At 44.2% G+C, this 144,179-nt stretch overlaps 2 protein-coding genes across 3 annotated transcripts; both read left to right on the top strand.

Annotated features, from left to right (window-relative positions):
- The first annotated feature begins 35,715 nt into the window (after positions 1-35,715).
- On the top strand, positions 35,716-48,502 carry GRXCR2 (glutaredoxin and cysteine rich domain containing 2). Of its 2 annotated transcripts, XM_066589821.1 has the most exons (3): positions 35,716-36,048; positions 42,384-42,578; positions 48,224-48,502. In XM_066589821.1, exons 1-3 carry the CDS (start codon positions 35,716-35,718, stop codon positions 48,437-48,439), a joined length of 744 nt encoding a protein of 247 aa, XP_066445918.1. In that variant the 3' UTR covers positions 48,440-48,502. The 2 variants fall into 2 exon arrangements, 1 of the variants encoding a protein (XP_066445918.1); XR_010790120.1 differs by lacking the exons at positions 35,716-36,048; positions 42,384-42,578 and adding an exon at positions 43,013-43,270 and having other exon boundaries at positions 48,224-48,331.
- Positions 48,503-50,712: 2,210 nt separating this feature from the next.
- PRELID2 (PRELI domain containing 2) lies at positions 50,713-138,192 on the top strand. The gene is made up of 6 exons (XM_066591250.1): positions 50,713-50,831; positions 75,585-75,642; positions 80,074-80,147; positions 99,574-99,734; positions 127,879-127,984; positions 133,942-138,192. Exons 1-6 carry the CDS (start codon positions 50,757-50,759, stop codon positions 133,996-133,998), a joined length of 531 nt encoding a protein of 176 aa, XP_066447347.1. The 5' UTR covers positions 50,713-50,756; the 3' UTR covers positions 133,999-138,192.
- Positions 138,193-144,179: the final 5,987 nt, after the last annotated feature.

Here is a 144,179-nt window from a genome sequence, read left to right as displayed (position 1 = left end):
TACACCCCATCCCTGCCGCTGAGGTCAAGAAATACCCCCCAAAAAGTGCCACTGAGGAGGAGGGATACCCAGTTTAATGCCCCATGTGCCCATCCCAACCAGGCCTCCGTAATTACCCCTGTCTTTGGACATACCACACAGTTTACATTACTACTTTTATCTAAAATTTAGGGAATGCCAAAAAGATGGGAAGTATTATTTTTAGGGAGTAATTTTTTTTCTGAAAAAGTGAGCAGTGAGGCCTGGAATTTATTCAGTTGTAACCTGAAATCCAACGGGTGTTCTCTTCATTATAGGCCTAGCCATGTGTCCTATAAGTAGATTGGGGCACAATGGGTATGTTTCTGAATACAGGACAAATAGTGGTATCCATTTTGGGGTGCAAGTCTTCATTCATATGTGTGCTGTACAAAAAAAACCAATTTTTAAAATGACAAAATTGCCAAAAAATTGAAAATTGTAATTTTTTCCTTCTGCTTTATTTAGATTCATTCAAAAACTGTGGGGTCAAAATATACAGTACAACCCTAGATGAATTCATTAAGGGGTCTAGTTTTTAAAATGGGGTCATTTGTGGGGGTTCTTTATCGTTTTGGACGCTCAATGGCTCTACAAGTGGGTAATGGGGCCTAAAATACCTTCAAGCAAAAGGTCTGTTCTGAAAGCCTCCGTCTGCTCCTTTCGGTTTGGGCCCCGTTGTGTATAGAAACATAATACTAGGGCCACAACAAGTATGTATCAGAGCACAGGACAAATATGAGTATCCATTTTGGGGTGCAAGTCTTCATTCATATGTGTGCTGTCCAAAAAACTCCGTTTTCAAAATGACACAATTGCCAAAAAAAATAGAAATTGTAATTTTCTACCTTCTGCTGTGCTTGGATTCATTCAAAAACTGTAGTGTCAAAATACACAGTACATCCCTAGATGAATTTGTTAAGGGGTCTAGTTTACAAAATGGGGTCATTTATGGGGGTTCTCTGTCATTTTGTCGGCTCAAGGGCTCTACAAGTGTGCTATGGGGCCTAAAACACCTTCAAGCAAAATTTCAGTTTCTGAAAGCCACCGGCTGCTCCTTTTGGTTTGGGCCCCCTTGTGTATAGAGACACAAAATTAGGGCCACAATGGATATATAGAACAAACAGCGGTGTCTGTTATGGGGTGCAAATCCTCATTTTCATGTGCACTACAGAAAAAAACTGTCTTTAAAATGACATATTTGCAATATTATTTTATTTTTTCTCCTTTAAATTGCATTAACTCCTGAAAAAATACTCCTGACACCTCTCAGTGAATATATTTAGGCCTCATTCAGACGAGTGTGTTTTTTTTGCGCAACCATTGCTCCCTTGCACTGTTTCAAAGCAGTTTCAGAACTGTTCTGAAGCCAATCAGAAGCAGCACTCAGTCATTCATTGAATTCGATGAATGGCTGAGCGCTGTGACCAATCAGAGGCGGCGCTCAGCTGTTATTCAATGGCTGAGCGCCATCTCTGATTGCTCACAGCGCTCAGCCAATAAGAGGCAGCGTTATCTGGAGGTGGGGATTTTTCAATGCCCAGCCATCAGAATACAGAAGACTGCCGGGGACGGGGAGAAAAGCTGGAGGGCTTATAGGTGAGTCAATTTTATTACATTTTTCTACAGCTAGGGATGTTTTTGGGGGTAGGGCTTATATCTCAAGCCCTCTCTCCTCTGAAAATTACTGCAGGGGTTGCCTTCATCCCATTGCTTTCAATGGGGTGGCAGCAGAGCCGGCCCCATTGAAAGCAATGGGATGGCATCACACTCCTCCGCCACAGTTGTGACAGCTGTGGCAGGGGATTCTTTCGTCCCCACTGCAGTCTCCTCAACACTGAACACTGTGACAGTGATGTCATAGTGTTTAGTGATGATGGGATTCCCCGCGGAGATTACCGGAACCCTCCGGGAGTCCCCTATCCCGGCGAGGACATTTAAAAGGTGCTTTTGGCTAGAAGCACATTTTAAATGTCTTGCTGTAAGCAGCGGTGAACCTATTGGCAGCGCAGGAGTTTCCATTAACTCCTGCTCCCATAGGAGTAAATGGAAGCTTCTGCAAAACACGCACAGACAGCGGGCACTATGTCCTATCTTTTTTAGGTGTACACTGTTTTGCGCTTCAAATTCTGCACATATGAATGCTTCTATAGGAACCCATTGGTTCTTTTAGATGCGTGCATTATGCGCTCGCAAAACACACACTTGTCTGAATGAGGCCTAAGCGGTATATTTTTTAAGATGGGTCATTTATGTGGGTATCAATCATTCTGACACCTATGAGCCTTTGCAATCTTGGCTTGGTGCAGGAAAATAAAGTTCTTGTTCACACAGATATTCTTTTGTAAAGCCTAAATAGCAACAGTGTTCTTATAGATCGTGGCTTCTTCCTTGCTATAATGCTATGTACATTATTCTTGGGTTTACAAGAAAAGTCTACAGATCTTTAGATGTTACTCCGAGGTTCTTTGTGATTTCTTGGAATATTATATGCTTTACTTTTTTGATTTCTGCTGGAGGAACTCTCTTGGGAAGAACAGTGATTTCTACACTATATGCAAACATCTTTTTACCTTTCTTCATATGAGCATTGAGTCTTTCTTTCTGATGTCCTCAAAAAGCTTCTTTATCTTCTGTACACAATTGAAGAACAGAGCCTCCAGTGCAGATCAGACACAAAGCGTCAAACAAAATAATGCATCATAATGCTCTGTTTTGTCCAGGAAAATGCCAGAGGCCATGACGAAAAACTGCGGACCCCGTTCTAGTAAGTGGAGTCTGCAGGGAGCCATTTGCTTCTGTCATAGATTTGCCTTTCCTTTTTCCTGCTCCAATGACAGAACACAAGCCGAACACGAGTGAGAACAGAGCCCTAGACTGAGCCGTGTCACATGGTCAGAAACTTTGGTGAAGAAGCCTAGACTTCGGTAATGAATATTTCGGCTTATGTTTTTTGAATAAGGCACGGCCACAGGGCTGGTACTTCTAAGGCTGGGTTCACACGGGGCGGATTTGCCGCGTTTCTGCTGCGGTTTTGAAGAACTGCTTCTGCAGCAAAACCGTTTCAAAGGCTATTTTCGTCTTGTATATTTTCTTGCATATTTTTCGGCGCGGAAAATCCACAAGCCTTTTTTCTGCAGCGCTTTTTTACTTTTGCAGTTTATTTTGGTGCAGATTTTGCTGCGTCTATAAAGATCTACGGACAAAAAAACACTGCAGAAAAGTCAAAAGAATTGACAGGCTGCATCTTGAAAAACCGCGCCGCAGCTGCATTTCTGCACTGAGGCAGTACAGAAAAAATCCGTTCTGTGAGAGCAGCTTTTTGACCAAATACATTTGCACTGCAAACGCAGCGGTTTTGCCGAAGTGCAGATATGCAACGGCAAACCGCAGCAAAACCGCAGCAAATCGGACCCATATGAACCCAGGCTAAAGGGTCACATATAGAGATGAGCGAGCGTACTCGGAAAAGCACTACTCGCTCGAGTAATTTGCTTTATCCGAGTATCGCTGTGCTCGTCCCTGAAGATTCGGGTGCCGCTGCGGCTGACAGGTGAGTCGCAGCGGGGAGCAGGGGAGAGCGGGCGGGAGAGAGGGAGAGAAAGATCTCCCCTCCGTTCCTCCCCGCTCTCCCCTGCAGCTCCCCGCTCCGTGCCGGCACCCGAATCTTCAGGGACGAGCACAGCGATACTCAGATAAAGCAAATTACTCGAGCGAGTAGTGCTTTTCCGAGTACGCTCGCTCATCTCTAGTCACATACTTTTACCAAAAACATGCCATGTTTGCATCATTTTCACTAATAAAAGAATGAATAAATACATATTATTTATTTTGTGTGTGATTTTATTTCCTTATGTTTTCTGATATAAGCGAAGTTAGACAGTTAACTTACTGCTGGTGTAAAGAGTTTACAAAGCCCCTAGCATGTGTGTACTAACAAGGACTTTCAAGTAATGTGAAATAAAGATAATTTATATAATTTATGTTCCATAATATATCACACACTGCGCTACCACATACATTTGTACCCAGAAGTACTCATCTACACGCCTACTCTCTTTAAGTACAGTAATTCAGTTATAGCTTTTATACATTTGAATAGGTCACTTTGTATTCTAATAATTCAGTAAGTGATCAGCTAGAAGAGAACATGGGACAAGAAAGCTACCATAATTAATCAATCTGCCAAGACATTAATGCAAACCTGTCATTTACGAAGAATTCTCAGAATAAGCTATCATGTTTGTAGAAGGCATCTAATAAATGGAGGAAAGGTACTTCACATCTCTACATTTTGCATACTGCATATGTGTCTTTTGTTAAACGGAGGTGCTGCCTAAGTGCCACTTAACCCCTTGAGTGGCGGGTTTCCTACCACCCTGTCGTGCCCACCAGGGCAGATTTTTTAAAATGGTCTAATCATTGAATTTCAACTAATTTTGCAGTTGCGTCTCAAGAGCCATAACTTTTTCATTTTTCCATTGACATGGCCATATAAGGGCTTGTTTTTTGCGGGACAAGTTGTGATTTTTTAAACAGGGGGGAGGAAAAAAAGAAATGGGGAAAAAAGAAAAAAAGGGGCCATGTCATTAAGGGGTTAAATAATGTATTAACTTCCTTCTCTGGGTTATTACGACGCATGGATACCACATGTGTGATTATATTTTTGATTTTTTACAAAGTAAAGGGAGACAAGTGTTTTTATTATTTTTTTCCTTTTTTTTTTTTTTTTTTTTATTTTTTTTTTCTTTTGTCCCTTTAGGGGACTTCCACAGGGACCCATCAGGACCCCTGATCACATTCCGGGGGTCCGATGGTGACAGCCCTTTACATGCTGCAGTGACAGCCCTTTACATGCTGCAGTCACATAGACTGCAGCATGTAAAGGGTTAACACAGCAGAGATCGGAGGTTATCTCTGATCTCTGCTGTAAGAGCAGGTACCTAGCTGTCCTCTGACAGCTAACAACCAGCTCTCCCTGCCACAGAGACCATCGGCTTGCTTCTGACAAGCCGATGGTCTCTATGGCAACCTGTAAACAAACCAGTGCAGGAGATTGCCGACATGTCGGCAATATCTTCTGCTGGTTTTTCAAAGCCCTTGCTTTGTTCTCTGTGGGACTGTGCAGGCAGAACACAATGTCACAGCTTGTGGCATTGTGCTCTGCAGCTCCCATAGTGATACATAGCCCGGAAATCTTCCGGGCTATGTTGCTATGAGCAGTGGAACTCCTCACGGAAAATTTCCGGGTGTGCCACTCAAGGGGTTAATTGCCGTGTTAACTGCTAGTTTGCAAACTCCATATTACATACTGTATATTTACTAAAGAAGCACTCACCTAAAACCACATTTTTCCATTCCTGCACCCTTTACCTGATTACCTGTCACATTCTGGATGTCTCCTCTGTATGATGCTTATCAGGCATCATGTTGATGTTTCTTTCAGTGTGTTCTCTGCTATCAATCCCATGTAGCATCATCACAGTATTACATGACTGTACGATCTTTATCTGCTGGGATGACAGTGTAAAAATTACTAACCTCTACATTCACCTTAATCACCTTCATCACACTGGCAGTTCTGGTGACTTATCTCTTGTGACCCTTTGAGAGAACAGAAAGACAAGTAATTCCCTGGGGATAACCATGAGATTATATCAACCAACTGAAGGAATAACTAAATAATACTACTGGCTGATTTCTATGTACTGGGAGCTAGTTACATAATGAATAAACATTTTTTTCATGGGAGTGTCTCTTTAAATAGAGAAAAGAGGATTTTACTTTAACAAGGTACAGTGAATCCCAAGGATTACTATTAGAGATGAGCGAGCGTACTCGGAAAAGCACTACTCGCTCGAGTAATTGGCTTTATCCGAGTATCGCTGTGCTCGTCCCTGAAGATTCGGGTGCCGCTGCGGCTGACAGGTGAGTCACAGCGGTGAGCAGGGGAGAGCGGGCGGGAGAGAGGGAGAGAAAGATCTCCCCTCCGTTCCTCCCCGCTCTCCCCTGCAGCTCCCCGCTCCGTGCCGGCACCCGAATCTTCAGGGACGAGCACAGCGATACTCGGATAAAGCAAATTACTCGAGCGAGTAGTGCTTTTCCGAGTACGCTCGCTCATCTCTAATTACTATCTTTGCATACACTACAGAGCTATAAATAATTCCTACTAAATGTGTTGTGAAACATAATTACTTTGATAACAAATAAAAAGGTATTAGTAACAGTTCTTAATATAGTCCCATTAAGTGACAATTATGTATCTGGGTACACAGCGTATGCAGTGTGCCGATGTGCCGGCTGCTCTGCATCCACAATCGATCAGTATGACTGCTGCTGTTCCCGTGTAGATTACATAACCCACAGCATTTATGGAAGAATTACAAACCACCATGATAAATGTGATAATTGTATGTATGAGCCCACGGATGTAATTTCACTTCACCTGAGATGAGTAAGTTATGGTGGGTAGAACGGCACAGTCATCATGATAATAAGGTATAATTAAAACGCAAATGCATTCAGCGAGAATTTAGGTTCAATTTCTTTTAAAAAGTTGAAAAAAATCAAGTAGAAGAGCGACATGTATAGAGAATATATTTTAAAGGGGTATTCCCATCCAGAGACCTTATCCGACCCCACTACTCTCACCCTGCTGGCTGCAGCATCCAGGCTCCCAGAGATGGGAAACAGCTGAGCACCTTGTGCTACATTGTTCCTGTAACTGGCAGGTTACAATGTAAACCCTATATTTTAAGATGTTCATACTATGTTTTTAACTATGTTTGAATAAAGCTAGATTGCTTTTAGACCTCCTGCACACCGGCGGATTCGCATTGTGAAATCCGGAGCGAGATTCCGCCTCCAGATTCTGCAGCAAATATAGCTCATAGCATGCAATGACAATCCGCGATTTCCTGCCCACAACCGGAAATCGTTTGCGATTTTCCTATCGCAGATGAGAGATTGCAGCATGCTGCGATTTTGTGCGGGCTACGCACGGCCGGCTTTTATTGAAGTCTATGGAAGCCGTCAGTTCCGCCGCACTTCCACAGTGAGCAGAGCACCGGTGGCTACTGTCATTCAATGGCTGAGCGCTGTCTCTGATTGGTCACAGCGAGGCACTGCTTTCTGGAGGCGGGGATTTTTCAACCCCTGGCTACCAGAATACAGATAAAGACTGACGGGGATGGGGAGAAGAGCCGGACATCTCTTTTAGGTGAGTTAATATTGTTTTTACAGCTAGGGATGATTTTTGGGGTCAGGCTTATATTTCAAGCCAACCCTCCACTCCACCCCCCGAGAATCATTGCTGCAGGGGATGCCTTCATCCCATTGCTTTCAGCAGCGCCGACCCCATTGAAAGCAATGGGATAGCATCGCAGACCTCTGCCACAGCTGTGACAGCTGTGTCAGGGAAGCATGATGTACTCCATATGTTTTCAACGGGGCCGGCACTGCCGCCTCCGTCCCCATTGAAAACAATGGCGATAGTGCAAACTTTTCTCACATGCTCGCCTACAGGACTTCACCAGAGCAGCACCCATCCTCTGGAACGCTCTACCCCAAGGCATCCGGACATTCCCGATGCACAAAATTTCAGACGTGCCTTAAAAACGCACCTCTTCAGGGAAGCATACCAAATCTCCTGACCTAGTCCACCGGCCCCTCCATATGGTACCCCACCCCGTTTGCCTTCTAATAATTGATCTGCACATGAAATTCCCTATTGCCTGTGTTCCCCATGCCTTGCTCCTCCCCCCCAACCCTTGCACCTCCTGTACCACCCCCAACCCATTTGTGTCAAACCCAATGTACCTCACATTCTAATTGTTGTATTGTTTTGCATTTATCCATGCCTGAAATCGGAATAAGTTAGCGCTATACAAATAAAGATTATTATTATTCTTAGCGCTGCGATCGCAAATGAAAATGAAACTATTGAAAATCATTGGTTTCATAATCATGCGTTTTCACTCACTCTCACATCGCAGGCAAGTCTATTGCCAGTGGGTAAGAGCCCTAAGACTATATTCACATGAGCGCAAAACTTTTGCGAGCATGAGCAATTTTTTTTCCTCTCACAATCATGTTGCGAGGTAAAAATAAAATCGCTAGTTGTCCTATTGTTTCGCGTCCCTTGTCAAGCATTGCCCAATGTTTTCAATGGGACAGTGTGATGTGCACGCGAGTGCGATGTGTTGTTTCCCATTGAAAGCAATGGGAAACACTTGCCGATCCGCCGGTGCGCGTGAAACAAGTGCTAAAGGGGGAAGTTTCACAGAAGTGATGTGAAGCATTTTTGCATGAAAAACTCCTCGCATCCGTGGGTAAAATGCATGCGGACAAGTGCGATATCAGGCCAGGTTTCTCAACCCGATATTGTGCCAACCCATGTGATTGTAGCCTTAGATTTAAAAAAAAGTCTCTCACATGCTACTTGTGTATAGTGGACCTCTTTTCCACTTGTGTAGAGCTTGTTGACCACTAGATGCCTCTACGATGCAATCAAAGAGATTTCACCCAGTCAACAGAGTTTCGGTGGGCGCGCATTATTGGAATGAGAGATGCTGGTTTATATTGATATTGATGAATTACCCACCACCTGGGCCATTCTGACCAGACTGGTAGGAGGCGTTACACCCACCTAATGTCATCTCCTTTTACAGTGGTGTTGTGAACAACAAAAATGGACTGCTACAGAGTGGAATCAGGTTGCCTTCAGCGATGAATCCAGGTTTAGTTTGGGCACAGACAATGGCCCTGTTCATGTCTAGAGACCTAGGGGTGAGCGCCTCAACTCTACCTTTGCGGTACAGCGGCACAGTACTCCCACTGCTGGTGTAATAGTCAATGGGGTCCATTTGGAGCTGCTTGGTTCCGCCATAAGATGCGCCCCTTCAGCCAGGTGATTCACCTTTCCTGCTCTCCGAACAGAGCAAGAAAATAGAATCCCTGCCGCAGATGTGAAAGCAGCCTAGTTTGACTGTATCTTAAAGAAAACTATTCTGTCATTGTTCGCTCGTTCAAAGGATTTCTCTCTCCCATAAGTGCCACTTAATTTCCATGTTGATTGCTAGTTTGTGAATTTGTATTTGTGCTCCCTGAAGAGCCAGTAGTGCTGTTTCTTTGTAGTATGCCTACAGATTCTAAAATATGTAGGATCACACAGCATATAGTAGAGACACTCAGTAAGAAGTCAAGAAAAAGCTAGTTCCCTTACATAATGCAGGGATGAACACATTCGAATATCAAAAATTCATAGATGTCAATAGAAAACAATTTCCATTTCCATGTGCATTAACTACCAGGGTTAATAGGATTTGTCCAGCTCTTAAAGGGGTTGTCCCGCGCCGAAACGGTTTTTTTTTTTTCAATAGCCCCCCCGTTCGGCGCGAGACAAACCCGATGCATGTGTTGAAAAAAAAAACCGGATAGTACTTACCCGAATCCCCGCGCTGCGGCGACTTCTTACTTACCTTGCGAAGATGGCCGCTGGGATCTTCACCCTCGGTGGACCACAGGTCTTCTGTGTGGTCCATTGCCGATTCCAGCCTCCTGATTGGCTGGAATCGGCACACGTGATGGGGCGGGGCTACGAGGAGCAGCTCTCCAGCACGAGCAGCCCCATTCAACACGGAGAAGACCGGACTGCGCAAGCGCGTCTAATCGGGCGATTAGACGCTGAAAATTAGACGGCACCATGGAGATGGGGACGCCAGCAACGGAGCAGGTAAGTGAATAACTTCTGTATGGCTCATAATTAATGCACAATGTACATTACAAAGTGCATTAATATGGCCATACAGAAGTGTATACCCCAACTTTGTTTCGCGGGACAACCCCTTTAAGTATGGATTAGCACTCTTAATTCATGGGATGGATTTTACACCAAAAATGTTTATAAAAAGTAGACATTGTATGATGGCCGTGGCAACAAGCATCTGGTGAAGCAGCGTTGTCCTACAAATCTTGGCATATCATCAGAAAACATAATAGTTCCATCATGAAATTGCATTGATATGGACAATACAGTGTTTTTAATCTTAGTTTCATTAATTAGATTTAAAGGGAACCCATCAGCACTTTTGAGCCCCATAAACTATGTTATAGGGCTCAAAGGTAAGAGAATAGGGAGTCCGGGATCTTCTTTTTATATTCACTGGGTCCTCTGTTTCACTGCTGTGCCCCTGAGAGATCAGCGCACACACACAGCGTGACTCTATTCAGAGGTCTATGGTCATGCGCCTCCCTCGTATCTATGGGAGAGCGCACATACAGCATTCTGAAAAGTCATGCTGTGTGCGTGCGCTGATTTCTCGGAGCACAGCGCTGAAACAGGAGATCCACTGAGTATACAATTCAGCTCTCCGGACCACCATTCCCTCTCTATTGATTGAGCCCATAACATAATTTAAGGGGCTCAAAGGTGCTGACAGGTTCCCTTTAAAAGGGTTTTACCACCAAATATATTTATCCTCAATCCACAGGATAGAAGACAAATGTCTGATCTCTGGGGGATCGGGGAGTGGTGGTGTACATGCTCAGCCACGGCTTCATACAGTCCCATGGGACAACATACATCAATGCACTAAGTCATTAGTTTTAGTCTTCCACCAGTCTGACTGATTGAGGGATTCTGTAAATATCTCAGTCCTCCAACAGAGCACATTGAAGAATAGATAGTAAATGGTTAAAAAAAACTACTAACAACCAATTAAAAAAATATTTGCGTAGTCACATAAAAAACGTTAAAAAAAACCCAATTATAATAGAAGCTGATTTAAATAGTGTTATTTTCGGACCATACTTTCTCTTTAAGCAAAGGAAGAGTAAAAAAAAACAGCATTGCTTCTATTTGAAAAAAACTGGATTGAATAGATAAGCTAGAGCGCTCTTAAAATGCAGAGTGATTGTCAAAGCCATACAAGGAGGCACTTGATGAAGCTTTCATACAATGCTGACTGGTATGCACCCTCTTCCTTCAAGAGGGCTCAGCCTGCTTATGTTCCTCTGCTCAAATACTTAAAAGCTATGTGTCACAGTGTGATTTTGCTGGCAGCCTGGACTTTCCGTCTCTTTTGTCATAGCCAGCCTATCACCTTTCTAGTAACAGTGGCTCTTGAAAATGGAGACGGGAAGTGTTGCAGTGTGTCATCAACTCAGGGTTTGAACCCAGGAGCTCCTGTGCTCCAGGCAGCGGCTACTCCTGTTGAGCTATCCAGCCCTCTAATAAAGCTCCACTGTTGCATCCTGCCTCTTGCTCTTGGTCCAGTACCCTGTTTTGGCTCTGCCCTGTTCCTAATTGGATGCTCTATATAAGTCTGTCCTGGTGTCCCCCTCATTGTGAGATTACTGTGCTCTAACCATGTAGTCAAGCTCCACTACCTGCCTGCTCCTTTGTACTGAAACTGATATTCCTGTGTTCCGACATCTGGCTTCCCTTGACTATGCTACCTGCCTGCACTGGTCGCAATAAGAGGCTCCAAGCCTAAACCAGACACTTCTTGTGTCGGCTGTTGGAAATACCTCAGAAGTCCTGTTGCTGCAAAACATCTTATGTCAGCTGTTGGGAATACATCAGGGTTCCCCTCTTCGCTTACCTGCTGCATCATCCCCTACAGGGCGTGTTCTCATTGGCTGCTAGGGAGGTGGTTCCCCTAATCAGCCAATTAGCAATAACATAATGCTATTTAACCCCTTCATGACGCAGCTCTTTTTTTTTCCATCATCGTTTTTACCTCCATGCCCCCCCTTAAAAAAAATCATAACTCCTTTATTTATCCATCGACGTCGCTGTATGAGGGCTTGTTTTTCGCGGGACAAGTTGTATTTTTCAATGGTGCTATTTAAAGTACCATATAATGTACTGAAAAACGTTTAAAAAATTCTACGTGGAGTAAAATGAAAAAAAAAAAACGACATTCCGGCATGTTTCAGTGCGTCTTGTTTCTACGGCGCACAAACTGCAACAAAAATGACATGATAACTTTATTCTATGGATCAGTACGATTGCTATGATACCAAACTTGTATAGTTTTTTTTTTTACTATACTACACTTTTTTATTCAAAGACATTTAACTTTTTTCAATTACTTTCTGCCGTCATCTTCTGCGCGCAATAACTTTTTTATTTTTCCGTCGACGTAGTTCAGCGATGGCTCATTTTTTGCGGGATGTCCTGTAGTTTCCTATAGTACTTATTTGGGATACATATGACTTTTTGATTGCTTTTTATTGCGTTTTTTCTGGGAGACAGGGTGACTGAAAAAGTGCATTTCTGGCGTTCTTTTTTTTTCCCGGACGACGTTCACAGTGCGAGGGTCAATAATGTACCACTTTGATAGATCGGACTTTTACGGACGCGGCGATACCAAATATGTATTTTTATTTTATTATTTAGACTTTTTAATTATAGATATGGCAAAAGGGGGGTGATTTAAACTTCTATTTTTTTTTTTACAATTAAAAAAACTTTATTGCTCTTTTTTAACTTTTCTTTTAAGTTCCCCACTACAATATGCGATACTTTGATACTGCATTCTGACAGGCAGCCTATCAAGCCACTCTACGGGGATGGCTTGATAGGCAGTCTCTCAAGGCAGCCCTGGGGCAGCCATGACACCTGCATTGTTCACCCGATCTCACCGCGGGGGGGAAGCCGTATGAGACCCCCGAACAGTGTTTGGGGGCTTTAAATGCCGCTGTCAGAATTGACAGCGGCATTTAAACGGTTAATAGCCGTGATCGGCCGATCGCGGCTATTGCCCGCAGGTGTCAGCTGTAGTAAACAGCTGACATCCGTGCATACATACCCCGATGCTCCAGGACATAATTGTATGTCCTGGAGCGGGAAGGGGTTAATCCAACCGCAACCTGTCATGGGTGCTGGCAATTCTGCCTATGGCTGCATGCATCCTCGCCTGAACTCTGATTCCTTGTCTGTTTGTCCTGAGCTCTGCCCGTCTGGATCCAGTTCTGTCTGTCATGTGTCTGCTGTATGCATGCTGTGCTTTGCTTTGTCAGTCTGTTACTTTGTTTGTTTGCTTGTCTATCCATTTATCTATGTCTGATCCACCTGTCCGTATGGTTGTCAGATGCCCAGTTCAAGTCTGTTTGTCCTACCCGTCTAACGGTAGGCAGACACCTGAGTCTCATTCTGTTGAGTTCCCCTCCATCTATTGGTAGGTGGGCCCCAGGGCCTTGTTCTGTCTGTCTTCTGTCTGCAGGTGTGTAGATGCCCGAATCACCTCTGCCCATAGGTGTGCAGACGCCCATCACATGTTCTGTTTGCTGTGGCAGTGTTCCCTATCTGATTTTTACTTGTGTCCTGTTGTCCCAATTGTCATCTAGGGATAGACTAGGTCCTGTAGGTATGAGATGTGGGGCCGTTCTTATCAGGACGATCGTCCAGTGGCCCACTAAGTGCTTGTTCAGTTAGGGAAAGAATTCCCAGTCCTGTGTCTGTTCTGTTTGTCATTGTCCTATTCAGTGCTGCCTGTGCGGCGCTCCATTGTTTTATCCTGCACAATAGGGCTGCATCAGTGAGCACAGAGCCATATGAAAACAAACAATAAAACCTGCTGATGCTAATAACGTATACATACAGGTTTTTAATAAGCTAATTTTCAATGCGCAGGAAGAAAAAGGCGAATTTTCACTAAAAAGGCTCACATATTAGTACAGTATGTACTAATCCGCACCATTGACTTGGATGCAGTTCTGATGTGGTATTTGGTACATATTTTGCTGTGAAATTTCTGCTTCAGAAATTCCACACCATTGACTTAATTCAGGGGCGTAACTAAAGGCTCAGGGGCCCTGATGCAAAAGCTGAGCTGGGGCCCGCCCTCTATCTGTATCTGTACCCGTACCCATACCTAAACCATGCTGCACAGAGACATAACTTGAAGCTTCTGAGCCCCAATGCAAAACCTGTAACAGAGCCCCCAACTATAATGCTTTATTCATTGTACTGGGCTCCCTATATGGAGAAGAGAGGCCTTATGGGCCCCCTACGGCTCCTGGGCCCAGGTGCAACCGCATCCCCTGCACCCTTTATAGTTACGCCCCTGATTTAATTAGAATCAACAGATTTTAGATTCAATCTAAAATACATCTCTATTAAATAAACCATTGTGCTTTGGTTAGTGCTGCATCTCCTGCTTTGTTTATCGGGCACAGCACCATACACTTAGTAGTGGATGTGCCTAGTACTGCAGCTCAGTCCCATCTTAGTAAATTGGACAGAGTGCAATACCCATTGTAGTTTATAACTAACTACCGAAGTTCATACTTTTCCACCTCGTTATATCATTCATTCTTGCTCCTCCAGTCGAACATGCAGGGAAATATAAGCCTTGAATTATAACATGTAACTATGGTAGTTTAATAAAATCATTGAGAAAGGAAATATTTTCTTAAAAAATAACTTGCCCTTGAATATCTGTAACTCCTGCCGTGCACAATAATTAAAAAAGCTTATCATTAACCTTGGCACGTAGAAATCTAAAACAATTCTAATTTCTAAAATTAATCAGAAAGTCACTGCAGGTCATTCCAGCATAAGCTTATTCGTAAGCCATTTGCATTCAAAGTTAAGAAAACACATTCAAAGGAATGACACTCTTGTAACAGCACCCTAGTGCAGAATATCTATTATATATTAGACTGCTAGCTCTTAGGAGCAGGAGCATTTCTTATATATTAGATTGTAAGCTCTTAAGAGCAGAGTTTCTATTGTATATTAGATTGTAAGCTCTTAGGAGCAGGTTGTATATGTCTCTTTCTCTCCTGAGCTTATAATTAAATACATATATACAGCAATATGCAGCAGCTTAGACTGGATCCAGGGTGATAGCTGATCATCACATTTGGAATCAGGAAAGATTTTTTTGTCCCCCTGAGGTAGAACTTCCCAGTGGGAGGGGGTTTCGCCTTCCGTTGGATCTTTGGGTTTGGCGACTCTCATCTTAGGGCACTGGTGGACTGGTCAGAAGGACTGCAGCAAGTTCTGTGATGTCCACTGGTCCTGACCTAGGAGTCATGGTGATCATTGAGTCATTTATTAAAGGGCCGGTAATATTTAATTACAATGTTACTTATTGCTATTCCAATAAACTAAAAGAATTCTATACATATATAAAAAAAGACAAATGATACTGAATTATTTTAGTCCTAAAAGGGCTGTCCTAGATGCTTGTTCCTCAAGCCACAAAATAACAATCATATTCTCACCTCTCCTGGTTCCCCGCTGTGTCCAAAGCTCCTCCAGGTCTCTCCTGTGATGTAATGTTTACAGGCTGCAGGAGCCTATTTACGGGATGACACAATCTGCTGCAGCCAATGACAGAGCCAGGTGCTCGGGTGTTGAGCTGTCATTGGCTGCATCAGCTTATAATCTGATAATTCAGAGAGCTGGGAGACGCGAGTAAATGGCTGTGTGTTATTATGTGGCTTGGGGAAAGTGTTTTTTTCCCCTTCTTTAACCCTTAACGACCGGCCCATAGTCTTTTTACGTCCTCACTTGCTGGGCCTTATTCCCTGAGGACGTAGAAATACGTTTCCTGCAGGGATTAAGGCCCTGTAAGCTGAGGACGTGGCGGCTCCATGCTGCCAGCTCCCAGAGGTAGCCGGCAACCTGGAGCTGCCATTCTGGGCCGCGGATCCCCTCCCCCGGTCACACGATCGCTGGCATTTACCGAATGCCGGCGATCATATAAAAGTTAGTAAAAGTTAAAAAAAGTTAAAGATTCAGCTGCCCCGGTGGATCGGATCCATCGGGGCAGCTGAACGTACTCACCCGCATTCGCCCCGATGACCGGCGGTGTCCCAGCCTCCAGGTCCCATCGGCACCTTCTGCGCATGCGCACCAGACGTCATACGTCGGGCTCATGCTCAGAAGGCGCGCGCGGTCCGGGAAATTTAAAAATCCTCTGCTCCCATGTGTAGCTGAGAGCAAAGTGATGTCATCGGGAGCCGCTGTATGCGGTTCCCGGTCACATGATCGCTGCTATCCAAAGGATAGCAGCGATCATGTAAAGTAAAAAAAAGTTTTAAAAAAGTTTAAAAAAATGAAAAAAAAGTTTAAGTTTCATCTCCCCTCATGGATCATGTTCGTGAGGGGAGATGAAATAACGTACCTAAGGCACCGCATTTATCCGTGGACTTCACTACGGCTTCTGCGCATGCGTCTGCCACCAAGATGGTGGACGCATGTGCAAAAGGCACAGATTGCCAGGGTAATTTAAAATCTCCCTGCTCCTGGCTACCAAATGTAGCCGAGAGCCTGGAGATTTCACCGGGGCCCGCAAAACGCGGTTCCTGGTCACGTGATTGCCGTTTTCCAATTGAAAACAGCGATCACGTAAAAGTAAAAAAAGTGAAAATTTTACCTCCAATCACAGATCAGTTTCGTGAGGGGAGGTGAAATTACTTACCTAAGGCCTCTGGCGATGTCCCCCGACAGGATCTTTATCCATGGACCTTTTCCCAACTTTGGCGCATATGCCCATTAGCAAAATGGCGGACGCAAGCGCAAAAGCTTTTGAGGGCCCTGGAAATTCAAAGTCTCCTTGCTCCTGGCTACTAAATGTAGCCAAGAGCCTGGAGCAGTGACCAAGGGCTGCAGTGAGCGGCCCCCGGTCACGTGATCGCTGTTATCCAATAGATAATGGCGATTACGTAAAATTTAAGACAGTTGAAATTTGATGCGCCTTTCCTTTTGAGCCCCGTTGTGCATACAGACATAATATTAAGGCCACAATGGGTATGTCTCTGAAAACGGGACAAAAGGGGGATCCATTTTGGGGTGAACTCTTATGTACGCTATACAAAAAAAAAATGTTTTTAAAATGACACAACTGCCAAAAAAATTAAAATCGTAATTTTTTCCATCTGCTTTGCTCAGATTCATTCAAAAACTGTGGGGTTAAAATATACAGTACACCCCTAGGTGTATGCGTTAAGTGGTCTAGTTTTCAAAATGGGGTCATTTGTGGGGGTCCTCTGTCGTTTTGGCCGCTCAAGGGTTCTACAAGAGGGCAATGGGGCCTAAAACGCCTTCACGCAAAATGTCTGTTCTAAAAGCCACTGGCTGCTCCTTTCGTTTTGGGCCCCGTTGTGAATATGGACATAATTTTAGGGCCACAATGGGTATGTTTCTGAACACGGGACAAACAGGGGGATCCATTTTGGGGTGAACGTCTTCATTTATATGTGTGCTGTACAAAAAAAACGGGTTTAAAAGTGACATGATTGCCAAAAAAATGAAAATCGTAATTTTTTCCTTCTGCTTTGCTTAGATTCATTCAAAAACCGTGGGGTCAAAATACACAGTACACCCCTAGATGAATTCGTTAAGGGGTCTAGTTTTCAAAATGGGGTCATTTGTGGGGGTTCTATATCGTTTTGGTACATCAAGGGTTCTACAAGTGGTCAATGGGGCTGAAATCGCCTTCAAGCAAAAGGTCTGTTCTGAAAGTCACCGTTTGCACTTTTCGGTTTGGGCCCCGTTGCGCATATGGACAGAAGATTAGGGCAACAATGGGTATGTTTCTGAACACAGGACAAACGGGGGTATCCATTTTGGGTGCAAATACGCATTTTCATGTGCATTATAGAAAAAAAAATCTCATCTTTTAAATGGCATATTTGCAAAAACATGAAATTTTATTTTTTCGCCTCTAAATTGCATTAATTCCTGAAAAAAATCTGTGAGGTAAAAATACTCATGACCCCCTCAGTGAATACATTAAGGGGTGTAGTTTTTAAAATAGGGTCATTTGTGGGGGTATCTATCATTCTGACACCTATGAGCCTTTGTAATCTTGGCTTGGTGCCGGAAAATAAAGTGTTCCTCAAAATGCTGAAAATCAATGTTAAATTTGCACGTCTCTTAAATGGTTAAAAAAAAACTGAACTTTTTCTAATGTGCGCTCAGAATAAAGTAAACAGATGGAAATATATATCTTATCAAGAATTTGTACAGTATGTTTGCACATATTTGAGATATCGCAGTTGAAAATGTGAAAAAATGAATTTTTTTTTCAAAATTTTCCCAATTTTGGCGCTTTTAATAAATATGCACAAATTCTATCGGACTATTTTCACCACCTAAATGAAGTACAGGATGTGGCAAAAAACCAATATCAGAATCACTTGGATAAGCAAAACCTTTACGGAGTTATGCTATCTCAAAGTGGCACATGTCAGATTTCCAAAATTTGGTCTGGTCATTAAGACGCAAACAGGCTTGGTCCCTAAGGGGTTAAAAAAAACCCATCTGATACAACCCCTTTAATAATTCAGTGTCTAATAATTTGAGAATGATTTACCTGATTGAATATGTATGTAGAGGGTCGTTTTCGGCAATGTTGCATCCACACAGCGCTGGTTTGCTACACATTTTAGAAGCTGTTTTTCTTATAAACCATATTGGATCATAAACAGTAGAAAAGTGTGCAGGAAAGAATGTCTACACAAGGAGACATGTTTCCCTGAAAATAAGAACCTGCCTTACATTACTTTCCCCAAAAGAGGCACCAGGTGTTATTTTCAGGGGAGGTCTTATTTTACTTACCTAGCAGGCACAGTCTGAGTCCTCCCTGGGCTTCTCTTCTCTACTCTTCCATCCCCCTCTCTCTGAGGTCACCTATAGTTTTGCTTTGCAGTTTACTGATAAAAAGAATCCTTTCAACACTGAAGGAAGACAAAAGCCCTTCAGTTTGTTTGTTTCCCTCTGTCATTGACTATAATCCAGAAAACAAAATGGTAAGGTGCTTTCTGTTCACTTTTTGGTTTTGGGGATGGGAACAATCATGCTGCAATCTGTGCTTTTTTTTCTATTCAGAAAAACTAAAAGCAAACAGAATGGAGTCAAACTGAGAGTAAAAAATGTATTGCTCTCCATGGGTTTAGTTTGCTTCATTTTCTTTATTAAAGAAAGCGGAAACAAAGACTGAGGGACAGACACAGATGTGAACCCAGCGTAATAGTGTGCAGTTAGCCCATAAGCTAACACATTGACAACTATAAACACATATTATGAAATGAATGGGCGCAGAACACTTAAAGGCTAACTCACATTATTGTCTAGCCTCCATTTCAATGGGGTTTAAAAAAAAAAAAAAAAAAAAAGCGAAAGGCAAAATTAAAGTTTTGTGCGTGCTTCCATTCTGTTAGGTTTCCATATTTTAAGTGGAACAAATAGCGCAGCAAAACTGAAACCTATTGAAACTAAAGCAAACAGAAAGCTTTTCATTTGCTCTCTGCTTTTTAACCCTTTGCAATCTAATTTTGGATTCAGGGCTTCCTAGGGGGCTTTCTCTTTCTGTCATTATACAATGGCACCATCTGCTGGCTAGAGCCAGTGCTGCGGTATGGGATATGCTGGAGAGGCCCCCGACAACAGAGCGGCCAGTAATATGCAGTAAAGAATACCCTGCCGGATGTCTTCCGACATCGGAGCTGTACAGCCTTCAATCAGAATGTCTTTAGATGTCAGACAGTGGATTGGAAAGGGTTAAAAATGCCAATGAAATCAATGGTGGTAAAAAGGGGAACTTTTTAATTCCATTTTCATTCCATCTCTCTACTCCAAAAATGGAACACAGAAACAGAAATAGAGGCTAAATGCTGTCGTGAATGGGCCCTTACCAATGTAATTACATCAAGGGAATGAACTTTAAATTCTTACCGCAAAACACCATAATCGTCTAACATTAAACTTGATTAGAACAAAGCTGCATTATACTACGCTGTATATACTGTGTTTCCTGGAAAATAGGACCCTGTCTTATATTAACCCCCCCCCAAATAGGTGCTAGGTCTTATTTTCGGGGGATGTCTTATATTTACCTAGCAGGCTTGGTCCGGGTCCTCCAGCTGTTCTCCAGAGCTCCGAAGTGCTTAGCCGTGTCATTGATTGGCTATTTCATAACTTACGCTCAGCCAATCAATGCAGCATTCGATGAACCAATCACAGCCATCGCATTGGTTCATCAAGCGTTATATTTACTGACTGAGCAGCGCTCAAGAACCAATCAGAGCCATTGCTTCTTGGAGGTGGGATTTATGAATCTCGTAACCAGGAAGTGATCTTCTGTAGGTGAACGAGGACTGCAGGATGCACGGCTGAGCTCCAAACAGCAGCAGGAGGACCCAGACCAAACCTGCTAGGTAAGTATGCCTTCTTAAATTTAAAAAAATGTGCAATTTAGCTAGGGCTTATTTTTAGGGTAGAGCTTATATTTCAAGCCTCCCTGAAAATCCTAAAAAATCAGGGTATGGCTTATTTTTAAGGAAACAGGGTAGCACATAGTGCTACAGCTTTATGTTTTGCTGGGGGGGGGGAGGGGGGTGGATGCTCTTTACTAAATTTTTCTTCTATCTCTATATTCTCATCCCACTTGAAATTCGTCCCATTTGCACCTCTCAGTCCTGAGCTGGTACTTGCCAAGATGCTAAGAGAGGAGACCAGTCTACATAGTATACAGAATTGCTTTTGGGCGATTTGGATTCACAAGGTATACATTTTAATTCCCAGTGTCCATTTTCTGAAAATTAAACTGGCATCTCCAGGAACATCCACAAGGATTAACCAAAGCGAAACATATTTTAAAGATTGCGTGTCTAATTCAAGCTAATGGCCTGACTGTATAGTAAGCATTCTTCTCTTAATTAGTAAAGGGAATTCATTTGGTGCGATTGAAGCACTTTGTCTGAGCCTTAGGCATTAGAATTTGATATCAAGCTCAGAACATTTTTCAGGTCTCGGTGCTGCTGTTTCTTACAGAACAATGCATGTTATTAATGGAAATAGGAGTAAAATTAGTAGGGTTATTTACTGTTACAAAAGGATTAAAAGGCATGCAGATATTTCTGTACTCCTGGCACAGTAAACTGTATTATCATTGCTAGAAATAATCAAAACATGAGGATTATGGCCGAACATTATGAAGTCTAACACTACTGTAGAAGCTGTGTACCCAGATTACAGCGGCGCTCCAGCTCCAGAGAGCAGCGCCCACCATGCTGAATTTTATGTTGTGGAGGGTAAACTTCTTCCCATCCATGTACACTGTCATCAAATACTTTCATTTTCTAATTTGTACTTTAGGAAAAGATTACAAATGATCAGGGAGGTCATTTGGAGGCAGCTCTATATACAGATGGCCCAGTCTCTTAGGAACTCTTAGCCATGGATGCTAATAGCAGCTTACAGACTGCAGTCGACAATAGTCCTCCAAAATATTCTTTTTCAGTTGGATTGCATGCACAGTGTACAGCTTACATGAGAGCTATATGGTGAGGGCAACGATGAATGAAAAAGAAAATTCCCTGGACCTGCCCTTTGAAGTGACTCTGTAACCTCTAATGAACCGTGTGAATTAAGGTAATCTGTAGGGTGTAAGGGTGTAAGGGTGTAATTTTATACTTAAGTTCTTCCCCATTTCCCCTTTGAGTGCCTACATAGAGGGAGAATAATGGAAATGTAACTATAAAAGTGACACCCCCAGATATCAGTACCCATTATGCTATACACCAATTACTTTACTTTAAGGGATTCGGTGGAGGTGACAGAGTCACTTTAAAGGGCCATTCCGGTGAGATTTTAATTTAATTTGTTATGTAACTAGCCCTTCAGTATATATAAATTGGCTAGTACTTCCTTTAGTTTAGTTCCTTTTTATCTGAAAATTCCTGTAATTCTCCTCTTCAGGTGTGTCATGTGATCTCATTGTAACCAAATGAGATTTACTTGGCTTTGTGTTCAGTCGAGAATTCACAATTTCAGTCACCAGCACCTTCTGTATGATGAAACTGTATGGACTGTACCACATAAGTTCTTCAAAGGGGGCAACGAAATACAGAAACTCCTATCACAGTTTCTGATGATGATTAGCTGCTCACACAGTTATAATGAATGCTCCTAATTGTATACATATTGTATTCATTTTGCTTATTTAGGTGAATATAGAAGGCAAAAGTACTATTCGCTCTAACTGTCTGTGAGATGCTGTGCTGATGCATCATAGGACTGCTAGCACAGCATACAGGCAGACAAAGCAGGGGAAAATCTAAAAATCAAGGTGGTCTCTGATATGTATGAAGTAGGAGGCTGCACTTTATGGAAGTGACTGCAATATACATAGGAGAAGTCCAGAGTGTGACAGGCAATTAGGTGATGGGGACAGGGATGGAAAAATGTGTTTGCACTGAAGTGGCCCTTAAAGGGGTTGTCTCGCGAAATCAAGTGGGGTTATACACTTCTGTATGGCCATATTAATGCACTTTGTAATGTACATCGTGCATTAATTATGAGCCATACAGAAGTTATTCACTTACCTGCTCCGTTGCTAGCGTCCCCGTCGCCATGGTTCCGTCTAATTTCGGTGTCTTCTTGCTTTTTTAGACGCGCTTGCGCAGATGGGTTTTCTCCCTTCGGCTCGGCAGCATCGGCGTTTTGGCTCCGCCCCCTTGTGCGCGTCATCGCGTAGCTCCGCCCATGACGTGTGCCGGTTCCAGCCTCCTGATTGGCAGGGGTCCACAGCTTGGAATGCCCACTGATCAGCTTATATTTGGCCAGCTGTCATTACAGACAGAGACAGAAGCAGAGTCTTTCTGAAGTGCATGGTGCAGCTCCCATTGAATTCAGTGGTAGCTGCAACTGCAATACCAATCTCGGGTTGCAGTACAAAGCTAGCTGTCTGCTTCTGGCTCTATCCACAATGACAGATGACCCAATATCAGCTGATCGTTGGGCATCCTGAGGGGTGGACACCACTGATCAACTACTGATGACCTGTCTGGAGTAAAGTCCAGACGATTTCTCTAAAATAACCACAGTTTTCATTAGCTTATGATAGATAACTTGTTGCAGAAAGTTATCACAGTTGTGTTAAACTTTGCTACATCTGTACATACAAAATATAAAGACAGTGACTCAAAAGTTCAGACTTCTTCAGATGGTCTGACAAGTATTTGTTGCTTGCGTTACTTAATATACAGCCATGCTACGTAGCCATGAAATTCAGGAACAGGCAGAAGAAACACAACCTGCTTCACTGACACAGTAGCCTGTAAATTGATATCGGGATGCCAAAACAAAAGGACATTCTTTAGAATAAAGGGATATCCGCAACGAAAATTGATACCTTGGGCTGTTTGTAATTACTGAAATGATATTTTAGAATGAAGGATTTTCTACTGTATGGCTCTAGTTGCTCGAGAGTCAGTCATTACTTTAAAAAAGCGTTTTAATTGTGCAATAATCATAAGTGCACTGGGTAGATTAAAAGTGGTATTTCTAATATGACAATTCATGCTGCGATAGAATCATTAGAAATGATATTTATAATGGCCACTTTTAGTCATTTTGTAGAAAACACAATTTTTAGTTGCACTAACAAGGGTTTGCAGCTCATTTACTCCTAACAAATATTATAGACATGTTTGTGTAATTTAATATAGCTTGGAAATGCAAGCTTTAATTAGGATTTCTTGGCTTGCATGTTTAATCCCCGTCCTATTGAAGCGATCTTAATAAGGTGACTTCCTGCCGAATGAAGCATGATGAATTGTTTTCATATCTGAATAATAAAGTAATGACTACGACCATGCATCAATGACTAGGTGAATCTGTGGTTGAACATTTTACTTTATTCATAATTCAACAGCATGGCGAGCAGCTGGGACAGAGTGCCACAGATGCTTTCACATGTTCACTCCAGGCTTAGCTCTCACCAGCATCAGATACATTGTCACCCAAAAAATAAATTATATTCCCAAATATGGACATGGATCTGAAGTTCAGCAAACAAAGGAAATCCCCCACAACCTACAAAAGTTGAGGTTGTGGAAGACTGTTTCATGTCATAGGTCATCCACTATGGCAAGACTGAGCACAGCAACAAGACACAAGGTAATTAATTGTACGACATCAGTGAGGCAAAGATTTCAAAGCAGACTGGGGTTTCAGGATGTACTGTTCGAGCTCTTTTGAAGAAGCACAAAGAAACAGGGAACTTTGAGGACCGTAGACGCAGTGATCGGCCAAGGAAACATAGGGCAGCAGATCTAAGACACATCATGCTTACTTCTCTTCAAAGTCTGAAGATGTCCAGCTGTGCCATCAGCTCAGAGCTGGCAGAAAGCAGTAGGACCCACGTACACCATCTACTGTTCAGAGACGTCTGGCCAGTAGTTGTCTTCATGGAAGAATTGCAGCCAAAAAGCCATACCTTCAATGTAGAAACAAGGCCAAAAGACTCAACTATGCACAAAAATATAGGAACTAGAGTGCAGGTGCCGGCCCTCTAGACTGATGAGTCAAAATCTGAAATATCTAGCTGTAAAAGAAGGCAGTTTGTTCGCTGAAAAGCTGTACAATAGTGAGTGTCTGCTGGCAAAAGTGAAGCATGGTGGAAATTACGTGCAAGTATGGGTTTGCATTTCAGCAAATGGAGTTGGGGAATCAGTTAGGATTACTGGTGTCCTCAAGGCTGAGAAATACAGGCAGATACTTACCCATTCTGTGGTACTATCAGGAAGGCGTCTGATTGGCTCCAAATTATTCTGCAGCAGGACAATGGCCCCTAACATCCAGCCAATGTCATTAACAGCTATCTTCAGTGTAAAGAAGAACAAGGAGTCTTGGAAGTGATGATATGGTCTCCACAGAGCCCTAAAGATTACATGAAGAGACAGAAGGATTAGAGCAAGCCGACATCCACAGAAGATCTGTGCTTAGTTATCCAAGATATTTGGAACAACATGCCTTTTGAGTTCCTTCAAAAACTTTGTGCAAGTATACCTAGAATTCATGCTGTTTTTGAAAGTGAAGGGTGGTCCCACTAAATATTGATGTGATTTAGATTTCTCTTTTATTCATTCACTTTGCATTTTGTTAATTAACAAGAATAAACTATTAACACATCTATTTTTTAAAGCATTCTTATTTTGCAGCCTTTTTTCACACCTGCCTAAAACGTTTGCACTGTACGGTAGATAGCTGCTTTCTAAACATCCTTCATGGTAAGTCTGTGAAGGTTGTCCTTTTGAATGACAATGGTATAGGTTTAAACAAGAAATTGTGGGGGGGCGTGGCTAGCGGATGGCGGGATAGGTCGTACTTCAGGCGAGCTCCCGCTTCTCCTACCCTTTCTGCAGCTCTGAGGCACCGGCGAGCAGCGGAACGCAACCTGAACACCACATGGAGAAGAGAAGACCTCCCCGGTCCCAATCCTGTACTCTGGTCAGCAGAGGAGGTGCCATGGAGCGGTACTTTGGCGGAATGGGAGAGATGGCCGCGATAGCCAAGATGGCGCCAGCCCAAGCAGAAGCGCGGGCTCAGGAGCAGTCTCCACACACACTGGTGGCACAGCACTCCAGGGAAAGCGCATCACAGGCGATCGACCAGGGGAGGCCAGCCGGCAGCCACGCAGCAAGGAGGGAGAGCAGCATGGACCCCTCACCAACAGGAAAGCTGGAACGGGGGAGAGATAGCCGAACGAGGGAGCAGTGAGTACGCCGGGCAGCAGCCCCTATACACAATATAGCTCACCCTCCCCTCCAGCACAGACCCCCATGGCTGACAGGAGTGGTAGTCCCACATGGGCACACTCCCCTGTGCCCAGCACTATAGATAGCCCATCTCTTAAAGGGACCAGAGGCACACCAAGTAAATCATGTGATGATGCATGGAAGAGCTGTATAATGGCGATATCAACAAAGAGCGAGCTAAACAAACTTTTTCAGAGGCATGAATCATCTAACAAGCAAGCTCTAGATAGCATACGCTCAGACATACAGCATATAGGCCACAGAAAACTGCAAGTAGAGGAGGCCCAGGAGGGCACGGCAGCCATATTAGAGATGCACAGACAGGCAATCCAAGCACAGGCTGACCAGATCACAGGCCTTATCATGCACGTCGATGATTTGGAAAAACTGAAACTGACGAAACAATCTCCGCATACGAGGTCTGTCTGAGGAGATCGAGGGGTAGCACCTAGATTCTGGGGCACAGACTTTCTTTCAGCAGCTATTAGAGCCATAGGACCTAAGAGCACAGATCCCAACAGGCCCAGGGACGTTATATGCAGAGTCCATTCCTTTAAGAATAAAGACGCAATCCTCCGAAAGGCTAGGGAGAAAGGGGACTTAAATCATAACAGCAGGCCTGTCATACTCCTCCAAGATCTGGCACGTCATACCCTGCGCATGAGAGGAGCCCTCAGACCTCTCCTGACGGCGCTGAAAGCTAAAGGGATCCCCTACAGATGGGGGTTCTCCTTCTTGCTGTCCGCCACAAAATACGGGAAATCGTCAGTTTTCCGTAATCTTGGTGACCTCCCCAACTTCTTAGGAACTTTCCAATTACCAATGATAGCCCTTCCGGACAGGCCTATGGTTCCAACTGCCCTGGCCCCCATAACACAAGAACAGTGGCAGACCATGCAACCCAAAGCTCATTGTGATAAATGAACCCGCTCAAACAGGAACACTTGAGCCTATGGGGGGCGCACTTGGAGGGGTCGGACGACTCCCCACTTGGGCCTCCCCAGCAACGGCTCAGCTGGCTCTAGAACACCAAAGGGACTCTGATCCTGGTATCCTGACGTTGGTTGTCTCAAGCGAGGACATAATGATATACTGACCTTTCTCTCATACCATACCACATACCCGCGGTGGGAGAAGCAAATTGCAGGACCGTCCGTCGTGGTGGGGGGGAATGCCGGGCTCCCCGGACTGACCCCCTTTAATTCGGGGTCGGGCCCGTGGGGCCCCTCCCCGGGACTGCAGATGTTAATTTTGGTTCGATGGTTGATTTTTTTTTCTCTCCCCATCACAGATTGCTTTTTCCTGTGTTCTTCCTTCCTACCTCTGTAGGTCATGTCTCGCTGGTGCTCTTTCCTCCACTTTAAGTGCAGAGTATTACTGTATTTTCCCTGGTGCCTGAAAAGTTTTCAGCCAAGGCCTCAGGAGGGGCTAGTAGCAACAATGTCGATCTCTGGGTGGGGGATGTGGGGGTTCAGCGCATCTCCTGGCCGGTACCTCTATGCTTTCCAAAAAGCGTGAGCAATCGCACTTGGTGCGAACGCTGGCAATGTTTAAGCCAGCAGTCTACCCAGAAAGTATGCATGGCTTAGGAGGAGATCACGGGACAGAAAGAGACACATACATAGCAGTCCATGCCCCCAAGAGCATATCACACGAAGACACGTTAGCGATGGAGGCGGACTTCACACTTCAGGATCTGGGAGAGGCAGTCGGGTCTCTGAAAATTGGTAAAAGCCCGGGCCCAGACAGGTTCACACCTCGCTTCTACAAGACCTGCGCGGATCGCCTGGCTCCTTTGATGCTGGAGGCATTCAACACAGTCTCTAGAACATCTCCCTTTTCCAGCTCAGGCGCTACAGGCGGTCATAACGGTCCTCCCAAAACCCGGAAAGGACACGACCAACTGCGGGAGCTACATGCCAATTTCACTCTTAAACATAGATACAAAACTGTTCGCCAAAATGTTGGCAAGCCACCTGCAGCCTCATGTGTCGACCTTAATACATGGGGACCAGGTGGGCTTCGTCCCTGGAAGGGAGGCAGGGGACATCACTGTCCAAACATTAGCACTTATGTCAAGGGCCGCCGTGTCGGGTACCCCCCTCTGCCTTTTGTCGGTCGACGCCGAGAAGGCTTTTGAGTGGATTGGGGATTCCTGGAGGCAACGTTAAAACAGATAGGATTGGGTACCAGGTTCCTGGAGTGGATCATGGCACTTTATAATAATCCCTCAGCCAGAGTACGAGTAAACGAAATTGTCAAGGCAAGTGCAGATCAGGAACAGCACGAGGCAGGGTTGTCCCCTGTCTTCCTTTTTATATATTATTGTGATGAAGACTCTGGCGAACGCTCTTAGAACCAACACCATCATCAGAGGGATCCAGGTGGCTAATGCTGAGCAGAAAGTCGCCTTATACGCCGACGACTTACTAATGTATATATCAAATCCTAGGGTAGCTCTGCCTTGCATCCTGGAAGAATTTCTGAGATTTGGCTGCCTCTCCAATTTTAAAGTAAATTTAAATAAGTCGAAAATCCTGAATATTAACATACCCGACATTGAGGAGAGAGACATGAGGGACACCTTCCCGTTCAGATGGAAAAAAATGGGATCAAATATTTAGGTGTAATAATTACACCTGACATAAAAGATCTCTTCCAAACAAACTATAAACCACTCTTAGCTAAGCTCGAAAAGGATCTGGAAGGTTGGCAGATGGTACCCCTCTCCTGGTTTGGCAGGATCAGCTTGGTCAAAATGAATGTTCTGCCTAGACTTCTATACGTCCTCCAAACCGTACCAATAAGGCTCCCAGGGGCTTATTTGAATAGGATCAAGAAAGTAATGATGCGGTTTATTTGGGGAGACAAAAGACCGAGATGCAACTGGAGGGCCTTAACCGGCCCCAAAGAGAGCGGAGGAATGGGGATACCCGATATCTCGCTATATTATAAAGCGTCGTTGACCAGACGAGTATTGGAACTTGTGCGGGATAGATCTCAGAAAATATGGGTGACAGTGGAACAGGAATCAGTTCCTCATAGGGGAACAGGCCTAATATGGATCCCAGGCAATGGGAAACATAAAAATTTAAGACTCTCCCTATTCGTAGAAGGGATATTGACAGCCTGGATAGGACCTGCAACAATGATAGGCCTGATCAAGAGACCAGGGCCGCTGACGCCTTTAGTGGGAAATACGGACATCCCAATATTCTATAAGTTCTCCCCTGTTGTAAACATACTGGTAAGCGACCGGCCAGAAGAAATCCCTAGAGTAAAAAACATGTACGGGGAAAATGGCATTAAATCTCTGGATGAGATTCTGGAAGGTCGGGATTCACCAACTGGACACATGGTTCCAATACCTCCAAATTTGCCATTATATCAGGTCACTAGGGGGAACGCAATTACTGGGGACCTCCCTGACACCCTTTGAGAACCAATTTATCTTCAAGAAATCAGTTAAGGGTAGAGTGTCTGAGCTTTACCAATTTATGTTAGAGGAGAACAACTGAAAAAGCGGAGTAGTGCTGGAAAGAGAGTGGGAGAGGGAGCTGGGCAGTTCCCCCACCCCAAGGAGTCATGGAGGAAGGCCTACATCTTCACACACAAAATTAACATCTCAAGTAAATTACAAGAACTAAATTATCAGATCATGACACCGGCTGGGCTTGCCAGAGTCTTCCCGCAATACCCAGATGTCTGCTGGAGGTGCCTAAGAGAAAAAGGTACTTTCATTCATATCTGGTGGTCGTGCTCGATGATCAGCTCCCTCTGGCAGGAGATTGGCGCCCTTTATTCTTGGGTGAGCAGAAAGAACACAAACTGATACCGGAATAAGCTTTACTATCAATGTTCCCAGGTTCCCTAGCACAGGCCAAGAAATCATTACTGCGGTTTTTCATCATAGCCATGCGTCAAATAATCCCCAGAAAGTGGAAATCCACATCACCACCCACCAGATTAATGTGGCTAAAAGCGCTTGACAACATCTGACATTTGGAAGAATTATGCGCCAGGGATGAGATGAGCCACGGTAGCTACTGGCAACCTGGACCACCTGGATCATGTTTTGAAATACACCAGAGGCGTCAACATCGGTCTCGAACGGCCTCACCCCCCCCCCAATTAACCCACTCTACTTTACCATAAATAAGTCCCCCCCTCTTCCTCATATATATTCTTTCAGAAGTCTATTCTATTCTACTCGTTCTCTCCTTTCCTTTCCTTTCCTTTCTTCTTTCTATAACAATTACTGTTAGTAATATAGACAGTTCACGTTAGTACAATTATACCGCGACAAGTTGTTTTTTTCTATTCAGTTTAATGTCCTTGAACATAAAATTGTTATAACGCTGCAATGTGATAATATTCGATAATACTTGATGATATACGGTGTTATGTGCATAACCACAAAATAAAACACATTTTGAACCATAAACAAGAAATTGTGAGTAATTGGCAGATTGATCTCTGTCTTACTTTATTACATTGACTGGGCTTCTTAGGAGTATAGGCTTCTTGTTTGATGGAAGTGACTTTCCAATTACGCCAATCATTGCACCCAACAATGGCCAAAACATTCAGCAAAGCTAATCAACTTTTTTACAGATATCTGCCTTCGTTTATGAATAAGCCATGCTTTTTAAGTTTTATCTGAAATCTCTATCGTGTAGTCACAAATCTTTAGTGAATGGAGTACGACCACTGAAGCCCTGACTCATTCCGAGAGCGGGAGTCCTGTGAGGAGGAGCTTTACTAGATCAGCGGCCAAGCATGCATTCTACTAAGCGATCCATCGCTTTTAATTTTATAGTATTGCTGAAGAGAAATCGAGCATAAAGTAAAGATGAGGATGAATGGAGGGCAGGGTGCAAGCTCACCACTGCTCCATTCAAGCTCCTCCTCACTCACGGGAGTGCAGTAAGGGGGAAAGGGGGACACAAGACCCCCAGTAATCACACATTTATCACGTATTCTGTAGATAAATGACAAAAGTTGATTCTGAAACATCCTGTTAATCTTGTTGACTGTAAGTAACCCTTTTAGACATCATCTACACTCGTCTTGCATCTTTGAAAACCAACTTAGCTCATCAAAAGGTTACTTTCATGGCAGGAAGGATATTAACCTTTTCAGGACCAAGCACAGTAAATTTACAGCGCTTAGTCCTGGGCTTTAATCCCGGCCGAAAGTAAAAATATGGCACAGGATTAAAACTCCTGCAATCTAGCAGGAGCAGGTTAAGTCCTCAGCTGAGGACCTGGTGGAGAAGGCAGAAGCAATTTTTAACTGCTTCTGCCTTCTCTCTTGCAGGCTAAGTAGCGCTCAATGAGTACTTTGTAGTAAAGAGAGAAAGCAGAATTATTAATTCCGCTATTACATGACCACCGGGTGCTCCCTGCCAAAGCAGAGCATCTGGGTCTTAGCAGACCAAGATCAGCTCTGTCAGTAATTTCTGTCACCTTAGGGCAAAGTTTTTCCATGTAACTGAGGCTCCTATGTATGCCACAGCTACAGTAGAAAAGTGTGAAATGTTAAATTAAAAGAAAAAAAAAAGGCAATACGAAAAATGTATGTATAAAAAAGATGACATCAACCAGAACTGTCACCGTATGCGCCCTACAATCCCATACTATACAAATTATCAAAGCGTTCAAAACAAAATGAGGAACCCATCCCTCTACTTTATTTTAGCGCAAATACACTAATTTTAAAACTAAACAGCTATAAATTTTTTAAAAAACAGTGAAAACGTCAGTGAAAAAAAGATATAGAAAAAAAATAAATCTATGTCACCTCCTTTAGGACCAAAACACCTGGTCCTTAAGGGGTTATACAGATTGTATTGGACTCTACCAAATGCCTGCATATACTCAGTCGAGCACTCAAGTTTATATCAATGGGTCAAGGGGAATAAACTGCTGTCAGGCTTATGTCACAACTGTACAAAGGATGAATTATGTTGAAAGGTATCTATCATGCTAATCATTCTTTCCAATAACATATGCGTGGGGCAAGGATTGGGAGGCCGACTTTTTTATAATGTTTGTGTCCAGCTTCAACAGCAAGAGTTCACCCACCTTTTATCTAATGTCTATGGCCCAATTCAGACCCTGACTATGCATAAAGAGGTTCTCTGGCCATTTACTATTGATGACCTATCCTCAGGCCCACTATCAGTGCAGCCAAGCCAGACATCTGCATCAATGGTCAGAGACAGAAGTGTAATAGAAAGGCTTTGCTCCTGCTGACATTAATGGTAGTGATGTCTTCCATTGCACTTCCTACTCCTCATTATGGTCGAAGTCAGAAGTGTAATAGAATGCATCACTATTAGAGATGAGCAAGCACCAAAATGCTCGAGTGCTCGTTACTCGAGTCGAAATTCCCGCGATGCTCGAGGGTTCGTTTCGAGTAACGAACCCCATTAAAGTCAATGGGCGACTCGAGCATTTTTGTATATCGCCGATGCTCGCTAAGGTTTTCATTTGTGAAAATCTGGGAAATTCACGAAAGTGGTGGGAACGACACAGAAACAGATAGGGCAGGCGAGGGGCTACATGTTGGGCTGCATCTCAAGTTCCCAGGTCCCACTATTAAGCCACAATAGCGGCAAGAGTGCCCCCCCCCCCCACACTGTCAGCATAAAGATCGTTCTTCTCTTCCACAGCTGTAACAGCTGTGGCAGAGAAGAACGATGTTAGCCCATTGAATTCAATGGAGCCGGCAATACATCAGGTTCCACTGAAAGCAATGGGCTGCCGACGAGCGCAGGATGAATTTTCGGGAAGGGCTTAAAAATATAAGCCCTTACCTGAAAATCATCCTAAAATGTGTAAAAATTAAAAAAAAAATTTATGTCAACATAAAGATCATTCTCCTCTGCCATAGCTGTAACAGCTGTGGCAGAGAAGAATGATGTTAGCCCATTGAATTCAATGGAGCCGGCAATACAGCCAGCTCCATTGAAAGCAATGGGCTGCCGGCGAGCGCGGGAGTGAGACCCCCCCCCCCCGCACTGTCAGCATAGAGATCGTTCTCCTCTGCCACAGCTGTAACAGCTGTGGAAGAGAAGAATGATGTTAGCCCATTGAATTCAATGGAGCCAGCAATACAGCCGGCTCCATTGAAAGCAATGGGCTGCCGGCGAGCGCGGGATGAATTTTCGGGAAGGGCTGTATTGCCGGCTCCATTGAATTCAATGGGCTAACATCGTTCTTCTCTGCCACAGCTGTTACAGCTATGGCAGAGGAGAACTCTCTTTATGCTGACATATTTTATTTTATTTTTTTTTACACATTTTAGGATGATTTTCAGGTAAGGGTTTATATTTTTAAGCCCTTCCCGAAAATTCATCCTGAGATCGCCAGCAACCCATTGCTTTCAATGGAGCCGGCATCAAGCTCGGACGAGTATGCTCGCTCATCTCTAATCACTATCATTAATTTCAATGAGAGTGAAGCCTTTCTATTACACTTCTGGCTCTGACCACCAATGCAGATGTCTGGCTCGGACTGACAGTGGGCCAGGGGATCAGCTGATTGACGGGTGTATCCCCACTAATCAAGTATTGATGAGCTATCCTGAGGATAGGTCATCAATAGTAAATGCCTGGAATACCTCTTTAACCAATTTAGATTTTTTACTGGAAAGTGTAATGTATTGTATTAACCTATAGCAGGCTATGGGAACTGTTTAACCCCTTAAGGACACAATCCTTTTTTTCCATTTTCATCTTTTCCTCCCCGTTTTAAAAAATCCTAACTCTTTTATTTATCCATTGACGTCGCTGTATAAGGGCTTATTTTTTGAAGGACGGGTTGTATTTTTCAATGATGCTATTTAATGTACCAAATAATATACTGAAAAACGTTAAAAAAAATCCTAAGTAGAGTGAAATGAAAAAAAAAACGTATTTACGCCATCTTTGGGTGCGTCTTGTTTCTATGGCATACACACTGCAACAAATATGACATGATAGTTGAATTAAATGGGTCAGTACGATTACTACAATACCTAATTTATATATATATATATTTTTGCTGTACTACTTTTATTTATTTTCAAAGATATTTAATTTTTTTAAAGTATTTTCTGCCACCAGATTTCCATATTGTTATTTAAAATGGCTGCCAGGGAGTTTAAAAACTACATCTCCCACAATGCCCCATTGCCAGTTACTGATAAGTGTGTATTCACAACTGTATAAGATGTGTGATCATTACAGAATGTGAAGGCACTGAGCATGCCTGACCAGTAAGATGCGAAAAGGATGTGAAAAGAACTGGTATGGAGGCGCAACCCTCTAAGCTACTAGAAGATGTAGATCAAAGTCCAATGTGTGATGGTGAAAGCACTTCTTTTTTTATTATTTTTTCACAAATTAAAAACCAGCAATAGAATAGGCGTTTCGGGGAAGAACCCCTTCGTCAGTTCGGCTGGATAGGACAACAGGATGCCTGGGGGTGACACGACTCCAAAGATGTATTGGATGTGTCAGAGGTCCTGTGTGCAGGAGGGCAGGGGAGGGTATGCGCCTCCATACCAGTTCTTTTCACATCCTTTTCGCTACACTCACGCCCACACTGGTGGAGCGTCATCTGGTTGGCAGCACCTCCACCATTCAAAATACTCAATCATTGAAAGCTCTTTGTACTCCATAAATATTCCATCACCCTCACTGGGTCTGGCTCCACCCTCCTTTTTCATTTCTTTTACTGACCAGTAAGATGGCAGAGCGTACAGGTCATAACCACTGGATACCAATGGAGGACTAACTGGGGGGGGGGGGGAGCACAGGGGAAGCCATATCTCTGGAGTTATAACATTAAATTGCAAAATTATATATTATCACCTTATAAAGCATGTAACTTTAACTTTGAATTGCTGGAATCCCTCTTTAAGTTTTACACATAAAGTTACAGAAATAACTGGATGATGTTGTGAGAATACATACTAATGACAGTACTGGTTGAAATACAGCTTGAGATAAATATGGGTTATATTATGGTACAGGTAATATCATAATAATAATACAGCACTTTGAGCCTAAAATTGGCCAGACTACTGATAGTCTATCTACAGGACAGGTCATTAATAGTAGAACACCCAGGAGGACCCTGGCTACCCAGATGTTCTCTAAGCTGGTGTGCTCATGCACGAACTGATTACCGCAGGAAGCACACAGCTGTTTGCACTGCATTGGCCAGGCTTGGTATTACAGGAAAAGTTTCAATTGAAATCCTTTGCCTGCAATACCAATCCTGACCTGCAGTGAGAACAGAGCTGTCTGTCTACTTCCTGCAGAAATCAGCTCAGTGCACAAGCACAGCAGCCTAACTAATAGCTGATTGGCCGGGGTCCTGGGCAACGGATGATGGCCTATACTGAGAATAAGCCACCAATAGTTTACAAGTGGACACCCCTTTAATTTAACTCATCTTTAGCTCCGTGTAGCTCCGCCCCGTCACGTGCCGATTCCAGCCAATCAGGAGGCTGGAATCGGCAATGGACCGCACAGAAGCCCTGCGGTCCACGGAGGGAGAAGATGCCGGCGGCCATCTTCACCGGGTAAGTAAGAAGTCACCGGAGCGCGGGGATTCAGGTAAGCGCTGTCCGGTGATCTTTTTTAACCCCTGCATCGGGGTTGTCTCGCGCCGAACGGGGGGGGGGGGGGGGGTTGAAAAAAAAAACAAAACGTTTCGGCGCGGGACAACCCCTTTAACATGGCAGCAGAAATCCCCCATCCATTTCATAGGAATTAATTTGTAGATCATAGTGATGTATTCATGGCCAACACAGAAGTGAAGTACGCGTAAGTGAAGACTTAATATTGTATTTGACCTGCTGGCTTTGATGTGTTTGTAACTGAGTCACATAAAGGAAGTGGAAGTTCAGGTGATGCAGTTATCAGCCCACATATATGATTACTACTTTCAGGAGTATTTATTAATACTTAATAAGGTGGTGTTGGTTGAAGTTACATGAGAAGAACTTAAGCCTTTGCTGAATTATTTATCACTTGCAGAAAAGGATGAAGACAAAGTGCACCGAAAGCTACACTGACACACCGAGGCATGTTCAGTTTTTGAAGAATTAAAAGAAAATAGTAAGATACGGCAGCCGCCTATGGAGGACCTGCAGAGAAAGCTAAACCAAAGGTATGAGGCCAGACCTCGGAAAGTGAGATTTAAGATCTCATCAGCCTACAGCGGCCGGGTCCTGAAACAGGTTTTTGAAGATGGCGATGAGCTGCAGTCCCCGGACGAAGAGTATCCTCACAGTTTCCTACATGAGAGCTTTGAGTCCTCCGAACATTACTACAATCCAGGAGAGACACATTCCCAATTCTACCCCACGGCTCGTCTGACGGCTCAGAGAATAAGTGTTTTTAGAGATGGCACCTCTTACAGATTAGCTGGAGACCCCATGCTTTCAGAGTGTCACGGAAAGGCCAAGAGTGTAAGTATTGGAGCTGTGTTTTGTTGTCTTTATATTGGTACTTATCTGTTTTTTTCCACGGTTTTCCTTTTCAACTTTTGGTGTAAATTCAGACATAATAAATAGCAATTTAACCCCTTAATGACATGGAACTTTTTTCAGGTTTGGTTTTTCATTCCTACTTTCCAAAAAATCATAACTCTTTTATTTCTCCATCAACGTAGTTGTATGAGGGCTTGTTTTTTGCGGAATGAGTTGTATTTTTCAATCGTACTACTTAATAAACCATATAATCTACTAAAAAACGTAAAAAAAAACTGTGAAGTGGAAGACAAAGCAATTCCGAAATCTCTGGGGAAGGGGGTTCTTGTTTTACAGCATACACACTGCAGTAAAAATTACCTGATAACTTTATTCTGTGGGTCAGTACGATTAAGACGATACCAAATTTAGAAAATAAAATTGTCTATTGCTCTACTACTTTTAAAAGATATTTTTTTTCCAAAAGTATTTCATTTTTTGCTGCCATCTTCTGACAGGGATTCCTTTTTTAATTTTTCAATTGATACAGTCGTGGGGAGGTTCGTTTAATTGTAGGACTTCCTGTAGTTTCCATTGGCACCGTTTTGGAGTTGATATGATTTTTTGATAGCTTTTTATTAAATTTTTTCATGGAGACGAAGTGACTAAAAAAGCATAATTCTGGCGCGGTGTATTTTATTTTCTGATGATGTTCACCATGTGGGATAAATAACGCATTAGTTTGATAGACTTTTACAGATGTGGCAATATCAAATACGTTTTTCTTTCCATTTTGATTTTTTTATTAATATGGGAAAAGGAAAGGGTTACATTTTTATTACCTTTTATTTTTTCTAATAAGTAGGACACATCTAAATAATGCTGGGTTCCCACAGGGCGCTTTCCCTGTAGAAATCTTGCGATTTTGCCGCAGCTAAAAACCGCGAGATTTCAGCGGGATAAGTGCAGCTTCAAAATTCGCGGCACTTAGCCTCGGATTTTGGTGTGGCTTTGCCGCATGCCTTTCTGTTGCGACCGGCTCTCCCATAGAGAGGAGCGAGGCCGCAACGAAAAAAAAGAGAATGGACAAGCTGCGTCCCGGGAATCCGCGCCGCAGCACCGGTTAATGCCGGCTTTGCCACAAAGGACTGTCTGCCCCGTGTGGATGAGATTTTTGACAAATCTCATCCACATGGCTGGCCAACAACGAGATTAGCGACCGCAGGTGGATCCCCCGAAGTGAACGAAATTCCACAGGGAAATTCCATGGTGAATCCACCCTGTGTGAACTCAGCCTAAATGTTCGCACACAGAAATTTGAGACTTGAAAAAACACAAGACAGTCTGAGTAGAGAGACCAACACTAAATCAGTTCACTAAGCTGAAAAATGCAACAGTTTTATGATGTCTCTTATCACTAATTTACACGTAAGAAGATAGAAATACTCTCTCAACAGCACCACCTATTGGATGAAAACATTCTTGCAATCAATTTCTGAATTCTTATAAGAAAAACAAAAAAGGATTGGAAAGAGGACATCCGTCTTGACCTCCTTCAGACCTTTCATATTCCCCACTTATACAAGAAACCCAGGGTGAGGTTCATTCCATTCTTGAGGGTGTCAAACATGGTCATAAACTTATACTCCTAAATTCTTCTGTGACGCTGTGACTTGAAGTTGCCCTTCAGTATGATAACTCTCATCTGCTCTATGCTGTGTCTGTGACCGCAAAAAGGTTTTGCCACAGGTAATTCCGTTTTTTCCTCTACAATTGAGTGTCGATGAGATCTCATTCTGGCTCTCAGTTTTAATCCTGTTTCCCCAATATAAATCCCCCCAACAGGGCACTTACTGCAGCGGATCAGGTACACAACATTGGATGTGGAACATGTGAATGTCCCAGGGATCTTATAGTCCTGTAGTGTGTTGGGGATCCATATGCTGTCGGCGGTCAAGATATGTGAGCAAGTCTTGCAGTTCTTCCCATTACACGGATAAGTTCAGCACTCTTGGTTATAAAATTCCTCAAATTAGGAGGTTGCCTGTAACATAGGAGGGGAGGGTCTGGGAAAATGGTTTTCAGAGGGTCATCCTTGTGTAGGGTATGATGGAGTTTCTTTGCAGTCTTCCTTAGTACCTCTAGCTGTGAATTGTAGGTCACTACTGGTGGCACACGTCCATTTTTTTCTTTCTCCTGGTATTGGAGTTGTTGATTTCTGGGTATCCTGGTGGCTCTGGTGATTTGGCCATCAACTGAAGTGGGATGGTAGCCTTGATGTAAAAAATGTTTTTTTTAGATTGTGTAAATGTTCCTCTTTCTCTGTTGGGTTGGAGCAGATCTGGTTATATCTAATGGCCTGGCTGTAGACAATAGACTTTTTGATGTACTTAGGATGGTAACTGTCCAATCTGAGGTATGTGGGTTGATCAATTGGTTTGCAATATAGGGATGTCTGTATTGAGTTGTTTGAAATTTTTATGGCGGTGCCCAAAAAGTTGATTTCTGTATACGAATAGCTTAATGTCGGGTTTATGGTAGGGTGAAATGCATTGAATCTCTCATGAAATTTTATTAGTTCTTGTTCAGTGTTGGTCCAAATGATTATGATGTCATCAATGTAGCGGAAGTAGGCCAGTGGTTTGCTGGAGCAGGAGGCCAGAAAGTTACTCTCCAGTTTTACTATGAAAAGGTTGGCAGATTACTGTGCCATTTTACTGCCGGTTCCGGTGAGTTATCTTTTTGCCAAAGATAATTATGTGTGAGGATGAAACTTGTGAGTTATAACACAGATTCAGAGGCGAACCCATTGGCTTCAAGATGTGCCTGGCAGGCTAGCAGTCCATCTTCGTGTAGAATGTTGGAATAGAAGGAATCCACATCCATGGTGGCCAGAATTGCGCCATCTGGGAGGAAACCTATGGTTGACAGTTTGTTCAGTAGGTCCGTGGTGTCTTACAAGCAGCTGGTTGTATTTCTCACCAGAGGTTTGAGGACACCTTCCACCCATCCTGAGATTTTTTTCAGTGAGGGTTCCAACAGCTGAGATAATTATCCTCCCTTCTTTGCCAGCTTTGTGTAGTTTGGGAAGCATATAGAATACTCCAACCCTGGGATTCTCCAAGGGTCTTGTGGAGCCCACAGATAAGCTCCTGATGACTCTGCTTATTTCCCTCACATATTTCTGAGTCAGGTCATGATCCAGTCTTTTGTAATATCTGGTGTCTGTCAGTTGTCTGCTTCTTTCCTGTAGTCCGATGTATTCATGAGGACTATAGCACCACCCTTATCTGCAGGCTTAATGGTGATCTCCTTGTTTTTGAGTGCATAGATGGCCTTTCTTTCCTGCATATTGATATTGAATGCTTCCCCATTCTGTTTTTCCAGTATAGTAGATTGCACGACATGCCTAAAAGAGTCTATATATTTATCCAACGTGGGATTGTGGCCAGTGGGGGGTGTTCAATCACAATTCTTCCTGGCCCCTAATTTCTCCTGTGTTTGAGTGCTTGAAGGTTCTGTGTCCCTTTTGTCATGGTAGAACTCTTTCAGTCTTAGTCTCATGAAATATTCTTCCATGTCACTGAAGAGTTCTTTTTTGTCAAGCATTTTGGTAGGACAGAATGAAAGTCCCCTGGAAAGGACACGGAGCTTCACATTACTGGGGTCATAAAATGAGAGATTGATAACTGTTATATTCGTGTGGGCGAACAAACACTGGGCGCCCACAAACATGACCAGGACACATAACAGGAACCGACTGACGACACACTTGCCATGCATACCTGTACACATAAGCAGATGTTATAGCTATAAAAGTACGAGGTATTGGTTCACATTTTGACCAAAACATTTAAGCCCGCAAGCAACTATCAAGGCTCCTCATCATCTTGTGGGTCCCTGCACTAGCAAGACAACTGACCCCAAGCTGCAGGGAGAATGGCAGGACCCTACCTAATAAGCAAGGCGATCGCCTCGATAAAGGCTGCCCAGCACTGGAACCTCGGTCCTAACTATCCCTCATGGGTTAATACATGGAACCAGAACAGACCAGCACACAGAACACAAATCACACAGCAACACACTAGGGTATGCATGTCAGACACACAACCACATAGAACAGGACAGTTCAATCCTCATGTCTAGTCACCTGCACAGACATACAGAACATGCCACTGTTCACACCATATACACAGAACAGGGCTATCCACACCTAATGTCTGGCCATGTGCACAAACACTGGACTAGTCTCTGTTCAAAGACATACCACATGTACAGGCGTGCAAAACCAACACACCCTAGAGTGAAGAGAAACCAGTTTCCTCTTGCAGAGGAAGGATATTTAAGTGCAACCAGACTGGTGGGGATTGGCTAGCAGAAGAACACCACACCCAGCCACCTCAATCATCCCACACCTGTGAGGCTGTGCTGCTAGAAACCTATGTGGTACAACAGATGCCAGCCAGCACAGCCCTTACAATAACACAGCTGGTTCTACCTGTGTCTGTGTCCTGTTCAGGTTTCTGTTTCATCCTGCCAGACTCGAGGTGTTCCTGCTCAGTGATTGGGTACAGGCCTGCTCTGGACTCAGGATGTTCCTGGTTGGCGTTTGAGTACAGGCCTGCTCTGAGTTGAAGTCTTTGGAGTTTCTTTTCCTTGTTCTTAATAAGGCAGCATCGTAGTTTTGTGTAATCGTGTGGCATTCTCAAGTTTTAAGTCCTTTGTAAATGTGTTCCTTAAAGTTTGTATCTCCATACGAGCCTTTTCCTCTATAAGACATGCATGATGAGGTTCCGCAGGGTCTCAGAAGTCCTGTATCAAAGACGTTGTACATACCAAACCCTTTTTAATACAGTAATATTACACATAGCGTTGTGCGAACTGAACCAATAGAGGTCTGTTTCAGGTCAAACTTTGCTACCCAAAACAGGGTTCAATTGGTTCAGTTCCGCAACACTAGTCCTAAACAGTAATGTTGCGTATGTTGGCTATATAAGAGCTATAAAATCCTTGTATAACACTCTCAGAGTGTTATGCAGGACTTTTATGGCTCTTTGATAGTGTTTTATACCAGTTTTAGGGGTTTTGTTGAATGTCCGGTTTGGTTTGAAATAATGCAGACTGAACCAAGCTTTTTACCAAAGTAAGGTGAAGCAGCTGAACTGAATTTTTCAAAAGTTCACTCAATACTAATGACGCATGATGATCATCGCCCTTTTTGATTGTAGAGGTGTAAACCTATATGAAAGTGTATTCAAGGGGTTTACAGAGACTTTTTTTTGGATGGCAGTTCAACTGTCCCCAGACCTTCATGATTGTGACATAACGTACATTTGGTTATGTCGTTATCCTCCTGAAATAATACTGTTCCAATGTATGCAGCATAATCAATCATGAACGATGAATGCACCATGGCAATCCACTGGAGCCCATCACATATGGCACTTCAACACATACCACGCTTGTGGGAGGTCCATTTTCGGGAGCTACTGTGCTTGCACAGTAATTGTAACACACGCAAATTTGTTGCCGAAGTTCAGTTAATTGTAGTCTACAACTGTGTATGTGCAGTAGATAGGAAGAGTTGGGGCATGCCGGGCAATGTAGTTTAGCCATAATGATGTAAAGAAAATAAAGGAGCACACGTGCACAGAACTGGGAGGCTGGTAAAAAAGCACTTACAAAAAATTCAATAGTGTTTGCTGTACAATCCATAGAAACAAGATCTTGGAGAAGTTCTATCTCAGTGATTGTGGTTGGAGATGAGCGAGTATACTCGCTAAGGGCAATTACTCGAGCCAACATTGTCCTTAGTGAGTACCTGCCCATCTCCAACCACAATAACCACAGTGATTGTGGTTGGAGATGAGTGAGCATACTTGCTAAGGGCAATAACTCGAGCCAGCATTGTCCTTAGCGAGTACCTGCCCGCTCGGAAGAAAAGATTTGGGTGCCGGTGGGGGGTGGGGAGCGGCAGGGAAGAGCGGGGAAGAACGGAGGGGAGATCTCTCTCTCCCTCTCCCCCCCCCCCCCCGCTCACCCCTGCTCACTCCCGCAACTCACCACTCACCCGCACCGGCGCCCGAATCTTTTCTTCCGAGGGGGCAGGTACTCGCTAAGGACAATGCTCGCTCGAGTAATTGCCCTTAGCGAGTATGCTCACTCATCTCTAATTGTGGTAAAACCATGTAAATTTTACACACCGTTTTACAGCATTCTTTCAGTAGTTTTCATATAAAAAATAAAAGAGGGATGTATGAAGGTGCGCAGTCATCTGAAATCTCCACACTATTACTGCCATTTACTATTGTTCTTTTACCATAATTCTTTTACAGACTTCTGATGTAATAGATTTTGGCAAAATCATAATTTACACCAGTAATTTAAAGATTATAAGAACTCCTGTTATCAACACAGTGTCAGAAAATCCAAAATGGTCACCAAAAGAAGGACGGCGAGCGGGCCAGAGAAATGCTTGTGATACAGCTGATAAGATGTATGAGAACAGTCTGGCTCAGCAGGACACGCAGGTGAGAAATGTGGAAGAACTAAACTATTCACACCAATATATATCCACTCACTTTTGGTAGGATAGAAAATATATATGTGTGCGTGTGTGTATATATATATTATCCTACCTAATGTAATTGTACAACAATAATCAAGAGAAGTATTGATTTCCATGTGTTAATACCTAATGTAGCCTGTAATCATTCTGGACCCCTCCATAATTGTCATATATGTGTGTCTTATGTGCATGCACTGTGCAAATCTGTCATGTCTATTTTGTGTGTGTTGCGCAGCTGCAGCGTCCGAAGGGTTTACTTCCGTAAAATTATTGGCTGTGAGCTTAGCTGCATGCTGATTGTATCTTTATGTGTCATGTGGCACAAGTGAGGAAATAAATGGGAGTGTGTGAGAGCAGGAAGGAGGTTGATGATCTTCCATCTCACCATGCTGTTGGAGGACCACAGTGATGCAGGGGAGCACCTTCAGCTTTCCTGTATCAAAAATGGAGAAGGAGAGGCTCTCTAGTAGGAGCTGAGGAGTTTCCCTCTTCCCCGATCAGCTGGAGAAAACCACAGGGGCGCAGACGGATATCACTGATTTCTTTGCATCTAATATGGAGGAGACGGAGAGACTGCCTAACCGTATGTGAAGCGCATGGGAGTGAGTGAGTCTAAGTGTTTTTCCCCAAAAGTCCTATTATCAGAGAGCCATTGTAAGTAACTACCTCTTTTAGTGACTATACGTTTTCCTTAAACAAGGCCAGTGAAGAAGTCTACTAAACCTCTGAAAATAATCTTAAAGGGGTTGTCCTGCGGCAGCAAGTGGGGGTATACACTTCTGTATGGCCATATTAATGCACTTTGTAATGTACATCGTGCATTAATTATGAGCCATACAGAAGTTATTCACTTACCTGCTCCGTTGCTGGCGTCCCTGTCTCCATGGTGCCGTCTAATTTCAGCGTCTAATCTCCCGATTAGACGCGCTTGCGCAGTCCGGTCTTCTCCCTTCTGAATGGGGCCGCTCGTACCGGAGAGCTGCTCCTCGTAGCTCCGCCCCGTCACGTGTGCCGATTCCAGCCAATCAGGAGGCTGGAATCGGCAATGGAACGCACAGAGCCCACGGTGCACCATGGGAGAAGACCTGCGGTCCACCGTGGGTGAAGATCCCGGCGGCCATCTTCGCAAGGTAAGTAAGAAGTCACCGGAGCGCGGGGATTCGGGTAAGTACTATCCGGTTTTTTTTTTAAACCCCTGCATCGGGTTTGTCTCGCGACGAACGGGGGGGCTATTGAAAAAAAAAAAACCCCGTTTCGGCGCGGGACAACCCCTTTAAGTCTGTTTGATGATTCCTATACGGCCGTCTGAAGTCTGGATCACCATATATTGGTGCACCTTTAACTGACACCCACGCGTGCTGAAGTCTATGAGAGCGGGGTGATCATTACTGCCATTCTGTGGCCATTGACTTTCATGTCAGGTATTGCTACTAATTTGCCTGCACTGTAAGGTCTGCCTGCTGAAGTTTGTTGTACCGTGTCTAAAAGTCTCTAGTAAAGTTTTACCGGGCCTCCACCATTCTGGAGGACTCGAGATACTATACACTTTTCCGGTGTTATTAATCCACCGTGTATGAATGCCGGTGTGTGGAACAGTGGCGTCACAAACTGACAACTACTACCCCCCTCATCCTGAGGACTACTGGCCCTATCCTTTGCTGTGGTAACTCCTTTCGAGACTAGGAGTTGGTAAGTGCCACCGTGACAGGTCCATGCACTACACCCTCCCAACTCCAGCCGTATGCTTGGGTAGTTCGCCATTTCCCTGTAGCATCCCAAGCAGGGGTGTTGCAGCGTTTGGCCTCATGATCAGGCTACCACAGCCTACTTTGATTGTATTGATATTGAATACTCTCCATGGCATACTTTCTACTATCGTCTGATACACTTAAGCTGCTGCTTCCCTCCATTGCTCCTAAAAACATCTGCTGGGTACTTAAAGAAAATGCATTGGCCCATTTACAGTGGTGCTAGAAGCGTCATCATTGGACAGTTGAGAAATGGAAGAATGCTCTATGGAGTGATGAATCACACTACTCCATCTTCACATCAGATGGGTGTGGAGGAGACTTGGGGAACGCCTTTTGTCTGCGTGTGTTGTGCCAACAGTTAAGTATGGTGGAGGTTCAATAATGGTGTGAGAATGTTTTTCCGTGCCAAAGTCTCGATCCAATGGTTGTGGCGGCAAAAAATATGAACACAGAAGTGTATCTTGACATTATAGAAAAAAATGTGTTGCTGACAATGTGACAATAGTCTGGGAATGCTCAGCAATACTTTCAACAAGACAACGCACCTTGTCACAAATCCATTGTGGTTTTATGTTGGTTGAGGATATGGATGTTTCACAATTGGACTGACCTGCACAGAGTCCCGATCTGAACCCTACTGAACATGTTTGGGACAAACTGTAACATCAGGTCAGAAAACATGAGCAGTGTCCATCTATTTTGTGAGAACTCGCCAGACATTTGCAGGATGAATGGAGGGAAATACCAGCTGAATTGTATCAGACATTTGGTGGAAGTATGGCACGGAGAGTATCTGATGTCACTAGGAGACCCAACTAAGTATTAAAATATGTAAATAAAAACTACTTTTGATTCTTGCTCAGGTGTTCAATTACTTTTGGCAGGATAGTGTGTGTATACAGGGTTATTCAAAAAGAAGAATCAGATTTGTGGATTTAATTACTCACAAACTACAAAAGACAGGTAATCTGCACATCATTGTATAGAGGAAGGTTCAAAGTTTTTTATGACATATCAGTAAGTTCCATTTTCTGCCACATCGCAGGGCTGGGTGCATCATTTATAGTGTTAAGGACCCTGAGGTACGTGGGGTGGTATGCATTCAACATGGGCACCATGTGTCACCGGAAGTCACACTGCACTTGCACAATGGGTTCACACTTAGCAAACTGCAGCCCACAAAACGATTTTTCCTGCTGTGACAACAATTTCCTATAAACTGTAAACAACAAAAAACAGCGCTGCGATCTGGCAGAAAATGGAACTTACTGGTCATAAAAAACTTTGAACCCTACAGTGATGTGCGGATTTTGTACCTGTTTTTATTTAATTAAATCCTCAAATCTGTTCCTTCTTTTTAAATATCTCTCTTAGGGCTCCTTTACACTTGCAATAAAATAGCCCAATTTTTGTGTGATGCGAAAGTGAGTGAAAATGCAGGATTATGAAACCAATGATTTTCAATGGTTTCCATCCCATTTGCGATATTTTTCCTCATGCGAGGTAGCGTTAAAAAAATGCAGCATGTCCTATCTTTCTGCAATTTTTTTTTTCTAGCCCATGTTTCCCCATGGAGCCTTCTTTGTATCACAACGCAACGCACAAACATGCGATTTTCACGCGATGTGATGCGTTTTTAACAGTGTTCTAAAACTTACTCACACATTTTCCATTGCAAGTAAGTTTCAGGAGGCTGGCTATAAATTTCTTTCTAGGTGGTACCAGTGGAGCTCCACAAAAATATTCCTCTGTTTCTCCCAGTTGGGGATTACCCAAAACTAAATTCTTTCTGGAAGAGGGTCCATGAGATCATCACTGTTGTCCTAACATTGAAGAAATACCGGAAATCTCTACTACAGCATCTAATTAATGCTGTGAGGTCATGTATCCAAGCCTACAATCCAGTATGGCTCCCTCATTGGTTGCACAAGGCTGATGAGATAAGGAGTATGGAGGAGCTAACCCCATCGCTACGGAATACGCGTGTTACTTTATATCCCCTTAGACTCCCTGGATCATGTTTCATGGTTCTGTAACATATCAGTCCATTCTGGGTGGTGAAAGTTAACAGGTCCCACCTGTCCTTTTTTTCCCTCCCTCCCTCCCTCCCTTCCTTCTCTTTTCTTTCAGGCACATTCTGTTTTTATGTTAGTAATAAAATTGGCAACTCTCATGAATTAGTGGGACTCTTCCTTTTGTCTCTTCTGTGATTTACTGCTATGAGAGAATGGTGTCAGAGACTTTACTTGGTTTTATGGCTACAACTTGTTTCATGTGATCATAATATAATTTGCTACAAGCAATCTACTTTTTATATCTTTGCCCCTTTTTAGATCTTTTTTATGGTTAGGTTTAAATAAATTACAAAAAAAATTAGTCCAATCCTCCACGATACTAAAATTCTCCATGTGCTGTCCAGGGTGCTGCAGGATCTGCTCGCTTAGATAATGGGGAGAACGTAATTGTATCACAACATGCAAGGATTCAGAAAACTTAAGTTGACTCAAACTTTGACTTTGCTTTTGCGTGCAAGGATTTGCTGATGGCTGGCCGTCATGGAAAGCTAAACACATTTGTACAAATCTCAGTGGTACATCCAACAGAGAAAACGTATTAGCAAACTCAGAAGTAGAAGACTTTCAATTTGTCCATCCTCTTCTTCTTTATAAGCAGCATCAGACAAAATCTGTCTTCAGACTATTTTTAAACAAGACTTTTTACATTCTGACTTTCCAGTTTTAACTATATAGTGTGACACTTTGGGGATTAGCCCCTCACTAGGATCGCTATCTTCTAGCATAAGACAGTTGGCACACAGAGTAAATTCACTTCCACTCCGAAGTTTCTTTTCAGCCTGGCTCCTGCCAATTTTATTGTGCTTTATAGTAAACACTTCTCCACAGCACTTTACATCAACACAGTACATAGACAGTAAATCAACACCTGGCCATCTGGCCTCTTACTAAACATATAATGTCCCTCTCAGACTTAGCACCCAAAACTTCACAAAAATACACGGGGTGCATTTCCTAATTCTTTAGTCACCATATGGCTCCCAATGGCCTTTCTACAGAGCTTGTCTATCATTCAGAATGGGAGACTAACACATACGTATTTTAATGAGCCTCTCAGGTGGAGTATAATTAGCCAGGTCCACAGCAGAAAAAAACCCTTCTCTGCTAACCATTCCCTTGAAATCTGGTCTCCTAGTGACTCAAACATGCCACAGCAGTAGATCCTCTGTCACACTAGTTACAAAGGCAGTTCAGAGTAATGCTTTCAGCTGGTCACTAGCTAAAAGGTTAGGTTGGCTGCACATGGATGGGTCGGATTGCTCATGCGGGAGCCCACAGTGGAATCCGGCTCTGTCCCTGGCCGGCAACCTACATGCCTGGTCTTTTCTGCATTGCAGATGACCATGACGGCTTGCCGTTGTTCATGCACAGTACAGATATATATTATTTTTAATTCTTTGTTTTACCCGCGCTGTTGCTAGGCAATGATGTGAGTACTCGCGACCAATCCGCAATGTCAACTGCAGATGAGCCACGGGTCGGACAGCTTCCATTGATTTCAATGGAAGCCGTCCGTATAGAGTCTGCACAAAAATAGAACATGCTGCGGTTTTATTTCCGCTGTCGGAAATCGCAATTGCTGTCTGCTCAAGTAAGCGAACATGCGAATGTTCTATTCTTTCAACTGATGCGGAATACTGTGGATCGTCCGCACGGGTCATGATCATGGATTCCGTAATTCAAATCCGGTCGTGTGCCACCAGCCACAATGTCCACTTAGTTATGTTAGTCCAAGAGTGCTGATAGGATATTGTCATTCACATTGTGCCCCTGTATTTCAGGAAGAAGAGACCCACGAGTGTTCACAGTGCAAGGGTTCTGGATGTGCACCTTGTTCTTTATGTCATGGGAGCAAGTTCTCAATGTTAGCCAACCGATTTAAAGAGTCTTACCGCGCACTTCGGTGTCCAGCTTGTGATGAGAAAGGCCTACAGCCTTGTCAGATGTGCGCTGATGAGACAGAAGAGTTTGGACAGCCATCATCTCCTCGTCCATAAGAAGGCTAGAATGTGTTCCTACAAGAGCAGAAAGAATTTGCAATAAAAATCTCTTATTTTAAAGGGTGATGTCCAATCATTGACTGCCATTGTTACAGCGTAAACTGATGTAGGAAATGCCGTCCATAAAGTGGTCCCCTTTCTGCCTCCTCTCCGCCCCTCTGCACTATTTGCAAAGGGGAGAGGCGGGACATGGGCGGGGCTAATTTGCAGCACTTAGCCCCGCCCCCACACACCTCGTTTCATTGCAAATAGTGCAGAGGGGTGGAGAGGAGGCAGAGAGGGGGCGGGAGCTCGGTTCCTGCTCCTGGCTCTTCCATCCTCCCCCCCCCCTGCACATGAGGACGACGTATATCGGCTCAGCGTGAAAACCGAGCCGATATACGTTCGTGTGAATCCAGCCTTAATGTGCAGTGTCCTGCACATCAGACAGCACATGAACGGGACGGGCCGATTGGGACCATGTGGCCACGCTCATTGATAACTGAGCCTGTAAAAGTGGCTAGTGAGCAGGAACACCCAATTAAGAGACACTGCCTGTTTTGGCCATAAAGACGCAATTATTTGGGGGGGATTTTCATCTCCACTTTTCAAAAGTCATCATTTTTTTATTTTTCCGTCGACGTGGCCGTATGAGGGATTGTTTTTTGCGTGTCAAACTGTAGTTTTTATTGGTACTATTTTTGGGGACATATAATGTATTGTTAAACCTTTAATAATTGGGGGGGATTGTAGGGAGAGAAAACACATTAATTTTGCCATTCTTCTTTTTTTACAGCGTAAGGCCTCATGTCTACGGGCAGATCGGATTCCGCATGCGGGATCCAGCAGCAGAATCGGACCCTGCCTGCGGCCAAGGACACTGCAGGTCCTCTACTTCATTTTCTTCGCTGCGGATGTGTGTGGAAGCGCCGGTGGGCATGCTGCCGCACATGCGCAGTGGAGTTTCTTTTTTAAAATTCCTGCTTTCCCACGGAATCCACAATTCAGTTACAGACGGGCCGCGGATCGGAGGGTTTCCATTCACTGCAATGGAAGCCGTCTGTGTGGGATCCGCACTGATATGTAGTATGTTGCGATTTGTTTTCCAGGTCCGCAAATCAAATCTGCATGCTTTATTTTATTTGCGGATGTCCATGTATCCCTATGGGTGGCTTGATTTGCATATCTTGGGGCACCCGCGCAGATTCCGCAAATCAAACCCACCGTGTACATGACACAATATATTTTTTACAGATATGATAATATCAAATATGTGGGTTTAAAATTTTTTTTTATACAAGCAGAAGGAAGTGCGCAAAAAGCGTTTTTTTTGTTAGTTTCTTACACTAATTTTACATTTTTTATATCCCTATAGGGGGACTTGAACCATAAAAGCTCTGATCGCTATAATAATGCATTGCACTACTTCTGTACTGCAATGCATAATCCCTTACAATAGTGATCACAGGCTATGGCAGGCCCGGACACCATTGCATGGTGTTTGTAGCTCTCCGTGATTACATCACGGAGTGCCGATGACATCACAAAGGGAGCGTGCTGCCTCTCTGAACTTTTATATGCCATTGCAAGGCTAATTTGACACGGCGAGAGCGATATCTGGCCGTGAAACTCAGCCCGATGTCGTGCTCGTAAACATGCGATTACCCTGTAGATACAAGGCATTTTGGCAGCGCATTTAATCGCCCACGCCATTTACAGGACGTCAGTTTACGTCCTGTTGCGTTAACTATCACCCTGCCAAGACGTGAACTTACATCCTATGGCATTAAGGGGTTAAAATGGAGATTTTCAAGTATGTTTATTATCATATAAGCTCAATGTAAGTGAAAAACGTATACAAATGCGTGCCGTGTACACACACCAGCACATTAATAACACGTACACGTAAAACAGGCATGTAATATGCTGGAATACGCCCGTGTGAAGGAGCCCTAATACCGTCTATGTATTACAAGGTGCTGTATACACCTGACAGACAGTAAGGCGCTGGTGTGAACAGCAGGCTGTCAGTGACATTATGGCCAGCTGTTATGGCAGCAGCTGGGGGGGAGGGGGGGGGGGATGCCTGCATGAACATGCCTGGCCTACAAATGCCATTCCTCTATTAGTAAGCTGATTAGTGCAGCCACCATAGTGACCACACAAGCCGGCCACACTCTATCCCCCTCAGGGTGACATTGGACAGAGGCTGTAATGCCTCTCCTTGTCCGCACGCGCGCTGTTCGCGGAGAATAAAGTTATGTGAAAGAGTTACAAAAAAAAAAGAAAAGCAAACGATGGCGCCTTAGGGCAGAGCGGTACCGGAGGAGGCAGGATGGTCGCCGAGGTGCTGGCTAGTAAGGTGTACGGTTACCCGTTCCAGCAAGTGGTCGCCGGGTACCTCAGCAAGGTGAGTGTCCACTGCTGTACCCCCGCCATCCTGCCTCTCCGTGTGTCTGACCCCCTCCCGTGTGCAGCTGCCGGTACACGTGTACGTCACCAGCAATGGCGACAATACCGGCCCTGTATCCTGGGTGACTTGAAGTGAATGCTGAAGTGTTAGACTTCTGACAGGTTTTTGCGCACGCTTCAGCGCCACATATTTGCTTTGTAGACGAGGCGCTTTTTTTGCATTGTTCGTAGCGCCAAAAAAAAAAGTGGCGTGAACAACCGCGTTGGAATCAATGGGATCTAATCTCTGCGAATCGCGTGGGAGAAGCCGGCTGTGTGAAGGAGCCTGTGTAGCGGGCATTATATTTGGCGCGTCTTCTGGTTCTGCTGCAGTCTGTCAGGTCACACGGTGTTATCTATGTACGCTAAACGGATATGGCGTTAAAACGTATGCCGCGGTATACCTCGTTTACACTCCATTTAAAAAAAAAGTAAGAAAAAAGTTTATTTACAAAAACCAGTAGACATTTTTTTTTGAAGAGGACAAAGTTGTAAAACTCTTTTTAGAGTTGTGCGCGCTCTTAGAGGGAGGCGTGTTTTGCGCAGAGCAGCGTGTTCTACAGTCTTACTGGCTAGAGGAGACCGCGTTGGGCTCATGTCCACGGGCGTGGGTTGTTTTCACCACGTATCATGCGTGCGGTGCCCGGACCTGTGATGCGCGGTGAATGGGGTCTTTTCATTGGTCCGTGCACACGTGTGTTTATCGATACATGCAAGAAATAGATGGCGGCATGCTGGATTTCTCGGCGTACCGCGCAGCGTGAGCCTGTCCTTTTCTATGTGCTGCACGTGTAAAGGCTGTCCATACGCAATACATTGAATACGGGCAGCGATTCATACGCAACGCCGCTATGAGACAGCGGGAAGATTAGAAGAGGGGGGGGAGTCACTGCGCATAACCGCGCGTGCGAGATACACGCTCAGCACACTCTGCCAGCAGACCGCTATTTACAAATACCCCTTCTACAAATCGCTTATTACCCCAATTACCGCTAATTTCATGGGGCCTCGCAGTACAGAATGACACGCTCCGCTACAGTCTGCTGCAAGATTGATGCACAAACCTGTGAAACCTAAAATAGGCCGCCTGCACACGGGCGGAAATCCCGCCGTGGGATTTCCGCCACTGAAAGGTTGCATAGGAGTGCATTACAATACGCACTCCTATGCAGACGGCCGCGCGAAATCTCACGCGGCAAACAATCCGCCACATGTCCTATTTTTCTGCGGGGCACGCACTCACCCGGCCGCTGGCTCCGGTCTGCACATGCGCCGGCTGCGCATGAAAGAGCTGGGGCCGCCAGGCGCGGGAGAGTACGTGCTCGTCCCTGCAGGCTCTCGGGTCGGGTCCCGCGGCGAGAATTCTCGCTGCCGGATCCGACCCGCTCGTGTGCAGGCGGCCTTAACGTAGATGAGATGTTCGTTTTTCCTATAAAGCTCAGTGTATACATTTATACTGGCTGCACACGGGCGTATTTGCGCCCACAATGCAGAGCGAATAAAATCCAGTAATATCGCTGGATTGGTTCACATGAGTGTATTTTTCCTGCACGCCAAAAACTCCAAACCGCTGCCTGCTCCGCTTTCCTGCGTAATTGCGCACTAAACGTCAATGGGGATGCGCAATACTTAAGGAGATGTGTGAAACGCTCCATAATCGCATGGGAAAATAAACGCATCTGGAACTCAGACTGATTCGCTATTTCAACAGCTAAGAGCATCAGTGCATTGTTTTTTTTTTCTTTTTTTGCATGCGCAAAACCCAGCAAAATATACACTGAGGCGCGCACAAAAACAGCAACATTCATACCGCAAAAACGCTGCGGGGAGGTTCATCACAGATCCGTCTAATAGCCGAGCACCTGAGTGGAAAGCGGACAGACCCCATTGTAGTAATGGGGTCAGATTGGCTATGGGGATTCCCATTTCCTGCTCCCCAGATGGAGCAGGACAGTGGAACACCGGGCGCAGGTGTAAAAGTACCCTAATGTATGGAAGAGTCGGGAGTTTGTCTTAACCCCCACAGCTCTGGTTGTATCTGAACAAACCACAAGACGTCTGGAACCATGTCTGTTGGGCGGATGAGACCAAGGAGAAGATGTTTGCCCAGCGCCACATTGGGGCAAAAACCAAACACTATGCAGCCGCACGAACGCCTCATACCAGCTGTCAATGGCTGAAAATGAAAAGAATCAAGGTGTTCTTATGGCGCAGTCAGTGCAGACCTCTGCCCATCTGAAGCGGGGTGTGAAGAGAGCTGTGGACTAGTGAGCTGAAGCAACATTGTGCAGAAGAGTGGGCCAAACGGCCCCCAGAACTCTGTGCAAGACTCGTGCAGGGAAACTTATTTCTGACACATTGTCATTGGTGCCAGTGGTTGGGATGGCACATACTGACACATACTTGCCTCTCGCTGCTCCGGGCTCTGTATACACTGGTGGCTGCAGCCAATGGGAGGCCGGCAGGATGTCATCAGTGACGTCTCGTGAACCTGTTTGTGGTTTATACATTAGAAGCCCACATAATGGGTTTATTGGGCGTCACCAGACCTGACAGATGCTGCAGCGCCAGACTGTTGAAATGGTGTCGGGCGCTGCGGCGAGTATATATTTTTTTCTATACAATTTTGGCTGTGGAGAACCTGGAAAAAAATTAATATGTATTCTTGGTAAACCCCTCTAAGTTATCGCTACTGCTGGTGGTTTCACAAAGCCATTATTTCTTTATTTTTAGTAAATGGTATGATGTAATTTGTCTTGCGGGGGTCTACCTAATTTTAAGACCAGTTAAGAACCAGATTTTTTTTATTTTTTATTTTTTTTAGTGCCTTGATATGTAAAACCATAGAATTCCATGAGTGTACTTAGTTTTTCTCATGGCCAATATCTTCCACATATGCCTTGGAATAGTTTTACTAAGTCTCTCCCCCTCCCCCTCCGTCCTCATGCTCAGTGTGCTGCTATATGTTGTGTGAGGAATATTTGTATGGTTGTAAATACAGTATGGCGGCTTGTACAAACTACCTTTCATGGTTTGCATACTTCATGCAGCAACTTGAAGGGGTTTACCAAGTTTTCGATGTTGCCCCCATACATCTCATATATGATATTAAACTTTGCTAATACTCTCCATTTTTAGATGCCATTCAAAGTCTTTTGTTGCCTGTTGTCATTGGCAATGTCCTCAAGCAGTTTGATAGTATCAGGATGTGTGTGCAGTTCGGTTCGCCCCGTCCTGCTCTGTCAGCATCACCGCGGTGTTCTTATCCTCCCTGTGCAGTGAGCTGGCCCTTCTATCTGTACAGGACAAGCATGTGAGGTCCATCAGCCCTGTGCGGCTTTGTTCTTCAGCTTCTAGCATGTATAGACATCATAGCTGCTTGGGTACACCCGCCAGCTCAGAGGCAACTGAAAATCGGAGCCTCCAGAAGGGCATACTGGTGCTAAACTCGGGATACAAGTCATAATGGCCAGATAGTGTTATACCTCCTGTACACACATGACGGCTCATCCAGTAAAGTCATCTGAAAGTTTTGGGTATGCTGTAATCGTTATATAATATGCCATCAGTGTCCAGCTAGCAGAAGTCAGAATACTGTGATTTGGCCGATCATCGGAAGGAAGCTGAGCAGTGTTAGGAAAGTATTGCACCATTTTTTTCTCTTCCTTTAGCACTTGCCGCTTTCGGTGGCCGAATGTCCACTTTGGTCAACTGCTTTTGTGTGAACACCCCCTAAGGAGTACAGCTGCTCGGAGGACTGTTGGGCGACTGATCATGGTCACCAAAGGGGAAGCAAAGCATTAAAGGGGTTGTCCCGCGGCAGCAAGTGGGTCTATACACTTCTGTATGGCCATAATAATGCACTTTGTAATGTACATTGTGCATTAATTATGAGCCATACAGAAGTTATCAAAAGTTTTATACTTACCTGCTCCATTGCTAGCGTCCTCGTCTCCATGGTGCCGACTAATTTTCGGCCTCCGATGGCCAAATTAGCCGCGCTTGCGCAGTCCGGGTCTTCTGCAGTCTTCTATGGGGCCGCTCGTGCCAGAGAGCGGCTCCGTGTAGCTCCGCCCCGTCACGTGCCGATTCCAGCCAATCAGGAGGCTGGAATCGGCAATGGACCGCACAGAAGCCCTGCGGTCCACGGAGACAGATGATCCCGGCGGCCATCTTCAGCAGGTAAGTATGAAGATGCCGGACCGCCGGGATTCAGGTAAGCGCTGTGCGGGTTGTTTTTTTAACCCCTGCATCGGGGTTGTCTCGCGCCGAACGGGGGGGGGGGGGGGTTAAAAAAAAAAAAAAAAAAACGTTTCGGCGCGGGACAACCCCTTTAGCAAGGTGACTAGTGAAATTGCTGATTGAAGCATCATTTGTAGGAGGTCTTCACTTTGATGACTAGTATCTCCCCGTGCACTCCTTCTTATCACTGGACACTGAGTGGCCTGTTTATTAGAGACACCCAACTAGTATCGCATTGGACCTCCTTTGGCCTTTCAAACCTTAGTAGTTCGTTCTGATGAAGATCCCACTAGGTATTGAAACTGTTCTGCCGGAATATTGGCCCATGTGGACAGGAAGCTTCTTGTATTTGCCACAAGTTAGATGGATCTACTGCTGTGGTCTCAGCAGCTCACAATAGGGGTTCATCAATACATGCTGCTTGCACCAAATTCTGATTCAGTACGGTGCAACAGAAATCTGGATTCATCTGACCAGGCGATGCTTTTCACTGATCCAAATTTTTTTTTCTGGTCCACTGTAGCTTTTGTGTTCTTGTTTTTCTTCGACAGCCATGCCACTTGAATTGTCTACTGTTATAGCCCGTCTATGAAGGGGGGATGAATTATGCATTTGAACAGGTTAGTTGCAGAATTTGTGTTGTAGTCCGCTGCAGTTTGCTTGACCATGCATTGCATATTCATCAGAATGAGTCTTGACATCCCCTTCTGACCCCTTTTCAGAGGCCATTCACTGTATATACTCTTATAGGGCACATTCTCCAGAGAATGAATAAACATTACCTTGCTAAAGGTTTATGTTTCATCTGCTAAGTCTTTTAATGCCCCGACATTTGAGATCTCAGTTGGCCAGTGCTCGGCCGTCTATAGAAGTAAGATGCATTCATCTTTATCTATATATATATATAAAATTGAATGTATGCGTGTCTGTGTGTCTGTCTGTCTGTCTGTGTGTGTGTGTGTGTTTGTTTGTCCTTTATGCGCTACTACACCATCCGATCGCCATGAAACTTTGGGAAGTTGTTGAGTACACTCCTGGGAAGATTATAGGCATAGTACAACTATCCTACGATAAATGGTGCGCGTGCGTGCGAGCGTCATCGACAGTTACGCCCCCCCCACGTAGATCGTTCGATTTCCATCGTTGCCACTAATTCTCTCACTTCCCGATGTCGCAGAAACAGGAAATTTGGCACGAGCATTGATTATGTCATAAATAGGAAAAGCTAATGGGTCCCAACTGGATTATTCAATTCTAAGCGCCAAAGAATTAGCGTCCAAATTTTACGTACGAAATCTAATTTTCTCGCTTCTCAGTGTCATAGAAACTTGAAATTTGGCACGAACATTGAATGTCATAAATAGGAAAAGCTAATGGGTCCCAACTCGATTATTCAATTCTATGCGCCAAAGAATTAGCGTCCAAATTTTACGTACGGAATGTAATTTTCTCACATAGAAACATGAAATTTGGCACGGGCATTAAATATGTCATAAATAGGAAACGCTAATGGGTCCCAACTCGATTATTCAATTCTTTGCGCCAAATAATTAGTGTCCAAATTTTACATACGGAATCTAATTCTCTCACTTCCTGATATATATAAATGAATGTATGTCTGTCTGTCTGTCCTTTATGCATTACTACACCATTCATCCAATTGCCATGAGACTTTGGGAAGTTGCTGAGTACACTCCTGGGAAGATTATAGGCATAGTACATCTATCCTACGATAGGTGCCGCGCGTACGAGCATCCTCGACAGTTATGCCGCCCAGACAAAGATCGTTTGATTTCCATCTCAAGCACGAAAGCAAAAGGCATTACGAGCAACGGGATGAGTGTTCAACCAGAAAATGATGCATCCGCCGAACGTTTCGCAAGACAATTGCTGGATATTGAGAATGCTGAGGTAAAATGAAAGCTGTGCTGTGATTGGTTGCTATTTCTTATACTGCTGAGGTAACATGAAAGCTGTGCTGTGATTGGTGGCTACTTCTTTTACTACTGAGGTTGCATGAAAGCTGTGCTGCAATTCGTTGTTATATATTATACCACTGAGGTAACATGAAAGCTGCGCTGTGATTGGTTGCTATATATAATACCGCAGAGGTAACATGAAAGCTGCACTGTGATTGGTTGCTATTTTTTATATTGCTGAGGCAGAATAAAAGTTGCGCTGTGATTGGTTGTTATTTCTCTTACTGCTGAGGTAACATGAAAGCTGCGCTGTGATTGGTTGTTATCTAGATATATAAAAACGAATGAATGTATGTCTGTCTGTCTTCGCAGCAACGCGCGACGGGTAAGCTAGTATGCCATAAAACGACATTGGCTTCTACAGCGATATTGGAGGAGTTAAATGGAAAGACGTTTGGTTTGGGGGGATTAATCAAGATTTGGCTCCTTGCATCACTGATGATTGATGTGAATGTGGTTAAAGACCCCTTCTGTAGTACCCTTCACCAGTTATCCATACAGTAAGCACATGCCAAGGACGTTCTTCCGTCTTGTAATTGAGAAGAGGCTGTTACCTGTGTTTTGCATTGAAATGTCCCCTCGGAGTGTCTTTTGCATTTATTTACTGTGACAATGCTGGCAGTATTTGAAAGCACCTTTATTAAAGCATTGTTGCCACCAGCGAATCTCTCCTCAGTCAGTGCTTCAGAGCGGATGTCATGTAACAGTACATAAAAGATGGGAAGTTCACCTTGAAGATGAGACCATAAATCCAGCTCACTCGGGTCTCACAAGGTCTATAACTGTGGACTGGAAGCCACTTCTGAAATCTTAAGTGAGGCTGTTTGATGCTCTTTATCTCTCTCTGCAATCTTCTAGTCGTGTCTTTGGGATACATCTGTATAATATCTAGCCATATTAAAAAGTAACTACTTAATGTAATTGTGTTCCAAACACGGGAACCGTTGGAAGATTTCCTTAAACCGGCCTTATAAACACTTGTTTAAAGGGATGTTCTGGTTACACAAAGTTGCTGTCAAAATTTAGTAAAGCTTGCAGTGTGGTTTATGGATTTAATAGGTTGACCTTGTAGTTGTTGCATTATGGGCTTGCTCAGTAGGAACGAGTGTGTGTGTGTGTGTGTGTGTGTGTGTGTGTGTGTGTGTGTGTGTGTGTGTGTGTGTGTGTGTGTGTGTGTGTGTGTGTGTGTGTGTGTGTGTGTGTGTGTGTGTGTGTGTGTGTGTGTGTGTGTGTGTGTGTGTGTGTGTGTGTGTGTGTGTGTGTGTGTGTGTGTGTGTGTGTGTGTGTGTGTGTGTGTGTGTGTGTGTCCAGTTCTTAGAACCATATTGCTGACCAATAGCAGGGCAGCGCCTTGTTGGGATGTATGTACAGAGCAGTTAAGTGGTGCCCCACAGAGACCCTATACTCACCTCTCTGGATCCGCGGAGAGAGTCTCTGCCGGCGCTCATATGCAGCACACAACGTGCTTTCGCTGGGCGGTGATGCGATTTCCTGTGAGTATCTTGGCATGCACAGCTTCCATTGACTACAATGAAAGCTGTCTGCGTGATTTTTTTCCGCGATGAATAGGACATGTTGCGATTCTCCCCCACTAGCGGAAAATCGCAGTTGATTTCCACTCGTGAGTAGGGGTGAATCTGTTAACATGGCATGTCTATGGACGGCTATTGCTGCGGGATTCGCGGTGGGTGTCTGTCCGCCAATCCCGCAGCGATTATCTGTCCGTGGGCATTAGACCTTAGACCTAACGCAAGCGTGGAGATCTGGATCTGTGAGACGATGTGCAGGCTTCTTTTTTAAGCAATATGGTCCAAAAGTGTTCAGGCTGCTGAAGGCTAAATAAGAATAAACAGAACTGGTTTTGTTAGATTCTTGTTTATCACATGGAACTATTTATTCTGTGTGATGAAGAAAACCAGTACAGAATACCATAGTTGTGTGTTTTAGCCGCCCCAGCTGCCAAAAACTTGAATAAAAAGTCATCAAAAAGATCTATATGCCCCTAAATGCTACTGAGAGAAACTACAGCTTACCCCACAAAAAACAAGCCCTCCCTCAGGGCTAAAAGAAAATTTTGTAAAAGGTTATAGGTCTTAGAATATGGTGACGGAAAACCACTTTTCTTTAAAAAGTAAAAAAAACCTTTTATTTTAAACTAGTAGTAAGACGCAGTTGTGTTTTGTAAATGTTTGTTATAGCGGTAATCTTACTGACCTGTAGAATTAGGGGGCCTCGCACGGGCTGGCTCCAGTTGCGGAATCCGCGATCGGCATCAGGGTTGAGTTGGACAAGCTGTGTTTTTCAGTTGTACCACTTTAATGTACTATATAATGTATTGGAAAGCTTTTAAAAATGTCTAAGTTGGACTAAATGGGGAAAAACACCACTTTTTTGGGGGGCTGGTTTTGTTTTTATTGCGCTCATGGTGCTTTAAAAATGACACCTCTGTATTCTGTGGGCCAGTGTAATTACACTGATGGCAAACTTTTTTTTTTCTCAAATTGCTTTCTGCTGCTTTTTTATGACCCCCTTCTCCATAGCAAAATAAAGTAATCGATGGGCCAATGTAAGGATTGTTTTTTTGCTGGGCCGAGTTGTAGTTTCTTTTGATACCATTTTGGGGTGTAATGAATAATTTTTTTCTTGGAGATATGATGACCAAAAGAACCCACAAACCCAATTCTAAGGGCCTCATTCACTATCTGGCAGTGAATATCGTGCCCATATCGCACTTGCCACCATGTGAAACCCCCGTGAATGCGGGGCGTTTTCATGTGAAAACAGCCTCGCATCACTTCAGGGATGAAGGGAATCCCCGTCGTGGCAGAGGATCGTGGATTTCTCCCATTGCTTTCGGTGGGGCCAGGGCTGATGCTACTGCTGGCCCCATTGAAAACAATAGGCAATCTTGCATAAAGATAGAACATTCTGCGATTTGTCTCCCGCATAGCATCACAGTGCTAGGCAGGAAAACATCGCTAATGTCTATGAACCTATTCAAAAGAATGGGGTTCATATTTGTGTGCCTCACAAGGCACAAATGTTGTGCAATTGTCACGCCTGTGTGAAAGCGGCGTAATATCACTTTTTTTTTAATTGATATGAACAGTGTGCGAAATTAATAATGTAATAGGACTTTTAGAGATGCAGCAATGCTGATAGATTTGACATATATGAATAGAATTTAATGTTTATGGAACAACTAGGAAAAAGGGTTTTGTAACTTTAATATTTTTTTTAAGCTTTTAGTAATTAAACAAAAAAAAATTGTTACTTTTTAGTAGGGGACTAGAACAAGCGATCATATGATTGCTTGTACAATATACTGCAACACTTCAGCATTACAGCTAAATAGTTAGATGGCTAGGATCAGAGTTATCTCTGTTCTCGGCCGTAGTGACAGCCGACACTCACCGCTTATGTGTGCGTTTGGCTCCTGACCCCCTCCATACACTGACACCCGGCATATGGCGGGGAAGGGGTTTATTCTCCATGTCTGGCGTGATCCAAACCGAGGTTGATTTGATTGATATATACTGTATGATGGAGCGGCACTGATGCTGAAAGCAGTGCTGGAGGTCCACGGACCGGTGGTTGAGCAAAACTGCTTCATTATTTTTGCTCTTTCCAAAAACGGCAATGGCGGTTAAAGTAAATTATCTCGCTAATAAGGCCACATAACTGTGTCTCTGCTTTGACTCAGTGCTTTCTGGCTTTGGACTTCAAACAAAAATTGAGATTTTAGCTTTTTCTATGAAAGCCGCCTACGCTTGTGAAGTCGCTGGTGTGTACACATCTGTAATTGTGGCAGCTACCGAAATGCTTTCATGGTTTTGTTTTTTTTTGTGTGTGTGGAACACTTGCAGGTTATTGTTGAAGCGACGCTGCCAAGCGCATTAGAAAAGCTGGCAGAAAAGGAGTTAATAAGATCACACAGCGTATATAGCGCTGCCGATCCTGCAACCGACAAATCCGCAGTGTCTTAATTGAGATAAAAATGCTTTGCTGAACAGAGACAAACAACAAAATGTGAGCGCGCTTGACAGGACGGCAGATGGCTGGAAGGTGGCACCACTACATTGTCCTAGTTGCTGTTGGCTTGCGGAGAGGTTATTTGTCTTGCGTTCTGGCTGCTGGAAGCTGTTGGCATTGTGTTTTGTGTGTTCTGTCATTAGAGAGAAGTGACTCTTTGAGCAGCCGCTGTGCGGAGGGAGGCAGCAAAGACCTGTTGCTAGCAAAGCTTTATATCTTCCAATTTAATTTTCTCTAAAGATAACGGTAAATACCTCTCGTCAAGTTTCCCGGTACACAGAACCGCACTGCTGCACATAATGAGACGGCTCTTAATCCCTACCTCCTTCAGGAACCCTTTATAATTACACAAGGAGGATTTGTCCGGCCCTTTGTAGTGGGATAACGTAACACCGTAGCTTACAGATTGTACCCGCAGAAATACCTTGAAAGTCCAAAGAAATACCGATACTTCAAAGTCGTATGTATGGAAAGGAAAACGCCTCAACAAGGTTCCTTCTACAAGTTTTATGGCTTGACATGGTGGCAATTATGTGGTATGAAGAAAGAAGAGTCAGGAGGCCATTATTTCTGATGGGAAGTATGGGTAATATGAACATTGGGTGCCTGCATGCTGTAGTGTAATTCTGGCCCTAAGGCCGCCAGCACACAAACAGACTGGCATTGCCGAATCGGCGGTTGGCGTCCACACCACCGATCCGCAGTAAATACTGTTCGTAACATGCTATGGAAAAATGCTACTACTTGCAAACTCGCGGAAGCCAATTGCGATTTCCGAGAGAGGAGGCGAAATCGCAGCATGTACTATTTTAGGGCGGGTTCCGCACGGACTGCTTCCATTGACGTCAATGGAAACCCTCCTGACCCGCGGCCCCTCCGAAATTGACATTGAGGATATGTCGCGGGTACCCACGTCATCGCCTACTGACAGTGCTGGAAAAGCAAACCCTTAAATAAAAAAAAAACAAAAAAAAAAAAACAACTGTACTGCGCATGTCCAACGGTGAGCTGTCCGGATCATCTGCAATACAGATGAAAACGAAAGAAGACATGTAGGTGCGGTCGCTGGGTCCGGTCAGGGTCGGATTCCGCTGCAGGCTCCCGAATCTGGAATCCAACCCGGTCTTGTGCTGGTAGCCCTAGAACAAGTCTGAGAAATGTAAGCATAGGGTTTTTTTTTTTATATAGGTATTACAGCTAAGTTCTAAGTCAGTATAGCCTGTTGGGTGGTGGTCATGTACGGCATCGCACACAACACCCGTGGACTTCCATTATTAATGGAAACCACAACGCAGATGTAATCTGTACTTAATGACCTAAACAACTTTCATTCCATCTCAAGATTAGGACTTTTATGGTAAGTAGAAGTATTTGCAGGTTCTTGCTGAATGACTTCAGAGATATTAACCCGTTTAAGACCAGCCACAGTAAATTTACGGCACCTGGTCCTGGGCTTAGAGCACCGCCGATAGTAAAATTACGGCGGTGCTCTAAGTCTCCTGTTAGTGACAACTGATAACCCGGAGCAAAAGGCAGGAGGGGTTTTTAATAGAGATGAGTGAGCGTACTCGGATAAGCACTACTCGCTCGAGTAATTGGCTTTATCCGAGTATCGCTGTGCTTGGGTCTGAAGATTCGGGTGCGCTGCGGCTGACAGGTGAGTCGCAGCGGGGAGCAGGGAAGAGCGGGCGGGAGAGAAGGAGAGAAAGATCTTACCTCCGTTCCTCCCCGCTCTCCCCTGCAGCTCCCCGCTCCGTGCCGGCACCCGAATCTTCAGACCCGAGCACAGCGATACTCGGATAAAGCAAATTACTCGAGCAAGTAGTGCTTTTCCGAGTACGCTCGCTCATCTCTACTTTTTAACCCTTCCTGCCTTCTGCTTCCCCGATATACAGTGCTCTATGAGCACTGTATGGGGAAAGTGAAAGTAAGATGTTCTTTCACTACGGGAGCCTCAGGGGGTCATGTGACCTCCCGGGATTCCCTGCTACTGCAGAGCTGGAGGGTCAGACTAGACCCTGGCAGCTCTGCAGGTGACTGTCACCACAGGGGTTGCTTTCCCCTGTAACTAGGGCTCCTATGGATGCCCTAGCTACAGTGGGAAAGTGTCAAATAAAGGAAATAAAAAATGTGAATGTCCGCCAGAGGTCTTATATGACGTCATGGGGGACATAGTAAAAAAACACAATTACCGTATATACCGGCGTTTAAGACTACTTTTGAACCCCGAAAAATCTGCTCTGAAGTTGGGGGTCGTCTTATACGCCAGTAATACAAAAAAATGTGTCAAAAAAAAAAAAATCATTACTCACTTCCCTCGGTGTTCTGCGGCGCTGCTGCAGGCTGTCGCTCCCTCCTGATCCCGGCAGAGCATTGCTTTCTGGACGCAGGGCTTGAAATCCGCCTCCAGAAAGCTAATACTGTGATTGGCTAACACACGCCATCAGCCAATCGCAGCCATTCAATGACATCATTGAATGGCTGTGATTGGCTGAAGGCGCACGTGTGTTAACCAGTCACAGCCATTCAATGATGTCATTGAATGGCTGTGATTGGCTGAAGGCACGTGTGTTTTAGCCAATCACAGCCATTCAATGATGTCATTGAATGGCTGATTGGCTGACAGCGTGTGTTAGCCAACCACAGTATTAGCTTTCTGGAGGCGGGGATTTCAAGCCCCGCGTCCAGAAAGCAATGCTCTGCCGGGGACCAGGAGGGAGCGACAGCCTGCAGCAGCGCCGCAGAACGCCGGGGGAGGTGAGTAATGATTTTTTATTTTTTTTTGCTCCATTGTATTCCCGGTGTATAAGGTGACAGTTGGGGGGTCGTCTTATACGCCCCGTCGCCTTATACGCCGGAATATACGGTACATACATAAGTAAAACAAAATAACAAAATAAAACAAGAATATATACATAAGAAAGAGAATAATACAAAGCAGACGCCAACAAAAGCCGTCGCCGTATGCGCCCTGTAAACCAAAACCATACATACTATATATCAAAACGTCCGAAACAGAGGAACCCATTCCCATACTTTATTTTAGTGTAAATATAAAAATAATTAAAAAAAAAAATTATAAATGTTAAAACAATTTTTTTCTAGCCTTTTACCCCCAATAAAACTAAAACGGGAAAAAAAGTCAGTGAAAAAGATATAAAAAAATAGTCCTATATGTCTCGGAAAAAAAACGCAGCAAAAATAATTTTGGTAGCTAAAGGAAAAAAAATAGCAGTAAAATGGGTAAAATCCCTAAAGTGTCTGGTCCTTAAGGTACAAAACAACCTGGTCCTTAAGGGGTTAAAGCATACCTACACTTCCAGATAAATTTTCAGAATGAGTTGTCCTGAAGAGTAACACTACTTCTGGCTATTATGACTTGTATATGGCTTTTATCATCTGTTTTTCTCTTTGCAAGCTTTATATATAGTTCTCATATTCTCCATGCAGAATCCCGCAGCGGGTCCCTCCTTTCCAGCAGACATGATGCTAAAAAATAAGAATTTCCTTACCTGTCCGGACGCTGCGGATCTTCCCTCCGTCGCTGCTGGATCTTCTTTCTTTGGCCCGGCGGATGCGCTCGGCATGCCGGCAGCATGCCACGCGCATGTGTCGGGCACTCCATTTTTTTTCTTTTTTTTTTTTAACTGCTCTCCCGCGCGCAGAGAGCAGAAATTCAGGCGCGGGTGTGCCGTGGATCCGGACGGCTTCCATAGGCTTCAATAGAACCCTGCGGGAGACCCGCGCTAAAATGGAGCATGCCGCGTTTTTTTCCCCACACACGCAATTCGCGCCTGAAGGGGAAAATGACATCCGCAGGTATTTAACTACCTGCGGGTGTCCAATGCATCCCTATGAGGCGCGGATCCGCGTGCGGGAAACGCTGCAGATTTTAAATCACAATTATCCCGTGGACATGAGGCCTAAAACTGAAGTTCGATTTTTGTCACCCTCCTACTTTATTACATGTTCAATTACTGATGATTTGTAATTTCCAAGGGCCTATTATCTGGCTTTGATGCTCTCCCCTGTTTTAGTCACAGCTCCCACACATTATTTCTAGGAAACATGTTAAAACTTTACACCCCTTCATACCTGTTTAAAATGAACCTGAATGAGAATTGCAACACACATTTATACGCATCACAGAAGGGGAAATCAAGAATTAAAAACAATCACAGAAAAATGTCCGTTACTTACTGACTGAGGAGTGCATATAGATGCATCCTCCTCTCACCATGCAGGTAGCTGACTACCAAATGGAGGAGTAAATAACACCTGTGAGGACACCGATAAGACAGCCACTCACATTATACGCTGAACAATCGCTGCATTAAAAACCGTAATGGGTAAGTCCACCTTGGTTGGCGGTCATAGCTTCCAGACATCGGGGAACAGATTTTAGAAGGTGGCGCACGTCCTCCATGCTCAACTTGACCCATGCCTGCTGTAGCAGCTTGGTCACCCGGTGCACATAAGTGGGAGCAGATCTCTCAGTCCTTTCCAGCATATCCCAGCCGTGTTCAATGGGATTATGGTCCGGTGAGTTAGGGTCCAGGGCAGTGTGGAGAGTTCATTGTGTTCTTGCAAACACTTCCTGGTGATCTGAGCTCCATGACACAAAGCATTGTCCTGTTGAAAAATGCCATTGTGGTTGGGGGAAGACTTCCTGAAGATATGGGTTCAGATGGCCAGCTAACAGGTCCCTTGCCATTCAAGCATTGTGGTATAATGACCAACAGTGCAAGAAAAAGTGCTCCCCAGACCACGACACCACCACTACAGACCAGTCAAATATGGCTTCATATTGTTTACGCCAGATGCAGACCAAGCCATCCGTAGGGTTCAGCAGGAAATGGGGATTTGTCACTACTAACAATCTCCTGCCATGTGTCCAAGGTCCATTGAAGTTTTACCTGGACCCATGTGAGGCATTGTTGGTGGTGATGCAGGGTCACTGGGAGCACCCATGTCAATCTTCTGCTGTTGAAACCCAGTCGATGCAAGGTATGCCGCATGGTCTTTAACCCTTTAGTGACGGCCCCACTGCCTTTTTACGTCCTGGCCTGCTGGGCTTCATTCCTAGAGGATGTAAAAACATACATCTAGGAATGAAAGCCCTGCAGGCTCAGGACGTGATGGCTCCATGCTGCCAGTTACCGGAGGTAGCGATTGCGTTAAAGTGAATGGAAAGGAAGTTAAAGTTTCAGCTCCCCTTACGGATCGGATCTGTAAGGGGAGCTGAGAGTACTCGCCCCCGTCCTCCGCACCGTCCGGCATCTTCTGGGTTCTCCCTGGCCGTGCCGCCGGCGTCTGCGCATGCGCGCCAGACGCATTACGTCACGCGCATGCACAGAGAGCAGGGAGGCCTGGGAAATTTTAAAAAACTCCCTGCTCCCGGCTAGTATGAGTAGTTGCGGTTCCCGGTCACATGATCATGTAAAAGTTAAAAAAAAAAAAAAAAAAAAAAAAAAAAGTTTAAAAAGTGAAAAGAAAAAAAGTTTTTCATCTCCCCTCATGGATCATATCCATGAGGGGAGATGAAATTAGGCACCTAAAGCCCCCAGATTTATCCGTGGACCTTGCCTGGCTTCTGCGCACGCGTCCGTTGCCAAAATGGCGGATGCAGGCGCAAGAGCCAAGAGCCTGGAGATTTCATGGGGGGCCACGGGTATGCGTTTACCAATCACGTGATCGCCGTTATCCAATGGATAACGGCGATCACGTAAAAGTAAAAAAAAGCTCAATTTTCACCTCCCATCACGGATCGGATCCGTGAGGGGAGGTGAAATTAAATAAGGCCACCGGCGATGTCCCCTGACGGGATCCTTATCCGCGGACCTTTCCCCAGTTTTGGCGCATGCGCCCGTCGCCAAAATGGTGGACGCAAGCTATCGGACAAAGTAGAGGACCCAGAGGAGAAGGGAGAAACCGTTTTTAACCACCTCTGTCTACTTTCCTGGGTCCATAGCACTCAATAAGCGCTAATGTACTAAAAGGTTACCGAGGGCTGCTCCCTGTTAAAGCAGAGCTGCTCAGCAGACCCTGATCAGATCTGTTAGTGACTGATGTCACTACAATGGGATGTTTTTCCTATAATTGGGGCACATGGATGTTTAAAAAAAAAAAAAAAGTTACAAAAATAAGTTAAAAAAAAACAACAAAAAACTATACATAAATTAAAAAGAATGACCGACTGCCAATGCCAACCAAAACCGTTGCTGTATCCGCCCTGTAATCCAAAACAATACATATAAAAACATCCGAAACAAAATGTGGAACCTATTCCTATACCTCATTTTAGCGTGAATGTACTAATTTAAAAAAAAATATATAAATTTAAAAATAGAATAAAAAGGGGGGGGGGGGGAAGTTAGTTAAAGATATGTTTAAAAAAATGGTAGTGTATGCCACGTGGGGTGGGGTGGGTGGCACAGCAAAATTACCTTTTTGGTAGCTGAAGGGGAAAAAAAATAGGGCAGTAAAACCACCACTTGGTAAAATCCCTAAAAAGTGTCCAAAACACCCTGGTCTTTAGAGGTTAAAAGATCGTGCAACCCACCTTGCACAAAAAGAAAAAAAAAATCTTCAGGTTAGGCTAACATGTTGCAGCCACTGTGCTTCCCCCCCCCCCCCCCCCCCCCCCCCACTGTGCTTAAATAACAAAAAGCTGTACTTGCCGGTCTTCTGCCGCCACGATCCAGCGCTGCAGCCTCACCACGGTCCCTGTGTTGTGGCATGTGAATGTCCGCTGTTTACTGCCCGTTTTCCTGACATCAGCACTCACATCCTGGGTGCCACGAGTTTGGAACGGTGACGTTGCAACTTCTGATTACCTGCAACTGTCAGGCGACTTCTGGTGATGTCTTCCACAACGAAACCCTGGGATGATGGCAAGTATTGCTCCTTTGGGTGCTATAATGCTGTCTGGTAACCGGATGACCCCTTTTAAGCTGGTATTGATTTGAGTTACACATGCTCTGGATGGCCCATGATATATACCTGTCTAATGTGCCAAGCTCACAATCCATTTTTAAGGTCTTCTTTTTTTTTTGTGTAGTTTTTAGTTTCCATAAGTACAAAAACAAACGGCCGCAGATAATGAAGAGGGAGATTGTAGCGTTTAAGAGACAGCAGTAATTCTCCCGCTGAGTTACATTATCGCCGCCTCTCATGCCATCTCCTGTGAAGTGCTTAATTTTCTCCGTGTAATTGCAGCATCCTGCAAATAACGACAATAAGACAAGTCTTTGAATCGCATGATCCCTGGGCCATTATTGTCAGACCTTCAACAGAGAACTTTCAGTGGCAATCCATTTAAGAGCTGCTTCTCAGGTAATACTCGGAGCTGTGGGGAAGAGCGCTGACTACATACAGGAACCTACAGCCAACACAAATGACAGTAGGCACACAAAGCCGGCATAATCATTCTCAAAACCTTGACGTTAGTGGAAGCGCTTCGGGAATTACTGACCCTTTATATGTTTTGTAATGGATACAAGAACTTAAGTTCTGCCATTTACTGCTCTTTTACAGCAGGACGGGAAACTGTTAGTTGATTTTGTTGTTTAAAGCCCTTAGGCAAACTAGATGGCATTTGGCACATAAGTGATGTAATTTGAAGTGGTAGGGAGCGGACAAGATTGCCAAGTTGCTGTGCAAGTAAGGTAGTGGTGAGAAGCAAGCATTACCATCCTGCCTTACAGTAAAGCCTGATTTGTAAAACACTTTAGCCTGTAGTCCGACTATTGTAGCTTGCAGATGTTATGCTGCCGGTAAGGATTGGATGTATTAATGAAAGTATTTAAAGGGAATGTATCATGTATTAGATGTACAGTAAATGGGTAGACGTTAAAGGGGTTGTACCGAGATTTAAAGTTATCCCCATCCATAGGATAGGGAATTATTTGCTGATTAGTAATGGTCCCACGGAGACCCCGGCTAATTTTGAAAATGGCAGGGAGGGAACTCCTGTCCCCATCGTCCTGACTGCGGACTTACTGCATCCCTTGCATTGAGGAGGAGGAGAATGAATGGAGAATTGGTCGCGCAAGCATGCTGCCGCTCCGTTAGTTTATCATGGAACTACTGAGAGACCTAAGTGACAAGCCCTCTGGTATTTCCATCAGCCCCATTGAAATGAATGGAGCGTGTTCTCGACCAGCCCTCCATGTGGGGAGTGGCGACCCCACCGTGACAGGCAGAGAGGGACACGGAACCGCTGTTCTTGAGACTGCTGGGAGTCTCAGTGGTCAGACGCACACCGCTCAGATGCTTATCACTTATCCTGTGTATATTGGATCATTTATTTCCCTTATGTCCCTGAGAGACCACCTCACATCTGGACAGGAAATGGGAACCTCCCAGATCTCTTTATGGGCAGGAACATCCATCACCTCCTCAGATCCTGACCATGGGACGGGTTGGAAAATGCTGAGGTAAGGTAGCTGTTTGGCTACCTCTGATCGTTTCCAGATCTCTAAAGGTGGCGGACTGCAGGTCCTTGCTCCCAGACTCGGTGACATGAGGTTACTTGTCTGGTGTAAGTTTCCATGGGGAGCCAGCAGGAAGGCCTGTAATCCTCCTCTGGTCTCCTGCAGCAGGTGCTCAGCTCCCCTGTCTCTGGAGGTTGTGGAGGGAAGTTTATTTCTCTGCCTCCTGGGATTCTTCTCCTGCAGTTGTGGGAGAACCCTTCAGTGGTGATATACTCCTTGTTTTGCTGCACGCAGAGGTTTTTGGTATGGGACCTTCTCTTTTATTTGGGTCCTCCATCAACAGGTAGCATTCAGGTATGTACTTATCTGGGCGACACCTAGTATTACCACTGGTTGGCATAGAAGAGTTGGGTGTAGAAATGAGCGCCTTCAGAATGGATCTCCAGCCAGTCCAGAGAAGAATTACCCTAATTAAGGGATTGGATTCTGCATTGACCTTAACCCTACAGGAATGAAAAATTATAGGGGATGTGCTCTCAATACCCAGGACCTATATGACCTTTGCCTAGGGAGGATGGCCTCTGAGCTTGACCTACGGCTGATATCCTTCTGGGTTTTTACTCTTTCTGCTTTGGTAATATAGCTTTGTGTGCTTTTGGCCCATATAGCCTTTGTATTTTATTTATGTCTTTGGGCTTTGCTTAATAGCCTTTGTATCTTACCTATAAGCCTTTGGGTTTTACTTATAAGCCTTTTGTGCTTTGCCAAATAGCATTTTTGCTTTTCCTAAAATAAGCCTGTTGTGCCTTGCCTAATAGCATTTGTGTTTTTGCCTATAGACTTTCTGTTTTACCTATGGTCTCTGAGCCTGACCTACATACTAAAAGTCTCAATGCTTTGCCTAGGGTTTATGATTAGAGATGAGCAAGCGTACTCTGTAAGGACAGATACTCGAGCAAGTATCGTCCTTACTGGGTACCTGCCTCCCTCCCGTTCCCTGCCGGCACCCGAATCTTGGCGAGCAGGCAGGTACTCGGTAAGGACAATACTCGCTCGAGTATCTGTCCTTACCGAGTATGCTCGCTCATCTCTATTTATCTCTGTGATTTATATGCCCTCTGTGCTTTGTCTAGGGCTTGTGGCCACCGCCCCTCACCTATACATGTTAGTCTATAGGCTTCTGGCTGTGGAGCTTTTGCCTCTGGCTCAATGCTCTGCCTATGACTTATGACCTCTGGGCTCTGCTTATGACGTAGGTTTTTACAAATGTCTTATGGCCTTTGAGTTTAGCTGTGATCTTGGGGCCTAATGGGTGGTCTTCAATGGGAAGACTAGTAGAAAAACAGGCAACTGAGTACAATAGGGTCCAGATGCATCCTGGGGGGGGGGGGGGGTAATAAGTTGTACTATAGTCTGTAGGATTGGAACGTCCATTTGGTTGCACGGTTTCTACATCAGTAAAAAATACTAATATTTCAAAGCTTCCAGTCAGCTTTTGAGTCTGGCTAGTACTCTATTGGGGGATTCTCCAACCCAATGAACTACTAGCCTTCAGTAGCGTACTAACGCATCCCCAGTTAGTAATCTAGTTTAATTTCTCATGGGTGCAAGTGAAATGACAAGATTACTTACTGATAATCCATTTTCCATGAGTACGTGGCTCATTTTACAGTGCACACATTGCAGCAAGAATGACATAACGTTATTCTATTGGTCAGTCCGATTTACTACGATACCACATTTTATATAGTTGTTGGGTTTTGTTTTTTCTGTACTACTTAACTTTTTTTTTAAATTTTCTGCCACCATCTGCTGACAGCCATAACTTTTTTTTTTAATTCGATCTGTCGGCCTAGTTCTGTGAGGGCCCATTTTTAGCGGGACGTCCTGTTGTTTCTACTGGTACTATTTCGGAGTATATACAACTTTTTGATCACGGTTTATTACATTTTTTTTTCCTGGGGACTGGGTGACCAAAAAAAGCTCAATTCTGGAAATGTATATTTTTCAAACGACCCTGGGGTATATAAAGTGTTAATTTGAGGTGAGGTTCCCATTTCCTGCCTGAAAGGGAGGCAGTCTTGCATGGTTACTGGTAAGTAATCTATTTTCATAGGGCAGACTCTTTGGTGTTGCTTGCCTTCTGTATTTGGACAGCAGGATGTACAACACCAGAGAGTAGCCCGGGTCTCGCTGCTCAATGTTACAATGTAATGTAAAAGTTCTAAAATACTTGGTGGCAAAATAAAATAATTGTTGGGGGGAAAAAAACGTCTTCTACACAGATGTTACTTTGTTTCTACAGATTCCGCTTTGTATTCTGCAGTTAAGCTCAGTCCCTTTTATATTCCATCATCACCAGTGTATTTATAAATTCTATTTCGATCACCCTCATTGCCTTTCTGATACCTGGAAACTTCAGTTAAGCAAATGCTATTCTCCTTCTGACCATTAGGTGTCACTGTATCCATTGCAAGTGTAACAAGTTCCCGCTAAGACTAATCTACAGAAAAGATTTCTGGAGGAATGAGCGATATATTCCGTTTTGAGCTCTAACAGAGTATTTTTGCATATAAATGCTATTTCAATCTTAATTATGTTTGCTGTGCACATAGGAGGCCTCTGCCAGGCGAGCTGTAATCTGTACACTACTTTTGTCAACAATGCACAATGCTGACTTGTTGGGAAGTAACAGGTTTTAGCCGACAGACAAGTGAATGAGTGTAGCTCCGTGAATGGATCTCGTATATCTGGGCATTGTTGGTTTTTGTTCTATAGCACCATACATATGTACTGCTCACATTGCTTAGGATCCAACAGAATTAAATAACCTTACTAGTGAATACATGTCTGGGACTAGCGTCTGCTGTTACACGCCAAAGATCCGTTTTGTTCGAAAGTAACATTGCGAATAGATTTTTATTTTGCTCGGTCATACATATGCTGAGAGCAGAGCTCACCCTGAACACTACCCGTATGCCCTCGTATACTACAAACTGGGCGAATGCACTTCACAAACATAGTGGAGTTATACCAGGGCAATCCTCAGCTTACGGCCTCATGCACATGGGCGGATTTTTGTGCGGGATCCGGAACTGCCTCCGCCTCCAGGTTCCGCAGCAATAACCCTCCATAGCATGCTATGCAAAAATGATTCTGCATGCACACGAGCGGAAACGAATTGTGGTTTCACTCGCAGATGGAAAATCGCAACATGCTCCATTTTCCTCCGGTTCCCACATGGACAGCTTCTATTGAGGTCAATGGAAGTCGTTCAACCCACGGCCTGCCTGCAATTGATTTTGTGATTGGGTTCCCATCCTCGTCACTGTGGGGTTACCACACCCCTTGCAGGGATAAGACTGAATGGCGAACTGGTTACGTAAGTGCAGCAGCGCTCCATTCTCTTTCAGTAGGATTGCTGAGATGCTGGAGCAGCATTTGTTTCTGTCGGTTTCATTAAAATGAGTGGAGCGCTGACCATGCAGTTGTGGCCAGTGTTCCCTTCATACTGATGTCATTGTGGGGTGAGAAGTGACCCTGCAGTGATGGGAGGATGGGACACGGGAGTCCTCTGTAGATTAGCGAGGCAGTCTCATCAGACCCCCCCCCCCACTGATCAGCAAGTTATCCCCTACCCATTTTTAACTTACAATCTTGGTACAACCCCTGTTAAGTAACAGGTCGGTGCCGGATGAGCTCTTCCAGCTGTATACTTGCATCTGCAATACGGATGAGGGTCTCGGCCTGACCGCTGGTATCCTGACCCAAACTACAAGTAGCATAGATTCTTATGATGCTCAAAGTAGATGCAGAAATATGGCTGCAATAAACCCTTCACGTGCTGCAAAACTTTATGGATGGAATTTGACTTGCTTTGCATAAATATGTAAGACAAATTGACACACTGCTTATTCTTGGTTTTGTTGACAAGTTTCCTTCAATGGGAAAATCTAAGGCCGAATGCACACAGCCGGGTCGGATTCTGCATGCAGGATCTGACCCTGTGCCCTGCCAGTGACCCCCTATGTATGTGCCTGCTGGCGCAGTAGAGATTGTGCCGTAGCTAGGTGATAACGTTGATTCCGCGACCTTCCTGCAATGATGATTGCAAAAGGGCCGTGGATCGGACGGCTTCTATTGACTTCAATGGAATCCGCGCTGAAATAGAACATGCTAAAAGCTTTCCCGTTAAGTGGGAAATCGCAACTGATTTCCACTCGTAGACAGGGAAGAGCTCCCCCCAAATAGTATGTTTATGGGCAGTGTTTGTTGCTGAATCTGGAGGTAGATGCCCTCTCCGGATTCCAAAATACAAATACACCTATGTGCATTTGGCCTAAATCTGTATTAAAAATCTGTAAACCATGTGTTGTGTGCTTTGATGCAGATTACCCTCAGATTAGCCAGACCCAGAAGTATTCCTGCATAATCATGAGCTGTAGCCTAGCCACACCCACCCTACAGCCAATGATTGGCAGCTCTCTATATATGCATAGTAATGGGCAGACAGCAGTCAATCAGTGGCTCCAGGGTGGGTGTATCTATTCTGCAGCTCATGAATATCCAGGACTACTTCTTGAGTTTTTGAGAAAAGGTATGTTTCTCAAAAACTACTGCACAGATCGACACAGCAGACACATCACTGTACTCAATGTGACCGGCACTCTCTTTTAATTGTACAGGTGTGCACGACCTTGCTAACGTTTGCTTTTGACACAGAAACCAGTATCCTAATCGCATTGTTACTGCACTCCATTACTTGGTGACTTGGAGTTGTTTTGTACGCCCCCCCCCCCCCATTCCCGCTAATGCCATGCTGTTCTCACTACTGCCTGACATCACCTTCCCATACATTGAATGCCTCACCACCCATGTGTGAAGGCTAAGAAACTGGTATCTGGGCGCTGCTCCCCTAATGAAGGTCTCAAGACAGTAGCATAAAATATCCAACTTCACTTTTATTAAATAAATTGAAAACCACCAGATGCACGTTTCGGCCTTAACCCCCTTCATCAGTTAAGCTGGGTGATTTACTTGACTATTCTCTGTAAACCAGCTTGACTGATGAAGGGGTTCACCCCGAAACGCGTATCTGCTGGTTTTCCATTTATTTAATAAAAGATGAGTTGGATATTTTATCCTACTTCGTTGGAGAGCAGCACCAAGACACCAGGTCTTTAGCCTTCACACATTCCACTCCACCACCGTTGGTAGGTCGATCTGGTTGGCAGCACCTCCATTAAATTATACTCTCCACACACATTTTCTCCCAACCCCATTCGAGGCGTCTGAGCCCTGAATATTTGTCTGGGTCTCGGGCCGCTCACACTATTGGGTTTGTTCCATCGCTTCTTTTTTTCCTTCCTCACTACCCATGTATTTGTTATGAGCTTGGTTCTGGGGCTGTAGTTATAGTGTGAGCTTGGTCCGGCTGTTACATTGTGATTGTTTTATTTGTTTAGTTTAGAGTGAATGTTCGGTGGCCCTCCATGCCATGGGAACTTTTTGCATATATTTTGGTCAATCAAGTAGGAATTGTGTTGTTAAGAATTGGAATCCCATCCCCGCACCTACTGCTCTCTATACATCGCTATCATCGTCTGCAATGTTGATCCTAGTAATGACACCAAGTATTGTAGATGAAGGCTTTATTACCAATGTCACATACTTACAATGAAGACAGATAATTGTGGCCTCTTATGTTCACACGTTCAGTTTCCTTGAGGTTTTCAAGGCTGCTGTCAAATTCTGTATAAAGTATTCAATTAATCACAGTCTATACCCTTTAGTTCTACAGCGTGACAGAGAACCGCTGAGCAGATGCTACTCTTTATCGTTATGGCCCAGGGAGCTATGTAGATGGGACTTAACACTTCACATTCTATTATGCCCCCTTCACTACCAAAACAAACCCGTACCTTGGCCCTACAACTTCTCATCCCATCTTCTCGTTATGAATGCTTATGCCAGCACTACTACTGTATCAAGACTCATGCCATGTGTTTTTTTGTTTTCTTTTAGTACCCTACCCCTTTAGAGAAAAATGTAACTGCCATCACAATTGTGGAAGAGCAAATAGGTGAGCATTTATATTGTTAAAACTATGCACAGACCACATGTATAATTAGAGCACCAATAATTGTTTCCATTTTTTTTATTTTTTTTTTATTTTTTACTAATTGTAGGCCATATATATAGCTGATACAATACAGCTTTATTCCTTGTCGCCTCTGCAGGATTCTAGTATAGGGTGGGGCCATGATTCATAGATTCTAACTAGTCTAGCTCATGGGGAGACAGGAGTCAACACTCTCTCGAATAGAGAGATCATTGACCCCTTAACGTACAGTTGCGTAATAAATGTCCGAGGTTTGTATGGAGCCGATCCTGTCAGAGAGAGAGTGAGGGCGGACCCGATCGATTCTGCCTCTATCACCAATTTGTCACACATCGACTAATCCGAGTGCTCTCACTGCTATGACCCCTTGTCATGGCAAAGCCTCGATCGATCACTCTAGCGGTATTGCAAGTGCAGAGTCATTAGAATACAGTTGTATTTGTACCCAACTTTCCAGGGCTTCTGCACGAATGCAGAGCGGAAGATCAAGTCGCCCCCTGATCAGGTCTAACACCTCCAACACTCTACAATGCCCACACACTCTGTCGCCACCAGCTTTTGTTTCCCAGGTAAGCTGGAACCCGGACTCTGAATTATTAACACAATCTGTGGGTCATTTTAAAACTGACAAGGTTTGATTAATAAATTGCGGATTTATTCTAAAAAAAACTAGCCGTGCTAAATATATATAAAAAGATGTTACAGTGGAGATAAGGTTTACAGGTATACACAACAGACAGTACTTAAAATAAAACAAGAAGGAAATAAAGGAAAGGTACCAGGTTTAGCATGTTCGGCCCAAGGTTCTGATCGGGCGGAGTCTTTGGAAACATAAGGGAAAGTCCATACACCATTGCGTACCTCCGAAGGTCTAACACTGGGACCCTCTGACCCCCATGTTTTTAAAATTTCCCCAGAAAACTCATTCCAACCGCCCCACCCTCTCTGAGGCCATTCAAAAATGGTGGGGTAAATGCATACGTACCTGTGAAAAACCCATAAATCCCTATTTTGGCCATATCTCCGCAGGCGATCCTCCGATCGGGAGTACATGCCTGGCATATTTCGAGTCATGATTTTATCTACTCGGTGATACCAAGCATGACACAGAAATTATAGCCAGGTACGCCATTTGGGAGTGTTCTGTGGTTCGCACCTCAATGAGTTTCAATGCGTTTTATTCAGCTGGCCCGCCTGATTCTGAAAATATAACTCCTATTGGGCTAGGACCTTCACACAACCAATAATTCTTATTAAAAGAATTTCTAATTTTAACTAACTTTAAACCTCAGAGCCGGAGTGTCTGTGAGAACCCAGCTTTTACTTGGACATTTTTCTTAGACTTCATTAACAAGTAAATGGTCACTAGAGTCTCGAGTAACTGCCTTCTTCTCGGAGCGTGCTCCGGGGGGGGGGGGAGTGAGCATGCTTGGAGGAGACGGCAGTAACTCGAGATGAGCGAGGCTCGCTCGAGTAACTGACCTTACCGAGCGTGCTCGCTCATCTCTAATGATCACATCATTTGATTTCCTCATGCTAATTCTAAGCAAAACAGACAAGTGGAGACAGGAGGGAAAGGGCTTAATGCCCTTTTACACACACAAGATGATCATTCAAAACATGGCTTTTGAGCGATCATTTTACATGAGCTACTAATTGATACTAATGCCAATTAGTAGCTTATTAAAGCGCGTGAGCTGCTGGGAGCTATATTCAGAGAACAGCGGATGGTCTGTTCTCTGAATACATTACCTTTGTTCTGCCGCAGGGCTGACTGCTGAGACAATGTTATCAGCACTCCCCATGGAGAAAAAGTGAAAGATGGGGACATTTACACGCACCAATTATCGCTCAAAAGATGGCTTTTGAGCGATAATCATTGTGTGTAAAAGGGCCTTTATTCACTCTTGTCCAGGGTAAGGTCAAACAATTGCCTTTCTAAATGCGAATATTCAAAAGGCAGGGAGGAGGGACTGAAAAATGTACAACTAGAGTCTAAGCCTGAATGGGATAATAGTGGTTACAAAATGGAATTGAGATGGGTCTAAGGCCTGACCCACACAACAAAAATAGCTGCCAGCCCAACCATCTCTATCATAGATCCTGCTTCATACAATGTGGGTGTCAGCTATTTCTTATGGCTGAGGCCGGCCCACAACAGCCACGATCAGCAATCCAGCTTGTTAAGCGTGCCTGTTAACCCTTTAAATGCCGCTATAAATTCTGACAGTATTCAATAAAATAAAGCCGCGTCAGAGGTGTAAATTAATTCCAGATCACGGCTCTTGCTCCAAACGTATCTGTTTTATTTTACATACTGGGTCATAACAGTGGCGGTCGTTTCGACCCGTCACATGGGTCTTTGCCATACTTTGTCATACTATTGGGAATATGATCGATTACCCTAAAGCAGGGCTGGCTTATAGTATGCCCTTTTTCCCAAAAATGTCTAGGAATGGGGAGTTCATTTTTGCGAGTACAGATGGTGCTTTTATGACTGATAATCCTGGATTTGATTTCCATTGTGGTCTCCCCCGACAAGGACAGGATATAAGATAAACTACAAAGGACGATCGGCACGTAAAATAATTACGCATACGGAACAATTCTTCCGTATAAGGATGCATAAACCTATCGCCTTTAAGCATGTTGCTACAGCAGGAGTGATAATATCTGCTGGCCTCCCCTTTCATCCTTCTTTTTGTATGAGCATACCAACTTATCTTTAATGTTACGATCTCTCCTGTAAGCCATTATTGGAGGATTGGCAAATTCTACTATTCGAGGGCAATTCTTACCCAAAATAGGCCAATAATGTCTAACGATACTTGTTATCCTATTACGCAAAGGATTATAAGTAGATACAAATACCACACAAGGTGGCTTATCACGTTTGTCATGAGGGGCCAACAACTCCGTTCGATTCAAGGAGAGTGCTCTTTCTGATGCACTCATTACCAAGTCAGGGGGATACCTCCGGTCTACAAATTTTCTGCACGTTTGGTTTAAACGCAATTCTACAACCTCATCACAAACGATTCTACTTGCCCTAAGCAGCTGGCTCCAGGGTAAAGATTGTAGGGTTTTCCTGGGATGACAGCTGCTATAGAGAAGTAGGTTGTTGCGATCCATTATTTTACAAAACAAGTCTGTTTCCAATCCTCTCTCAGTTTTAACCCTTTACAATCCACTGTCTGACGTCTGAAGACATTCTGATTGAAGACTGTACAGCTCCGATGTCGGAGGATGTCCGGCAGGGTATTCTTACTGTACATTAGTGGCCCCTCTTGACGGGGGCCTCTGCAGCATGTCCCATACCACAGTAGTGGCTCCAGCCAGCAGATGGCGGCATTGTATAATGGCAGAAAGAGCCCCCTAGGAAACCCTGAATCCAAAATTGGATTGCAAAGGGTTAATTACCATTACGTCCAGATATTGAATCCTCTCTAGTGACCAAGACATCGTAAATTTTAATTCTGGTAATAGATTATTTATCATATCATAAAAGGTGTTCAATTCCTCAGTGGTGCCGCTCCACAACATAAATATGACATCAATGAAGCGCCACCATCTGGACACTTTTGGCCACATTCGAGAGGTATAGATTTTATTTTGCTCCACATAATCCATAAAAATATTAGCGAACGTGGGGGTCACTTTGGACCCCATCGCGGTACCCTGGAATTGTCGGTAAAATCCATCCCCAAAAACAAAATAATTATAATTCAAAATTCTTGCAGTGGCATTTAAATGCACCAATCAGAGTTCAGGGGTCGCAAAAGCGCCACCTCGTCCTCTGATGAGACACTGGGGCACCATTTGGTTGTTATGGCAGCCGGTAGCCTTCTGAAAGCCCACAGTCCTGCCATTGCAGATTGCCTGTCAGTTCACGGTATTACATCAAACTGCAGGAGTGTTCAAACCACTGCCAGCGTCTTGTCCCCTATGGACTAAAAAAAAAAAAATGTAAAAATCAGTTTTAGTATTTATTTTTTTAAAAGAGTTAGTAAAAGTCTCCTTCAAAGGAAACCTCTTTTGCCATATTTATAATATAAAAAAAGTAAAATTTGGTATCGCTGCATCCATAAAATTCCGATCTTTCAATGTAACACATTATTTTTTGCACATTCTTTTTTGCATTCTTAAATTTGCAGCGTATTTGTGCACACAAAAACGCAGACAAGTGGGTGAAATATGCAGGTGTAACTATTCGTCTGAAATACGCTTAAACTTGCGTGAATGAACCCATAGTCCTAAAAAAATACGATAATTTAAAAAGTGCACGATCTGTTTTGTGCTGGAGGCAGTACAGTCATATATGTAAAGATGATGAAGGCTTTTGGCCACTAACTTTTGTATGTTTCTCTCTCCTTTTCAAAAACAAAAAAACAGACCCGTCAACAGGCATCGTGTATAGAAGAAGAATTGCAACCTGCAGAAATGTCATTCCATCCTTTCTACAGAAGGTAAATTTTTACATTTTATTTATATATTTTTTCCCCCAGTCGTCTCCACGACAGCACCAATTGAGATTGCCTCCTCCTGATAGGACAGGAACACACTGAGAGGTTAAAAGCTCCCCCCCCCCTTCCCCACTTTCCTCAGTGTCTTCCTGTCCTGCCTACTCACGGGCGGATCGGAGGGCAGTGGGTCAGCCTGTCCTCTCTTCCCAGCCAGACGACTCCCGGGACGCCACATGGGGTGGTAACCCCCGGGCCAGGTTCCTCCTGCGGCGGCCCATGGGGGGTACAAAGCGGGAGCCTCAGTCCCCCTCCTCCTCCTCGTATAGTGGCAGCGCGGCGCTCCAGGAAGCCCTTTGACGTTGGGGGGCGGGGCGTCGCGTCACGTGCCCAGCGTGGTGACGTCATCACGCTCGCATCAGGAGCCGCACAGGGGGGCGGGGCTTAGCGCAGGAGCGCGAAAATTCAAAATAAGGAACCTGAGAGAAGCCAGAAGGTGGACCAGCACTACAGGTCGCAGGGTGTCTGCAGCATCGGTACAGAAATGAGTGCTCCAGCCCTAGAGATAGCTGAAACCTCAGCCTCAGCAGCCGTAAGTAGCCAGTGCGGCAAAAAATACAAAATGCAAAATCCAATGTACTGTATATGGAAAAACTGCATATTTACCCGCAAAAAATACTTTCCCTTTTTTGTCAGGGGGATAAAAAAGACATCCCCCCCCAGAACAAAACCCAAAAAATGTGTGGACTGCGGGACGAGACTGCCAGCTACGTACCAGAGGCCTCTATGCAAGGCATGCGTAGCTAGGCTAGTCAAAGAGGAATCGGGGGGATTCCTGGATGACGTTAGGAAGCTGGTGAAGGAGGAGGTTCGATCAGCCCTAACGTCAGAAAAAGGCATATGTTCCTGACGAGCCTTCCGACTCCGAGAGTTCTATCGGATCGGAGCAAGAGGAACAGGCGGCCGAGGAGTCCTCAGACGATGAGGACTACAAAAGATACCTTTTCCATCAGGACGACTTAACAGAATTAAGTCAGTCAGGGCTACATTAAAAATGGAAGAGCCCAGAGAACCACGTACCCTGCAGGATGAGATATTTGGGGGACTAGGGGAGAGGCGTAAACATACCTTCCCTGTCCACAAAAACATCATTAAAATTATCCAAAAGGAGTGGAAGAAACCAGACGCAGGTTCCTTCTCCGCTAGAGGGGTAAAAAGAAGGTACCCATTTGAGGAGGAAGTTTGCGCAAGCTGGGAAGAGATACCCAAGGTAGACATCCCAGTGGCCAAAGTAGCTAGGAGGACGAGCTTGCCCTTTTGAGGACGCCGCACAATTAAAAGATCCCATGGATCGCAAAGCCGAAGGCCTTCTAAAAAAATCATGGGAGGCAGCAGCAAGCATACTTAAACCAGGGATCGCAGCCACCTGCGTAGCGCACCCTGGGGGTATGGCTCGAACAGCTGGAGCTACACTTAAACAGTAAAACGCCAAGGGAACAGATCCTAAATTCCCTACCTATCCTGCGCATGGCAACAAATTTTCTAGCGGATGCCGCAGCCGAAACGGTTAAACTCTCGGCAAAAGCTACAGCCCGATCTAACTCAGCCAGAAGAGTACTATGGCTGAAATCATGGTCAGGCGACTTGGCCTCAAAAAATAAACTATGCGCCCTCCCGTTCTACGGTCAGTTTTTGTTCGGACCAGACCTAGACAAAATCCTGGAGAAGGCGGCCGACAAAAAGAAGGGATTCCCAGAAGAAAAGCCGCAGAAAGGGAAGACCTTCTTCCGAACCCCAGGGCAACAGCCCGAGGCCTACCGAGGCAAGGGCAAGACAGGCCGCTGGAGTTACCCCAAGGGGGGCAGAGGGAGAAATATCCTCTTTAATCCCCACCAGGGGGAGCCCAAGCAGAGACCCTGACGCCAGCTCCGTAGGGGCAAGACTGGGGAACTTTGTGGACCAATGGGCCGCAATTTGCGAAGGCCCATGGATCCCAAAGATCCTACAGCAGGGATACCGGATAGAACTGGTGTCCCTCCCCAGAAGGAAATTCATCATCACAGGAGGCTCAGGGCGACAGTTACACTTACTAAGGCAAAGCGTTCGGGACCTGCAACATCTAAACGCAATATCCCCCGTACCGCAAAACGAGGAAACTCAGGGCCATTATTCCAGGCTCTTCCTAGTAAGGAAACCCTGCGGGAAACACCGCATGATAGTGAATCTGAAGCCTTTGAACACCTGTGTCAAGTACAGGAAATTCAAAATGGAGTCCATCTCTTTAGCGATAAAGTTGATTCCCAGAGGGGCCTACATGGCGTCCATCGATCTGAAGGACGCTTATTTCCTCGTACCGATCCACGAGGGGTCCCAAAGATACCTAAGGTTCGCAGTGGATATGGGCAAAGAAATAGAGCACCACCAATTCAGATGCCTGCCTTTCGGGATCTCCTCAGCACCCAGAATTTTTACCAAAATTATGGCAGAGGTAGCTGCCTACCTGAGAAAAAAGTCGATCCTAATAATACCCTACCTGGACGATATTTTAATAATAGCAGAGTCCAGGAAACTACTAATGAAGCACCTAGAGATAGTGCTAGAACTCCTCCAGTCTCTAGGATGGATCATAAACTGGGAAAAATCCAGCTTAGACCCCGACAGGAAGAAGACGTTTTTGGGCATAACGCTCAACTCAGAATCACAATGCTCCTGCCTGCCCGAGGAAAAAATCCAAAGGCTGGTCAGATCCTTCCTACAGAAACGATCATGCACAATTCGGGAAGCCATGTCTCTCCTGGGAAGCCTAACGTCATGCATTCCCGGAGTAGCATGGGCCCAGGCTCACACCAGAGCTCTACAGGCCTCCGTCCTATCCGCATGGGACAAAAAGCAGTCCTCACTAGGGACAAAAATGTATATCCCAAACACAGTAAAAACATCCCTGCGTTGGTGGACATTCCCAGCGAACCTGCAGGAAGGGGTTCATTGGCTACAAAACCCAGCCACGCACATCACAACGGATGCAAGCGCCTGGGGATGGGGAGCGCATGTGGGGAACCAGTTCTTTCAGGGCCCTTGGTCCCAAAGGATAAAAGAACAATCCTCCAATTACAGAGAGCTACAGGCCGTATGGCGGGTCCTACAGCAGTTAGGAAACTCGCTACGGAACCAGCAAATAAAGATACTGTCGGACAATACCACCACGGTCGCCCATATTTGGCACCAGGGGGGCACAAGGTCTCCTGCCCTGCAAAACATTTCGCAGAAAATCTTCCACTGGGCAGAGGGCCGTATCCTTTCAATCACGGCAACCCACTTAAAAGGGACACTAAACCAAAAAGTGGACTTCCTCAGCAGGAGGCAGATAGACCCAGGAGAATGGTCTCTCTCCCGGGAGGCATTCAGAATCCTGACCAACCGGTGGGGGTCCCCACAATTGGACCTATTTGCAACCAGGGAGAACGCCAAAGTAGGCAAATTCTTCTCCCTCCGGCCAGGAGATCGTCCTACAGCAATAGACGCCCTAGGCCAGGACTGGGGAAAGGGGCTAGCGTACGCGTTTCCTCCGATACCGCTGATCCCCAGGGTCTTAAAACATTTCAGAACCCAGGTATGCACGCTCATCCTGGTGACCCCCTTCTGGCCCAAGAGAAGTTGGTTCGGTCTTCTGACAACATTGAGTGTCCAGGACCCAGTCACCTTTCCGACCTGGACAGATCTGCTATCACAGGGGCCACTGAACCACCTGGGCTTAGACAGACTCCACTTAACAGCATGGCTCTTGAGGAATCCTCACTAGGGGGGAAAGGATTCTCATAAAGAGTGGTAGAAACGTTAATGTCCAGCAGAAAAAAGACGACCCACCTTATCTACCAGAAGGTTTGGAGAAGGTTCTCCTCATGGAGACAGGGAAGGTATTCCGGGGATTCGATCCCGAGCATCCCTTTGATCTTAGAATTCTTGCAGGAGGGCCTACAGATGGGCCTCTCTCCAAGTACCCTGAAGGTCCAGGTCGCAGCCCTTAGCGCCATATGCGACACAAAGTTCGCGGACAATAGATGGGTCAACAGGTTCTTGACAGCAGCAGCTAGATTATGACCTAGACCCATAAAACTTGTTCCAGACTGGAACCTTAATTGGGTTCTACGGGCCATGTCAGCGGAACCATTCGAGCCGATCGAAGCACTACCGATAAAAATGCTTACAATCAAGACCGTTTTTCTAGTAGCAATCACGTCTGCAAGGAGGGTTAGCGAGCTTCAGGCTCTGTCCATTCGCCACCCATTTCTAAAAATCTCGGATTCCAAATTATTAATTAAAACGGACCCTGCCTTCATGCCAAAGGTGGTATCACATTTTCATAGGTCCCAGGACGTAATAATTCCCTCATTTTTTAGCAAACCAAAAAACGAGGAAGGAAAAAACCCTAAGCTGCTTGGACGTCAGGAGAGCAGTCCTAGGCTACATAGATGCGACAAGCCACTGGAGACAGGACGACAACTTGTTCATCCAGTTCAGTGGCCCAAATAAAGGGAACAAAGCGGCAAAAAGCTCCATAGCCAGGTGGATCCGCCTGGCCATCATAGAGTCCTATAAGGCCCTTGGGAAGGAAATCCCCTTAGCTCTTAAAGCCCATTCTACAAGGGCAGTAGCATCCTCATGGGCCGAACATAGCTCAGCCTCGGTCGAGCAAATTTTCAAGGCCGCAGTCTGGAAAAAACCCCACACGTTCATTAAACATTATAGGGTAAAAGTGCAGCAGGACGAGGACATGGCCTTCGGCCGCAAAGTCCTCTCGGCAGCAATCCCACCCTAATAAACTTTAGTTGGTACGTCTCAATTGGTGCTGTCGTGGAGACGACTGGGGAAAAAATGGATTATACCTACCTGATAATCAGGTTTCCAGGAGTCTCCACGACAGCACCCGTACCTTCCCCCCCCCCCTAAATGGATAGAAAGGAAACTATAGAATATAATATAAAAAACAAATAAATATAATATAATATAATTTTATAATCACCAAAAAACCCGGTTAAGGGAAGAAATTTAAGTTGAGCTCCTACCCCGGCAATTCGTTAGAATCCACTGAGGGAAGGGGGGGAGCTTTTAACCTCTCAGTGTGTTCCTGTCCTATCAGGAGGAGGCAATCTCAATTGGTGCTGTCGTGGAGACTCCTGGAAACCTGATTATCAGGTAGGTATAATCCATTTTTTTATATATATCTTCGTTCGCCATCAGTTATTCTTTACTTGAAACAAGGCATTAACTTGCATGCGATACATGTCACTTTTGATGAAACATTAAGAAGTAGTTCCCATTAAGATATCTTAAAATACTAGCCTTGAACAGTCATGTAGCCAAATGTGCTCTTGGTCTGTAATAAACCTTAAAAGAGGTCCTGAACGTTTCCTATTAAGATGTGGCACAGCTTTTTTTTTTTTTTCTTTTCTTTTCCCCTTAGATTCTTTTCAAAAAGGAAACCGTCACTTCCACAACATGTCTCCCTTATATCAACTACTTTTTTCCCGGCGTCATCCTGACGGCAGACATGGAGGTTGCACCTTGACCTCGTAGGGACAGGAAGCAAGAGACTTTAAAAGGCTCCTCCCGTCTCCCATTCACCAGTGCTTCCTGTCCCTACAGGGACATGCAAGAGGAGCTCCCTCCAGGGAGCTGCAGGATGACAGCTGGGGGAACGGTCCACAGGGCTGTTTTCCCCCCTCACCCTTTTCCAAGCAGGCTGACTGGAGGGATTGACGGTCCACGGGGCTGCTTCCCTTCTCATCTCCCCTCCGGAGAGTCAGCGCGGTCCGGGAGCACGGCGGGCCACGGGTCTGACCGCCCGGGATTCACCACCGCAGCAGTCGGAGCGACGGACCAGAGGTCCTTGAGTCCCCTCCTTCCTCCTCCAGCTCGGAGTTGTTTTTCAGCCGGGGAGAGCGGCGGGCCACGGGCTCAGATGCCTCTCTCCTCCAGGCATGCCGGCGCGGCGTCGGGGGGCGGAGCCAATGATGCGGCGTGACGCGGTGACGTCAGACGCCGTCAGCTGACCCGGAACAGCGGGAGATTTGAAAATAGAGACCCCCCCGACAAGCTTCCACTGACAGCACACCTTCAGGGAAGGATTTATCTGTCTACCTGGTTCTGTCTGCTTTTCTGCATCATGACTACAAAGGAACCAGAGATGGAAGCCCTGCAAACTGTAAGTGTTACTTGTTGCAGGAATGTTATGCTCAGGGATTTAGCATTGTGTGTTTTTCCCTTATGTGCATGCATGTATATTCTGCAGGACAGTGAATCCACTCGGTCTAAACAGGACCTAAAGAAAAAACACAGGAAAGGCGCTCTGTGTCTTTAAAAAACAAACAAACAAACAAAAAAAAAAAACTGGACGAAGCGTATAAAGAGCGCTATGCCCCGATTGTACCTCCAGGATCCTTACGGATGAACAGGCGCATTCAGGGAAGATATTAGATCCCTGGTTAGAGAGGAGGTCCGGGCATCGATTTCCAGTCTCCCCCCAGCTCAGCGGAAGGAAGGGCCGCTAAAAGGGCGAGCCACATACCGCTAATGAGCTCAGAGTTTGAGCAATGCCTGGGCAACTTGTCAAATGGCGAACTCTTTGACCGTCCCCCTGACGCCAGGGATGAGAATATAAAGTACTATTTCTCATCTGGGGACCTGGCTGACCTGATCAAAGCAGTCAGGGATACAAGGGGATGTGGTCGAGCCAAGATCCGTACAGGACACCGTGTCCGGCGGGCTCAGACCAAGGAACCGCACAGTGTTTCCGTTTAATGATACCCTGAAGTAATCACGTATGAGTGGGCTGCGCGAACAAACACCTCTATTTGTCCTGCGAATATAAAGAGAGACTCCTTTTTGTGGAGAAAGACGTGAGCATCTACGCACGGTCCGGGAGCACGGCGGACCACAGGTCTGATCGCCCGGGGTTCACCACCGCAGCGGTCGGAGTGGCGGACCAGAGGTCCTTGGGTCCCCTCCTTCCCCTGCCACAGCTCGGCGCAGTGGTTTCAGCCAGGGAGAGCGGCGGGCCATGGGCTCAGATGCCTCTCTCCTCCAGGCATGCCGGTGCGGCCGCGCGCGGCGTCAGGCACAGGTGGCCATAATGGCCAAAAAGACAGCCCTGCCATTCAAGGACTCCTCTCATCTTAAAGACCCGATGGACAGGGTTGACGCCTTGATGGAAATGGGCCTGGCAAACAACGGCCTATACGCTGAAGTCCAATATCGCAGCGACTTCTGTGGCGAGGTCGATGTTCCTCTGATTGGGGGAACTCGACGACCAGATTAAACAGAAGGCCCCTAGAGATGCGTTACTGGGATGCATGCCTCTACTTAGATCAGCAACAGGCGGTCTGGCTGAAAACATGGAAAGCAGATACGGCTTCCAAAGGAAGGCCGTGTAACATCTCGGTTTCATGGCCAGCACATCTTTGGCGCGGACTCGGAGGAGATCCTAAAAAGAGCTACCGACAGGACCCACAGTTTCCCGGACCAAGCAAAAACGGGATTTCCCCACAAACCTCAGCCATCCTTCAAGCCATACCGAGGCAAAGGAAAGACGGGGTGCTGGTCCTACCCCAAAGGAGGCAGGAGTAAGACAAAAACAACCCCTTCCCCTGTAGGCGAGTACCAGGGGGGGGGCAGACTGTTGAGCTTTCCCGGCCCCCCACGCAATCCCCCGCCCTGCAGGGTATCTTTGGAAATGAAATTTCTAAGGTGCTACAGATGATGGTGATAGTCCAGGTCCCCGCAGTAGAACAGGGCTTGGGGTTCTACCCACCCCTATTTCTGATCAAAAAACCGAACGACAGTTTCGGATGATCCTTAATCTGAAGGACCTGAACAGGTTGATTACCTACAAAAGGTTTAAGATGGAAACCATCAGGTCTGCAGTAACTCTGATCAAAAGAGGGGACTTTATGAGTACCGTCGTTCTAAAGGACGCGTACTACCACGTCCCAGTCCTGTGGGAACATCACAAGTACCTGCGGTTTGCCATCAGGATTGGCAGCCGTGTACACCATTTTCAATTCCAGTGCCTACCCCTCGGAATTTCAACGGCACCCAGGATATTCTCTAAAATAGCGCAGAGATGGTGGCGCATCTCCACGTGGCAGGCATTAACATTGTCCCATACCTGGACGATTTCCTAGTAATGGCATCCTCGCCGAAGATCCTCAAAGAGGATACCAGCCGAATCATCTCCCTGTTTCAGAGACTGGGGTGCTTAGTTAACTTCCCTAAATCTAGTCTTCTCCCTGAGACGCGAAAGACCTCCTGGGGGTACAGATAGACTCAGTGTCTCAGATCTTGTCTTTGCCTCCACCCAGGCAGGAAAACCTTAGTCTGGCAGCACAGAAATGCGGCCAGAAGAAACAAATAACGATTAGGGACGCAACGAGGCTCCTGGGCCTCATGACCTCCTGTATCGGCATTATTCCTTGGGCCCAGGCTCACTCAAGGACGCTACAGAGAGCCACCCTGGGCAACTGGGATGGGGCAACAACCTCTCTGGACCGCAGAACGCCCGTGTCATCAGCGGTCACAAGGTCCCTCCGCTGGTGGCGGTCAACTGACAACCTAGAGGCGGAGTCCCCAGGGGTGACAGAGCCCTTCATCTCCGTAGTCACCAACGCAAGCCAGCCTGGCTGGGGAGCGCAAGTGGGGCAGCGTTTGCTCCAGGGCAAATGGGGTCCGACATTGCGTGCCCAGACCTCAAATTTCAGAGAGCTTAGGGCCATCTGGGAGCATGTTAAGATCTTCCCGGATAACGGGACCGCCGTTTCACTTATTCACCACCAGGGAGGCACCAGAAACTTTCACCTACTGAAATTAACAGCCCCGATTCTCCGATGGGCCGAGTCCACGGTACAGTCCCTGACAGCGGTCCATCTCAAGGGATCCCAGATCCTGACAGCCGACTTTCTAAGTCAAAGAGGCCTAGACCCCGGGGAATGGTCTCTGAATCGAGGAATTTCGTCTCATTACAGAAACCTGGGGCAGTCCACAGGTGGACCTGTTTGCGAGCAGCAAAAATTCAGAATGTCCCGCCTATTTTTCCCTAGATCCGAGGGACAAGTCCGAGGGGTTAGACGCTTTTCCCCGTAGTTGGGACTTCAGTCTGGCGTATGCCTTCCCCCTCCCCCATACCCCTGATCCCGAGAGTTCTTCAGAAGGTCCAGCAGAGCAACATCACGCTGATCCTGATCACCCAACACTGGGGGAAAAAGGGCATGGTTTCCGGTGCTCCTAAAGCTCGCCATCTCGGAGCCAATCTGCCTTCCATCCAGGAAGGACCTTCTAGCGCAGGGCCCAGTTCTTTGCTCCAACCTAGAGAGACTGAACCTCGCAGTGTGGATATTGAGGAACAGACGCTAAGACAAGGTCTGTCCTCCAGAGTTATCGCAACTCTACGCCAGTTCGAAAACCTGTAACCTCAGCTACTTATAATAAGATCGGGGAAAAAATTCTCCTCCTGGAGGGGGCTGGAGGTCTCCAATCTTGACACTTTGGTGGCGGAGATTTTGGACTTCCTCCAGATAAAAACCTGAGAGCAGGAACCCTGGAAGTACAGGTAGCAGCGCTCTCAGCCATTCTAGACCAACCTTTGGCGGATCATAGACTGATCCGCAGGTTCATGAAAGCGGCAGAAAGAATGAGGTCAGTTAGCTGTAGTACAGCTTCCTCCATGGGACCTGAACCTAGTTTTCCAAAGCCTCTGCAAAGACCCCCTCAACCTATCGATCAGATTCCGATTAGGTTCCTCACGTTTAAAACTGTATTCCTGGTAGCTATCACAGCAGCAAGGCATGTAAGCAAGCCCCAGGCCCTATCTTGTAAGACGTCTTACCTATTAAGCCAGGACGATAGGGTCCTACAAAAAACAGACCCCCGTTTTTCTTCCAAAGGTAGCCTCAAAATTCCACAGACAGGAAGAAATTATTCTCCCATCCTTCTGTCAAAATCCTCAAAACGATAGGGAAAGAGACTACCATAGCCTGGATGCAAGGAAGGCCATTCTATGCTACCCAGAGCAGACATTATCCTTTTAGGAAGGCTGACTGTCTTTTGTTCAATTTCAGGGGCCAGGCAGAGGAAGAGCGGCTTCTTGGAGACCCATTAGCCACCGGATAAAATCCATCATCCAGCAGGCCTACTCGTCCTGCAACAGCGCTATCCCGGAAGGACTCAAGGCCCATTCTACCAGGGCAGTATCCTGCTCCTGGGCGGAGAGGGCTATGGTGACGCCGGACCAAATCTGTAAGGCAGCCACATGGTCCAACCTGCACACATTCGCAAAACATCACAGGCCGAATGCGGACCTCTCCTCCGATCTCTCTCTTTGAGGAGAAGGGTCCTGCAGGCAGTGGTCCCTCCCTAAAGAGTTAATCTGGTATACTCCATGTCTGCCGTCAGGATGACGCCGGGAAAAGGGAGTGAATTTCTTACCGAAAATTCCTTTTTCCCGAGTCATCCTGACGGCACGTATTTCCCTCCCAAAAATTCACACGTTTATATAAACGTTTATGCGGGCACGAATCTGTAGCCCAGAGGCTCCTATGTTGGACATTTCCTTTAATGCGGAAAATTTGTGCATATTATCTTGTGTTATGTCCGGGTAAGCTACCCTCGTGTTTGTGTTCAAATGAAACTAACCATGTTGTTTTTTTTTTGTTTTTTTTCGGAGCAAATAAATATCTTCCTTGGTTAACCACGACATGTCCATGTAAGTAATTTAGAAGACACTGGTGAATGGGAGACGGGAGGAGCCTTTTAAAGTCTCTTGCTTCCTGTCCCTACGAGGTCAAGGTGCAACCTCCATGTCTGCCGTCAGGATGACTCGGGAAAAAGGAATTTTCGGTAAGAAATTCACTCCCTTTTTGTCCTGCAAAGTAAGAATTCTGTACTATCTCTTCCTTAGAACTCTGTGTTGTGGCGTTCTTCTGTTACTCCTCCTAGAAACTTATGAATAAATTGACAACTGGGTGTTACCAGCTGGGGGTGTGTCTATACAGAGTGTAATGTTGTCCAATCTGAGCTGAGTGTGTAGACATACACCCCTTTGTCAAAGGAGAATGGTAGCACCCAGGTTTTGATTAAGTCCTAAATTTCTAGGAGAAATAACGGGAACGTCTTAATGCAGACTTTTTAAGGAAAGACACCTTTTTGAGGAGCCACAGTTCTATTGGTCAGAGGAATAAACTACAGGTGGAGACTAGATCCTCAGCGTGAGGACCCAGCAAAATTGGCGTGACTTGGATTTCATACAGAGGTCTTCGGTTTTTAGAGAGCAGCTGTCTATTGGAGGTGCTCTATAAAACCTTTATGCTCTGGAGGACCTTTACCATATGCTTCTAAGCAAACTTCGGTTAGTTTCAGCCTGCACTTGCACAACAGTCTTCCAAGAGATAACGGCCGCCTGCAGACAGCTGGGTCGGATCCCGAATTCTCGCAGAATTCTTGCAGCGGGCTCTGACCAGCGCCCCTGCAGTGACCAGTGCGGCTCACCTGCTTCCGCTTCTGCTCTGTGATGTGCCAGCTGCCGCCCAGCCGGCGCATGCGCAGAGCGCGAGACCCGCACAGAAATAGAACATGCCGTGATTTGTTTACCGCGTGTGTTTTCATGCGGACAAATCATGGCTGTGTGTATAGGATTGCGTTTTGCAATGCAATCCTATGCAGGTGTGCACGGGCGGAAATTCTGCCATGGAATTTCCGCCTGTGTGCAGGGGGCCAACCAGTAGTTGTTGGGGGACTGTTGAATGAAAATTAGCTGTCCATCATGGACGACCCATTCAGACATAACTCTATTCTATCTGTATAATTGGCGTGGCGTGTTATGGTAACAAACGGATGCTTTTCCTGTGTATACAACAAAACTATGAAGTGGAGATTACAATGTGCAGGCATACAATTTGTTTGACTTTTTCTTTCATGCATAATCAGTCCAAAAAGAGCGGATTGTCAAGGTAGGAAAATTTTGCCGTTGCCAATTGCCGAGTTGTGCCTGTCGATGTCTTGCATGCAACAGTTGGCAAAAGGGGGGTCTTTTGAAATCCATCATTTTAAATAGGCTATAACTAGCTGGAAGCAACTCCAAATGAATCATGGAATGGGCAGATAATTTACTTAGCTCTTAGCAGTAGAGGGAATCAGACTGGGGACTAAGCAGTTTGCATAAATCTTTAAACATTTGCATGACCTCGCCATCATTTGTTAAGGTCATTGAGTGCATATGAATACCAAGCGCTAACAGCAGTCGGTCAGCTTTCATCATTGCTTAACTATTAATCCTCGAGTCTAATTACAAGGATGAATACAGATACTTTTTTCTACATCTCGTATTTCATCAGGTCACACATAGAAACAATTTGCATTTAGAAAGCGCCTTTTATCCAGACAGTATTACAAAGCGCCTGATTATTTTATTTGAGAAATATATAAATTGGTAAAGAATGAAGTGACATGCATGCAACGTGCTTTGGAATACTGATGTACCTATATACAGCCCAGAGGGGCACGAATATGTATTGCTGGTACTCCGTGAGAGCAAATACAAGAACATTACCTGTTCTAGACCCAGGTCGAACTCCTTAAAGTTCAAAATTGTCCACTGTGGAAATTCTTGGTATTTAAATGGTCACTGACTCTTTTTAACAAGCTTGTGCTTATGTGCTTAGAAGTGAAAATCACTTTATTTAACAATAATATTTTTGTGCAGAGAAATGGCTCAAAATTGCTGGCCACTAGGGGTCTCTCCTCTGTCTAACTTGCTATCCCTTGCCTGTTGTCATGTGCAGTCTATCTCCAGTAGAAGACGCTGAGATGGATTACAGAAAGTAGGAGAGAGTGCCTCATACTGCCCATAGATGTCTATAGAGAAGAGGGGGGGGGGGGGGGGGAGCTGCTGCAGAAAGAATGAAGTAGATGCACACAGATGTGATTCTGTGACTAATAGTAGATCTCTACTCTCTGTCCTCTATTGAAATACTGGTAATTTATTAGGAAATTATAGTATCGGTGTTTCTGGTGGCGCATTTGCACCCCACAGCTGTGCTACATGCACTGCTACATACATTGTTCATTCCATACTACAGGTCTCAGAAGCAGCACTGCAGTGGAGATGAAGGAGCTCTAATGACGTCACGGTCATGCTCCGTCCCTGATTACATGACTGTGATGTCATCAAAGGTCCTGCATCCTTGTGCGGATTATGGGCGGACTACAAACACCCGAGATCTCAGATGCTATTGAATACCAACAAACATCTAGTCGGACAGCAGCTGTGTGTGTACAGGACCTGTTATTATGTCAGTCATGTGATCAAGGGCGGAGCATGTAACTCCCTCACTGTGGATGAAGGACCTTTTACATGCTCCGTCCCTGATCACATGACAGTGACATCATCAAAGTCACTCACAACCCGACGGACAGCTCGTCGGTAGTAGTTTGATATCTGCAATGCTCAGCATCATGAAGGACATTATACAGAAATACTATTTGAGGATGTGTTAAAGAGAGATGGAGACAGAGTTCCTGCTCTCCTATACGTGTAGTTTATGGGAGACTATCTAACAACTAGTCCTCGGAAAGGCTGAGGATTGGAGAGAGCCTTCAGAGGGAAAAGCTCATGATAAATGTGAAGTACAAGTCCTATCCAGACAAGAAACGGTGTTCCTCATGTACGCATACAGCAGCTTCTAAGTTTTTGTAACAGTATAAATGGCAGTGATTTTATATTTTACTAGTCATATGAACGGCTCAACACATGCCTATAACTAGTATGGGGACTCTTCTCATGTGGGATTTTCTACAGAAGAGTCCTGGGGCCATGTTTAAATTACATACAATTAAAGTACCTTTCGAAGATCAAAAAGAATTCACCTTTTAACCACCAAACTTTGACTTGTTTCGAGTTGCTTTTTTACAACAATTTTTTGATATTTTTCTATACTTTCCCAAGGAATAGTTTAATTTCATGAAATAAATCAGTTGACTGAAACAAAACGCCGTTTCTTTCACATGTTTAGCTTAAAGGGTAAACAGCACTTTCCGTCTACAGTACTCGCACTCCATCGTTGCTGCAGACTGAGGGTGCAGATACTCTTTAAGAGAGCTTTCCTTTTTTCAGGCCGGTCTCGCACGAGTGGATTTGACTTGTGGAATCCGCGATTGTCACCCGCTGGGACGATCCGCGGTATTCCGCACTCATTACAAAGACTGAACATGTCCGATCACATCAGTGGACAACGATTGCGACTTCCGCGAGAGGAAATTTAAATTACAACATGTTCTATTTTTGTGCGAGTTCCATTGAAGTCGATAGAAGCTATAGACAACTTTTAACCTTAAGTGATGAGCGATTGGGCAGAAACGGAGAATACTTGCTAACATCTTTGTTTCTTAAAGCAATGTTTCTTGCGTGCTTAAAGGCAAATTCATTCTAAGTGTTATGAATTTTCCAGGGAGATCTGCATGTTGTAGGTAATACATAAATGTCTCTTCTTCCTACGTGCCTCTACGGTAAAGCATGAATAGTAGACGGCGGCCATTTGTTTAACAATTATAACACCTTTTTTTATTTTTGCCTTACAAGCCTAACATTGTCTTATAGAAAAAACTGGGTTGACCAATTAAGGGCAGTGCAAGCATTGGTAACCTTTCAGAATAAAACTCTGGGCTGTTTCAATAAACTTCAGTACTTTGTGATAAAGACCTTGAAAATCAATGTGCTCAATACATTTTAATGGCACACATTTATCACTGTACATTTCTGTGCTTTTGAATTCGCCATCCTTTTGTTTGGACTTGTTTTTATGACTTCTTTTGTGTGGTATACATCACTGTTCCAAAGGCTTTGATAAGTGTTGCACATGTACACATCTTTTATATGAATTCTGCTTTATCTTTTTTAAGAAGCGCATCAGAAATCCATTGATAACCAATAAAACATCCACTTAATGTGAAAACTATAGATTAATATCTACCTCTATGCCCACTCTCACAGGAGTGTTTTTATAGCTGTACTAAGCCTCCATTCATTTCAATAGGGCCTCTCACAATTGTTTTAGCTCAGTGTTTCTAACGTGCGCTAAAATGAACGCTGCATGTTCTACTTTTTGGTTTTTCAGTGTGGTTTTGATGCCCTGCATCACCCATTGAAACGGGTGGTGTGCGTAAGAAAGGAGGAGGCAAGGGCCGTATAGGTTTAAAGTGCGCAAGATGATATGCGGGTGCTGCCGACCAGATACTGCTCCAGCTAAGTGGGTGTGGGGGAACTGAGGGATACAAAAAAACAACTGGTGACTCGGGAGTAATTAAATACTTACAACAGTTAAAGGAGATGTCTCGAGGAAGCAGTTAATTTTTTTTTTTGCCCAGTCCCCCCCATTAAACATACATTACTAAGCCCCCCTGTAAATGACATTTCTAGCTGGTTCGTACTTACCGTTCCAGCGTTTCAGCAACTTATAAAAGTTTCCTCAAGATGGCCGCCGGCTCTTTCCCCGACGTGCGCGCTCCCGAGACGCCGCCAGCTGTGTCTCCATGGCAACCGGACGCCCCGCAGCCGCCGACCAGACGCCCACCGCCAGGCAGCAGGTAACCGGCGCTAGCCCCCGGCTCCCCAGCGCTAGACCCTCAGCCCAGGTGAAGCCCCCGGCTCCCCAGCGCTAGACCCTCAGCCCAGGTGAAGGCCCCGGAGCCCAGCGCTAGGTTCCGGAGCCCAGCGCTAGTTCCCCCGGCCTAGCGGCAGCCCCCCCCGGCCTAGCGGCAGCCCCCCCCGGCCTAGCGACAGCCCCCCCATCGCAGCGACAGCCCCCCCATCGCAGCGGCAGCCCCCCCCCCGGCCTAGCGACAGCCCCCCCATCGCAGCGACAGCCCCCCCGGCCTAGCGCTAGTTCCCCCATCACAGCGGCAGCCCCCCCCCCCCGGCGCAGCGGCAGCCCCCCCCCGGCGCAGCAGCAGCCCCCCCCGGCGCAGCGGCAGCCCCCCCCCGGCGCAGCGGCAGCCCCCCCCCGGCGCAGCGACAGCCCCCCCCCCGGCGCAGCGACAGCCCCCCCCCGGCGCAGCGACAGCCCCCCCCCGGCGCAGCGACAGCCCCCCCCCGGCGCAGCGACAGCCCCCCCCCGGCGCAGCGACAGCCCCCCCCGGCGCAGCGGCAGCCCCCCCCGACCCATCACTTACCTGGGAGGCTTCTCGGGGCTGCTGGGCTGGGCTGGGCTGGGCTGGGCTTCTCCGCTGGGCAGCTCCAGTTTCTGCACCTTCCTCTAACAGAGGATGGTGCAGAATGGCCGCTCCAGCGCGCTCCTGAGCAGTGACAGCTCGTCTGCGCATGCGCAGAAGAGCTGTAGCGGGGAGCACACTGAAGCGGCTCGTGCTGAAAGGAGAAGACCGGACTGCGCAAGCGCGTCTAAAAAAGCAAGCTGCCAGCGAATTTAGACGGAACCATGGAGACGAGGACGCTAGCAACGGAGCAGGTAAGTGAATAACTTCTGTATGGCTCATATTTAATGCACAATGTACATTACAAAGTGCATTAATATGGCCATACGGAAGTGTATAACCCCACTTGGTTTCGCGAGACCACCCCTTTAAGCTCAAACTTCTCCTTTATTTGATGATGTACACAACCAGCATTGGAAAACTCATTTCAGGGCAAAACCCTTCATCAGCTGAGATGGATTATGGAGACCTAAGGGATTCTCCTACCCTGACTGTGGCACCCTCCACTGGCATTCAGTAGCAAAAAAGGCAAACACAATTCTGGGATGCATTAAAAGAAGCATAGAGTCTAGATCACGTGAGGTCATTATCCCCCTCTTGCTTCCTTAGTAAGACCTCATCTGGAATACGGTGTCCAGTTTTACCACTTAAGGACCAGGGTGTTTTGGGTCCTAAAGGACTAGACACTTCTTAGGGCAGTAAAACCACATGGGTAAAATCCCTATTATAATTTTTTATTTTTATTTTTTGCCTTCAGCTAGCAAAATAATATTTGCTACGTTTTTTTTTTCCGTGACACACAGGGCTATTTTTTTTCCACTGACCCTTGTTTTCTTGGAAGTTAAGTTAATACTTCCACTTTCACTCTTTAGTACATGGCTCTTATTGATCTTCTCCTTTTGGGTTCTCATTTTAAATCCATCATGAAATTCACTGAAGAACTGACCTGCTCCTGCTTGATTGCAGAAGCAGAGTCTTTAATTCCATGCAGTACTACTGCTATTAGCCCAGATTAAAGCCCAGGGTCAAGTGCCATATATTTACCTTGCTCGGTCCTTAGGGGGTTAAAAAAGACCTAGACAAATTGAAGAAAATTCAGAGAAGAGTTACCAAGATGGTGAGCGATCTGCAAATCATGTCCTATGAGGAACGGTTAAAGGATCTGGGAATGCTTAGTTTGTGAAGAAGGCGGCTAAGAAGAGACTTAATAGCTGTCTACAAATATCTGAAGGGCTGTCACAGTGCAGAGGGATCAGCCTTATTCTCATTTGTACAAGGAAAGACAAGAAGCAATGGGATGAAACTGAAGGGGAGGAGTCACAGATTAGATATTAGAAAAAACTTTCTGACAGTGAGGGTGATCAATGAGTGGAACAGGTTACCACAGGAGGTGGTGAGTTCTTCAATGGAAGCGTTCAAGCAAAGGCTGGACAAATATCTGTATGGGATGATTTAGTGATCCTGCACTGAGCAGGGGGTTGGGCCCGATGACCCTGGAGGTCCCTTCCAACTCTACCATTCTTTTATCCCGGCGTCCTCCCTGGTAAGTAGTACCTTGCGCTTCTCAGGTTTCCAACTGTATATAATCCAGGTGAAATGATGGAGTTTTGCCCCGAATTGCGTTTTCCAATGCTGGTTGTTTATATTATCAAATAAAGGAGAAGTTTGAACTTAATCATTCCAAGTTTTTCATTTCCCCTGGAGTGTAGCGCCAAGTCACCAGGTCACTATTTTTTTTTCCTGTATCCCTCCTTTCTCTACTTGGCTTTTCTTCTCTTCCCTCCTGCACTAATCTTTCACCCTAAATCTCTTGATAATTTGTTTTCCCTTGGCCTGTGTTTATCAGCTTTATTACGGAGAGGGCAGGGAGCAGGAGAGTGGCTGCTAAGATGTCTCCCAAACACAGCACACACCGAAAATAATAAAAAAAATCTTGCTCTTCTATCTCTCAACTATGCATGGAGGACATTATGCAATAATGAACCGCTAGCCTTGATTCCCGCTATGGGATGACATCGTAAAACACTTACTAGCAGATGCGCTTTTGTGTGTCTGTGTCACTTACCCTTAACACTCAGTAAGTGTGTATGGGATCCTATGTACTAGTTTTATCAGTGAATTGGGAGTTATCTGTGTAGGAGAGATGAGGAGAGGAAGCTAAGAAAATATGTAACAACAAAGTTGTGTTTGTGTTTTTTTTGTTTTTTTTTCTTTTTCTTTTAATGTGACTTAAATCCTTTGCTTGTATTATTGATTTATGGAAAGTTGTTTAGTATTATAGATAAACTTTTAGGAAACTTTTTTTTAAATTAAATAAAAAAGAAAAATGCCAAAACCCATTTCTGCCTAAACTTGTTCAGCTCTTAGGTTTGTACCAGATTGCTACATTTGCTTTTCTGGGTCTGCTAAGGGACTAAAGCAGCATGGCCGCTTAATGTATTGTTTACCTGCCACTTACTGATTGCTGTCTCTTTAGTGATCTGGAAGAGAAGCTCTACTAAACTGTCTTGCAAACTTCTCTTCAGACCAGGTCGGTGTTTAACGATTTTCATAACAGGAGGACCGATTTCTTCAAACTGAAAAATACTGGACTTGCTGCCCATAGTGACCTCAGCATGCAGTTTTCATTTCTTTTTTTCAAATTTTTTTTTTTCTCTTATTTTATGGTCAAAAAAAGACTATTTCTTTCTTTACGGCTTTGCTAAATGAGACTTCTAATGAGCAGTTAACAAACCATTAAACGCCTTGCTTCAGGATATGTAGGTACTCACAGGTTCACAAAGTGTTTAAGCATGTCTAGCCTGTCTTTCATCAATACTTGATCCAAGCCTAATCCCTTACTAAGATTTGATTTGGTGTTCTTTGTCCTGATGACACAATCCCGCTATGATAGCTGATGGACCTATTGTGGCTTGCTTTTGTGCAGTGTATTGCTTGTATTTATGGCTTTTCTGCTTTCGTGAAACACAAATTGGGCAGATTTATCAAAGCTATTGCAAAGCAAAAACTGAGCAGTTCCCCATTACGACCTGGAACCTTCATTCTAAAAAGAAGAGCATTGCCGTTTTAATAAATCTCACCCATGGATATGTTGTATTAAAGGTATAAATAAAGATTACTGATACAATTTCTAGTAGGGAACTACTGGGTATTTCTGAGGATTTTCTTTGTTTATCCACAGTGGAGCATCCTCAAGATATCAAATGTGTACCTGGAAGAGGAGTCATGGCTGGACATGCGGTCACGTGTGATGAACCTGAAGAGCCGCTGCCTAACATGGGCCCAATATGCATCAATGAATGAAGAGTCTGTTTACAGGGAAAGCAAACAGAATTCCAATTGGTAAGAAACATAACTTGTATTATCAGGAGGAGGGTCTTGCTAAAATGTTTTAGATGGAAGTTATCATCTGTTAGCGAAAAAAAGGAAGAAGTCTGGGTAACATTCTGTGTCCAAGTTTGTTCAGTAGTCGTAAAACAGAATCCACATGTTAACATATAAAGGCCATGCTGAATTTTTTTTCTAGTAGATGTACGCATGTATAGGACGCACAAAATGGCGTCAATGAAAGTACATTGCTTGTCATTGTTCCACACTATTTAATGTCTGTCTTTTAGTTTATGCCAAGATTAACCCCTTCCTTCCATATGACGTAAGGGTACGTCATGGGAGTGGGGTACTTCCTGCAAAATGACTTACCCTTACGTGATAGGGATAGCGCGAGATCATGGCAGGGAAAGGGCGCTCCCTCTGTGACTTCAGCCAGCTCTCGCGATGTTATCGCAGAGAGCCCAGCTGGTTACCATGGCAACAGGATGCCAGATACCAGCGTCCTGTATTGCCAGTGCCTGTGATTGCTGTAATAAGCGATAAGGCATGGCAGGAGAGAAGTCCTGCAATGCCTTATCATAGCGCTCATCGGTGCTGCAGTGTAAGTCCCCCAGAGGGTCAAAAATTATTTCACAGAGGGGGGCAGTTTAAGTCAGACTAAAAAGTATAAAGCCCAATTCACAGACGTGACTTCCACTAAAATCATAAATTTTTATTAGAATTAATGTTAAAACACACACACTGGGCACAACACAAACACCACACTAATCCAGGTTGTGAAGGGTATATCGTCCACTTCTCAGTTGGTGAGACCCAGAGGGTCAAAAATGGTGTAAAAAGATCAAAATAATGTACAAAAAATAAAAATGTTAAAAAAACCCATTTTAATGCTTTTTCTCATATTAGCATTAAGAAAAAAACCAAAAAAATCCCACTGTATATCGTTGATTCTCTAAAGACACGTACGATAAATTGAACTTTTTTTTTTTTTTTTTTATCCTGCACGGCAAAAAGCGTTAAAAAAAGGCTTAAAAAAAACTGAGGTAAATTGCTAATTTTCAGCATTTTGCCTGCCAAAAAGCACAATAAGTGATTAAAAAAAGCGTATGTACCCTAAAATGGTACCAAAAACTACAACTCGTTTTACAAAAAATAAGCCCTTATAGAGCTCCGTCCATGGAAAAATAAAAAAAATTATAGGACTTTTGAATGCAATTTTCCCCAGTAGTCTCCACGACAGCACCAATTGAGATTGCCTCCTCCTGATAGGACAGGAACACACTGAGAGGTTAAAAAAGCTCCCCCCCCCTTCCCCACTTTCCTCAGTGGATTCTAACGAATTGCCGGGGTAGGAGCTCAACTTAAATTTCTTCCCTTAACCGGGTTTTTTTGTTGTTGTTTTTTTTTTTTTTTTTTATTATAAAATATTATATTATGTATTTATTTTATATTCTACAGTTTCTTTTCTATCAATTTAGGGGGGGGAGGTACGGGTGCTGTCGTGGAGACTACTGGAAACCCGATTATCGGGTAGGTATAATCTATTTTTTCCCCAGTCGTCTCCACGACAGCACCAATTGAGACGTACCAACTAAAAAGTTTCCCTACGGTGGGATTGCTGCCGAGAGGACTTTGCGGCCGAAGGCCATGTCCTCGTCCTGCTGCACTTTTACCCTACAGTGTTTAACGAACGTGTGGGGTTTCTTCCAGACTGCGGCCTTGCATATCTGCTCGACCGAGGCTGAGCTATGTTCGGCCCATGAGGATGCTACTGCCCTTGTAGAATGGGCTTTAAGAGCTAAGGGGATTTCCTTCCCAAGGGCATTATAGGACTCTATGATGGCTAGGCGGATCGACCTGGCTATGGAGCTTTTCGCTGCTTTGCTCCCTTTATTTGGGCCACTGAACTGGACGAACAGGTTGTCGTCCCGTCTCCAGTGGCTTGTCGCCTCTATGTAGCCTAGGACTGCTCTCCTAACGTCCAGGCAGCTTAGGGTTTTTTCTTCCTCGTTTTTAGGTTTACTAAAAAATGAGGGGATTATTATGTTTTGGGACCTATGAAAATGTGATACTACTTTTGGCATAAACACCGGGTCCGTTTTAAATACTAATTTGGTGTCCGAGATTTTCAGGAACGGGTGGCGAATGGACAAGGCCTGCAGCTCGCTAACCCGTCTTGCGGAGGTGATGGCTACTAAGAAAATGGTCTTGATAGTAAGCATTTTTATGGGTAGTGCTTCGATCGGCTCGAATGGTACCGTTGTCATGGCCCTTAGAGCACAATTAAGGTTCCAGTCTGGAAAAAGATTTATGGGCCTAGGCCGTAATCTAGTTGCTGCTGCTAGGAACCTGTTGACCCATCTGTTGTCTGCGAACTTTGTGTCACATATGGCGCTAAGGGCTGCGACCTGGACCTTCAGGGTGCTTGGAGAGAGGCCCATGTCTAGGCCCTCCTGCAAGAATTCTAAGATCAAAGGGATGCTCGGGATAGAATCCCCGGAATCCCTTCCCTGTCTCCATGAGGAGAACCTTCTCCAAACCTTCTGGTAGATAAGGTGGGTCGTCTTTTTTCTGCTGGACATTAACGTTTCTACCACTCTTTGTGAGAATCCCTTCCCCCTTAGTGAGGATTCCTCAAGAGCCATGCTGTTAAGTGGAGCTTGTCTAGGCTCGGATGGTTCAGTGGCCCCTGCGATAGAAGATCTGTCCAGGTAGGGAAGGTGACTGGGTCCTGGACGCTCAATGTTGCTAGAAGACCGAACCAGCTTCTCTTGGGCCAGAAGGGGGTCACCAGGATTAGTGTGCATACCTGGGTTCTGAAATGTTGTAAGACTCTGGGGATCAACGGTATAGGGGGAAAGGCGTACGCCAGCCCCTCTCCCCAGTCTTGGCCTAGGGCGTCTACTGCTGTCGGCCGATCTCCCGGCCAGAGGGAGAAGAAGTTGCTTACTTTGGCATTTTCCCTGGTTGCGAACAGGTCCAATTGTGGGGTCCCCCACCGGTTGGTCAGGATTCTGAACGCCTCCAGGGAGAGAGACCATTCTCCTGGGTCTATTTGCCTCCTGCTCAGAAAGTCCGCTTTTTGGTTTAGCGTCCCCTTCAAGTGGGTTGCCGTGATCGAAAGGATCCGGCCCTCTGCCCAGTGAAAGATTTTCTGTGCAATGTTTTGCAGGGCGGGAGATCTTGTGCCCCCTTGGTGTCGTATATGGGCGACCGCAGTGATATTGTCTGACAGTATCTTTATATGCCGGTTCCATAGAGAGTTCCCTAACTGCTGTAGAACCTGCCATACGGCCTGTAGTTCCCTGTAATTTGAGGACTGTCCTTTCGTCCTTTGAGGCCAGGGGCCCTGAAAGAACTGGTTCCCCACATGCGCTCCCCATCCCCAGGCGCTGGCGTCCGTTGTGATGTGAGTGGCTGGGTTTTGCAGCCAATGAACCCCTCTCCGCAGGTTCTCTGGGGATGTCCACCAACGCAGGGATGTTTTCACCATGCTTGGGATGTACATTCTTGTCCCTAGAGAGGACTGCCTCTTGTCCCACGTGGATAGGACTGAGGCTTGCAGAGCTCTGGTGTGAGCCTGGGCCCATGCCACTCCTGGAATGCATGACGTCAAGCTTCCCAGGAGAGACATGGCTTCCCGAATTGTGCATAAACGTCTCCGTAGGAAGGTCTTGACTAACCGTCGGATTTTTTGTATTTTTTCCTCGGGTAGGCAGGAGCATTGCTATTCTGAGTTGAGCGTTATTCCCAGAAACATTGTAATCGGGTAGGTATAATCTATTTTTTAGAAAATAAAAAAAGTGGAAAAAACCTAAAAAAAAAAAAAAAGGATTTTGGTATCATTGTAACCGTTCCGACCCGCAAAAAAAAAGTAGTGTGTCATTTATGCTGCATAATTAACGCTTTATAAAAAAACAAAAAACAAATCTATAACAGAATTGAAGCGTTTTCTCTCCCTGCATACATAAGAAAAAAAAAAAAAAATTTTACAATCTAGTCTATGTACCCCAAAATGCTACCAATAAAAACTACAGTTCGCACCCAGAAAACAAGCCCTTATACAGCTGGTCAACGGAAAAATTAAAAAGCTATAGCTTTAGAAAAATGGAGATGAAAATCTACAAAAACTTTTTTGGTCCTCAACGCCAAAATAGGCCATGTCCTTAAGGGGTTAAGAGCGAAAATGCTAGAAACACATGCGGCAGTGTGTGACTCCCAAAACTGTATTTAACCCCTTCATGACATGGCCCATTTTGGGCTTAAGGACGCAACAATTTTTGGCGGATTTTCTTTTCCGTTTCTCAAGTCATAACTTTTTTATTTTTCCATTGACGCGGCCGTATAAGGGCTTGTTTTTTGCGTGGCGAACTGTAGTTTTTATCGGTGCCACTTTTGTATACATTGACTATATTGCAAAACTTTTTTTTTTTTTTTTTATGATAGCAGGGACAGAAAACGCATCAATTCTGCCATAGATATTTATTTATTTTTATTTATTTATTTATTTATTTTTTTTACAGCGTTAATCATGCAGTATAAATGAGACATTCCATTTTTTTTCTGCGTACCGGTACGGTTACAAAGATACCAGAAATCTTACATTTTTGTAGGTTTTCCCACTTTTCTGCAATAAAAACCCTTTTTTTTTGGAAATCTTTTTTTTTTTCTAAATCGCTGCATTTAAAGTCCTAGAACTTTTTTATTTTTCGATGTACGGAGCTCTATGAGGGCTTATTTTTTGCGAGACGAGCTGTAGTTTTTACTGGTACCATTTTGGGGTACATATGGCTTTTTTGATCACTTTTATTGCCTTTTTAGTGAGGAAAATGCTAAAAATTTGCATTTTGCCTCAGGTTTTTAGCGTTTTTTTTTTTTTTTTTTAGCGTTTTTTTCCGTGCACAGTCAAAAGCATGTGCAACTTATTGTACGCGTCGTTACAGATGCGACAATATCAAATGTGGGGTTTTATTTTTTTTACGTTTTTTTTTATGCTAATCTGAGAAAAAGCATAAAGTTTTTTTACTTTTTTTACATTTTTTTTAAATTCATTTTTTTAATCTTTGTTTTTTTTTACACTGTTTGTGTCCCACTGAGGGACTTTAACCACTGCCCTGATGATCGCTGTCATAAGGCATGGCACAGCTACTGCTCTGCCATGTCTTATCGCTTATACAGCGATCATAGGCGTGTTACCATGGTGACAGGCCGGGCTCTCGCGATGTTATCGCGAGAGCCGGCCGGAGACAAAGAGGGAGTCCGCTCCCTCTGTGAACTCTTTCCCTGTTGCAGCGGGACGCCGGCTGTGACTGACTGGTAGCCATTGATTATAATTATTTTAAGGCAGGTTTCAACAGAAGTAAGCAAAGGAAAGCTTTGCACTACTCTTAAGATTCAGAGGTTGTCCAGGACTTGACTATTAATGGCTTCACCTCCAGAATAGTTCATTAATAGTTGATCAGCTCAAGTCTTCCATTCAGAATCCTGGCTGATAAGCAGTTTGCTGGGCTCACTGTCATATGAACAGAGCCGGATGCAGACAGCTCCGTCTGTAGTGCAGTGTCTCGGCTTGGTATTTCAGGTGCAGCTCCCATTAACCCCTTAATGACGCGGCCCTTGTTTTTTTTTGTTTTTTTTTTCAATTTTCATTTCCCTCCCCTTAACAAATTGTAGCTCCTTTATTTATCTATCAACATCGCTGTATGAGGGCTTGTTTTCTGCGGGACGTGTTGTATTTTTCAGTGGTGCTATTTAATGTACCATAGAATTTTAAAAGTTTTTCAGTACATTATAAGTGGAGTAAAATGGAAAACCGACACTCCGCCATCTTTCAGTGCGTCTTGTTTCTACAGTGCATAAACTGCAACAAAAGTGACATGATAACTTTATTCTATGGGTCAGTACGATTACTACGATGCCAAACTTGTATATATTTTATTTTATTTTTGCTGTACTATTTTTTTTTTTTCAAAGACATTTACTTTTTTTAAATTATTTTCTGCCGCCATTTTGTGCGTGCAATAACTTTTTTAAATTTTTCCGTCGACGTCGTTGTGCGAGGGCTCATTTTTTGCGAGATGTCCTATAGTTTATGTTGGTACCATTTCTGAATATATACAACTTTTTGATCGCTTTTTAATGCGTTTTTTTTTCTGGGAGACAGGGTGTTTCTGGCGTTCTTTATTTTTTTTCAGACGAAGTTCCCTGGGATCTCCCACCCCTTCATACATAGGCCACGGATACAGGCCGTCAAAAGGCGTACTGGCAGTCGTTAAGGGGTTAAATTCAATGCAGTACCAACCCAGGCCACTGCACTATGAAAAGGAACAGTCTGCTTCAGCCTCTGTCCCTAATGAAAGTGGACCCTGCAAACAGCTGATTGGCAGAACCCAAGTGATGGACCCCTGACAGTAGGCTATCAATAGTAATTCCGGACAACCCCCTTTTAACAAGTCTTTGTGCACCAAAAATTCAAATCTGCACCAGTTTGAGCACATGTATATTTGCACCAGAGCTTTAATTCTAGTAGATTTGTGAGGATGATTAAAATGTTGCTACGGAGCTTTAAAGAGCAGTTTTTCTAAAGTACTTTGCTGATGGTTCTTTTATATGGGATCAATAGTTGTATTCTGCCTTGCAGAACGTAGTCCTACTGAAACCTGTACATGTAAGACACTCGGTATTGATAAAGCTGAACATTGCATTTGTTAAACAATAGCTTCAGCTACAGCAGCAGCAGAACAATGAAGTTACATTGAGCACTACCGCTCTCTGATCACTGTGGCACAATGTTTTGCCAGCTGAGATGTTTTCTGCAGAGTTCTGAGCTCTACACGGGCTGACAGCCTATCTCTAGAATGAACGCAGAGCTGGAGGTCTATTTGAGAGAGACATTTAGTTGATAGGACAGTATATTTAGTAATGTGTCCCGATATAAACCACATACCCGTTGGGGATACCAGGAGAAATGTCACAACTAGGACTAAACAAATCCTCTGACCCCCTCCAGTCCCCGATGAGAATGTGGTGCACATCATAGTGTGGCGTATTCACTCCAAGAAAAACACCACTAGAAAGCTCATTTACCAAAAAACTCTAGTGCTACAGTAATCGTTTCTATGATTTTTCTAAAAAAAAAAAAAGTGCGTTTTAGAATAGATATAGCTTTTTTTAGGCAACTTTTAGGTAGTTGTTATACTCGGACTGCAGTAAATCTAGAAGGGGTTGGTTAATATTTATGCCCCAGGAGGTCTACAGAAATGTTGTTTGATCTGCTACCACAGCATTGATGATTGCTGTTGACAGTACACTATTTTAGTTGTCATTACGCTAACTGGGGTTAGTTATAAATGTGTTTAGGTCTGTCGTCTTTACATTTAAAGTGGAATGATCTATGAAGATAGCTTTGTTCATAAATAGAGATGAGAGAGTATAATTGCTAAGGCTAACTACTCGAGCGAGTAGTGCCTTAGTCGAGTATCCCCCCGCTCGTCTGTAAAGATTCGGCTGCCGGTGGCAAGTGAGTTGCGGCGGTGAGCAGGGGGGAGAGAGGGAGAGGAGAGAGAGATTTCCCCTCCGTTCCTCCCCGCCGGCCCCCCGAATATTTAGAGACGAGCGGGAGGATACTCGGCGAAGGCACTACTCGCTCGAGTAGTTAGCCTTAACGAGTATACTCGCTCATCTCTATTCATAAATGATTAGTTTGGGGCAGAATTGGTTGGCTTTTTAAAATTTCTCTGTAAGGAGCTCCCTTGAAGGATTAAATGAATGCTGTGGCGATCGATTAAATAGTGTGACAATTTATGACAAATTTCAGCAAGATTCTGTGAAAATTCGAAAAGGGTAATCCCAACACCATTAAAGGTGTAGGAGCTGCATCACAGCTAGCCTGGACTGTGTACCAGATGGAGATGTTGCTGCAGCTGAGGCAACAAGGTGCAATGATCTGTAGGGAACACACAGGCTGTTGCAAGAAGAGAAGCTGCTGTTGGGAAGACAACAGTCTGCTGGGAAGTCATGGGACTGTAGAGTGAGGTTTGACCTCTTGTTTCATCGTTGGTCAGGCAGCTGAGATCCCAGACAGCAAACTATTGGGAGTACTGACAGAACGCAGGACTGTGCTACAGAGCAACCAGACTGGGATCAGAAGTCTAAAAGTACTTCCACATTGGGTTGTAAGTGAGGCTGGCCTCGTTAAAAGCCAATTGGTGTGCACACCAGTAAGGAATGGCTACCCAGATAGCAGGCCTGCTGCTTAACTTCTAAGTGTTTTGGATACAGTTTGCGGGCAGTAGTTGTACCACAAAGGTTCAAACAAGTAACGGCAGACAATTAACGGAACCTTAATGGGAATCAAGCCTGGACCTTTGACTGTAGAAGTAGAAGTTAGGTTCTATTCCCACACGAGCGTGTTGGTACACTGCATTCCACTGAGTAAAAGCCGGAGTGTACAAAGAACTCATGGGGTCCTGTAACAAAACTCAGATCCTCCCAACCCAAGTAACCCCCCCCCCCCCCCCCCACAAAAAAAATATACATTTTATCTTTATACACTTTGTATATGAAAACCTTTTTAGAATCTGATAGGCATAGACCGTGACTGAGCTCTAGTGTACCTCTGAATAATAGTTATCACATAACATACTCAAATACCAGACCTATACAGTAAGTGATTTACAGTGCAGTTATCTCTAGTGATCAGAAGTGAGGTCTGTTTGGAGTTGTCCGTATTCATTTTTCTCTTCTCTGGATCCATACCACCACTAAGATTTTTTTCCAGCCATGACTTGCTTCTGCACACTCTCCCCATCCTGCTGCCACAACCTCTGAACTTTCCAGTACCCCCTATAGTACTAATGTGCTTGCCATGGCCACACCAAGCCAGTAATAGTACCCACAAAGTGGTTTCACTATGTAATAGTGCCTCTCGCTGTGTAATATGACCCACTGTGTGGCCCCAATTAAAGGCGTAGTCTGGTCTTTTTTAACTGGACACCTGTCCTCTGGAGAGGTCATCAGTAGTTGATGGATGGGGTATGCTGTTCGGGATCCCCATCCATCGACTAATCGTCCGGCGTGCTGTCAATGCATTGTGCCAGATGTAATCGGTGGTCAGAGGAGCTTTGGCTTCACTCCCATTGAAATCCATTCCTGCTCAGGACCCTGGTCAGGATGTGACGTTCATGGTCAGGACCACTGATGGATGGGGTTTCCGAGCAGTGGACCCCCCCAATCCGTCCATCAACTACTGATCACTTATCCAGGGACTAAGTCATCAGTTAATAAATGTTAATGGTATGTGTAAATCTGTAATATATAGTACTGTATATAGCTATACTGTTTAGTTCTAGTGGCTCAATGCAATGTATAGATAGGCTTGTTCCGATGGAGCATTGTTGGCACACGTGTACAGAGCAGACTTGTATTTGAGACACTTTGTTCAACATTTCAATAGATATAAAAATAGGCCGCATAAATCATAAAGGCTGTATTAACAATGAGAATGTTCCCTGGTATTGATGGAAAATGCTGCCGTATTAAACCGTTACATGTGAGAAAGTAGCAGTTCCATCAGCTATTATGTAACACTAAAACGTGACTGCACCTTTTATTTAGACCCATCAGAGACTGAACTAGAAATATATGTATCAGTCCATTTTACTGCTAGGAATAAGAAAAAAGTTAAAGGGAATTTGGCAGCTCCTATGAGCCCATAACTTTTAGTTTTAGAGTCTCATAGGAGCGGGGCAATAAGTCGGAGTGTTATTTTCATATTTACCTTCCTTGCTGCCTGCCTGCAAAACCGCCACTTGTATATAGTGAGCTACTTATGCATGCACTCATAACGGAGAGGACTGGTTACAAGTTATATGCTGGTAACTACGTAGTTATTTTTTTTTTTTATCTTACTTAAAAGGAATGGGTCATCAGAAAGTCACCTGTTATATAAATACCATTTTTGTGTAAAGCATATTTGAAGAATTTTTGGTATGGGTTTTTTTTGTTTTTAAGCTTTCGATCTCAATCTTATTTTTATTGTATATATGTATTTTATATGTAGATGGCACCGTTTTCACCATTGATGCCTTGCACAGGTCACAGAGCATGGCTAGAACAGTCTCCCATGGAAGTCAATGGGTCCCTTCTTGTCTATTGTGTGAATGGCTCTTGAAGCTGCTGTAAAGCATCTCTCTAAATGCTCTTAATGCTGTTAAATACAGCTCATCAAGATGGCAGCCTCCATAGTTCTGTATAGACAACAGAAGGGAGCCTGCACCATTCCCCAATGGGAGTTGGCTGTGGCTGTTAACCTAAAAAATAAACAGGCAAAATGTTTATTTTGTTCACTTGTCTCCACCCCATCCCCCACAAAAAATCAATAAAAGGAATCAGAAAAGCTGTATCTATCCCCAAAATGTTATTAATAAAAATTACAGCTCGTCATGCAAAAAACAAACCCTCACAAAACTGTCGACAGAGAAATAAAAGAAGTTATCGGACTTTGAATGCAACAATGTAAAAAAATATATAATTTCCAAAACAAAGACTTATACTGTGCAAAATGGAAAACCTAAAAAAATATAATTCTGGTAGCATGACAGATTTAGCATGACATTTATTCTTCATGATTAACGATGTAGTAGGAAAAAAGTACAGAATTTGTGGGGTGGGGGGGTTTCCCCCTCTCCCCGCAGTCGGAAAAAAAAATTTCATTTTTAGGTCAGATTCACACAGGCGACAAAATTGTGCGTCCCCCCCCCCCAATGCGACAAATGCTACAAACTGCATTTATGTGAAGCCCATGGGTTCTTAGCGATGTTTTGTGTGCTACATTGCGAGAGAAAAAAATCGTGGGTTGCTAAATTTTGTGATGTTTTGTAGCCCATGTTTACAGTAGGAAGTCCTACTGTTTGTCCCTAAACTAAGCCTTTTTTGTATTAAAAAAAAACTGCCGCTGTCTGCTCTGCTGCACTTCTCTTCGCATGTCCCTGGCACTTGTTTGAAGTCTTCTGTCAGCGCATACTGGATTGCAGGTTCAAAACCCCGCCTCCAGGAAGCACTGGCTCTCATTGGTTTGAGTGCCGCAGCTCAGCAAGTCACAAGCAGCACTTCCTGGAGGCGGGGTTTTTCAAACAACTGACCAGGAATTGTTGCCTGGAGACAAGTGTCGGGGACCTGCAGAGAAGAAGTGCGGAGGAGCTGATAGCGGCTGTTAGGCAATTTATGCGTTATTTATTTATTTATTTTAAGCAGCTAGGGCCTATTCTCAGGGTAAGGCTTGGCAAAAGAGCGGAAGAAAACACAGCGATATCGCACAGAACACCGATGCGATATCACTGCGATTTTTCTCGTGGCAATATCACTGTCACCAGTGTGCAAGAGGCCATACAGTATGTACCCAAAAATGATACAAATAGAAACCTACAGTTTGCTCCACAAAAAACAAGCCCTCCTATTCCCATGTCGACAGGGGGGGGGGGGGGGGGGGGGATGTCTCCTTGATAAGCGGAGTTGAAAATGGCCTATTGTGGCCATAATGATGATTTTTGAAGCGTTCCAGAAGGGGACTCTTCAGAGAGGTGGCTCCACTCCCACGACTCTACAGGTCAATTGAGCACAATGCATGCTGGTTTTGTTTTTTGGTATTTTATGCTGCATCCACCTGAATATAGAAAGTCCTCCCATCTACCTGCTACTTTCCTGAATACCAGATTGGTGGTGATTTGGTGGCAGAAATCCTCCAACAAGTTCGCCTTGAACCATCCTTTGCCAAGCAAAAGTACCCGAGCCTACCGACCTGATCGCTGACACTGAATGATGATGTTGAGACTTCACCGGTCACTGAAACTTTTTATTTATTTTTGTCATTTTATAATTTCACACCCCATGTTCTGTATCTGAGAAGTTTAAGGAACGAGGAGTAGTTGTCACTTTCTAGTCTTCCAAAGTTTGAAGGAAAATCGAAGCCTCCTCTTGCCTTCCGGATGCCTGTACCTTGCTGGAAGGGATCCTTGTCCTACATCCTGTAATGATGAAAGGCAGTGTATCCTATCTCATAACCTGCTGCTATACGTGGAGCCCAGCGCTGCATATTACATCTTGTTTATGAATGCTATTGAATAAACACATTTTGCGTGGAATTGTTCTCGTATGCTTCAGTTGTAAAAACCTATTTTTGCTATAAGCAATATATATTTTCTTTCTGTGATATGTAAATTTTGCTTTGGATTTGATTTTGAACCGAGGTAGTTGTTGTCAACAGGCACATATTTAGGTTGCTTTTTAACAGCCGTATTGATTGCAGAATTGTGATCCGGTTTCTCAAATTATAGCTTACGAACAGTGGTGCCTCGAATAATATCTGCAAATCTTATTTTACATGCCTAAGAAATTGCTCACGGTTGGATTGAGCTGCTTGTGATGATAATGTTTATGGAACAATGGCCATTTACTAGATAGATAGAAAATCATAACACGGATCAATGTAATTTGATAGTCCTTCTGAAGTTACCTTGGTTTCTTCCCTTACAATTACCATGCAATCACCAAATGATGCAAAGCACAATAATCACCAAGCAGAATTGGAGCATATATTGTTTGTGTCAAGTAGAACTGCTGGTGTGGAAGGGAATATCAGAACCTGGAACTGCTCCTTGTTCATTTGTGTCTGTAACAAATGTAACCTATTGTTTTTTTTTCTTCTTGACCAAGCCTTCAGTTGGTTCCAGGGTTTAATTTAATTACATTTTTTGAATAAATGAAGAAAAATATTAAAAAAAGAGAAAATGGAAGAAAATAATGTGGAATAAAAGATGAAAGGAAATAATTAAATCCTTTTGAATTAAAAGTACAGCGGAAATACTTGTACATCTTTTGTTCTAGTGTCACATCCGTGCAGAGCCCGAGCACCACGCTCAGCACGGACGTGGGGTGATAAAAACCACGATAGTTAGGACCGTGTGACACCAGAGTACACCACTCCGCACGGTGACACGGAACGTAAATGTGGTAGCGAAAAACCATAAACACTGCTATGCGTGACAGTAACACCAACTCCAGGGGAGGAAGGAGCCTGGCCCTAACCTAGCTGGAAGGGTGACTGGTCCCTACCTAAAGCGGGGACATCGTCTGAATAAAGATGGCCCAGCGGTTTTCTTTCTGGGGCCTGAATGTCCCTGTAGGAACCCCTGGAGAGACGCACCAACACACAAAGCAAAAACAGAATAGACAAACAACTGTCAAAGACCCAGCAGCTACTTGTCTGCAAGTTGCAGAACACCCGCCACAGTAAAGCTCCAACTCCAAGTACTCCACTGTGTATGAAAATAAGCAGCACTGATCACCAGGAGGGCAAAGAATAAATAGCTACTTTGCACCTGAAACAATGGCAGAGTGAATAGAGAACCACACCTCCACCCTACTCTCAGGCATGGCTAATCCAACAGCAGTCATGCAGCAAGGCAGACAGCAATTGCCGATTCTACACATGATGAATTAACGGTTGACCTGCTTAACCAGGCAACCGGTCTTAGCCTCTGTAAAAGCCACCATGCACTGTGACAGCCCTTCAGATATTTGTAGACAGCTATTAAGTCTCCTCCCCACCTTCTTTTTTGCAAGCTAATCATTCCCAGATCCTTTAACCGTTCCTCATAGGACATGATTTGTAGACCGCTCACCATCTTGGGAACTCTTCTCTGAACTTGCTCCAGTTTGTCCCGTTCTGAGCACTCCAATTTAAAAAAAGAAATTGACACCATATTCCGTTTAACACATATGCAGCCTCTGAGCTCTGCTGGCAGGGACCGTGTATGGGCTGCTTTTTTTTTTTTTTTTTTTAATTCCCTGTTCTGTTCAGAGTGGGAATGCATATTAAGACGCTGCCCATATATAAGGAAATAGAGCATGCTGCAATTTAGTTCTCTTGCATATGGATACAGTGTCCACACGCTGTTGTGCATAGAACAATGAAAATCCATTGACTTTCATTGCCTCCATTCACTGCGTATCACCGGACATGAGCCCTTAGGAAGAGTAGTGAGGGATAATTACATCACGTGATCTAGACTCTATGCTTCTCTTAATACATCCCAGAATTGTGTTTTGCCTGTGTTGCTGCTGCATCACATTGTTGATTCAAGTTCAGTCTAATCTATTAGTGTGCCCAAGTCTTTTTCAGATGTGCTTCCATTCTGTATGTGCTTTTTTTTTCTTTTCTGCCCACATGTGGGACCTTGCATTTCTCTTTGTTGAATACCATTCTGTTAATCGCCACCCACTGTTCAAGCTTTTTCTAAATCATTTTGAATCCACTCTCTTTAGTGTTAGCTATCCCTCCTAGCTTTGTGTCGTTGGCAAATTTGATCAGTTTCCCCTTAATTCCCTCTTCCAGATCATTTATAAAAATGTTAAACAACACTGGGCCTAGGACAGAGCATTGAGGTACCCTCTTCCAATTGAATGGGCAGCAATTAACGACCACACTTTTGAGTTTTGATCGCTCAGCCAGTTGTGAATCCACCTAACAGTTGACCAAATATGAGATTGAAAAGGCATGTTTTCACTAAGGATGGCATGAGATACCTTGTCAAATTCTTTACTAAAGTCAAAATATATATTATATCCACCGCATTTCCCTGATCAACGCAGTCGGTGATTCTGTCATAAAAGAAAATTGGATTAGTTTGTTACAAACCCATGCTCATCCAAGTACTTGCATATATGCTGTTTAATAAATTGTTGACCACTGACAGGTGAAGTGAATAACATTGATTGTCTTGTGGCAATGACATCTGTCAAGGGGTGGATATATTAGGCAACAATAGTCAGTTCTTGAAGTTGATATGCTTACCAATTTTTCTTGCTTCGAATATAAGGATCTTGGTGACTTTGAGGGTCAAATTATGGTGACTAGATGTCTGGGTCAGAGCATCTTCAAAATGGCAGGTCTTGTGGGGTGTTCCCAGTATGCAGTGTTTTATACCTACCAACATTGGTTTAAGAATGGACAATCTGTGATCCTGTGGCACGGTCCTGGACGCCCAAGACTCATTCACAGATATGGGACGCAATGAGCGATGTAATGGCTATGGTAGAAAGGAGTTGGAAGATGCAGTGCATCACAGCTTACTGTACATGACCAATCAGTGATCACCATGGGGTTGTGTCATCAGTCTACTGCCCAATGAGCCTACAATGGTTTTTAGTTTTCATGTATGGGTACATATATAAGTTATATGAAAGCGCTGCGGAATAAGTTGCCGTTATACAAATAAGATTATGATTGTTGGATTTTTTTTTTTTTTTTTTCTTCCCAGTTCTAGTAAATTGCTGAGTTCTTTAATATGACATTTACGTCAGTAAATCCTGGGAACACTCTTTTATGTAAAAGAAAGGGGACTTGCAATTAAAGTGTCCATTATTGGGTTATTTAATAACTGAATCCGACTTTGCGAGACCTTCTAGCATGCTGTCAGAAGTCACTGGGTGTTCTGTATCAAAGACACTTTAATTAAAATCCCATGTGAAAAACAATTAGGGTAGAGCTTCTGTACTTAACTAGTCAATGATTCAGTAGATGAATCTCATTAATAGACTTATCTCCGTGATTGTGTCATTGTAATGGTGCGTCCTGACACGGTTATTCTGCAGTGGTCGATAAGTGATCAATATCCTCCAGTAAACCGCCACTTGCACATTTCATTGCGAAAGATAAACAACTCCTGGTGATGAACCGAGTGAGGCGGATACAAGCTACCTGATCTAGCTTCATGCATGCCTTTTCTCTCATGTGAAGATATATATATTTTATACATCTCCATGTTGCTTAGCAATATCGGTATTTTTATTTTGGCAAGTACTGCTGCAGTGATTTAGAATTTCTCACTCCTAGTTACATTTGTATTTTTACTTTCCCTACATATGAAGTAATAAAGCATACGGTATTATATCCTTCATTGTAAAAGTGTATCATACCCAAGGTATATATATGTATATTTCTTTTATAGAATTGTATAGAAAGTGCAGTGGATAATGCATTCCTTTTTGGAATATTTTGACCACGAAAAAGCAATCCAAAACCAAATGGGGTGGGGTGGGGAGTCCAAGTGTGAGCAAAAAAAAAAACAAATCCTTGTCTCCTCTATGCAATATATTTTTTCTCTCCTCGCCTGCCTAGGTTGCATCTTGTGTAGTATTCTACATTACTACCCTGTTTCCCCCCAAAAAAGCCCTAGCCTAATTTTCAGGGAGGCTTGAAATATAAGCCCTACCCCAAAAATGAGCCCTAGTTACACCTACATGGAAGAAAATAATACATTACCTAGCAGGCTCAGTCCAGGTCCCTACTGCTGCTCTCTAGAGGTTTAGCGCAATTCCTGCAGTCCTCAGCAGCTCTTAGCAGTTGAAGACCCAGTTACAGCAATCACTTCCAGGTTATGGGATTCAGAAATCTCCTCCAGGAAGAGATTGCTGTAACTGGCTGAGCAGCAGTTGAAGACCCAATCTATGCAGCGCTGAATGCATCCATGCGATGGCTGCGATTTGGCTGCAGGTCAGGCAATTCGTAAATCCCACCTCTATAATGCGATTGGCTGGGCAGCGGTGGAAGAACCAATCAATGCAGTACTGGATAAACCAATTGCAGCCATCGCATTGGGACCACGGGGATGAAGGAATCCTCTGTCACAGCTATGGCAGATGTCCAGGATGCTATCCCATTGCTTTCAATGGGGTCAGTACTGCTGTCCTCCATTGAAAGCATTGGGGTGTAGGCAACCCCCGCAGCGATTATTTTCAGGGAAGGGCTTGAAATATAAGCCCTTCCCTGAAAATCATCCCTAGCTGGTGGAAAAAAAAAAATTATATACTCACCCATCTGCCGCTCAGGTGTGTCGTCCTGCTGGCTCCCCGACACTGCTGTGAAGCTCTTTCAGCAGACGGGAATTTAAAAATCCCCACCTCCTGAAAGGGCTGTGCTGATTGGCTAAGCGTTCCGCCATGTGCAGGAGGCCTTAATGTCTAGATGTTTGAATTTTATGGATTTACGTATCAGAAAACAGAAGGTGTACTTGTGTCTTTCTGATGACTGCACCTTTACAGCTACCTCTTCACTGATCCTGGCGATACAATGCTCTGTACTTCGGTATTTTCCAAATATTTTAAAGGTCCACTTAACCTAAAGTAGAAGAAAATACATAATAAACAGTTAATGGTTCCATATGGTTAGCTCAAACTTCCCTCTAATAGCTGTGTATATTAGGCCTTGAAGGGTGTAATCCTAAAGCCATTAAGGCTAATACCAGAATATTAAATGTATTAAATTATCAGAGGAGGCCGCTTTTTGCCGAAGAACAATTGTGCTCATTAGGCTGCATTTGCAGCTATAAGAAAAACAAATGTTGTTTCTTCCGGGTGTGTTGCCAATCCTAAGTGCTGGCTAATATATAGCGATGCCTATTTGTACGTAAAAGCAGCCTGCATAGGTCTCCCTCTGGGTACTAATAATGTACATGTGCTCCATTATGTACCTTGACCCTTTCCAGTCCACTGTCTAACCTGTGAAGACATTATGATTTAAGGCTGTACAGCTCTGATGTTAGAAGACGTCCGTCGGGGTTCTCTTACTGTATATTGCAAGCCTCTCTTCTGTCAGAGCCTATCCAGCGTCTTACCTCATGCAGTACTGGCTTTAGCCAGCAGATAGCGCCGTTGTATAACGACATAAAAAGGGTAAACCCCCTAGGAAAACAAGGATACAAATTGGATTGGAAAGGGTTAACCGAGAAGTTAATTAAACAGGAAGTTGGATTGTGTATAGAACTGTTATTGGTGCGCAGAAAAAGTTTCAAAAGTTTCTCCACAATTCGTAACCTGGTCAACACAACTCATCAATTGTGTACATACTTCATTGAATCGATCGTTAACTTAACCCTTTAGTGACAAAGCCTGTCTGCATCTTAATGACCAACTAATTTTTTCTTTTCTTTCTTTGTCACATTCCAGGAGCCATCTTTTCTCTTTTTTTTCCGTTGACCTAGCCATATGAGAGCTTGTTTTTTGTGGGATGGGTTGCATTTTATAAGGACATCATTTTTGGGTACATATAATGTATTCTATAACTTTGAGTACGCAGTTATGTGCTGTACGCAGGGTCACGGCCCGGCTCACAGCTGGAATCTGCTGCCGGCATCCACATGCTGATTCCACATATGGCCATGTGAGCCCAGTGTTATTCAGGTCACTCCCTGTAATGCCTATTACATAATTTACAAGAAGATCCCGGGAATGCTCACCTTTCTGCAGTTCCGGGAACAGCTTGTTGAGCGCCTTCTGTTTGAGACCGCCGCACCTCAGCAAGCTTACAAAGCTTCACAAAGCACCACTTTTTACACCCCATCCCTGCCACTGAGGTCAAGAAATGCCCCCCCCCCCAAAGTGTCTAGTTTGCAGCAAGCATGGGAGTAGGAGGCATACCTGGTTTTATTGCTCCACGTATCCATCCCAACTGGATCTCTGTAATTACCCCTATTTTCAGACCTACCACACAGTTTTATATTAGTACTTTTATCTTAGGGGGGTCTTTTTAGGGAGTCCTTTTTTTTTTTTTTTTTTTTTTTTGCACAAGTGTGCAGTGGAGCCTGTCATTTATTCAGATGTGACCCGAAAGACAATGGGTGTGTCCTGTAAACAGATTGGGGCTGCAATGAAGGTATTGCTGAACACAAGAACAAGTGCTATAAATTTGGGCTGCGTCTCCCCAGTTTTTCCTGCTTGAAACAACGACAAAAAAAAAATGTCATGAAATTTTAAAATTTTATTTTTCACCTGTTTTTTTTATAATTTCTGAAAAACACTGTGGGGTCAGAATGCTCAATGCACACCCAGATAAATGGGCTAAGGGGTCTGGATTTCAAAATGGGGTAATTTGTGGGGGGCGTTCTATCATTTTGGCAGCTTGATAGCTCTACAAGTGAGCAATGGGGCCTGGAATTTATTCACTTGTGCCTTGAAATCCAACGGGTGTTGCCTCCATTATAGGCCTAGCCATGTGTCTAGTAAGCAGATTGAGGCTACAATAAGTATGTTTCTGAATACGGGACAAACGGGGGGATCCATTTTGCGGTGAAATTCTTCATTCATTTGTGTGCTATACAAAAAAAACTGTTTTTAAAATGACACAATTGCCAAAAATGAATTTTTTTTTTTATTTTTTTTTTTTTTTACCTTCTGCTGTGCTTGGATTGATTCAAAAACTGTGGGGTCAAAATGGGCAGTAAACCCCTAGATATGAATTTGTTAAGGGGTCTAGTTTTCAAAATGTGGTCATTTGCGGGGGTTCTCCATCATTTTGGCCGTTCAAGGGGTCTACAAGTGGGCAATGGGGCCTTAAACCCCTTCAAGCAAAATGTCTGTTCTGAAAGCTACCCGCTGCTCCTTTCATTTTGGGCCCCATTATGCATACGATTAGGGCCACAATGGGTATGTTTGTGAACACAGGACAAACGGGGATCCATTTTGGGGTGTAAATCCTCATTTTCATGTGCACTATAGAAAAAACTGTCTTTTAAAATGACCTATTTGCAAAATACAGTGAATACATTAAGGGGTGTATTTTTTTTAAAAATGGAGTCATTTGTGGGGGTATCTATCATTCTGACACCTATGAGCCTTTCTAATCTTGGCTTGGTTTAGCAAAACAAAATGTTCCTCAAAATTGTAAAAATTAATGTTAAATTTGTACGTCTCCTAAATGGTTAAAGAAGCCCTACATTTTTTTTCAAATTTACTTCCAGAGTAAAGTAAACTGATGGAAATATATATTTATTTCCATCATCAAAAATGTGTACAATATTTGCACATATTTGACATTTCTTTTAAAAAAGTCATTTTTCAGCTTTTCAACTGCAATTTTGTAGCTTTTAATAAATAAACACAAATATCTATTGGTCTATTTTTACCACCTAAATGAAGTACAATGTGGCAAAAAAAAAATGTCAGGATTGGGCTGCTTTCACACGGGCATCAAAATCGCACAATTTTTTCCTTGCGATGCGACAGTGCTACAATGTATGTGAAGCACATGCTTTCCTCTGGGTTCCTTCACATTAGAGATGTTTTATAGACTGCTACATTACAAGAAAAAAATCGCGGCCGGCTGAGTATTGCCGTGATTCGTGATGTTTCCCTATGGAGAATTTCTTTCTGTTGCATTGCACAAAATTGCGGTTTCCATGCAGTGCAGTGCAACTTTAAAGGGGTTGTCCCGCGAAAGCAAGTGGGGTTATACACTTCTGTATGGCCATATTAATGCACTTTGTAATGTACATTGTGCATTAATTATGAGCCATACAGAAGTTATTCACTTACCTGCTCCGTTGCTAGCGTCCTCGTCTCCATGGTGCCGTCTAATTTTCAGCGTCTAATCGCCCGATTAGACGCGCTTGCGCAGTCCGGTCTTCTGCTTTTCTCAATGGGGCCGCTCGTGCCAGAGAGCGGCTCCTCGTAGCTCTGCCCCGTCACGTGCCGATTCCAGCCAATCAGGAGGCTGGAATCGGCAATGGACCGCACAGAAGAGCTGCGGTCCACCGAGGGAGAAGATCTCGGCGGCCATCTTCACCAGGTAAGTAAGAAGTCACCGGAGCGCGGGGATTCAGGTAAGCACTCTCCGGTTTTTATTTTTTACCCCTGCATAGGGTTTGTCTCGCGCCGAACGGGGGGGCTATTGGAAAAAAAAAACCCGCTTCGGCACGGGACAACCCCTTTAACAGTAGGAACTCCTACTATTTCACATAAAATAAGCCTTAGCTGCATTAAAAAAATAAAAAAAAATACATTACCTAACTATTGAATGGTTCATCAAGTGCTGCATTGATTAGCTGAGCTGCTGAGCTCAAGAGCCAATCAGAGCCAGCACTTCCATGAACCCCCTAACCAGAAAACGGCAGCTGAAGACTGCGAACAACTGCCGTGGAGCGGACAGCGCCTGTTAGGGAATGTGTTGTGGGTTTTGTTTTTTTTTGTTTTTTAATTAAACTAGGGCTTATTTTCAGTTTAGGGCTTATATTTCAAGCCCCCTTGAAAACCCAGGCAAAAGAGTGCTATAAAATCATATCACCGCGAGAAAACGCAGTGATGTCGCGCACAAATCGCGGGAACACAGCTGCGATATCGCTGCCGCCCGTGTGAAAGACTGCTTAGTTGGATATGCAAAATATTTACGGAGTTATTCTATGTCAGATTTTCATAATGTGGTTTGGTTATTAATGCGCAAACAGACTCGGTCACTAAGGGGATAAAATATACATTCTTTTTATTCATTAATGTATGTTTTAATTGGCAATTCCAATTTTTGGTTTTTAATTTGAGGCACGGAGTTAAAAAAAAAATATATATAATTTAAAAAAAAACTTTTTTTCTTTTTACTAATTAAAAAGTCAAACTTTTTCCCTTCCCAAATGTAGTTCTCCTTTTTTTTTTTTTTTTTTTTTGGAAATCAAATTTTATTGCATTTTTTAAAGAAATAACAATACAAACAGCATCGACGTATCATATACAAAATATGTCTAGGTCTGAATATTTATTGTTTCTAGAAGCATTAAGCTTTGCTTTAGCCTGCGGGGGGAGGGGGAAGGCCATTTGCCATCTTTCCAACATTCGTAACGAGTTAAAGAGATCCAGTCCCCATATAGATCAAATCTTCAAACTAGGAGATAGTAGGGAGGTTCCCTTTTTTTTTTTTGTACATAAAACTGCGCAGGCCTAGCCGATTCCCCACAGGCGTTTGGCAAAGCAGACCACATACATATGTAGATAAAAAATAACATAAAAGGACAAGTAGAGAACAAATAAAAAACAGAAAAACGTAAAGGGGACATAAAAAGGAAAACAGGATAGAAAGGGGAGAAACAAAGGGAAAAAGGGAGGGGGGGTAGTATGGGGAGGGGGGAAGATAGGTGTGGAAAGGGTCCCGGCCATCCTCGATTAGTGTCTAGCAGCAGGGAGCTGATGTCAATCGTCTGGGTCTATACTTAAAGTATAATACCGCTACGTATAAGTCTCGCTTAACCAGTTCTCCTGAGGCTTTCATGGTTGTGATTATGGCTATCAAACTGGTAGCTAAGCATGCCAAATGACCGCTCTCCACGGAGCCCACATTTCTACAAACTTATCGTGTGCTCCCTTAGACCAGGCAGAGAGCTCCTCTAAATTTGCAAGGGTATCCACTCTATCCTTCCACTGGGTGACTGTCGGTGGCTCCTTCTGCTTCCACCTTAATGGAATGAGGGCTTTCGCTGCATCTAATATTAAAATAATAGTTTATGCCGCAATGGGTGGAATGTACCGGACGGTTTCCAGAGGAGGACCAACTCGGGGGAGAGGATCAATTCCGGGGAGATCTTCCTCAGCACCTTTCCCACCTCTTCCCAGAATATCGCTAGAACAGGGCACTCCCACCAAATATGCAGGAAGGAGCCAGTTGCACTCTCGCATTTCCAGCAGGCATCCCATTCGATTAGTTTGTGGTCAAAAAGCCACTGGGGAGTCCTGTACCACCTCGCTAGAAGCTTGTAGTGGGACTCCTGCGAGGTGACACATGGGGAGAGTCCAAAGGCGGATTTCAGGATAAGTTTGGTCTCACTTGGAGACAGAGAGATGTGGAGTTCCCTCTCCCATGAGACCAGGAAGGCAGGGCGCGTATCTGCTGGTGGGGAAATGAAGTGCCTACGAATATAGGATACTTTTCTAGCTAGAGCGTTACTCCCTGTTATTGCTGTCTCAAATGGGGTCAGTGGTCTATCCGATTTATAAGTTTTAAGGAAGGTGTTTAGGACTTTAAGTAGATGGGCCGAGGTAAGAAAAGTTGAGGTATGGTCAGGGAGTAGGTCCTCTAGCGAGGTGAGAGGGTATTTATGTGCGATGTCTAATACATCTTGAAACTTTTTGTTTGCTAATATCTGCCACACTCTGGCAGAACAAGGATCTAACTTGAGATCCATGAACCTATGCATAGAGGATAAGGGGGCTGCAGGGGAGGGGTTCGGAGCTAGGGTCGTCCCGAGAGTCGTCCAAGTCTCTTTAGAGGGTTAAAACTCTGTTTCCTGTTGTATCTCGTTCTTGGGAACCAAAGTTCATCAATAAGGCGTGGGCCATGGACTCCTTTAGCGAGAATTTGTAAAATCGGGTCTTTAATAGGATGTGTCAGTTCCATCCAGTGATTTAGTTGTGCGGCTCTATAGAATTCTTTGGGGCAAGGCAGATCCACTCCTCCCTCCGAGCGCCTTCTAATTAATAAGCAATGGGCTAATCTCGGCCTCTTTCCCATCCAAAGATATCTAAGAAAAATTGTGCGTAAGCTCTTGAAAAAGTTGAGAGGTATAAAGACTGGGAGGAGTCTGATTTTGTATAGTATGATAGGGATAATATAAGATTTCAGCACATTCTTCCTTCCTAGCCAGGATATAAAAGGTAGGTCATAGGATCTTAATAGCTTTTTTACCTTCGCTAGTAAGGTAAGGAAATTAGTAGCATATAGATCTTCGGTTTTTCTGGTAATTTTAACACCTAGGAAATCTATAGCTGTGTCCGACCAGGTGAGAGGGGAACTGCTTTTAATTTTTTGGAATCTGTTGGGCGAAATGGAGATATTTAAGGCTATTGATTTAGACAGGTTAGTTTTAAAGTTTGAGAGAGTTCCGAAATCTTCCAGAAGGGAGACCAGGTGGGGGAGACCTCTTTCCGGGTTTGTAATGAGAAATGTTATATCATCAGCATACGCTGTAGTCGAGAGGGTCTCTCCTCCTACCCTGAGGCCCTGTATCAGAGGGTCGAGTCTCACTTTTTGAAGAAATGGTTCTAGGGCGAGGATAAAAAGGGAGGGGGAAAGGGGGCAGCCCTGTCTAGTGCCGTTGTTTATATTAAACGGTGGGGAGAGGGAGTTATTAATTTTCAATCTCGCATGGGGCATTGCGTATAAAGAGAAGATCGCCTTAACGAATTTGCTCGGGATATTGAAGTGCAAAAGAACCTGTTCCATATAGACCCAGTTGATGCGGTCAAACGCTTTTTCCGCGTCTGTGCTCACTAGAGCAAGTGGGATATTGTGCGTCTGAACGTATCTAGTAGCGTGTAATAATCTAAGACATCCATCTCTGCCTTCTCTCCCCCTGACAAACCCCGATTGTTCGAAGTTGATCAATTTTGTTATGTGTTTTTCTAAACGTTTCGTAAGAATTTTGGCCCAGAGCTTCATATCGAAGCTTATCAGGGAGATTGGGCGGTAGCTGCCACAAGATTCAGGGTCTTTATTCTCCTTTCGGACCAGGGTGATGTGCGCTTCTTGTGCCTGCCTTGGGAGGGGAGCTCCCTGCAGCAAAGCGTTAAAGAGTTCTGTTAATTGGGGGACCAGAGTGTCTCTGAAAGTTTTATAATAGACCAGGGGAAGACCATCCGGGCCGGGGCTCTTCCCGGGTGGGGAGGAGTCGATAAGTTCCTCTATTTCCTGGTCAGTAATCGTTTCCAAAAAATTATCAGTGTCTTCGCGACTGAGTTTTGGTAAGTTTAAGTCATTAAGGAAGCGGTCTATCTGTTCTTTCATATTAGTAGAGGCTTCAGGGGTTAGAGGGTCCCTAAGGTTGTAGAGAGAGGAGTAAAAGCTTAGGAATTCGGTGGTAATCTCTTGTGTGGATGAGACTTTTTGGCCGTTCGGGGTTTTAATAGAATGTATATGATTTCTAGTCCTGGCTTTTTTTATAAGGGCGGACATGTATTTGCTCCCTCTGTTTCCTTGGGCATATGTGATGTGTTTTAAGTAAAGGTGTTTTTTATTGTATTTAATCTCAAGTAGGAGTTTGAGTTCTTTCCTAAGAGAGGCTAATTCCTCCAGCGAGGTCTTGCACATCGACTGCTTCGACACCCGTTCAAGTTTAGCAATTTGGCAAAGTTTGTTATCAATTTCTTTTTGTTGTTTTTTTTTAGCTCTGGATCCTGCTGCGATAAGGAGACCTCTTACGAAGGCCTTATGGGCCTCCCAGGTTGTAGGGATCGAGACGTCATCAGATTTGTTTAGCTGGAAGTATTCCTCTATCGACTTCTTCAGTTGCAGTTTCTCCTCTTCCGGGTCTAGTAAGGAGGGATTGAGTCTCCAGCGCCATTCTCTAGGAGACGGGCTTGGAAGACGGAGGTCTAAGTGGACTGGGGCGTGATCTGTGATTGCAATAGGATCAATTGATGCTTTGATCACGTATTGCAGCAGGGAAGGGGATACAAAAATATAATCAAGGCGCTGGAAAGAGGAGTGGACCTGCGAAAAGAATGTATAATCTCCTGATGTTTGTATTTAAACATCTCCAGCTGTCTACTATGTTAGTTTCTGATAGTACCCGTATAAGGTTTTTAAGTTTTCTTTGGGATATTTGAGATTTACCTACAGAGGAGTCTAGGAGTGGGAAGATCGTGAGGTTCAAATCGCCCCCTAATATTATCTGGCCAGTGGCAAAATGTTTTAATGCATCTATTTGTTTGACCAGCCAGGGTATTTGGTTGGTATTGGGAGCATACAAGTTCGCCAGAGTGACTTTGTTATCATTAAGAACCCCTTTTACGAATAGAGCCCTGCCTTCCTCGTCTGAATACTGTCCCTCACAGGAAAAGGTAAGGGATTTATGCAAGAGGACAGAAACTCCCTTTGCGGCCGATGAGGGATGTGCGTTATGGAATGCGAGAGGGAACTGTCTTCCCGGTAGGGACAGACACCTGTCTCCCCTGTAGTGGGTCTCCTGTAGAAAAACAATTTTTAATCCATACCTTTTAAGTAGTAGTGCGATATGATGTCTCTTGACTGGGGAGTTCAGTCCATTTACATTCAGCGTAGTGACTCGGATTTGCTCGTCCATGTTGTTGCTGTAGGAATTTTAGACTGGTCTCTCTCTCTATACAATAGCGAGCGAATAGAATGGTAGAGAAAATCGTTAGTCACGCGTGATGTACTCTACTCTGTTGCTCAGACGACACAAGGGTCAGCCGGGACTAAGAGGGCCCGAGGGGGGGAGGAGGTGGGGTAGAGGGGTTAGGGATAAAGTGGTAGGGTAGAAATAAGAAGGGTAAGCCGGGAGATAAGTAATGAGATGTACGTGTAAGTAAGAAAAAGAAAATTAAAACCAGAAACAGACTATAAATGTGTTGTAAATACAACTTTCGTGTCCTCGAGCCCGGCACACTCGGATGAGCCCGCCGGAGTCAGGACAAGAAGGGGGGGGGGGGGGGCGAGTTGTCTATTCCTCCAACTGTGAGGGGTAGACAACAGAATTCGGCCTGCTCATCCAGGCGCCCCCAGGTCATTGAAACAGATATTTATAGCAGACAAATTACACCTATCACAGCCTATGAAAAGAAAGAATTTAACAGATATTCTATATAGCACGAGAATTACTTCAACTTAACAACATCACAGAGATCATATCACCGTCTAAGGTATCACCATGTCCTCAAATGTAGGAGACGGGAGGGATCTCAATAATGAGTAAAAAATTCAGAGAATGAACATATGACAATATGAGGAAAAGGTAACCTTAAGAAATGTCCTTCCGAACTTCGGCGGTGAACTCCTTGGAGACCAACCATCAGGCATTATAAGAGCCGCAGACTCCGTCCTGAGGGCCCGTCAAGTGTCCATGTTGTCAACCAGCTCTCTTGCTTTTTTCTTTTTGGATTTTGGAGACTTGGGGTTGCTGGCTAATTGCCACGACTCGGGTGGTGTTAGCTTGGGAAGTTTAGGAAACTCGGGGAGTGGCATCCAACAGGGCAGTTCAATGGGATCCATTTCCAGGTGTTCCCAACAGGCGTGGAGATCTTCTGGAGAACGAACTATCATCCTTCGGCTCTTGTAGGATATACTAATTCCGAAGGGGAATAGCCAGGCGTAACGGATGTCCCTTTCTCTAAGAGCCTCCAGCAGAGGGCGAAGTAAGCGACGCTTCGCCAGGGTAGCAGGGGAGAGGTCCTGGTAAATCTGGATCAGAGCATCTCCATATTTAATTTCTTTGTGGGATCTTGCTGTTTTTAAGATGATAGCAGTGTCCTGGAAGGATAACAGCCTACAGATAATGTCCCGAGGAGGCTCAGCAGGCCCAGGGGGGGGGGGGCCTAAGAGCCCTGTGGATACGTTCTATGACTATCAGGGTAGCCCTCTCTGCTCCCACCAGCTGCTGAAAAATCTCCATGGCTACCTTATGGAGGGACTCCGCTGCCCAGGATTCCGGAATACCTTTAAGCCTTAAGTTATTCCGCCTGTTGCGGTTTTCAAGATCCTCATGAAGGATAAGGGCTCGATTTAAGATTCTCGTGCCGGTCCTTTAAAATTTTTTTCAATTGCCAGGGCATGTGAAGAAACAGAGGCTGAGGCAGACTCCAGGTCCTCAACCCTGCGCCCCAGATGCTTAACGTCCTCTTTTATCTCGGTGAGGTCGGCGATAATGGGGGTTAAAGCATTTCTTATGAGTTCTCTCATAAACCCCCGTGAGACCCCTCCTGAGTCCTCTTCATCTGAAGAGGATTCTCCCTCCCCAGCTTTGCTGTGTGAGGCAGCGGCCTCGTGAGCCGGTGCCATTTTGGGAGAAGGGAGCGGGAGCTGCGCTCCTTTAGGTAGCGCTGCATACCCGCTTGACTTTTAGCCGGTTTAGGGGTGCAGGTGAGTTCTCCAACCTTATCTCTTGAAGCTTTCCTCATTTTGAAGGCTGCGGTCGGTGTAGAAGGACCTCCGTGGGCGCCGTTCAGAGGGAGCTCCGGGCTTAAGCGGCCATCTTGCTCCGCGGCAGGCTCCGCCCCTGTAGTTCTCTTCTTGTATGTACTTTTTATAATGTAATTTTGTGATATATTGTACTTTTTGTAGGCGTCCTGTTTGAGCCCTGAGCCAGGCCAACACAGCGTCCCAGGTTGCTCTGGAAATTGAACATCAGCCTGCAATCTCGCTTCAGGCAGGTTGTCTGCGTGACAGAGCGCTCCCTCCATTCTGACAGCAGCATTTTGAAGGGTTAACAGCCTGGATCAGAGTGGAGTAATAGCAAGTTAAACTGTGTTGGTTACAAGGCGTCTTGTAGTGTGTAAGAGATTGTTCAATGAGTTGATCATAAAGAATATTTCCTCTTCTTGTTGCATACAGGACGGAATTCAGTCAGAAAGGGACCATAACGATCACTGGTGCTGGATACTTCAGTTGTGTTCTAGAAAAATTTGCAGAAACCTTTTTGAAACAAGGAGCTAAAAAGGTAACGTCTCTTCAGTTTAAACATAAACCGTCTACATGCTTCAGAACTTGGAGTACCTGCCCTTTTGTAAAACTTTTCATATGTCACAGAGATGGGGAGAAGGGGTCAAGGTGCCAAAGCCCTCACTAATGGCTGAAAGGAAGGGGTTGCAGCACTCACCTGTGCACTGTGCTCCTTTTGGCTTTGTTACTCTGGCAGCTGTTTGTGGCAGGTGAAGACTGGCTTGTAGAGGTCTAAAGAGGAGGCCTATCGAGTTGTATGAACCAGTCTTCAGCTACTGAGAACAGTCAGAGTAACAACCACAGCTGAAGCGGCACAGCGCTCAGGTGAGTGCTGCAAACCATTTCAGTGAGCAGTGGGGGTCTCTGGACCCCCACTGATCAAAGCTTTTGTCAAGTCTCTGCGATGCCAGCATTTTTATTAAAGTGAAGTCACAATAAGGAACAGACTTTTTAGTAAGATTTTTAAATTTTTTTTCTAAAAAGTGTGTTTTACTAGTCAGAAAAGATCATGCAGTACAGTAGCTTAGCTAAGGGCTCGTTCACATCTGTTTTAAGGCTTTTCGTCTCTGTTCCGCTTCTTGAACAAAACTGAATTATGTTCCTTTCCATTTGAAGAAAACAGTATGCTTTCAGTGTGCTTTATTTCTGTTAGGTTTTTTTCTTGTGTTTTTTTTTTTTTTTAAAAAAGCACCGTTCCTTCTCATTTGTGTTTAAAGCCTGTCCAGCTTGGATTTTCTGCATTTAGTTGCTTTCTTCAAAAACTGCACTTTCTAGATTAGCCAAAAATCCCTTTACAAACATTGCTCTTCTTTTTTTTTTATTTTTTTATTTTTTTTAATTACCATTTTTGCTTTAAATTTTTGTTTCCATGGCTTTTTCTTTGCAGTATGTTTCCCTTTTTTATTTCATAGCCTGCTCTGTGGGTAATGGCTGTTTTCCCTTTTATGTAAATTTTTTTTTTTTTTTTATACCAGGAAAAAAAAAAAAGTCTGAAGGAAGCCTAATGGCTGCTGGCTTGACCATGTTGCTTATCATATATATATGATTTCTATTTTCATTTTTTTTCTTTTGTAAAATAACGAATCTTCATTTGCATTTGGTAAAGGGGATTTGATAAAAAGATGTCAGAATAGAAAGCGCATATTGCTAACTTTGTTACAAGAGCCACAAACCTTCTAGTGAATAGCACATGGTGGTTGTTCTGCCTTTAAGTGAATGGCATAGTGATGACTGTCAATCATAGAAACCTTTTAAGCTGTAAGTGTGGGAAGCTTAATGGTTAGGTAATACATGCTATAGTTTCTCTGGAGCTCTAAGCTGCTGACTAGAAGCAGCACAAATTAAACGCTTTATACCTCATGTCCTGCAGCTCAGAACAACTTGTTTGAACTCTAGTTAAAAGGACTGCATGTTGATGCAGTGACTGCAAAATGGCCAATAATGGATCACTTACATCTTTTATCGCTGCACATACATTTTTTGTCTCCAAGAAACAGTTGGTTAATGCCGGTAGAAGTCTGTTAATGTAACTGCTGCTCTGCAAAACAGAACCGAAATGTCTTGCTGCCGAAGCCTTCCCACAGCAGAATTACATAGTATGTTAGGCTGAATAAAGACAATGTCCATCTAGTTTAGCCTGTTTAAACCCCCTTATTGATCTAGGGGAAGGCAAAAAACCACAAGAGGCAGAAGCCAATTAGCCCATTTGGGGGAAAAATTCCTTCCTGACTCCATAATGGCAATCAGAATAATCCCTGGATCAACCTTTGATAGTTCCTATCTAAATGTAAGACCCGGATCAACAACCCGCTGGTCACCTAATGTCTATATCCTGTAATATCCTAGTGCTCTAGAATGACATCTAGTCCCCTCTTAAACTCCTCAATGGATTTTGCCATCACCACGTCCTCAGGCAGAGAGTTCCACAGTCACACTGCTCTTACAGTAAAGCATAATCCTAATTTTGATAGCCTCTCTGGGTATTCCAGTCCTCCCATTCCGTTTATTAATTTAGTTGCTCTTCTTTGAACCCCCTCAAGCGCTGCAACATCTTTCCTGAGCACCGGTATCCAGAACTGTACACAGTATTCCATGTGGGGCCTGACAAATGCCTTATATAGTGGAAGAATAATGTTCTCGTCCCTCACCCCTATGCCTCTCTTACTGGATCCCAAGACTTTATTAGCTTTTGCAGCAGCTGACTGGCATTGGTTGCTCCATTTTTCTACCCAAGCCCCCAGCTTATCTAGGTCATCTTGTGGCCGCATATTGTCCTCCGTTGTATTAATTATCTTGTATAATTTTGTATCATGTGCAAATATTGATATTTTACTGTGCAGCCCCTCGATCAGGTCATTGATAAATATTTTGAACAGAGTGGGGCCTAATACTGAACCCTGTGGCACCCCGCTAGCGATGGTGGACCAATCAGAGTATGAACCATTTATTACCACCCTCTGCTTTCTATCTCTGAGCCAGTTCTTTACCCACATACACATGTTTTCACCCAATCCGAGCTGTCTCATTTTATATATCAACCTGTTATGCGGCTCGGTGTTAAATGCTTTAGAGAAATCCAGATATACAAGATCAATAGACTCTCCCAGGTCCAGTCTAGAGCTTACTTCATCGTAGAAGCTGATCAAATTAGTCTGACATGATCAACCCCTCATGAACCTGTGCTGGGGAGTAGTTATTCCGTTGCTCTCCTTGAGGTATTCCAGGATGGCGTCTCTCAGAAACCCCTTAAATATTTTTCTAGTTATTGAAGAAAGACTTACCGGCCTGTAGTTACCAGGCTCTTTTGTACCCCTTTTTGTATATTGGAACCACATTGGCAATGCGCTAATCCAATGGTACAACCCTGGTCTTGATAGTGTCCATAAATATAAGAAATAGCGGTTAGCTATTGCATCACTTAGTTCCCTTAGAACCCTTGGGTGTATTCTATCTGAGCCTGGCGATTTTATCGACTTTGAACTATTTAATAGATTTGCTTTCCTCCCATCGTCGTCTTTGATTTCTCCTGCATTATTTGTTAAAGGGCCAGTGCTCTCAGTGCAAATCCTTTTGCTGTTAATATAATTGAAGAATAGTTTAGGGTTGCGGTGATGCTACCATCGGTTTATGTTGTCACAACTGCAACACCATTTTTTCTGTGCATCGGCCGTAAGCCAGATAAAGCCTCACTAAAGCCATCACATGGGTAACACAATGAGAGGATACAATGTTACAAGGGTTTGCTAAGGGCGACAAAGACTGTTTTTGATAAATGAAGCCTTGACGATTCTGTGGTTGCTTCAGGTACATTAATTTTTCTATATTGCCACTTAATGGCACTTAACTCATTAAGGACCAGGCGTGGTAAATACACGGCGCCTGGTCCTTGGCTTAAAGAACCGCCGATAGTAAAATTACGGCGGTGCTTTAAGCCTCCTGGCTCTGCAATCAATCAGAGGCAGGAACAGGTTATCAGCAGTTAGTAACAGCTGATAACCGGGTGGAGAAGGCAGGAGGGGTTTTTAGCCCTTCCTGCCTTTCCTTCCCTGAGTACAGAGTGCTCAATGAGCACTGTGTACTAGAAAGTGAAAGAACAACTGTAGCTTTCACTACGGGAGCCAGGGGGGGGGGGTCATGTGACCTCCGAGGTTCCCTGCTACAGCAGAACTGGAGTGCCACACTAGACCCTGGACAGCTCTGCCAGTGACTAATGTTACTACAGGGGTTACTTTCCCCTGTAACTGGGGCTTCTACGGCTGCCCCAGCTACCGTGGGAAAGTGTCAAATAAAAAAAAAAAAAGAATGTCCCCCAGAGGTCTTATATGATGTCATAGGGGACATAGATAGTAAAAAAAAAAAAACATAATTACATACACAAAGAAAACTATTACAGAATTAAACAACAATATATACATAAGAAAGAAAATAACACAACGCCAATAAACCGTCGCCATATGCACCCTGTAAACCAAAACCATACATATTCTATATCAAAACATCCGAAATAGAGGAACCCATTCCCATACTTTATTTTAGCATAAATATACTAAATTTAAAAAAAGATAACTACAAATGTTAAGATCATTTTTTTTAGCATTTTACCCCCAGTAAAACTATAAAAAAAACGGAAAAAAGTCTGTGAAAAAGATATTTAAAAAATCACCCTATATGTCATGGAGAAAAAAACGCAGTAAAAATACTTAGAACACTTATAATGTAATAAAAGGAGCTTACAAACCAATGCCAACATAAAGAGGAGATATGGCAAATATACTGTATGTATTACCTGTTTGTGTGGTTATAAGAATCCGTCTTATAACCAAAGACATTCAAATTCAGAATTTTTCAAAATTTTCAGCGAATTTTACTAACCTAACTAACTAACTAACTAACTAACTAACTATAATATATATATATATATATATATATCTTTTTTTTAAATAAATGCTCAACACTGGAACCAAAATTTACCACTAATATAGAGTACAATATGTCACACAAAAGTCTGGAATGCTTTTGCTTATCCAAGTAATTCTTAAAGTCAACTCCTTAACAACCCTGGGCGTAGGTTTACGTCCTGACTGGGGGGGCACTTAACACGACAGGACGTAAATTTGCGTTATGTAGATGGTGTGGGCTGAGAAGTGAACCCAGCAGGAGCCGGATGTGACTGATGGCCACTCTTCTGCTGCAACAGCGGAAATCTATAAGAACAACAATCCCTGCTGCTAACCTCCCTACATGCCATGATCAATGTATATCACTGTAAAGAGGGAGCGCTCTGGTCCGGGCCTGCCATGGCCTATGGTCTCTATTGTAAGCAGTAATGCATTGCAGTATAGTCGTACTGCAATGCATTATCATAGCAATCATAGCCTTTAGGGTTCATCAGTGTAATAAAATTATATAAACTTCTTTCCACTATGTTTGTATTCAATTTTTTTTAAATCCCATACATTTTGATATCATGGTTTCCATAATGATCTGTACACTAAAATGAACACCCTATTTATCCTGCATGGCAAAAAACATAAACAATCTAAAAATCCCAAAATTGTTGCGTCTTTACGTCCAAAATAGGCCATGTCCTTGAGTTACTACTGCATAAAGTGGCGCCAGATTCAAAGAATGGGGCTTGGTTAATGGCTTTTCATGAAAGCAGTGGTCCTTTCGCTTGCTGTGGCCAGGCGAACACTTGTTGGGCCCGTACGTAAAATCTGTGGAGAGTGGCTAGTTCAATGTACAATATACACAAAGAAGACCGTGCTTATCACCACGGAATTTGGATCTCCCTGCCCCACCTCAATATGCTGTCACCAGAATTGCGTTGGGGTGTAACATAAAACTTGCTTTCTCTGCTTCCAGGGCCTTCTACTGCACAGCTACAGTGAATTTCGGCTTTAACCCTTTGCAATCCAATTTTGGATTCAGGTTTCCTAGGGGGCTTCCTCTTTCTGCCACTATTCAATGGGTGCCGTCTGCTGGCTAGAGCCAGTGCTGCGGTATGGGACATGCAGGAGAGGTCCCCCGACAACATAGCGGCCAGTAATATACAGTAAGAATACCCTGCCGGACGTCTTCCGACATCGGAGCTGTACAGCCTTCAATCAGAATGTCTTCAGATGTCAGACAGTGGATTGGAAAGGGTTAATGATGTTTTAAAAGAGCAATTTTTTGTAATGGTAACCCTTCATATTCCCCTCTGCAGCGAAGTACCTGTTGCTCCCCTGTTATAGAAATCCAGAATGGCGCAAACAAAATGTGAACTAATTATCATGGCTTGTATGTCTTTAGTTCTCATCAATAGAGTAATGAAGGTGTTTTGTAGATTCTGCATACTGTAAAGGTCCAATGTGCCCGTACACTGTGTTACCAGACCTTATGCTGCACATACAACTCTGCATCCGTGTTTTATTGATTTTTATTTTATGCTAAATAATTGACTCTTTTTCACAGAGTATTGCGATCATGGAAAAGATCCTGGAGGAAAAGTATGGCCGTCCGGTCTCCTAACCCTGAACCTTGCCAAATTGCATCATAACACAGAAAAGACCCTAAAGGCTTTATTGTTGCTGTATTTTTCAAGGTTCAAATGGATTTTTATTGCTAAAGCACTCAAGGAATGATTGAAGTAGTCAGTTTGTTAAATTGGATCCATCACCTTTAACTTCAAAACCAATTCTTTGTAAGAGTCTGCAAATAAGGACCCTGGAATGCAGTGGAAATCTAATTATGTTGAAATATATGCTTCCATCTCTCCATGTGCATTGAGGGGGAAAAAAAAGAATGAGCAGATTGATGTGAGAATGAAAGGCTTGTTTTTCTGTCGTTCATCTAGATGTCTATTGCTGATCCTTTTCTTCACACCTAAATACATATGTACTGATGTGGCTGACTTTTCTCGGCTGCCATTGTTTGCAGAGCTCGAAACAACATGCAAGATACTTATCAGAAGCACATTACCTTCTGATGAAAGCATGTAGGGTTTTAGTTGCAGACAGAATGAAACAATGCCGCCCGAACGACTAATCCAGTGGCATTGTGCTGATTGTGCCTGCCTATACGTTTAGATGACAGATGGTATTGCTATACACGCATTACATTCCGGCATTGAACAGCTTCTGACAGCACACACTGTCCTAAGGAGAACCTCAACGGGAGAAGGCAGCTTTTACATTAGGCCGTCCATAAATTATCCTTTTTGAAGATTAACTAGTTAGAATCAATGATCCGTCCTCTTCAAAACCATATAGAAGAAGCAAGTCAAACTATTTGACTTGCTGAGTATTTGGTGCAACCATGCTATCGAAGGCCTCCCTCACATAGGCGTTTGCAGAAACTCAGCGTTCTTCAGCACTGCGTTTACTGCGGTTTCAGCAGTGCTGGCATCTGTTTTTCCATTGTTTTGTCTAGGTTTTCAGCCCAGCTAAAAACACAGACAAGGTAGCTGAAAAAAAAAAAAAAATACTCGCCTGGTAGGCGCCATCTGGGTCCCTGCCGCTGCTCGCCGAAGCTCCGAGCAGGCTTCCGGGCACTTATCAGTGCCGACAGCATCTTTTGCTGGTAATGGAGTTTGAAGACCTGGTCTCCAGCAAGAGATTACTCTGATTTTGGCTTTGTTTGGTTCCTCAAGCGGTGCCTCAGCCAATCAGAGTCAGCGCTCAATGAACCAATCTCTTGCTGGAGTGGGTGGGGTCTTCAAACCCCGTTAGCAAAAGATGCTCTGTCAGCGCTCACAAGTGCCTGGAAGCCTGCCCGGAGCTCTGGAGAGCAGCGGGAGGGACCTAGACGGTGACTGCTAGGTGAGGATTGCTTTTTTTTCAGCTTCTTTGTCTGCACTTTCAGCTCTGCTGAAAACGTAGACGAAACGCATACCAGCGCTGCTGAAACCGCGGTAAACGCGGGTAGTGTAGCTAGGGCTTGCTTTTAGCACTGTCAAAAACGCGGTACCAAGTTGTGCCACGTTATGGGGGACGCAGGGCTGAAAACAGCCAAAAACAGAACATGCATCGCTTTCAAAGCGCAGCTTTGAAATGAATAAGAGCGTTGTACAGCATTTAGCGGAGCGCTAAATGCTGTACAAAAACGCCTGTGTGAGGGTGGCCTAATTGTAGTTGAGTGACAGGTTACCTAAAGGGCTAGTCTCAACACGGTGCTCATATTTAAAGTGTGTCATCACAAAATGATTATTGTATAAATCAAGTTTTTTTATGAATTTTTGTTTTTTTTTAATGGTCTCAATGTCATGTATATTTAAAAAAAAAAAAAACTGCAATTTTCACACTGACAATGAAGCCTATTAATATGGTGATTCTTCCTGTAGAGAGAAGTTTTTAGCAGACATCTCCTTTTATCACAGACAGGATTACGCTGAAAAGTAACACATATATAGATGGCGTAAGATCCACCATTAAAATAGTCACAGCTTACCTCCCTCTCCTCTGCACAGGTCGCGGGGTATATTTAGAGCAAGTGTTCCGTAAAAGTCACTGTGTCCCCTCCTGAACGTTGGGTCTGTGGTCAATGAAATTTCAGTAAAGCCTCTCTAAATGCTCATAACGTCTCCTTGGGCAAGAAGGCCGTCCCATAGTCATGCAGACAATGGAATAAAAAATAATGTATAATCCGAAAATGGCAGATTACAAGAATCACAAAAGTTTTACTAAATGGTTCATACTATGTAAGGCCGAAAAAAGATATTTGTCCATCCAGTTCAGTCTATTGACCCCCAATGTTGATCCAGAGAAAGGCAAAAAGCCCAATGAGGTAGAAGCCAATTTTCTTCATTTAAGGAAAAATCAATTCCTACCTGACTCCAATCTGGCATTCGGAATAATCCCTGGATCACCGACCCTTTTGAATTAGTTAAACTTTATATAAGTAATGCATTCCCTATTGATATTTCTACTTTTCTTGAATTGTAGTTAATTACAGAAAGTACGTCCATGCAAAGCTATGTTTTTACCAAGTCCAGACGAGAGGCTGCTTGTTTTAAATTGCGGTTGATAAACATATCAGCCTGCTGTACCTGTTGTGGTGGATTAGAATGTGCAAATCTTACTCCTCCATCCACATTTTCCCTGCCTTTCCCTGGGTCTATGAAGAGCGGGCATACGTCTTGTATACACCATGCCTTCCCGGCCACAGTAAGCAAAGATAATGTTGTGTACAGAAGCCTAGAGTTGTACTACTGATGTGTACTCTAAAATGCGATAACTAGCATGTTTCCCCCAAAATAAGACCTCCCCCGAAAATAAGCTCTAGCTACACTATATAGGGGGAAAGAAAATACCTCGCAGGCGTCCACCCTCTTACTGCTCTCCAGGCGCCGGCAGTCTTCCTTGTATTCCTCAGTGCTGAAAGAGCATTATCTTCCTGGTAATGTGGATTGAATACCCCGCCTCTAGCAAGAGATTGCTGTGATTGGCTCTGGACCGCAGCTTGAGCCAATAACAGCCGGCGCTTGATGAGCCAATCGCAGCCATTCAATGATGTCATTCACTGATTGGCTGTGGCCACAGTCCTGAGCCAATCACAGCCTTCAGTAAGAGAATGCTGGGTATTCAACCCACGTTACCAGGAAGAGAATGCTCTCTCAGTGCTAAGGATGACACGTAAGATTGCTGGAGAGCAGCGAGAGGGGATGAGGATGCCGCCTACTAGGTAAGTATTAAGACACTGTGCCTCTTTTGGGGCAAAAGTTAATATAAGACTGTGTCTTATTTTTGGGGAACCATGGTATATGGGCAGGACAGCTCCAGGATTCTGCAGATCGCGGAGCTTGGCCGGTCTTTTCTTATACTACCCACCAGCGAGCAGCCAGGGAGGCAGCCCCGATCTAAGGTGGGTATGGTATGGCCTCATGTCCACGGGCACGCACTGTTTACCAAGTGTGGAATCCTGCAGCGGTTTGCACCTGTGCTCGTAGCCATGAGGACAAAAATTACATTTACTTACCTGTCCAGACGCTGCGGGGCTCTCCTCCGTCGCAGCCCAGATCTTATGTCTTCTGGTTTTTTTTTTTAATCTCCTCTCTCCCGCAGCTCCGCAGCACAGCCACAATGACAGCTGTGGCTGCGCCGTGGATATGACTACTTCCATTGACTTCAATGGAATCCGTCCCTGCGGGATCAGAAGAAAGATGGAGCATGCTGCGATTTCTTCCTGCACGTGCAATCCGCACACCAGGGGAAAAAAATCACATCCGCATGCATTAAGTTGCCTTACGGATGCTAATGCATCTCTATGGGCTTGTAGATCTGATTATAATTAAAATCTACCCGTGGACCCTGGGCCTTAGTCAAATGATTCATTTTTAGGACAAACATGACGATATACTGCATTCTTTTAAGTCTTGTGTTGAGGCAATTGTTTTTAATATGGGAAGTGTTTTATATAGGAAACTTGCACTATAGGAGTAATATACCAATAATGGTGTTAACCTTGTCCATGCCATTTAATGTCCCTTGTAATGAGAAGCCTTCCGGTTTAAAAATGTGCTACTCTGCTTCTTTCCATAATTTGTTTTTAAAATATGCAGAACATGCAAGTAATTTATTGAAATCTGCAATAAACCATGTTTTAGTTTATTGTCTGCCATAAAGCCAGCATCTCTTCATGTAAAGTATACTTTCTATCTTGCCTAAGTGATTGCATAAAGACGCATTTCAGACTTTCTAAATACAATAAAAAGAATAGTAAATGACAGTCTTAAAAATTCATCTTACTGCTGTTCTAGATAAAACACACAAAAACTCTCTAACACAAGACAGAACAGAAAACACATATAAAACAAATGTGCATTAGTTAGGAAATACATCTGGCATAAGTAATCCATTTGTTACTCACCTATTGTATATACTCAGTATCCGAGTATCCCACATGCCTTCGTCTCTTAAGCACAGTCTTTGGCCTTGGTTTTCATTTCCCAATCATTGTTCTACAACCCCGTATAAAGGGCCAAGCATTGTTTTGCAGGAATGCTGCCATCCAATAGGTGGCGCTGCAGAGGTATTGTTCCATCTTCCTTATTTGCGTATTACCCAGATGAGCATGGATGGCCTTATAAGTCTCCTCACTCACCTTCTTGGTGCTCTCCCTAAGGAGTGATGTTATCCCTCCCCACCCTTGGCAATAAAGAAAATGCATAACTCCTTCAGGGTTGTCATAGGAGTCTTGGGGGGTCCCCTGAACGTTGCAAGGTATCTCTGTTTTTAAGGATAGCCTGCTGTAGGTAGATTTACAGCAGTGGCATGTTCATTTTATTTTTTAATGATTGACCTAATTGTACTCCGAGGGATAATAAGTGACATCTTGGCTCCACCTTCCCTGACTGGTGCTTGTCAGTAATGCAGTCACAGAAGAGTTTGGATGCTTCCTTTTACATGAATACTGTTCTGGTCTTTTGTTACCGTATTTCTCTAATCCGTTAAACCTTCCAGATGTAACCATATAAATTATATGTATATATGCATCTTGAATCACTCAATGTTTCCGCAATTTCGGAGTCTCGTGGTAATGAAGATGAGACTAGTCTTCCATACAACCTATGTGTTTAATAATTGTAATAAAGCTCTGAAGGCCCTCCACAGTGGGCTTCAACTAGAGAGCACTTGTAACCAGTGAATGACAAAACACCACGGGGCCATTTATGAAACTCTTTACACTAGTTTCTGGTATTAAGGTGCACATTTTTGCACAAACGTGTGTTTGCGCAAAAATGTGTGACTTCTCTCCTTTCTGCGCCACCTCTGCCACTTTTTTTGAAAAATTTTTGGTCTTTGTTGTGGATGTGGCCACAGACTGACAGATGTATGTATAATTTATACCAGAAATGTACTTTGGCAGGCCGGGCGTACACTTCTGTCTAGTCGCAGAGAGCTGCCAGGCTTGCGCTGACTAGATGAAGAGGCATGCGTCATCTCGCGCCTATTAAGCTCATACACATGGGGGAAATTAACTGTCAGTGTAAAATTGACATGAACTGTATAATAGAAGCAAAATGATGATCAAGTTCCAAAAAGGAGAGAACATTTTTCCCTTTTATACAACTGTAATGTCCAATACCATGAATTTGGGGGGGGGGGTTTTGTCCCCCCCCCCCCCCCTATATTCTGTGAAAAAAAAAAAAATTAGTTTTCCATCATTTTCTCCTGAAAAATTTGGGAATAAAATGTAATCAATACACATTATGTGCCACTGGTGGAATTACTGTTGTGTTTTTTTCCCCTCCATTTTATCCCACCTTCCAAAAAACGTTTACAATTACCCCAAAATGGTGCTATTAAAAATGACAACTTGTTCTGCAAGTCGATAAAAAAAATTAGTTATGGCTCTTTGAAATGTGATGGGAAAAATGACATTTCTTCATCCAGAAGGCCCAAAATATTGTAGCCGTGTCCCTCAAAGCTTAAGAGTTGTAGAGCGGGGACGAGAGCAAGGGCATTGTGAACACCACAAATATGGGAGATGTATACAAATGTGCAGCATGAAAATATTAGAAACTGATTGCAGTAGAGGCGGATAGACCAGGGCAGCGTTATGCACAATGTCACTGGACTACTTCCCTAGAGAGGTAATTGCTCATACTAGTATATGAAGTCAGTTTATGGACATTACTGGTACAGTATTAAGGGGCTCCTATACATGTATAATGGTGTCATAGGATATCACAACTTGGGTACATTTGACACCACCTATGGCTCCTTGGTGGCTGTACTTTGTTCTGTACACACTGCAATGCATTACAAAAAGGAAAACCACTCCATGCTACCGTACAATGTATTAACACGTATCTACAGTAAGCTGACAAACAAGAAGGGATGGCTATTGGCTAAAAATCTGGATGAACTGCTTTGTTAAATTCTATCTATTACCTGGGAAGCTGCAGGGAAAGGATACAGTTCTGTAACGCTATATTCACACTTTGAGGTCATGGCACTTTTTTTGATACAATTTTTACACAAACCCTCCACAATAGGTGACTAAACCCTTAGGGCACCTTTACATAGTGTGTATCTTCATAGGAAAACTCGCAGTAAATACGTTTTAAATGCACTAGTGGCCAAACCTAAATCATGGGAATTTGGCCATGTTTTTTAATTGTGGTGAATTGTAACTTTTTTCAAAGGTTAAAATCTGCAGGATAGACAGACATGCAGCAGATTTAGAATTTGCAGCGGTTTACAAAAATGTTGCAGATTTGTTGCTGAAAATTTCCTCAGGATGTAAAGGTAACTTTTTTGAAATCTCGTCTACATGAGTGGTATGTAAGCACTGTGAAACTTTTACAGCAAAATCCAATGCGGAAATTCCACCATGTGTGAAGGCGCCCTGCTGTCCGCAGAGTACAGCTTCTGTTTATGGCGCCTGGCTGCACTTTGCTCTTTTGGATCTTGCACATAGTGTTAACCCTATCAATCCTCACCCCTACTCTTTTCTGGTGCTCTCAGGATCTTCTGCACCACCAACTAGGCGTCCAATTTTGATGGCCAGCTTTTATCAGCTCTGAACTCTGCTCTGGAGAAGGAATAAGGATTTTGCACGCACTTGTTAAATACATTAGCGGCATTCTGTAAATGCCCGCTGGGTTCACACGGAGCGGAAATCTTGTGGAATGTCCGCAGCGGGACCGCACTGAAATTCTGCGTCATTTTCCGCAGCGGAAAGGCAGCTTCAAAACCTGCGTTGTTCGGCGCGGGTTTAAAGCGGTTTGTGCTCCTGTATTCCACTGCGGCTATCTCTCCCCATAGAGAGGAGAGAGCCCGCAGTGAAAACAGCAATACAATTGACATGCCACAGATTGGAATTCCGCTTCAGCATGGCTTAGTCACAGCGGACTATCTGCAGTGTGTGGACGGGATTTTTGCAGATCTCGTCCACTTTGCTGCTTAGTCTCGGTCTTAAGGCGGAATTTTCATGTGGAAAGCCTGCATCACCTCGTGTGAACCCAGCCTTAAAGTGCACCTGTACGGCTTTCTATGTGGCTCATGTAATACATTGTTTCCCACCATTGGTATATCTCTAGATGTATAAGCGAGTGAAGAAGGTCCAACCACTAGAACCCCTACTAGTCTTTAAAATTAAAGGACTGCTATTCCTTTCAGGTCCAGCTAGACCCCATTACAGTTTCTGGGAGTGCATTAGACAGGGCAGGAGACCTTGTATTGGTGTTACGGGTACCCGTGGTCGCACAGCCACTGTTCATATATATCTGGCAGTATACCAAAGGGGGGAAAAAGTAGGTAAAACCTGAGGGGACTTGCAACATTGTAAACCAAACTGTATTTTTAAGGATATAAAAATTATTTTTTTCTCTTGCATCAGCTCATAGAAGATCTGTGAAGAACATATTGTACCCATACGAATGTCATGATCATAGATGTGTCAATGTTGCCCTGTAGTCTGTCAAATTATATGAAAGAAATAAAGAGCTCCTTTTCAAGTCAAAGGCCTGTTTTCTCTTTAGTTGGTGCCCGCTCAAGGTTATTCCAGATTAACATAATAGTGGTGGCTGCTTCATCAGTATCCCTTATGAATATCTCTGATCAGGCTCTTTGTGGTCAGGCTCTGCAGAGGTGATACTCCCATGGAAATCATTCTTTATTTATGAGCCGCACATCATGTTTAACTGTTCGGATGCAACATTTAAATAGTTATTGTGGCTCCAAATTATAGTTTAATGAGCATTCGCTCGTGATACGGACATTTCCTTAATTGCTTGTCTTATGATTCATTCGACCTAAGATTTCACTTAATAATTGTCCTAGTATTCATGTGCACCACCCAGACAACTATTTCATCGGTTATGCTATCTTTACAGTAGTTATAGCATGCCCCGAACTATATGGACAATGGATGACTCGATTAGCAGTTTGCAGTAATTGCTAAGTGTACAGAACACATGGCATTCATCAATGTGTTTCAAGGGTAATTGCCAGCACACATTTAATGACACTGAACATGTATTCCCCTTTGGCGGTAACAGATAAAGGGTCAACTTCTTGACGGGAGATGTAAATGAATATTACATATAGCATTAATGGTCTTTGTTATAAAGCCGTGACCACAGGTATGCGTTTGTCTAGATACTGTAAAAATTGATATTTAGTCAAACTTATTTCTAAGGTTAGAGGTATTCCCGTATCTGCTTTTTAAAGCAGAGATTGGAATCTTTTATAGTTACTGACAGTGCAGCGCTGCTTGTGTAGCTCCCACTGAAGTGAATGGAGGCTACGGAAATAGCGTTGCACAGTGCGCCATGCTACTTCTGTAACTCAGGGAGTTACGGATACAGTGTAGCTTGCTGTGCCACATTGTTTCCAAAGCTCTCGTTCACTGCAATAAGAGCTACGCAAACAGCGCTGCACTGAAGCACTCAGTTGTGGTCTCTGTGGATAAGTGGTTGCTGAGTTTTGCCATCTTGGCCATGAATAGCAGAGATAAGAAAACCCCTTTAATTCTTGTTCCTAAATAGTTTTCCTTCAAAATAAAACCTGGCCGATATACGGTCGTCTGAATAAGCCCTAAAACTAAGATCTATCTAAGAGTGCAGAAAATACATATTGCTGTACAGTGCCAAAAAACATTAACCATAATTAGCTATACGTTACTGGGTTTATAGTAACCCCTTTTTGACATCTAAGGTAGAGAAGTGGATATCAGTATTTATAATCGTCTAGTACAGATGGGGTTTTAAACACAATTGGTGGTCAAGCACAATTAGTGTTCTAAGGCACTGAGAAGGTTAACTTGTGCATCCTTTTTGGTCTGGGGCAATAGAGGAGTTATTGTTCCATACCTGATGACCAGTGGGTTACTCATCCCTCCAGACTCAAACATTATCCATGTAACAGGAAGCTGAATGCCAAGGACACTGCTGGTCTTCTGCTCACCCGTCCGGGTCTTCATTTTTTTCACTGCGGATGGGTGCGGAAGCGTCAGCCGGTGTTCCCCAAATACGCAGTTGAGTTGTTATTTATTTTTTTAAACTCCTGCTTTCCCACGGACGTCCGTGCGGGATCCACACTGAAATGAAGCATGCTGAGATTTGTTTTCCCGACCAAAAGGTCTGCAAATAAATGCTTAATTTAATTTGCGGACGCCCATGTACTCTATGGGTGGCTTGATTTGGGGATTCCGCAAATCAAACCCGCCTGTGGACATTGCGCCTAATTCTAGATGTCAGTGAAGGGGAGTGATTTAGAGTATACTGTGCTAGTGTAACTGAACAACCACACGGTTCTTTCAATGATTGGGCCATAACATCTCAAATGGGAGAGCCCAGAGAGAGTGAGAACCAACTGTCCCTGAGCAAGTTACATGTTTGTTTTGGTGGCGCAGCTTAAAACAAACAGTGGTGGTTCCTCTAGTTTTGGACTTAGGCCCAATGTCAATGGGCGGATTTGATTTGTGGGAGATCTGCAAATCAAGTCGCCCATTGGGATGCATTAGCATCCGCAAAACAATTTAAAGCATGTGGATGTGATTCCTTTTTTTTTTTCACCTTGGCTTGCCGATTGCACGTGCGGGAGAAAATCGCAGCATGCTCCATTTTCTACGGATTCCCGTGCAGACTGCTTCCATTCAGGTCAATGGAAGCCGTCCGATCCACAGCACAACCACAGCTGTCACTGTGGATGTGCCACTGCAAAGCAGGAGACTTTGAAAAAAGAAATGCACTGCGCATGTGCCAG

The sequence above is a fragment of the Eleutherodactylus coqui genome, chromosome 2, assembly GCF_035609145.1.
Source record: "Eleutherodactylus coqui strain aEleCoq1 chromosome 2, aEleCoq1.hap1, whole genome shotgun sequence".
NCBI lineage: Eukaryota > Metazoa > Chordata > Amphibia > Anura > Eleutherodactylidae > Eleutherodactylus > Eleutherodactylus coqui.
Note: the sequence above shows the minus strand (reverse complement) of the source record. Positions and strands in the feature narration are given on the sequence as shown.

Bases quoted from the DNA above. Each gene is read 5' to 3' on its own strand.
- GRXCR2 (XM_066589821.1), top strand. From the start codon at position 35,716: ATGGAGGACCTGCAGAGAAAGCTAAACCAAAGGTATGAGGCCAGACCT. The intron at 36,049-42,383 runs GTAAGTATTGGA...ATTCTTTTACAG, and splicing joins GTCACGGAAAGGCCAAGAGT to ACTTCTGATGTAATAGATTT. The intron at 42,579-48,223 runs GTGAGAAATGTG...CCTGTATTTCAG, and splicing joins TGGCTCAGCAGGACACGCAG to GAAGAAGAGACCCACGAGTG.
- PRELID2 (XM_066591250.1), top strand. From the start codon at position 50,757: ATGGTCGCCGAGGTGCTGGCTAGTAAGGTGTACGGTTACCCGTTCCAG. The intron at 75,643-80,073 runs GTGAGCATTTAT...ACAAAAAAACAG, and splicing joins AATTGTGGAAGAGCAAATAG to ACCCGTCAACAGGCATCGTG. The intron at 99,735-127,878 runs GTAAGAAACATA...TGTTGCATACAG, and splicing joins AGCAAACAGAATTCCAATTG to GACGGAATTCAGTCAGAAAG.